At 47.9% G+C, this 138,877-nt stretch overlaps 7 protein-coding genes and 2 long non-coding RNA genes across 14 annotated transcripts; 6 read left to right on the forward strand and 3 right to left on the reverse strand.

The window, feature by feature from the left end:
* Positions 1-2,118: 2,118 nt before the first annotated feature.
* LOC310850162 lies at positions 2,119-2,669 on the reverse strand. Its single transcript, XR_014567246.1, has 3 exons — positions 2,613-2,669; positions 2,468-2,523; positions 2,119-2,208 (listed from the first exon to the last, which is right to left on the reverse strand). It is a non-coding gene; the product is annotated as an uncharacterized lncRNA (long non-coding RNA).
* Positions 2,670-9,552: 6,883 nt separating this feature from the next.
* RSPO1 (R-spondin 1) lies at positions 9,553-33,361 on the forward strand. Of its 2 annotated transcripts, XM_083751521.1 has the most exons (6): positions 9,553-10,280; positions 24,026-24,452; positions 28,595-28,786; positions 30,352-30,501; positions 30,798-30,989; positions 32,666-33,361. In XM_083751521.1, exons 2-6 carry the CDS (start codon positions 24,341-24,343, stop codon positions 32,806-32,808), a joined length of 789 nt encoding a protein of 262 aa, XP_083607647.1. In that variant the 5' UTR covers positions 9,553-10,280; positions 24,026-24,340; the 3' UTR covers positions 32,809-33,361. The 2 variants fall into 2 exon arrangements, with proteins under 2 accessions (XP_083607647.1, XP_083607648.1); XM_083751522.1 differs by lacking the exon at positions 9,553-10,280 and having other exon boundaries at positions 24,342-24,481; positions 28,599-28,786.
* Positions 33,362-40,542: 7,181 nt separating this feature from the next.
* GNL2 (G protein nucleolar 2) lies at positions 40,543-57,002 on the forward strand. Its single transcript, XM_083751426.1, has 16 exons — positions 40,543-40,975; positions 42,416-42,500; positions 45,730-45,824; positions 46,039-46,178; positions 48,337-48,521; positions 48,896-48,962; positions 49,863-50,021; positions 50,429-50,542; positions 51,879-52,007; positions 52,370-52,474; positions 52,948-53,106; positions 53,758-53,865; positions 54,605-55,041; positions 55,568-55,647; positions 56,324-56,424; positions 56,841-57,002. Exons 1-16 carry the CDS (start codon positions 40,912-40,914, stop codon positions 56,985-56,987), a joined length of 2,175 nt encoding a protein of 724 aa, XP_083607552.1. The 5' UTR covers positions 40,543-40,911; the 3' UTR covers positions 56,988-57,002.
* Positions 57,003-58,045: 1,043 nt separating this feature from the next.
* Positions 58,046-63,727, reverse strand: DNALI1 (dynein axonemal light intermediate chain 1). The gene is made up of 6 exons (XM_083751524.1): positions 63,535-63,727; positions 63,279-63,415; positions 61,488-61,657; positions 60,623-60,801; positions 59,728-59,892; positions 58,046-58,396 (listed from the first exon to the last, which is right to left on the reverse strand). The coding sequence occupies exons 1-6, from the start codon at positions 63,613-63,615 to the stop codon at positions 58,361-58,363; spliced, it is 768 nt and encodes a 255-aa protein (XP_083607650.1). The 5' UTR covers positions 63,616-63,727; the 3' UTR covers positions 58,046-58,360.
* Positions 63,728-64,448: 721 nt separating this feature from the next.
* Positions 64,449-72,309, forward strand: SNIP1 (Smad nuclear interacting protein 1). 2 transcript variants are annotated; one of them, XM_083751504.1, is made up of 4 exons: positions 64,449-64,855; positions 66,282-66,384; positions 66,704-67,281; positions 70,806-72,309. In XM_083751504.1, the coding sequence occupies exons 1-4, from the start codon at positions 64,776-64,778 to the stop codon at positions 71,068-71,070; spliced, it is 1,026 nt and encodes a 341-aa protein (XP_083607630.1). In that variant the 5' UTR covers positions 64,449-64,775; the 3' UTR covers positions 71,071-72,309. The 2 variants fall into 2 exon arrangements, with proteins under 2 accessions (XP_083607630.1, XP_083607629.1); XM_083751503.1 differs by lacking the exon at positions 64,449-64,855 and adding an exon at positions 65,235-65,311.
* Positions 72,310-73,502: 1,193 nt separating this feature from the next.
* MEAF6 (MYST/Esa1 associated factor 6) lies at positions 73,503-84,583 on the forward strand. 4 transcript variants are annotated; one of them, XR_014567276.1, is made up of 9 exons: positions 73,919-74,182; positions 74,403-74,518; positions 75,442-75,529; positions 76,205-76,250; positions 77,484-77,673; positions 82,461-82,490; positions 82,665-82,723; positions 83,255-83,288; positions 83,917-84,583. XR_014567276.1 is itself a non-coding variant. In XM_083751529.1 (8 exons), exons 1-8 carry the CDS (start codon positions 74,078-74,080, stop codon positions 83,923-83,925), a joined length of 618 nt encoding a protein of 205 aa, XP_083607655.1. In that variant the 5' UTR covers positions 73,920-74,077; the 3' UTR covers positions 83,926-84,583. The 4 variants fall into 4 exon arrangements, 2 of the variants coding, with proteins under 2 accessions (XP_083607655.1, XP_083607656.1); XR_014567275.1 differs by lacking the exon at positions 82,461-82,490 and having other exon boundaries at positions 73,503-74,182; XM_083751529.1 differs by lacking the exon at positions 82,665-82,723 and having other exon boundaries at positions 73,920-74,182.
* Positions 77,680-82,096, forward strand: LOC310850292. The gene is made up of 2 exons (XR_014567280.1): positions 77,680-78,399; positions 78,439-82,096. It is a non-coding gene; the product is annotated as an uncharacterized lncRNA (long non-coding RNA).
* A 46-nt stretch (positions 84,584-84,629) lies between the features above and the next one.
* Positions 84,630-92,176, forward strand: LOC310850279 (uncharacterized protein). The gene is made up of 7 exons (XM_083751531.1): positions 84,630-85,142; positions 87,206-87,320; positions 88,552-88,608; positions 89,442-89,541; positions 90,409-90,590; positions 91,676-91,790; positions 92,018-92,176. The coding sequence occupies exons 1-7, from the start codon at positions 85,120-85,122 to the stop codon at positions 92,032-92,034; spliced, it is 609 nt and encodes a 202-aa protein (XP_083607657.1). The 5' UTR covers positions 84,630-85,119; the 3' UTR covers positions 92,035-92,176.
* Positions 92,177-103,530: 11,354 nt separating this feature from the next.
* Positions 103,531-118,103, reverse strand: ZC3H12A (zinc finger CCCH-type containing 12A). Its single transcript, XM_083751443.1, has 6 exons — positions 117,898-118,103; positions 116,650-117,210; positions 107,765-107,904; positions 106,628-106,862; positions 105,998-106,104; positions 103,531-105,782 (listed from the first exon to the last, which is right to left on the reverse strand). Exons 2-6 carry the CDS (start codon positions 117,195-117,197, stop codon positions 104,815-104,817), a joined length of 1,998 nt encoding a protein of 665 aa, XP_083607569.1. The 5' UTR covers positions 117,198-117,210; positions 117,898-118,103; the 3' UTR covers positions 103,531-104,814.
* Between the last annotated feature and the right edge of the window lie 20,774 nt (positions 118,104-138,877).

Genomic DNA, 138,877 nt, shown 5'->3' on the forward strand with positions numbered 1-138,877 from the left:
CAGCTGCTATCAGCCAACATGGCCAAAGGCCAGGGATGATGTTGGGTTGTAGGTCAACCACATCAGGTATTGGGATGGGACGGGGTTCAGGTTCCTCATACCTGCATTCGTGGATCCACATTTGGCTCAGTCCAGCCTCAGCACCAAATACCTTCTGCTGTGCTCCTGAGCCACAGCCCTCCCCATAAGGAAGCAGCTGGAAACGAGAGAGCTTGACATTTTGACGCAAGTGTGATGACCAAACAGGCCGAGTTGTTTTCAGACAAAGGGTTTTTAAATATTTATAGTCTGGGAAAGTTATTTATTTTAGCATTCTAGCCAATGCGTCTCATCACAACCCCTTCATAAATGGTAACAAAATGGTGAGAATGTTTAGCAGGCGAGCAACCAACATTCCATCCCCTCTGAGCATTCCGCTCTCGGCAGGGGGGGGGTGTCTATATGGCCCACTGATTGGCTGGCACCAAGAAGCAAGCCCACAGAAGCTTCAGAACACAAGAGGGGGCTGCTGGATCAGGCCAACGGCCCATCTAGTCCAGCATCCTGTTCTCACAGTGGCCAACCAGATGCCTGGGGGAAAACCCGCAAGCAGGATTCAAGCGCAAGAGCACTTTCCCTGTGGGTTTCAGCAACTGGTTTTTGGAAGCATTGCTGCCTCCCACTGTGCAGGCAGAACATAGCCAAAAAATTGCTCCAAAGGTTCCAGTATGTTTTTATCCTGCTGCACATGGCCTCCTCCTGGCTTTTTATTTTTATTTTTTTAAATACTACTACTATGACGTTCATGTTTTTGCTTCTGCTTGTGACTTTTCCAGCTTTAGTTTAGTAGCTAAGGCCGTTCATTGACTGGGATAGCCTGACCAGGGTAGTTCATGCTTTGATGAGCTTAAGGCTGGATTATCGCAGGGTTCTCTACATGGGGCTGCCCTTTGGTCTGGTCCCAAGCTCCAGCTGCTGTAGAATGCAGCAGCCAGATTGCTGGTGGGGCGGGGAGGGCATGACTGACAAAATGTGATACCATTCTTAAAACACCTGCACTGGCTGCCCATCTACTGCTGAGCCAGACTCAAGGTATTTGAATTAATTCATAAAGCCCTGGACAACTTATTTCCAGGATATCTTAGGAACCACCCAAACCCTTATATCCTGGCTCTGTCACTGAGATCCTCTGCAGGCGTGGTGTTGGTTGTCCCTTGAATTGGCAAGGCTCATTTGCCATCAACATGAAATAGAGCCCTTAGTGTCTTTCATCCAATCTTGCAGAATGCTCTGCCAATAGAGATTAAGCAGGCACCTTCTGTTTTAGTCTTTAAAAGCCTGCTGAAAATGTTTCTATGCTGCCAAGCTTATGCAGGCAATTAAGAATGCATTTATGCCCATTAGTTAGTTGATGTTCTCTGGGTTTATAAAATTTTTATATATAGATATTATTGGAAACCACTTCAGTTTTTAAAAACGATACTTATACACATTTTAAGTTAATTAATTTATCAATATTAATAAAAAATAACACCACTGATTAATATACTGGGGGGATCCTGCAATTCTATTTCCCTCTAAGGAATTTAGTTCTGCTATTTTCCTAGTTAGTATTTGGTATATCCTGTTGCTCCCAGCCCTTTTATGTCTTAGTTGTAAATTCTTAATTTCTTGTAATAAAAGCTCTTTCTGTTCTTGTCCTGTCTTCTTAATTCAACTCCATTCTTGTATAAAGGTACCTTTCAAAACTGCCCTCGGTGTATGCCATAGCAGATCAGTGGAATAAGCCTCCAGCTGATGAATTACCCCAAAAAACCTAACCCCTGTTTTATGTCATCTATTGGGTTTTTGTTGTTGTTGCAAGCCTGCTTTGTAGAAGTGAAGGGTTTAATTGCCAGGATTGGTTTTGTTTTGTGTGAAAGGCATATTCTAATTCAGTTTTGACAAGAACATGGTCAGAAATGGTTGTTAAAGCCCATGTCTGTTTCTTGGATATTAAGAGTTTGAGGCAGGGCTTTTTTCAGCCAGAGCTCACACAGGAGCTCAGCTCTGGCATCTCTCAGGTGGGCGCCATTGCCATTCTAAGAAAACAAGGGTGAGCTCCAGCACCTATTTTTCTAAAAAAATAGCACTGGTTTGAAGTTATTATATAGTCGACTTGTGTATATGGTGTATTCACTCCTGAGTAATTCTGGTCAGTTTTGCCTAGCTGTGGAGGGAACTCTCTCTCTCTTTTTTAAAGTAATATTTATTAAGAGTTTAAGGATTACAGAAAGAAGAAGAAAAAACAAAGTTAAACAAAACAAAACAATACATTACAATACATAAAAAAGAACAAAAAACACTGCTTATCTTAACAAAACAAAAACAGAAACAATTAAAAACACATCCAATATTTCCATATCTTATCTTTCATTTACTTGTTTCATCGACCTCCTCATACCTCCCTTTTTTGTATTCTAATTCAGCTGCGGAGGGAACTCTCAACCATATCAAGAGCAATGACATAGGCATTGACCTTGCCCATATTACAGTATTATTTTGCTATATATTTTTCATAGAATCATAGAATCATAGAGTTGGAAGAGACCACAAGGGTCATTGAGTCCAACCCCCTGCCAAGCAGGAAACACCATTAGAGCACTAAGCAATTGCAACAAACAACCCCCCTCCACTCCACATTTAGAGGAAATGCCTGCTAAAAAATTTTCTATTCTGCCAGGCCTATGCTGGCAATTAAGAATGCATCCTTCCAAAATGGTTAATTGATGTCTGCTTTTAACTTTTTTATGGCCTTTATTGTACTGTTTTATCCTTTATTGCTGTAGATCGCTTTGATACATTTTCATGACAGAGCAGTATATTAAAAAAAAATTATAAGTAAATAAAAGGGCCTAGAGAGACACCAGCTATTCATCTTTAATTTTTGGGTTAGCAGGACTTTCATGAGATAAAGTTATGGTATTATTTTTTTTATATTTTGCATGACGTACCATGCATGTTGCATATCTGTAGACTTGTGATTTGGGGGAGGGGGGGGATCCACACACCTGGTGCAGAAGCACCCTTAGCTGCTGAAGCCAAGGAGCTATTGGCTAGCCAAAGCAAATAGTGGTCAAAGGTAATGAAATAAAAACACCAGAAAATCCCTGCTTCTAGTTCGGGATAAAGGGGAACCGATCTAGTCCAGCATTCTGTTCACAGTGGCTAACCAGATGTCCTGCCCACAAGCAGGATTCAAGTGCAAGAGCCTTTTCCCCTCTTGTGGTTTCCAGCGACTGGTATCTAGAAGCATTTATTGCCTTCAGCTGTGGCCTTGAGCTTTGACAGCTCTATCAAAGACTACTAGCCACAACGGCTACTGTATGCTCTGCCTCCACAGCTGAAGGCAATAAACTCCTTTTTAAAAACATCCATTGCCAGGGCTTTTTTTCAGCTGGAACTTACCAGAACTCAATTCTGGCACCTCTAAGGTGGGCGCCATTGCCATTATAAGAGAACAAGAGAGACATTCATGGTGAGTTCTGGTACCTCTTTTACTAGAAGAATAGTGCTGTCTATTATTATTATTATTATTATTATTATTATTATTATTATTATTATTATATTTATTTATTCTGCCTTGCTTCCTAAAGGAGCCCATCAATACATCTTGTGGGAGTGAATTCCATTGTTTAAATAAGTGTTGTGTGAAGAAGTAAATGTTGGCTGCAGTGAAGTGAAATTTGTCTTTGTGTAATGGATTCAGAGGAAGGATTCTGAGGCTGTGATGAACCCTTATATTCCAACATAACTCAGTACTGCCACCTAGAGCATGTGGGAATTTTGAACTCCTGCCGTGAAGCATGAATACACATACATCTGTGCTTTGTCTCTGAATAAATATCTAGGAGTTAAGCTCTTTTTCACAATGCTGCATCCAATTAGAACTGGCTAGCTCTTCCACTATGCAGGCACAGAGTTGTTAAGAAGGTGGAACTACCATCTTAGTACATTTCTGTTTTGCCACGAAGACAACGGACATCAGAAATGGAGTTAATCTCTCTTCTTGGCTTAATAACAAACCATCTTAGGAAGAAGGCCATCATTTACTGGTTACAGATTCCCATAAATATGTGAGGCTTTAACCCCAACTCATTGTCATTATGGAAACATCTACTCAAGAGAAAAATTATCTAAAATCCAAGACTCTGTCCTCCTTTTATATTTGAACATTTGGAATTTGGAAGGATATTTTCATCAGAATCTTCACTCCACCTGGTGGCAAACTATCACAATTGTTTTCGGGGGGGGGGGGGAGCAATACAAAAGGGTGGAGTCTGTCAGTAAAGAAAATTCCCCCTCCCCTGTTCTATCACACAAGCACATTGGCAACGAAGGAAAAAACAAGGAAAAAATGTCTGTAAACTCAACACAGTGATACAGACATAATGTGTGTGATAAATGTATATGTGCTGGTTTGTCACCTTCTAGGGCAATGTTTCAGGTGCTGTTGGGGGACACTGAATAAAAATAAGGGGGAAGTAGAAGCATAAAGAAAGAAGAAAAGAGAAGAAAAAAATTAAAAATGATTCGTACATGTTTCATCTGTTGTGAAATGGCACTTACCGCCAGGTCGGGCGCTATTGTGGGTAGGTGACCACGCATCCCCTGGAGGCGAGGGGTTTTCTCAGGCTTGGGTGAACCCTTTTCACCTTCACCTGGTCCAGGAAGTGGATCACAGCTTGCCTGCCTATTTGGCCAATGGCAGGTGGGCTGCAGCCCTGGCCTCAGGACATCCAAAAATAAAGTACCTCTTCATTGTGTAACACCTAATCAGTTCATTGAATTCACTGCCGCCAGCAAAGCCTGACTCCAGGTTCAAGGGGGGCCTGGCAAAGTGTCCTTTGGTGGTATCCCTGGTGGTCTCAGCCACCAGGGCAGCCAGTGGCAGCATCACTTTCAGTTTCAGTTTCTAGGTCTATTTTAATTACCCAGATTGCCCCAAATATATTGTCACTCTGGAACATTGTGGGAAATTTCAGTGGCAGGTGGACACAGCTGCCTGCCACTGCCTGCAGCGCCAGGATGGATTTTATTTCTAAAGGAGCCCAGCACCCTGACAGCTATGACTCCACAGCCTCAAGTCTGAGCCCTGGTCATTAGGTGGGTTGGAGAAAGCAACTGAATGGAAATTGCCAATGTCCTCCTCATTTCATGCCGCAGTGAGTGTAATTCTCCTTTGATATGGACTCGGCTTCTCTTGTTTTCCAACCTCATTCCATCTCCCTGAGAGAGCGGTTTTTGGGTGGGAGGGGGATGAGTCACCAGGCTTGGCCTAAGCAATATGTCACCAGCCCCCAATACGTCCTTCTGCGAGGCAGAAATGGACTGCGGCTCATTAAAGAAGAATTATAGCTTCTGCTTAAGTAGATCTTCCACCTAAAATAAATTCCAAAAAGCGTTCAGGCGACTTCAAATGTCAATGTGAGAAGAGTGAAGCCATCTGGAGCAGATCACGAGAACAACAGTAGTCAATGGAAGGGAAAAGAGGCTCCAGCTGGAAAATAGGCTTCCTTAGGGGCCATTCTTGTTCTCCAAATGTATCCATTTGGGACCCACAAAACATGGGAAGGGTTTAGAGCATGGCATGGAGAAAGTGGATGTAGAAAAGTTCTCCTCCCTCTCTCATAACACTAGAACTCATAGTCAGCCAATGAAGCTGAATGCTGGAAGATTCAAGACTGATAAAAGAAAGTCCTACTAGATGCAGTGCATAGTTAAACTGTGGAACTTGTTCCCAGAGGACGCAATGATGACCACTAACGTGGATAGTTTTAAAAGAAGATTGGACAAATTCATGGAGGAGAAGGCTATCAACATCTACTATCCATGATAACTGTGTTCTGCTGCCACAGTCGGAGGCAGGAATACGTAGAATACCAGTTGCTGGGAACTGCAGGAGGGGAGAGTGCTTTCCTCTAAGCCAGCTTTCCTCAACCAGGCACTCTCCAGGTGTTGATGGAGCCAGGTAGCCCCAGCAGCCAGAAATGGCCAACTGTCAAGGATTAGGGAAGGTTGTAGTCTTGTGCTCAAATCCTGCTTGTGAGTTTCCCTTTGGGGCATCTGGTTGGCCACTGTGAGAACAGGATGCTGACTAGATGGGCCATTGGCCATGATCCAGCAGACTGCTCTTATTTTATGATATTCTTGTGTTCAAAGCATATGGAAGGCACCACATTGGTGAAGGCTCTCCTAAGCCACCATAAGAAGTTCCTCCTTTTCTTCAGGGGTGGTGCTTACAGACACTGGATCCCATGCCAGCCTCCTACCAGCCCCACTGTGGTTCTGTATTCCTACGTCACTTCCCCACTCTGTGCAATTTGTGTAGCATACCAGGAGCCTGCTCGCTCCAGCTCTAGCTTTCATGCATTGATTCCCCCCCCCCCCCCACTCCCGGCAAGATGTTGTTGGAGCCACCTGATCAGTCTCGACTCCTAGCCCTTCTACCATTTTGTTCTCCTGCTCTCTCTTCACAGGCAGAAAGGATAAAGTGTAGTAGGCATATGCTGAACTGCATATTTGGCACTGTCTTCGGAGGGAGCCAGGCAGAGGAGGAAGAATCAAGACATCCTGGCAATCAGCCTCCACGTCATGCAACAAGGGTGGCATCAATTAAATACCACAGAGATAACACCGCATGACGCCTTCAGAAAGGCCTCCTGGGCTTTCCCTCATAAATAATATGATACCACAACATCCCTGCAGCAACATCCAGACAGGAACATGTCTGTTGGCCAAACACTGGCAAGGAGTCCCAACACAAAAACTGCCTTGTTATTCCCAGAACAAGCAACCTGAGATGCACATCCAAATCCCTATCAGTTTAGATGGCACAAACTCAGATGTTGTGGTACGTGGTCAAATCCTCATTCCTATTCAAACTAGATGTTTGGCTTGTTTTTGACAATCTGTTTTGGAGCTAGTTGGGTGCCAAGGAATGAAGGATAATATATGGAGGAGTCATAGATGATAGAGACAGAGTTGGCTTGGCGGGTGGGGTATTATTTATGTATTAGCTTCTCTTTAGTCTACCTTTTGGGGTACCTACCCTCCTTAGGCAGTTTATAACCTCAAACATCATCATTATACAATAAATATTAAAATGAGAAGAAAATAACAAGAGAGAGAGAGCAACTATAGAGATTTACTAGTTTAGTAGTTTCATAGTACTACTCTCTAGTAGATTGGGAGCCAGTGTGGTGTGGTGGTTAGAATGGCAGATTAGGACCTGAGAGACCAGGGTTCAAATCTCTTCTCAGCAATGAAGCCCACTGGGTGACCTTGGGCCAGTCACTGCCTCTCCACCTAACCTACCTCACAGGGTTGATGTGGGGATTAAATGGAGAGGGGGGAGAACCATGTATGACATTTGCTAAAACAGAACACCATAAAAATTGTGAACTAACTGCAGCCTGGAATGAAGAACATATTTACAGTTCTTCTAAAGACCAACCAGGAAGGAGGCCTGTTTCCCTGGGAAGAGTGTCCCAGAGGGGCCACCACAGAAAAGCCTTTGTCACTAACCAAGAAAGGATTCATTTCCCCTCCCCCATTTTCATTTGGTGTAAATTCTTGTTGCTTAGGGTGTGAACACAGATACACACTGGGATGAGGATCACAATGAGCTGTACTTACTAGCTACATGTCAGTGAACCAAGCACTGGTCTATGCTACGTTCTGAGGCTTCCTCTCATTGGAGAACAAGGCCCACTGCAATTGGTTGCCTGAGGTGGGCTGCTTCCACCTTGGGCACATCTTGGGTCCAGGGAGCACTTGCTTTTCTAGAAGCAGGAGGTGCTGGTGCTGGAAGTGAGGGAGCAGGTGAGAGGAAGAGGACCAGGCCTGCCAAGAAGCAAGGATGGGGGTTACTTATGTACCAGGCACCGCAGCCAGCAGGGACCCAAAACTCTGAGGTTTCATTTGACAATAAGTATCTAGCCTTCCTGGAAAGAATGTTACCAAGCAAAGCTTCTAATTGACTTCTGTGAGATAAGCCAGCCTGGCCCCTCTCAGCCTTGTTTGTGGTTTTAGCCAATGAGTGATGTCAAAGCCGTAACAGACAAGTGAGTTGATTGGACACCAGGCAATAGGAATCTCTGGGGTCCTACAGATCTGCTGTTTCCCTTCCCCTTTTCGTGCAATTTTCTTTCTTGCTTCTGCCTCATTTGCTAGTCCTTGAAAACTCCATCATTTGCCCTTCCTTTTTTCCTAGCAACAAAGTTGCATCTTTCCTGTGGTGGATTCAACTGAGATCTGGTATAAGCTATTTTCTGCAAACACTCCTACACAATCAGTGTGTGTGGATGTTAAAAAGCCCCTCTCTCACTTCCCCCAACCACAAAATGTAAAATGTGAGACCTTTGCAACGAGGCATAGGACCATGCCTGGAGCATTTTTGTATATCAGGGTTGGCAAACCCCATTTGTTTGCTGAAAAATTTCAGCGCTAACATTCACTTTGCTGACACACTACAAAAGGAGTGGCGATCCTCTGGCCTGTGGGGCTAATTCCACCCAGCACAGGTCATTCTTGGGCCTGGGAGGCCATTTCCCCCAAACCACTCCCATCTGCATGACATCACATGTGACAGCAGGTCTGCAGCAGTAGGTAGAAACACAACAGCAAGGGAGGCTTCAGCTAACTGGGGGTGAGGGTAGGGCTACGGATCATCTGCGCTACTGAGTAGCACAGATGACCCCCCCTCCCCCAAGTGGAGCATGTTGTGGAGACACAGAGGTGTCCTGCCTTGTCCTGCAGCATTCAGACTCTCAGCCCAAGGGTTGCCAAAGGCTTTATTCCAGAATTCACTGCAATGCCCCCAAATCAGACTCCAGGTGCCTCCAAGAAACCCCCAAGCAGCTGCATCTAGCAACCACAATGGCACCTGAGCTGTCCCAAACAATTGAAGAGCCTTGTGGCACTTCAAAGGCCACAGTGGTGGCATAGGTTTCCATGGGCTCAAGCCCATTTTGCCAGATGCATCCAATGCCCACATTCAAACACAGTTTTTCTTTCCTACTGGCCCTAAATATGACCTGAAAGGTTGTGATGGGTGGAGGTTTTCTTAAATTTCATTTCGGTTTCTTCACCATTCATCCATCAGGCTGAAGTTTTAGTGCAATGTACTTAGTGCAATGTAGTGAATCAATATCATTTGTGTACTCAGGGAAAAGGAGTCACAGAGGTGTTTTCCCCCAATATGGGGTTCTCTGGTGGTGCATGGAGTGAAACTGGTCTGATAGCTTTTTATTCCATGAAGATGAACCTCACAGCAATGAATGCACAATAATGCATTATACAGGCACAAATGGACACAAGAGAGGTTTAGCTGAATCAGACTTTGGACTGAGCCTCAGTTGGCTACACTAGGCTACACTCCCAGGCTTTGTGTCCAGCTCCCAGGCCAGCCTCCTGTTAGAAAAAAGTTGTCTTCCTTCCAAGTGGCTAACAAGCTGCTTCGAATATGTGACATGTTTATTAACAGATGCAAAAGTGACCATAGATGACTCCTTAGGCTGGTTACTACTGGAATGTCATCCTCACCCTCATCCTCCATGACTTTTAAATGAAGCCAGACACAGAAGGGCCTCTTTGTCCCATCTTCCACCCACCGTGGCAATTTGCTGAGCTCCTGCTGGCTCTAGACAGAACTTTGCATGCTCCAGTCCAGGTTTTGCAACAGTCGCAATATTTTGGCAGGATATTGTCTTAGGAGGTGGTACGAGTGGGGTGGGATTCCCTCCTGCCGCAGTTTGCACACTCCATGCCTTTGCAAAGCTGGATGCGTTACGTTTGTAGGCAGGAGGAGAAGAGCAGTGATACAGGGGAAGCCGTCCGGGCGAAGAGGGGCTGGAGTCTGCCGCATCAAAAACAGGAACTTATTAATGTGCAAATTGCTTAGATATGATCACATTCTTCTTTTGCTCAGCATATCCAGAGAGCCGTGTGGGATACAAACGAGCCCAGGCAATCTTCGCAAGCAGGAATTCGGCTCGGTGGAGGAGACGCAATCGCTTCCCTCTGTGAAATTTGGAAAACTATTTGGTGCCTGGCTTTAGAAGAAGAAAGGATTTGGGGTTGTTGTTGTTCTTTTAAAATATCCAAACTGAAGGTACAAAAACTGGCAGAGGGAAAAACTTGTGCGGAGAAACTTTTTTCCCTGGTGGAATGGATGATTGTGATGAGTGCTGAAATTGGAGTCTAACCAGAGTAGCGGAGAGAGTTTCTTCAGGCAGCAGCAAGCAACTGACAGCTCAGAGGTAAGGATTTCGCAACCCACGCTTGTTTGGAAGGGGCTGTTGCAAGGGCTGATTTGCTGGGCATGTCAGGTTGCTTGAGAACAGCACACCTAATGTAATGTGGTGGATCACACTTTTTGGCATTGCCAGAGAACAGAACCTGGAGGGCTTCCACTCTCAAACCAGGGACAGGGTTTTCCTGGCCTGATTCTGGATCAGTGTTAGGAAATGGTTTGGCAATATGGATCATGTTCCTAGGTGACGGATCAAGGGAACCATCTCAGGACAACTGTGTATACATCCCCACTCACCATGTCCCCCTCCCCCTCTTTCCCCTTTTTCTTCCTAATGTAACACTAATATCTCAACAAATGAAACTGATATGTAGAAAATTTGACTTGAAAAAAGAGACATCACACATAGTTTTGTAAACCAAGAAATCTTTAATAAAAATATGTAATAATAATAATAATAATAATAATAATAATAATAATAATATAATAAAGAATAGGGGCTAGGGTCCCTGCTGTATTTGGTCCTTCCTGATCAGACCTTTCCTAAGGAGGCATTCAGGCTGGCAATCTTCTACATAATGCCCCATGATGCCTGGTTCCAGGTAACAACCAGATGGGAAACTGTGGTGGTGATTACACGTTGGATTGCATCTGATTAAATCCTCTTTGTTGGTCCCCAAAGCCTGGGCTGACATTCTAGAAAGGTGTTTTAAATTTCTCCAAGTTGAAGAGCAGAAACTGGAATCCTGTACATGCTTACATGGGAGTAAACCTTATTGAGCGGGAATTATCTCTGAGCTAACATGCTATAGGGTTGTGCTGAAAGGGTTGTCATCAAAGTATGGAGATCAACAGTAGTTTTTTTAGAGTTTAAGATGGTCTGTTAGAGCCATTGTTTCCTGTGGTGTACATATAGGAGTGTACACCCACACGCACACACCATTCACTCCGCTGCAGTGTCTGATTAAGCTGGCCACACTGCATGATCAGCAATTCTAGCAAGGTAGGCATGTTCCAAATGAGCAACAATAGTCCTGCTGTCATTTACCACCTTCAACTATTTTAGTTTGGAGGACCATCATTTTTGAGAGATTTGCATGGCCATCTAAGATCAGTGATGTACAAGCGTTTCTTTTGTCCCTAGGATATACATCCATTTTTTAAAATTGCATTTATATGAGGCATAGGCAAACTCTGGCCCTCCAGATATTTGTGACCACAATTCACATCATCCCCGACCACTGGTCCTGTTAGCTAGGGATGATGGGAATTGTAGTCCCAAACATCTGGAGGGCCGGAGTTTGCCAATGCCTGATTTATATCCTACCTTTTCCTCCAAGGAGCTCAAGGTGGCCTGTATAATTCTACCCCTCCTCATTTAATCCCCACAACAACCCTGTGAGGTAGGCTAGGCTGGGAGAGGCAGTGACTGGCCCAAGGTCACCCTGTGAGCTTCACGGCCAAGAGGTGATTTCAACCCAGGTCCTAGTCAGACACACCATTACGCCACACTGCTTCTCTGGCTGAAGAGATTTTGAGATAAGCACATCACTGGCCACAAAGCCTCTCAGATTCTCAAAATAACAATCCTCTGACATGGATCCTTTGGGCAACAGTTTCCTGTGTGGCTCAATGATTTGCTGCTCTTCTGCATGATTTTCTGGGCTGTGCAGGAGGCACTCCTTTGGAACCAAAGCTGGAGAAAGAAGGCACCTGGCTTCAAGGACCAGCGCAGCCTATCCCCTGAGGGAGATTCAGGATGATGAGTGAGGACAGAATCCAACCCTGCAGCAAGTTCCTCCATGCCTGAAAGAACCGCACCTTGGAATCTGGGGACGTCTGGCAAAGTCCCAGCAGGAAGCATGATCCCCCAGGGATTCTCCATCTGCCTGGAATGAGGCAGGGCTGGTACTGCACTTGGGGTTGGGGTTCAGGGCGGGGTCCATAAGAAACAGGGAATGCCGAATGCCAAAAAAGAAGAAAAACAAACAGAGAAAAAGGACTGGAGGCTGGTGATGACCGTCTTCTTGCAGGAAAGAAATGCACCCAGGAGTTTTTGTTTTGTTCTGAAAGCAATGCCTCCCTGAGAAATAACGGGAAGCTGTAAAATCTGGGCACAATTACATTATGTTAAAGGAGGTGAGTTTGTCAACAGCCCGTTTCCTTCCTTTGCTGACCCTTTGGCAGCACCCTTCCTCAGGACTCTTCGCCCAAACAAGATCAAGCACAAGTGAGCCTCAGAAGTGGGATGAACTGAAAACCCTCAGCCAGTGAGAACATCCACACCTCTTCACCCCAACCGCAAAAGAGCTAACCTTTGGAAGTCCACACCAGCTAATCTCACCATGATGGTTACACTCTGCCTCAACAGTCAAGGCAGCAATGCTTCTGAATACCAATTTTTGGAAACTGCAGGAGAGGAGAGGGCTCTGGCTCTCGGGTCCTGCTTCCAGGCTTCTCATAGGCGTCTTGTTGCCCACTGTGAGAACCAAATGTTTCACTAGACAGGCCATTGGCCTGATCCAGCAGGCTCTTCTTACGTTCTTAATGCCAAAAGGCATTGTGTGAGTCGTTGGCGATGAGCTTTAGAAAAGCTTCAAGGTGTCATTGTTTACTGCCATTGGCATGAATATCATGGCTCCATTTCCTTTGGCTACTGTATAAAGCCTGAAGGCTTTGCTAGTGTACTTGTTCCCATGCTTCCATGCAATGCATACTGTAGGCCAATGGACTAGTGAGGAAGCAGGGAAAGCAAGAATAAGAACATCAGAAAGGCTTGCTGGATCAGGCTAATGGGCTATCCAGTCCAGCATCCTGTTTTCACAGTGGCCATCCAGGGAAGAAACCACTCTCCCCTCCTGTGGTTCCCAGCAACTAGTATTCAGAAATATTCTGAATTCAGAAGTATTCAGGTTAGTAGTCACTGTTAGCTTTAGCCTCCTCCACCAGTTTTTTTGAAATCTCTTTTAAAGCCATTTAGGTTGGTGGCCCCCCACTGCCTGCTGCAGGAGTGAGTCACAAAGTTTAAGTATGCCCTGAGTGAAGGAGGACTTCCTCCTGAATCTTCCAACATTGCTTTGTTGGATGTTCATGAGTTCTAGTGTTATGAGAGAGGGAGAAAGGCTTTCTCCATGCCATGCATAATTTTACAAACTAAAACAGAACCTCTAGTTTGATGGGACCTTTTGCAAGGGATGCACAGGCAAGAGAAGGTAATTGAGGCTTCTGAGACTGCCAAAAAACGAGGCTTTCTGAAGGCAGCAGGGGGAGGGAGAGGAGAGGGTTGCAGTTAACAGAGCCCACCTGAGTACTGAGCAGGAGCCAGGGTTGGGCAGGAGGACACGGATCTTGAGAAGGCTCCTGCATACTTCAGTGGTCTTCTTCCATGGCTTCCTTGCCCTTCAGTTTATATTTCAGGATTAGAGAAACTCCTATCAAAACCAAATGTTGACCTTCTGGTTAGGAAACACAACAGAGCCCAGCCTGTTTTTATGGCTTGGAGGATTAAGCAAAACAAAGTGCATTTTCAGCATCATGTGGGGATAGAGCAGCGACGCCCCCCCTCTCCCCCTGCCAGCCACACGGATCTTTCTCTGCTTTCGGTGACCTTGTGCACCACGGGAGGCGAGAGATGGCAGTTCTGTCCTGTGCGGCTCTCTCCCTGCTCAGCGTGCCAAGCAGGATGTTGACCCCCAGAGCAGGCAGGAAATGATGATGGGCCAGAGGGGTGGGAAGGGGTCAGGCAGAGGGTCACTGCCAGGGAATGCCTCCATGAAAGTGAGAGAAGGCAAACGGATCTGTGTTTCCTTCTTAGATCTTAGAATTGTAGAGTTGGAAGGGAGTACAAGGGACATCTAGTCCAACTCCCTGTAATGTAGGAATTTTTTTTGCCCAACGTGGGGCTCAAACCCCTAACCCTGAGATTAAGAGTGTTGTACTCTACTGAATGAGCTAACCATCCATATCTTGCAAACTTCTGGGGTGGCAGCAGGGGTGGGTGGGCCAGAGAACCAGCCATTGCTCGAGTCAGCCTTCCAGCCACACCTTTTGCCTTGGATTTTTTCTTCCCCCAATCCTGTTATGGTGGCGATGGTAAAGCACTCTGCACATGCTCAGGTTAATCTTCTGCTTTGTTATTGCTTCACATGTAGCAGGATGGAAAGGGGCTCCAGGGCCACAGTCGAGCATCCTGGGTAGTAGTTATCACAGGCTATGTGAGGTTGCTACAGGGCTTACAAGGGCCAGCTATATTGGCATGCCCTGCCCCCCTCCCACCGCAATTGTTGTGGAGTGAGAGATGCCTAAGTGTCAGGATTGCCATCAGCCACCCAACCTGCTTCCGTCTTCCCTCCACTCCTATGCACGCTGGCACCAGGAGTGGGAACTGCACTTCAGTAGAAGCTGGTACTGCTGGCAAAGGAGTCCTGCTGGTCTCAAGACCCCTTGCAAGCCAGCCGGCCAGCCAGCCAGCCAGCCAGCCTTTGACTGGTCTGTGTGAACCATACCGACGAAGAGACTCTCTGAGCCGTCCCTCTTAGGGGGAAGAGCACAGCAAAGTGGAGATCACAGGATGTAAACAGGGGATGAATCACCCTGCGAAGCTGGCGTAATCCTTGTTTGGCTTGCAGGAATTTATTAAAATCTCTATTTATGAAGGAGATTTATTTATTGATGCTGAGGACATGGTTGTTTTGGCTGGAGGAGGTTCACGCGTCTGCACCAAATCAACTTTCTAGGCAATGAGGCCTGCAGGAGTTAAGCACCTCAGTTGTGGAGCCAAATGGAAACTTAAGGGGTTGGGAGGATTCATCGGCCCACAATTGTAACTGCTAAGGAATCTGACCGGAAAGGCCCCCATCACTTTTGATGTACAATGTGACATTATGCATTGCAGCAGCCCCCGGGTTGCTTTGGAATGGGCTTTGGGGCCAGGGCTCTTAAAACCACTTGTCACTTAAGTAAACTATGTGGTGTCAACCCATTGCAAGAGTGACCCCAGGGAATATCTTTTATGGATGGGAACAGCAGAAACTCAAGAGGTTTGGAAGCCCAGCCTGACAGGTAGAAGTCAGTATCTGGGCTTGTATGGAGGCAATGGAGCCTCCCTCCCCAACTCTCTCTTAAACTATGGAATTCATTCCCACAGGAGGCAGTGATGGCCACTGACTTGGATGGCTTTGAAAGAGGATTAAACTAATTCATTGAAGTGAGGACTATTGATGGCTACTACCCATGATGACTGTGCTCTGTCTCCAAAGTTGGAGAAAGTAATGTTTCTGAATACCAGTTGTTAAAAAACACAGGAGGGAGAGAGTACTCTCGTGCTCAGATCTTGCTTGCTGGTTTCTGACAGGTATCTGGTTGGCCACTGTAGGAACAGGATGCTGGACTAGATGTCCACCCCCACCTTTGTCTGATCCAGCAGGATCTTATGTTCTTATGCGTTCTCTGGCCCACCCTTGCACTCTTAGTTACAGGCAATAGGAGCCTCTCCTTCCTTGTTCCTCTACTGCTGTTTTCTCTCATCTGTAGGCCAATTGAGTCAGGCCAGCTGTTATTGGGGGAACTTGTTGCTAGTTCCCAGGACTATAGTAGGTTCAGCTCTGTGTGCTGCTGTTGTGCCATGTGTGTCCACCTGGGCTTTGGATTCTCTATCACAAAGTGGAAAGTGGTGCAACTTTCTCCAGGTTCAAAGGCAGTATGAACATAAGAAGAGTCCTGATTAATCAGAACAAAGGTGCATCTAGACCATCTATTTTCTTATAACAGAACTGATCATTAAAGTCACTCTGTGAGCACTTAGAAAAAGATGCTGTGATTACTAAAAGTCAGCATAGGTTTATCAAAAACAAGTCATGCCAGATGAACCTCATTTCTTTTCTTGATAGAGTTACAAGTTTTGTGGATCAGGGGAATGCTGTAGACATAGTGTATCTTGATTTCAGTAAGACTTTTGACAAAATCCCCCATGATATTCTTGTGGAGAAGCTGGTAAAATATGGGCTGGACAAGGTAACCTTTAGGTGGATTTGTATCTGGTTGACTGACTGAACCCCAAAAGGGCTCATTAATGGTTCTTCATCATCTTGTAAAAAAGTGACAAATGGGGTCCTGCAGCATTGTGTCCTGGGACCGTTGTTGTTCAATGCCTTTATAAGCAATTTGGATGAAGGAATTGATGGGATGCTCATCAAATTGGCAGATGGCACCAAACTGGGAAGGGTAGCTGCTAATGATGCAGAAGACAGAATTGGGGTTCAAGATGACCTTAACAGATTGGAGAACTGGGCCAAAGCTTACAAAATGAACTTCAATAGAGGTAAATGTAAGGTTCTGCACTTAGAGAGGAATAAAAAGCTTCACAAACATAAGATGTAGGAAACCTGGCTTGTTAGTAGAACATATGAAAAGGATCTAGAGGTCTTGGTAGACCACAAGTTTAACATGAATCAACTGTGTGATACAGCAGTGAAAGAGGCTAATGCTATTCTAGGCTGAATCAACAGAAGTATAGTATTGAGATGAAGGCAGGAGTACCTGAAGGCTTTTCTCCTGCTGGGTGAGCTCTGCTCCTACCTCCACTCCCCATTTGGACAGGCAGTTTTTGCACCCAACATCTCATTGCAAAGCCCACTTTGGAGTTTTGCTTTTTTCCAAGCACCTTAAACATTTTTCTGTTCAAAGATCTGATCTGCATTTTTTTTCCATACCAAAACAGTTTTATACTTTTGGCTTCATGGAGATGGGGGAGTTGGCTGTGTGATGTGACACAAGAGCACAATCTGCTGGAAAAACAACAACAGAACAGTAGCCTCTACCTTGAACTCGAACAAAGCTGAAGATTCAGGACTGGAATGACTTCTTCATGCAGCGCGGTGTTAAAATATGGGATTTGCTCCTACATGATGCAGTGATGGTGACCACCACCATTTAACAGGAAGTTAGACAAATTCACAGAGGGTAAGGCTATCAGTAGCTACTAGTCATTGCAACAGGTGTATGGTTCTAAATCTAGAACTACAGTGGTACCTCGGGTTACATATGTTTCAGGTTACAGACGCTCCAGGTTACAGACTCCGCTAACCCAGAAATAGTACCTCGGGTTAAGAACCTTGCTTCAGGATGAGAACAGAAATTGTGCTCCGGCGGCACGGCAGCAGCAGGAGGCCCCATTAGCTAAAGTGGTGCTTCAGGTTAAGAACAGTTTCAGGTTAAGAACGGACCTCTGGAATGAATTAAGTACTTAACCTGGGGTACCACTGTAAAAGTAAAAATGACAATTGCTGCTGTGGGGCGGTGGTGGAATGGCCACCTAGCCTGCTTGGTGGCTTCCCAGAGGCACCCTCTTCCCTGTTGACAGGATCGTGAAGCAGGAAGGCCTTGCCATTGCTCCCTGATCTCGTTCTTCAGCTGCAGCCAAAGGAAACACCCACCTGCTGGCAGGGATGAGCCCGTTTCGTCTGCTCTTGGTTTTTGGCTGCTGCATTGGATCCTGATAGATGGCAGCACAACTCCCCCGAGGCAGAGGTAGGCGGTCCTGAACGTGTGCCAGGGAATCCCTCCAAACTTGCAGAATTAATGGGAAACAAGATCTCTGGCAGGTGAAGGAAAACCAGGGTGCTCAAGGCGCAAGATGGAGAAGAAAGGTGGCAGCCTGCTGGCATGCACTCCCATGTTAAAGGTAAAGGTAAAGGTACCCCTGCCCGTACGGGCCAGTCTTGACAGACTCTGGGGTTGTGCGCCCATCTCACTTAAGAGGCCAGGGGCCAGCGCTGTCCAGAGACACTTCCGGGTCACGTGGCCAGCGTGACAAAGCTGCATCTGGCGAGCCAGAGCTGCACACGGAAACGCTGTTTACCTTCCCGCTGGTAAGCGGTCCCTATTTATCTACTTGCACCCGGAGGTGCTTTTGAACTGCTAGGTTGGCAGGCGCTGGGACCGAGCAACGGGAGCGCACCCCGCCGCAGGGATTCGAACCGCCGACCTTTCGATCAGCAAGCCCTAGGCGCTGAGGCTTTTACCCACAGCGCCACCTGCGTCCCTATGTTACTCACCAGCAAAACCTGGCAGAGAATGGGGGGAGTAGAGGGGGGGTAGTTTTATAGACCGTGAAACAAATAAAGACCCGTGTGATGGTGTGATATATCTTCTGTAAACGGTGCTAAATTGAGGTCGGGGCTGACTCTAGAAGGGTGGCAACACTGGTGCCCCAAGACCAGGAAATGTCCCACAACTCAGCTCAACAGCTGCACCATCCTCACTCTTCAAGTGGCAGCCAAAAAGGTTGGCTGCAGCATGAGCACTTTGCAGACCACACCCCTCTTCCTGGTGAAGGCAATGGGAGATCCCTGGGACACACACAGAACACCGAAGAGACACTGGCTTACTAGATAGATAGATAGATAGATAGATAGATAGATAGATAGATAGATGGATGATAGGTGATAGATAGATAGATCATCTACCTATCTTCCTATACGCATAAAAAGGTATAATGTCATCATGCTGGTGTGGCCACCAATAGGAGCCAGAGGTGGTGTAGCGGTTAGTGTGTTGGTCTAGGACCTGGGAGACTAGGGTTCAAATCACCATTGTGCCATGGAGCTCACTGGGGGATCTTGGGCCAGTCACTGTCTCTTAGCCTAACCTACCTCACAGGTTTGTTGTGAGGATAAAATAGGGAGAACTAGGTTTGCCACCTTGGGCTCCTTTGAGGAAAGGTGGGATATAAACACAAGAAATAAATGCAATAAATAATAAACCGCAGCATGAGAATAATGAGCCCATTTAATGTGCCTGCAGTGAGGTTCGGTGGAGAGTGAAGAGGCCATTCACTCAATGATATAGTGAGCTTCTGGCTGACGCACCTGCCCTTGCTATGCTAAAGGAACCTGCAGTGAGGTTTAATGGAGTGGGGGCTTCACCCACATAGCTAGCTGCTCTGTGAAATGCCCCTCCCCTGGCTCACTTAAAAAGGAGTGACTGGGGTGAGCTGGGAGGGATAGGGTCTAAGGAGTAGGGAGGTGTAAAGGGAGAGGTGTTTGGTCCGATGTGGCGAAAAGGGGGTTTCCAAAGGAGTAGGTGAGGTTGGTGAACGGAGCAAGTAGGGTCAGAGCCCCTAGTATTTGCTATATGGAATTATAGAAATGTAGAGTTGGATGGGTCCCCCAAGGGTCATCAAGTCCATCCCCCTTCACCCCAGGAATCAAAGAAAGATGGCTACCAACCTGATTAAAAACTTCAAAGGAAGAAGAGTCTGCCACCTTCCAATGTGGTCTGTACCACGATTGCATAGCTTACTATCAGAAAGTTCTTCTGATTATATATTACACACACACGCACACATCTAAGACCTCTTTCGTAAAAGTTTGTTGTTTTAACTCTAAAAAGTTCAACTAACCCACCCCCTCCCCAATAATCCACTATGCAAATCCCAAAATTGCACTTTGCAGAAGACATAAAAAAAATGGCCATAATTTGAGGGCTTAGTAATTGAAATAGTTTTCCCCTGATGCCGAAAGGATATTATTAAAGTTGCTTGGAAACATCCCTGTGGAGCCTAGCCCAGGAAGCGAAAAAGTCACATCCCTTATATTGCGCACAGAAACAAACTGGAAGCCAGAAAAGATGTTTCAGCACTGGCAGAATCTGGCCAGCTGGCCAGCATCTGTTAATAACCTAGACCAGTTGCAGTTTCCAAACCTTTTATTCATAGGCTTCCCTACAAATACTGCATAATCTAATCTGGGTTTAGTAAAGCGTGGATAACTGTTGTGATCCTGCTTTCTTCCATGGGTCAAATGAAATCAGTAAGAAGCACTTTAAGCCACAATTGTCACTTGAGCCTCCACAGATGGAGGCAGCAATGCTTCTGAAGACCAGCTGCTGGAAACCACAGGAGGGGACAAGGCTCTTGTCCTCGAATCCTGTTTGCAGGTTTCCCGCAAGCGTATGGTTGGCCACTGTGAAAACAGAAGGCAGCACTAGATGGGCCATTGGCCTCATCCAGCAGCCTCTTCTCATGTTCTTATGGACAAAGACTGACCAGGCTTTTATAGGTGAGCCAGCAAGGTCAACAGGAAATTCTCCAAATTCAGAACACCTTCAACCTCTGAAGGTTACTCTGTGAGTCCAAACCCCTTGAGGTAGTGATGAAGGCCCTGTTGACACCTCAACCCAACATGGACCACCAGCTCCTCACCCAAGCCACACCGTCAGACTGTATGGGTCACCTGTTGCCACATGTGCCATTCTGTGAGAGCTCCCAGGTTGCCAAGGGCAGCCATGAGATCCTGAATTGCCCCAACAAGAGGACCTCAGGCAGTTCTAAAGAATGAAGGAAATGGAGACCCATGACACCAGGTCTAAAATCATCTCTAGGAAGGAGGGTGGGACATGGACAGAACTCCTAATTTGTGCTGTGATGTCAAATGCCCGGTGCAAACCTGAAGGAGCGTCTCCACCCCCATCGTTCTGCCCGGACACTGTGGTCCAGTGCCGAGGGCCTTCTGACGGTTCGCTCCCTGCGAGAAGCCAAGTTACAGGGAAACAGGCAGAGGGCCTTCTTGGTAGTGGCGTCCACCCTGTGGAATGCCCTCCCACCAGATGTCAAAGAGAACAACAACTACCAGACTTTTAGAAGACATCTGAAGGCAGCCCTGTTTAGGGAAGCTTTTAATGTTTAATAGACTATTGTATTTTAATATTGTGTTGGAAGCCGCCCAGAGTGGCTGGGGAAACCCAGCCAGATGGGTGGGTTATAAATAATATATTATTATTATTATTATTATTATTATTATTATTATATCTAGTAAGTGATGGAATACTACTCCTGCTACTACCAAATGAGTTTTACCTAGAATCATAGAACTCTAGAGTTGAAAGGGATCCCAGGGGTCATCTAGTCCAACCCCTTTCGATGGAGGAATCACAGCTTTCCCTTTCCCTTCTGTGGCCTAAATTTCTGTTCTTGATCACATGGTCTGTACATTCTGAATGCTCTGCTCACACATTAGACAACACCCACACCATACACACAGAACACACTTATGCCACACTTTGGCATTCCCAGTGTAGACAAAGCAGCATTTTCCATACATACACACAATTAACAATATTGCCTGTAGGGTGAAGGATGGGCAAAATTTTTGATTTCTGTTTCTCTCAGTTTCTATCCTGCCCCCCAATCTTAAGTTCTCAAAACTTTCACATCATTTTGAAATTTCTTAAACAAAGAAATCTTTGTGAAAATCCACATGCATTTTAGTGCAAATTTCTCCTAATACGACACAGTTTTGTTTGCAAATTTGCAAGTCATTTCCATAAGTATATGCATTTGTATGCACACTTTACACCAGCATATACGTTTTTGAACACCTTAGTGGGCTGGAGGCTGGCATTGCAAAATTTGGAGAAGGGCAAATTTGGCTGGGTTTCGGTCCAGGAATTATTTTGAAAAGTGCAAATCAGGAAGGTTAAATGCAAACTGAATCAGATTTCTCCTCCATCCCTAGCTGAGGTGTCCAGATTCAAGACAGCCAGTTAAGGTGAATACCAGAAGATTTCAGAACAGACAAAAGAAAGTGCTTCTTCATATGGTGCACAGTTAAACTATGGAATTTAATCCCGCTGAATACAGTGATGGCTACACAGATTCCTGGAGGATAAGGCTGTTGATGCCTATATTCTGTCTCCACTCTTAGAGGAAGTATGTCTCTGACTTCCAGTTGCTGAGCAGCAGAAATAGGGATTCCCATAGACTTCTGGTTGGCCACTGTCTAAACAGAATGCTGGACTAGATGGGCCCTCTTTGGCTGGATCCAGGAGGGCTCTTAGGATCACATTCAGCAGAGACTCCCTGCACATTCAACAGTGGTTTGGGGTTTAACGGAGGATCCTTTCAGCAGAATGGATTTCTCAAAGGCTGTTTCTCATTCTCAACTACTTGGGAAACAGTTTTGGGTGCTCCTAGTTCCCCTCTCCCCCACCCTCACTAGAGATGAAACCATGCTTGGCTTAAAAGATGATGCCAAGTGCATCAGACAGACTTCCAAGTCAAGAGGCAGGCAGGATTTACACAAGCAGCTAATTGTTTATTTGAAATCTACGTGCACGTGCGCAGGCATACACACACGAACGACGCAGACAAGTTTAATGATACAGTGTCCCTCGTAAGTGCAAACACATGCTTGACACCAAGATAATCTGGCAGCCTTGGCAACGACCTGAAGAGTGACGGCAGAAGCGTGGAGAGAAGGTTCGGCTCCATCTGTTTGGCTCAAGGGCTTGAACTGCAGTTGCTCCATCTCTCAGCCAAGGCCAACAATGACCTTGCTCCTTAGGCCCGCAATTAGCTATGCCACTACCAAACTCGACTCGGAGCATAAGAACGTAAGGACATCAGAAGAGACTGCTGGGTCAGGGCAGCAGCTCATCTAGACCAGCAACCTTTTCTCACAGGGGCCGACCAGATGCCTGTGGGAAACCCCAAAGCAAGATTCAAGCACAAGAGCCCTTTCCCCTCCTGTGAAATACTTGCAGCTGGTATTCAGAAGCATTCCTGCCTCCGACCAGGGAGGCAGAGCACAGCCATATTGGCTAGTAGCCACTGATAGCCCTGTACTCCAGGAATTTAAAGCCCTGTGGAAGCGAGTTCCATGGTTTAATTCTGTGCTGCGTAAAGAAGGTATTTCCTGGATGTGTCCTAAGTTTAAGGCATCCTTGAATCTGTCCTGAATCTTGCAACATTCAGCTTCATTGGATGTCTATTAGTTCTAGACAGGGAGAAAACCTTTTCTCTAATCACTTTCTCCGTTTATTAACTTCTATCATGTCACCTCTTCCTTGCCTTTTCTCTAAACTAAAGTCCTAAATGCTGCAACCATTCCTTATAGGGGAGTCGCTCCATCCCATTGGTTCCCCTTTTCCGAACCTTTCCCAGCTGTGCAATATCCTTTTTGAGACGAGGCATCCATAACTGTACACAGTATTCCAAATACGGCCACACCCTAGAATTGTGTAACGGCATTATGATACTGGCAGTTTTATTTTCAGTTTCATTCCTAATGATCCCTAGCGTGGAATTTGCCCTTTCCGTGGCATGTGTGGTGCTGTTCAAGCCTGTGGTCTGTATAATGCTGAGAAGAGTCTTTCAGCTCCTTTCTCCTCCTCTTCGCTGGAGTCCTGCCACAGTGGTCTTGCAAGCAGGAGAGGTGCCCACAGATGGGTTCTGAATTATGGGCCTTTCCAGCTTTATCAGAGGTGGGAGGTTCGACAGAATGATAAAGGAAGTGGTCCAACCTGTACATAAATACTACATCCCCTTTGTTACTTGACCTCTGCTCCTTGTTTTGTCTGTTGCATGCAGAACCTGACTGTCACAACCTTAAGTGGTAGCAGATTTGGAAACTGTCACAGTCTTGACTGTTTTCAGAAAGGCAAAATGTTAGAAGATGCCTGCTGGGAGCCTTCTAGGGATCTAGAGCAGTTGAGAAGGAAGGCTGTGAAATGAAGGCTTGGAGAGCCAGTGGGGAGTAGTGGTTAGAGTGCCGGACTAGCACCTGGGAGACCAGGGTTCCAGTTCCCACTCAGCCATGAAGCTCACTGGGTGTGACCTAACCTACTTCACAGGGTTGTTGTGGGGATTAAATGAGGAGGGGGGAGGACCATGTTTGCCGCCTTGAGCTCCTTGGATGAAAGGGAGGGATGTAAATGCAATAAACTAGCTAACTAACCTTTCTCCCTTCCTTCCAGTGTCGTGGTGCAAGCAGACAACTCAAATCGCCCCAAGCTCATCCTCGCTGTCTGTGCCCAATGGGACTGTCGCCTCTCGCCTCTCAAGCTCCTTATGGGGTTGGAAACAGAATCATGTTATCTGCAACCTAATGCTTTCGGGGTCAAGACCTTGGTTCGTGAAGATGGTCTTTTACTGGGCGTTGTGTACAGACTCGTGGTTCTGATCAAGTCCCGAACACGTTAGGAAAAAGCATCACACACCGCGACCCAGTTGTGGGCCGGAGTCCTTCCAGTCACTCTGCCTTCGAGGGTCTGAGCTGCTGGGAAGTTACTATGCAGCTTGGACTGTGCACAGTGGTGGTTTTTCTGAGCTTGGCGGATCTTGCAGACAGCAGCAGCAGCAGCAGCAGCAGCAAAGCACTGAAGGGCAAGAGGCAAAGACGAAGTATGTATGAAAGCCCTTTGAAATGGCAAGTTGCAGACCTGCGTCATTGACCTATTCTTCTTGCATTGCATTTTCAGGCAACGTAGGGCTTGGGCATTACAGGAATTCTCTAGGAGGGTCATCTGGCCTTGATCTGATTGCTGCCTCCACAGTTGGAGGCAGCAATGCTTTTAAATGCCAGTTGCTGGGAAACACAGGAGAGGAGAGGGCTCTTGTGCTTAAATCCTGCTTGCAGGTTTCCCATTGGTTGGCCACTGTGAGAAGAGGATGCTAAACTAAATGGGCCATTGGCCTGAACCAGCAGGCTCTTAAAAAATAGCAGCCGCTCCTCCACCTGCCAGACTCAAGCCAAGCTCCCCTCTCCTAGATCCTAGTATTGCCATATTTTTGCCATTCACCCCTTTTGGGGTGGGAGGATGGCCTTAATATTGATGTGGGAAATGCCTCGATTCAGGAAACAGCATGCTGTGTGGTTGAAAGGTGTCTTAGCTGGAGAGTGGTTCTTATGGAACAAAGGAAACGGAGCTTCCAGCCACCTTCCTGTTCATTTGTGTAGAGTGTGGGGTGTCATAGAATCCTAGGATTGTAAAGTTGGAATGGACCCCAAGGCTCATCTAGTCCAGCATCTGTAGCATCCCCATAAGCTTTCATGGCCTTTCATTCTGGGCTCCATATTTCCACATTCTGGCTATCTGACATATCTGCTACCGAGAGTTGTTGGAAAACCCTTAATCTTCTCCCTGAGTGACAGCTCTCAGAGTTCCCAAGGAAGAGGGATTGACTGTTAAATCATTCTGCGAGAGGGACAGGGGTATCTCAACAACTCTCAGCACCCTTAACTACAGTTCCCAGGATTCCTTAGGGAAGCTCCGATTGTTTAAAGTAGCACCATAGTGTTTTAAATGTATGGTGTGAATGTGGTTTTAAAGAATGTCTCACTTTTATGCTGCCAGAAGTGTCATTTCAATAACCATACTGCAATATACCTTCTGCCAGAATAGATATGGGAGATGTGTGTGTATATATATTTGCAGATCAAACTACATGCGACATTAACTGCATGGTTTGCCCTGAAGGGGGTGGGGGTTTTTTTTGTCAAGGGGCTAGCATGGAGAAGGGATGTACATCAGTCAGGACTGGCAGGCAGCAGTGGGTGGGGGTGGAGTGGGGGGGCTTAACTTCTTGGGGTCTGCTGCATTCCAGATCCACACTGGGTCCCTATGTATGCCATTTACAAAGAGTAGGGGAGCAAATGGGAGCCCGCCTGCCCTGTCCCTGTAAACAGTAGAGAAGTCACTGTGCCAAAACAACAGCAGTCATCTCTGTGGACCCTGGAGGATGTGAGAGGGAAACAGAGGTGCAATTCCTGCATTGCAGGAGCTTGGACTAGATAACCCCCAGGGCCCTTTCCAACTCTACAATTGGAAGAGGGCCTTAAGGTCCATGAATAACTATAGTTTAGAGGTCCCAGACCCTATGGAAGTCAGACTATCCTCCACTAGGGCCAGGGCCTTTTCATTGACGGCTCCGACCTGGTGGAATGCTCTGTCCCATGAGACTAGGGCCCTTCAGGATTTAACCTCCTGCCGTTGGGCCTGTAAGACAGAGCTATTCCGCCTGGCCTTTAATTTGAATTCAGCCTGATCTTTTATTTCCCTTCTCTTCCCTCCCCCTCCCCTTTTAGAAAGATTACCCGCTCTGAGACCCCACAGCTAATTCTCCGCTGGCCTCCTCGCTGGCTCAAGTAGGACTAATTCAGCCAGCTAACCCTGGTGACTATCTAATGCTTATTAGATGGATTTCCCCCAAATTAATTTCTGAACTTTGAATTTTATTGTTATTCATGTTTTTATACTGTATTTTATGCTGCTTCCACAATTAAGTGTTTCGAATTTGTTGTTAGCCGCTCTGAGCCCGGTTTTCTGAATCGGGAAGGGTGGGGTATAAATAAAAAATTATTGTTATTACTATTACAATTTGAAGCTGGATGTCATGAAACTGTGCCTGAGACACAAGTGTGATAAGTGGGACTTAAATTCAATCTTCTAATATATTAAGATGGGGGAAAACCTGATGGTGCATGGTGGTTGGAGTGGACTCACTTTGGAGAAGGAATCGGCTCCCAATTTCTCAAGACAGGCTTCACTTCTAACAGCTTCCCCTTGCAAATCCAGTTGGGGCTGAGTTGACAAATTGGTCCTGCTGCTTCTCCCCCAATCTCCCAGCCTGACGGGAGGCCTTTGCAGCCTCTGCCTATCTCCCCACCACCGAGAAGCCGGGCCTTTGACTCTCAGGAATGTCAGAGCACTTGCTTTGCAGGAAGAATAAATAATGTGTTTAAAATAAAGTCAAAAAAGATGTAGACTTGCTATAAACAAAAGCCAATGCTTGCATAATTAACCAGTATAAATATAAATAACCTGTGACGATTTGTTTAAAAACCTGGCTGAGTTGTCCATGATAATTGATACCAGAAAGCAGCACAGACATAAAAGGGGATGTTTTTGTTGGCCTGAGCCAAGGAGGGCCCAGGAGGAGTGCGTCTCTGTCCTCTCCGGATCTGGACTTCTGCTTCCATCCAAGCGAGTTCAGAGAGGGAAGCCTCCCTGGAGGAAAGCAGAGCAGAGACAAAGCTGTGGGAGCCTCGACTTTTCCTTGTAGGTTCTGCTGGGGCAAACCTTTACTCTTCTCAAAACCTTGTGTGAATTTAAGTGAGGGAAGGAAGCGATTCCAAAGCATTCTTGGGAGCTGAGTCTGTTTACCCTGGAGAAGGGAAGGATGAGAGCTAATAGGATAGCCGTCTTCAAAGACCTGGTGGGCTGTCACATGGAAGATGGAGCAAGCTTGCTTTCTGCTGCTCCAGAGGGAAAGACCTGAACCAATGGATTCAAAGGAGATTCTGCCTAAACATTAGGAAGAACTTTCTTATGGTAAGAGCGGTGGAACGGACCACCTCGGAGGTGGTGGACTCTCCTTCCTTGGAGGTTTTTAAGCAGAGGTTGGATGGTCATCTGTCAGGGATTTATTTATTTATTTTGTGATTCCTGCATTGCAGAGGGTTGGGCTAGCTGATACGGGATACTTTCCAGCTCTCCAATTCTATTATTCTATGATTCGGCAAAGCTTCTTCTGGGTCAGGCCATAGTCTGCCTGGCATGTGCAGTTTAAATCTTGAATGGTCGAGGCCCATAGCCATACATAGACAGATGTGTCATTTCTCTTGCCCCTCTAAGGCTGGCTTCTGCTCTGCCTGGGAGACTGGCCTCTGCACCCAACCACAAACTGCTTTAATGGGAAGGTAAAAGAAGCTGGTCCTCCATCTCTAGCTGTTGTTGACAATGATGGAAATAGTGACTTCAGAAGCCATTCCCAAGAAACTTAAGCAAACCAGACCCAGGGCCCTGTGGTGACGCCCCATATCCCTGAGATGCCAGGGGATTCTGACAGCAAAAAATCATAGAATTGTAGACTTGGCAGAGATCCCAAGGGTCATCTAATGCAGTGTTTTTCAACCTTTTTTGGGCAAAGGCACACTTGTTTCATGAAAAAAAATCACGAGGCACACCACCATTAGAAAATGTTAAAAAATTTAACTCTGTGCCTATATTGACTATATATAAAGTAATTCTCTTGAATAGGAATCAATTTTTTCCCACGGCACACCAGGCAACATCTTGCGGCACACTAGTGTGCCACGGAACAGTGGTTGAAAAACACTGATCTAATGCAACCCCATGCAATGCAGAAATCACAGCTCAAGAATCCCTGACAGATGGCCACCCAACCTCTCTTTAAAGGCCTCCAAGGAAGGAGCGCTCACCTCCTTCTGAGGATGTCCGTTCCACTGTCAAAGAGCTCTTACCCTCAGAAAGTTCTTCCTAAGGTTTAGGCAGAATCTATTATTGTTGTTTTAGTTGCTTTATTGCTTCAACTTGCCCATTGTGCATTCTGTGAACATCTCCAGCTTCTCAAGGTCCTAGCTAGCAGTGATGGGCATCCACATGCCAAAGGGTGTTTGGGAGATGCTTTGGGTCTCTGCTCCCAACTCCTGGGACCTCCTGCTTGCACTGAGCTATGACCCTTCATAGAAGCAGGCAGGTGATCTTGCTCTATGGTGCTCACTTCTCTCTCCCTCCTTCCAGTCAGCACTGAGATGACTCAAGGCTGTGCGAAGGGATGTGACCTGTGCTCTGAGTTCAACGGGTGCCTCAAATGCTCCCCCAAACTCTTCATCCTTCTGGAGAGGAACGACATTCGCCAAATTGGCATCTGCCTGCCCTCTTGCCCACCAGGCTACTTCGATGTGCGGAACCCAGACATGAACAAGTGCATGAGTGAGTCTTTGGGATGGGGGTTGGGGGGGGAATAGGGTGGGGGGGGAGGGAGCAGCCCAGCATTATTTTCTTGTGAAATTCAGCCATGTTTGAATGTCATTTCTCACCATATAATGGTCTCTTTGTACTATTCTGTGTGATTTCTGATTTTTGAACAACTGATACGTAATCTGAGGTGTGAGCCAGCCATCTAAACTCCTATAAGGTTCTTAACTTAGGAAATGCATTTTCACCTAAGGCAAATGTTTTTGGCACTCCATTGGAACGAAAAATATCATGGGTTTCCAAGAGCTCATTTCAGTGCGTACATCAGTGGAATGGATGAAGAAAGTCCTCTGTCCCCATAGCCAGTGTGGTGCAGTGGTTGGCGTGTTGGACTAGGACCTGGGAGACCAGGGTTTGAATCCCCATTCAGCCATGAAGCTCACTGGGTGACCTTAAACCAGTCGCTGCCTCTCAGCCTAACCTATCTCACTGGGTTGAGAGGGAGAACTATGTAGGCCACCTTGAGCTCCATGGAGCAAAGGATGGGCTATAAATGCAATCAATCAATCAATCAATCAATCAATCAATAAAGTGTAGATGGGATCCCAGAGCACTCCTTGGTTCCTCAAGAACAGCTCTGTAAGCTACAAGCTTGGTTGCATTCCTGTGGAAGGGGACAGTGCGGCAGAAGAAAGCATGCCTCCTTTGATGCCAGGGCTGAATGAGTGTGCACAGAAATATCCCTTAGAAAGCATGGACAAAGAGGAGAAAGCATGCAGAACATCACACCTGCAGGGAGGTGAAGTCAGGGCTGACCCAATACCTTTGGCTGCCTGACGTGGGAGAGCAAATGGGACACCACTCACCAAGTCAAAAGGCACAGCGTCCAAGGCTGGTCAGGTTACCTTGGCACCTGAGGCAGGTAACCCCACAAGCAGGACCACTCCCTGGGAGTAAAAATATAGAAACACCACTTTGATGCCCTTTCATGCCACTGTATGCCTTTAGGAAACCTGCAACTAGGATTCGAGCAGAGCAACTCTCCCCTCCTGTGGTTTCAAAAGCATTGCTGCCTCCAACAGTGCCATTGATAACCCTTTCCTCGATCATTTGCCTAATCCTCTTTTAAAGCCATCCAGCTGGAAGGTCATAACAGCATCCTCTAGGAGCAAGTTTCGTAGTTGAACTACTTGCTCTGTGGAGGACTTCCTTTTAGCTGTCCCGAATTTTAGACAGACAGATGGGGACTTTCCAGGGCCATGTTCAGTTCTCAAGGCAGAGAATGGACACTTCTCTTTCTCCTTAGCAAGCCCCTGATCGATGAGGGCCCAGCACATTAGCAGGGCACAAACTGTTTCCTGTGTGTTGTTTTCTTTTAGTGGCAGGTGCCAATTCCATCTTACTTCAGTGCCAGCTCTGTTGCCATCCCCGCCCCCCGCCAACCATGTGGGACCCTCTTGGCCACCTAATTTGGGATCCACTCACAGGAGGACTCTTGGGTAAGGGGTGAGAAAGAGATTTCCATTTGAGGCGGTAATTCTTGCTGGTCATTTTTCTTTCTCTCCCACCATGGGACACAGAATGCAAAATCGACAACTGTGAGGACTGTTTCAGCCGAAACTTTTGCACAAAGTGCAAGGAAGGCCTGTACTTGCACAAAGGAAGATGTTACACCACCTGCCCTGAGGGTTATTCTGCTGCCAACGGCACCATGGAATGCAGCAGTCCTGGTGAGCATGACAGTCAAGAGGGGTGGTGGTGATGGAGGAGGTCTGCTTGCCTGCCCTGCCCAGGGCAGCCAGTAGCTCAAGCCCAGGGGGCCCTGGAGGTTCCAGAGCAAGAGGGGACTTTGGTTAGAGGCCACCATGTTCCCCAGGATTATTCAGCCTTTGCTGTATTCACTGAAGCACCTTGATGTATATTTTGGTTTCCATGGAAACAGGGGCAAAAAAAATCCCCCAAGATCTATGACTCTGTGACAAACAGACCCCTCTCTCTCTCCCCCCACCCCCCTGCTTTTTTATAGCACAATGTGAAATGAGCGAGTGGGGTCCATGGGGCCCTTGCTCCAAGAAAAAGAAGCTCTGCGGCTTCCGGAGAGGCAACGAGGAGCGCTCTCGAAAGGTCCTTCAGGCGCCCTCCTTGGGGGACGTGTCTGTGTGCCCAGCCACCACCGAGCTCCGGAGATGCACAGTGGTGAAGAACCCGTGCCCAGAAGGTGAATGGATTATGAGTTCCACTTAGCCCCTTTGCTTGGTTGGCATAAGCACAGGGCAAAGAATGAGAGAGACGGTTGCTTTATGTCCCGGAATGTAAGCGTTCTCTTCAACTGGCTAGCTGGTAAATCCAATGGAGGCTTTGCTGGACTTTCATTGCTGCATTTTGGACCGGCTGAATTTTCTATGCCCCTTTCAGAGTCAGCAGTTCTCCAATTCCAATGCAGTTCAGATCTGCATAAGCAACACACGGCTAGGGATGTATCTTGCAGGGGCAGGTGGTGCTCAAGCTGAAAACCGGCCAGCTAAGTCAAAAGGAACAACTGTGCTCTTGTTGCCTCATTTTTCAACATTGTTGTCTTGGGTGTGCAGGGAGGAAGAATGTGGGCTGTGACCCTTTAGCCCCGATTTCAAAATGTATCAGGCTATCTGTTGATTTGTGGTGCTGTTTGCCTTGGATAAGACTACATTTCCTGTGTAAAGACAGGTTTGCATTGTGTGCAACTCCATCCCATGAGGCACCTAGAATAAAAATACTGTGACGTGGACCAAGGCATATTATTATTGTTATTATTATTAAAATTTATATACTGTACTGCCCTATACCTGTACGTCTCAGGGTGGTTCACAATATAAAATTACAATATAGAAACACAAAATGCATAATCAAAACAGAAAGAGCCAATCAACACCCTCAAAACACATAAAAAGTCAAGAACCATTTTAATTAAAATAAAATAAAAAGCAGTTTAAAAGAATGTAAACAGTACTCTCTGCTGGGCAGCAGCAGCAGTCCTTTTGTAGTCTATCAGGCCAAGCCCTGGGCCTGGTGGAGAGAGACAGAAGCAGGACTCTCAGCATGTTCAGCAGAACCTTCTCAGGGCCATCCCCCATTCCCTTCCTGCCTGTCCTCCAGGCTGACTTTCCCTCACCGACAACTTCTGAGTGTCAGCAACATCACTTCTTCAACTCATCCAAGGCCATTGCAGGAGCCTGTACTCCACTCCCTATGTCTATCTCAAAAGCTAGGTGAAAAGCCATCCCCTGCCTTTGCATCCAGGGGAAGGGCCATAGCTCAGTAGCAGAGCATCTGGTTTGGATGCAGAAGGTCCCAGGTTCATTCCCTGACAGCACCTCCAGGTACAGAGGACAGAGAACACAGCCTGAAATTCTGGAGAAGCCGATGCCAGTCAGTGTAGACAATAGTGAGATGGACAAGTGATCTGACTTGGTATAAGTCAGTTTCCTGTGTTAATTGATCTGGGGGGGAATGAGCTTTTTTTGCCCCTCAGAGACAACATTATAGCTTGAAGAAGGAGGGCGATCTCTCTCTGTTGAGAAGGCCCAGAGGTAGGAAACCTGCTCTGTGCGCAGATGGCCCCAGGTCTAACCTGCAGCATTTCTACATAGGGCTGTGAAAAGCTTCTGCCTGAGATCCTGGAGAGTCGTTGCTGTGACTCAAGAGTAGATAAGGTTGAGCTAGGTGGACCCATGGCCAGTCTCCATATAGGACAGCTTCCCATGTACAGGTAGCACGTGGTGTTGACTGTTTATGTGCCATTTCAGAGTGTCTAATGTCCTCTTGCTGAACAGCAGAAGCAGGTTAGGGGACAGCCTCCTTTCAACTAGCAGGCAATCTGTTCCTCTGTCTCACTCTTGGCCTTTTGCTTGTTTGCAGGATGGAAAAAGAAAAAGGAAGAGCAAGGAAAGCGAGACAACGCGAATGAGGACAGAAGCCGGAAAGATGCCAAGGACGGCCGTGTCAGGAGAAGGAAAGGCCAGCCCAGGGGAACAGTTGTGCCTGTGACCTCTGCTCCGTAGCTGTCCCTCCACAGCTGTGCGATGACAAACCTCCATTGCTGCTATGTATATGAAAGCTTTATTGAACCAAAACACTGCACCACGATGACGTAAGACATGGCTGGACAGACGGAAGGATCCTTCTATGGGCAAAACGTACAAAAATGCAGACCCACCTATATCCGGCGTAGTGTATCAGAAACATGGGAATTCCTCATGGTTCCTTAGCAAGGGGACTGTCTCAACAAGGTGCTCTTGACCAGAGTGCCCAGGACTTGATGTTGGGAAGATGAGAGGGAAGAAGGCATGTGCTTTAAGGAGGGCCACTGAGCAAACATCTCCAGCTGGAGTCACAATGGACAGACGGCATGAGAGGAGACAGTTCCCAATGCCAAGGACAAGACTGGAATGAGTTTGCTCAAAATCTGGAAATGCACAAAGGCTGCTTTCAAGTCCTCTCCATTGTGTTTCAACCTGTATCACTGAGAATATGTGTTGCATATCTGTGATGAACGTCCAGGGGTGTTTGCCCTGATACTGCTTCAAAATTTCAGATTAAAAAACCCAAAAAATAGTCCCATTCTTATGTCTGCAGATCATCTTCAAAGTAGTATCTCCGAAATGAGTATTCTCATCCTTCAGGGTACATAAAAGGTCTGCTTAAACATTATTTCTATTGTGCATTCATGATGTTTGGTGCTTATGATGCCACCATGGCATTTTTATGTGATTTTGCTTTCAATGCTGTTTGCACCCACGAAACATCGCCCACACTGGAAGCCCCCAATCCGGAGGCCTCCTCTGTCACACTACTGTCAGAAAGTTCTTCCTAGGTGGAATCTCCTTTCCTGTCATTTGAGAGCTTATCCAGGCTTACCTTTTGCTTTGCTCTTTTCAGGCCCAAGGCTGTGTCCAAGTGTTGTTTTGTTTTGTTTGTTTTGCCCCACAGCTGCCCCCATGAAAACTCACTCTTTAGCACTCAATCAGAGAAAACATTAATTTGGGTTTTTAGCGGATTGCTGCTTGTGCTAATTTAGTTGCAAAGAGCAGGTTTTCACAGAAAAAGCTCTGGAACTGAAGCTTTAATGTGCAGACTGCGCCTGGAAATAGTGGAGAAAAGTTAAGTGTGGATAAGCCCTGAATCCAATGGTTTGGGTCCTACCCTCTGGAGCAGCAAAAAACAATGAAGAACTTCCTGAGAGTAAGAGCTGTTTGACAAGGGAACGGACTTCCTTGGAAGGTGGCTGAAAAACCAGAGATTTTTCAACAGAGGTTGGATGGCCATCTGTCAGGGAATCTTTGGCTGTGATTCCTGCATTCCAGGGGTTGGTTGAGATGACCCTTGGGGTCCCTTCAAACTCTACAATTCCATGATTTTATGATTCTGCACTGGACATGGCTGTTCAGCAATGAGCCCTGGAGGGACGAGCATCAGGACTGCAGCATGGGAACACAAGGCTTCTCCTGTGGGTGTACACCAGCCAAGTCCGGTTCCCTCTTGCAGTTCCATTGTCCTGCTAGGAATTTCCACCCTGGTTTCTGTTTGCAGCCAAGGGGATTGGGCAGTTACGTTTCTAGGGAAGGCTCACCGGATTGTCTTCCTGGCTCCAGCAGGGGTGTGGGAGCGGAATAGTTGTGTCAATTCCAGAGCTGTACCGAGCTCTCCCGGACTGCTTGTTCACAGCAGGGCTGCCAGGCCCATCATCCACTTTGCACTTAAGTAAACACTGCGCCGTTATATCTTTCGGAGGGGATTCCATTTCAGCGCGATGATAAATGAGCAGCATACCAGGCCACAAGTGGGCAAGAGCTCCTCCAGGCTCAGCCTTTGAACCGCGCAGAGATTATGTTGAGGCAAAAGCCGAAGGAGGTCTTCTCGGCTCCTTCTAAAATTTCTCCCCCCGGCGAGTGAGAGATAAGCAGCTTGTTTCTGCTGCAGCATCTCAGCAGTGGGCCGCGTGACCCTCCAGAACTCCGAAAGCTTCCTGGCAAAAGAAGGGCCTTTGTCTGAGTGGGGCCTCAAGTTGCTAAGATGCTCTGTTATGAGACTGACTCTGTCGGAACAGTTACCTTAGGAGAGCACTCCCTTGCCCTGTGCCTTTGCAACTGATAAGAGTGGACAGAGAAAAGCTTTTCTCCCTCTCCCATGGACTAGAACTCATGGGTGTCCAATGAAGCTAAATGTTGGATGATTCAGGATAGAAAAAAGCAAGTCCTCCTCCTCCTTCTTTTAAAAAACAACAACCCTCAAAGCTGTTTACAAAAAAAAAAGATAAAATAAAATTATCACTGAGAAAAAATTAACAACATTTAAGACTTTCAAAAAGTTTAATAATGACAGCCAAAAAACAGATGACAACTCGTATCACCTTTCTAAACATCTGGGTGGGTTTGTTTAAATAAATGTTTTTAGCAGGTGCCGAAAAGAGTATAGTGAAAGCTCCTGCCCGATATCAACAGGCAGGGAGTTCCAAGGTGTAGCAGTCGCCACGCTAAATATGGAACAGATATTATGTGGCATCGCTAACACTGCCAGTTCCACTGACTGAAGTGGTCAAGTGGGCACATACGGGGTAAGGTGATCTCATAGGTGAAATATTGTTCTATATGCTGTGAGGGGCAATTGTTAGTGGTGCTGCTTGCAGCCCTTCCTCGCTGGTACCTTGGCATCATCATCAAACGGAAAGCCCCCGTAACTTGCAGCTCAGATGAGCCCCAGCAGAACCAGAGAGCTTTGCTTCAACCAAGATCAGGAATCAACCTCATCCCATGTTCTCTCTTTTTGGGGACCCAGACGCCAGCCCATTGTTGTGGGAAGTTTGTGCCACCCAGAGCCATGATCTCAAGGCACAAAGGGCCCTGAAGAGTAGTTAAGTAATAAAAACATGGCAAATAAGTAGGAAAGGACGAGGAGCAGTCATACCCAGGTATATTTAGCAAGGCTAGTGATAAAAAATTGAGTGGTGGAGAATCAGCACTTGCCAGAAAAATATTGTATCACCTGCAATGCCAGGCTCTCTGTCTCTCTGCCCACTCTTGTCTTCCCAAAGAAACTCACCCAGAGTTCAGCTGAAAGTCTAGCATACCCCCCCACCACAGTGACAAATTGTACGGATTATCTTCTCCCTCCCATGTTTAATATAAATCCCAACTTTTGCCAGCTTCCCTGGCAAGCCAAGTTTAACATGCTCATGTGCAGCCCCCCAATAATAATTTACTAGCCTTCTGCCTCCATAGCAACCTAGAGAATGTATATACCTTGCTTGTTAATGTTTACATTAAAATGACTCTTTGCTCTGAAGAAATCCCAGTTTATACATTCAGAAGTGTGAGGCATCCTTCGCCCTTCATTCTTTTGTGGTCTTTCTCTAGAACGCTGCAGAAGTGACTGTTTTTGTGAAATCGAAAGAACAAGAAAACATAATATTGCTATTGTGGGTTTGGGTGTGTTTTTTTTAATTAAGGCTCTCCTTTGAGGTATCAGAAACTCCAGATTTATATAAGCAGCTACCCCAGATTAATCACTCTGATGGTATTTATACACAGTATAATATATTGCAGCCTGGGATCTCTACACTCAGCTGGAGAAGCAGGGTAGGTGGGTGGGGGGCATTCAAGGGAAGGAAAAGGGGGGGGGGAGAGAGAACAGGGTTCAAAAGAACCCAAAGGGTTGTTGTGATAGTTTTACTTCCCATGGTGTGTGTAGGTGCATATTGCCTCTTGTATTGCATGGAAATGATGCAAATGCATGTCCATCTGGTTGCCAGAGGCGATTCTGGGAGGAGTGTACATACATGACATCAAGAGCAACAAAGAACCCAAATGCAAAAACGTGGTGGCTGCCAGAGAACACTGGAAATCATAAAAACATAAGAAGACGCTACTGGATTAAGCCAATGGCCCATCTGGATCCTGTTCTCACAGTGGCCAACCAAATGCCTGTGGGAAACCTGCAAGCAGGACCCAAGCACAATAGCAATACTCTCACCTCCTGTGGTTTCTGGCAACTGGTATTCAGAAGCTTCCTGCTTCCAGCTGTAGAGGCAGAGCACAGCCATTGTGGCTGGTGGCCACCGATAGCCCTCTCCTCCATGAATTTGTCTAGTCCTCTTTTAAAGTCGTCCAGGTTAGCGGCTGTCACTGCAGGTATGCCTTCCCAGTATCTGCCAGGCAGGCACAGCCAAGGTGAGTGGGGAGAGGAAGAGGAGGGGAGAAGGGGAAAAGGTCAAAGCTTTCCATTTCACCTTGGCAGCCTCTGCTTTGTCCAAAAAGCAGCAGGGGCAAAACTCCGAATGGAAATCCATTCACGAGCTTCCATTTGGCTGGGAAATGCTCATTTCTTCTATGGAAATGATTTCACAAGTCTTGTGAGGGCTGTAAAAGGAAAGCACAGATTAAGACATGTGGCATGATGAGGCCATGGCACTCTGCCCCGGTGGTGTGCGACACACAGGGGAGAAAGAGGACGACTCTGCCCAGAGAGAACTTGTAAACTAACTGGGAGGGTGCAGCACCCACTGACAGGGCAAGAAAGAAATTAGAAACAGATAGAGAGCACAGATGGAAAAGGACACAAAACATCAAAGGAGAACACCGCTCAGAAAGCAAGAGGGACTTCTTGGTTCTTCAGATCTCTTTCAATACCTGCTCCTCATCATTAGTTTTGCTTCCATCCCACTGTGTGTGCTTCTGCCCTGGAACAAGTTATCCTGCTATTTCTTATGCGTTAAAGAGCACAGGAGCAGACTGCTGCAGTCATCTTACATGTCCTGCTCTGTGTAGTCTCTTTGCCAGTTTGGCCACAGCTTGAGCTGCATTCCTGAAGCTAACTTTTTCTGCTCTTGCAGAGCCTGGACATCAGATTCCTGGGAAGATCCCAAGTTTCTCTCTCCCCCCCTTCCCTTAAACAACACACAAAGTGTGTTTTTCTACGGAAAAGGAGAGAGAGCGCAGGGTGAAGAGAGCAAGTATTACTCAACTATTTAGTCTGAGAGTTCAGAAATCAAAAGAGCCCTTTGACAGATGGATATCGCCTTTAATAGAAACCACACCGAGGCTGGGAGAGGCCTTCTGTCTAAGCCTCTAGTCTAAGAGCTTAAATAATTAGCTGCAATTTGAATCTTTAAAAAATCCCACTGGGGGAGTGAGCGCTTTGCGCACAGATAAATCTATCACGATAAAAGGAAGGGGTGGGGAGACAGACTCCAAAAAAGAATGAAAATTGCAGCTCTTACATTTTGCTACTGAGCTCCCACTAATTGAAACCAACTTCAGACCAGAGAGGGTGTACACTGGTGAGATCAGAGACTGTTGCTTGTAGTTGTAGAACACAGAATAGGCATGCATAAGATCCTGGGTTCAGTTCCTAACATTGCCAGGAAGGGTTTGGAGAGGCAACAGTCCTGAGACCCTGGAGAGTGGCTGCTAGTCACTGTGTGGACCAAGAGGCAAAGGGTGGTCACACCAGACCCCCAGGACTCTCCCCATTTTTGCTTGGCTGGAATGTGTCCCTGAACTGGAAAGTTTATTTATTGTTTATTTACTGTATTTGTTAAATTTTCTTTCTTTCTTTTAAAAATTACTTTATTGAAACAATACTTTACAAACAATCAAACCAAAAAAAAAAAAAAACCACAACAAAACAAAACAAAACAAAACAATGCAGTAACAGCATCAAAGAACAAACAAACAAGAAAAAAACACCACATATTCTTTTGACTTCCATTCATCCCACTATGTTTTCTAGGCTTCATTTTCAATTTCACACTTTGTATTATCACTTCTTAATTTTAATTATCACTTAATTTACTCGTGTTCCCTATTGTCCTGCAAGGTTCAGTCTAGACTTGTCAAAGCATTTAAGTTTTTACAATGTGTCTGTAAATATTCTTTAAAGACATTCCATTCTTTATTTAATCTCTGTTTTGAATAATCTCTTAAACTTCCAGTCACTTTGGCTAGTTCTATATATTCTATCATCTTCACCTGCCAGTCTAATTTGGTGGATATCACCTCTCCTTTCCAATTATTTGCTATCAAAATTCTAGCCACCCTTGTTGCATACATGAAAATTCTTCTAGAGTTTTTTGGGATTTCATTGTACATGATTCCCAACAGGAAGGTTTCTGGTTTTTCGGAATGAAAATTTAAATATTTTTTTAAAGTTCATTATATATAATGTCCCAGAATTCTCTAACTTTCACACAGTACCACCACATATGTAGCATTGTACCTTCTGACTTCTTACACCACCAGCAAACGCTCGATTATTTTTTTTTAATAATACATTTTGGCTAATTTGGCTGGGGTCAGCTACCATCTGTAAAACATTTTCATCAGATTTTCTTTCAGATTATAACATGCGGTGAATTTTATGTCTACCTTCCAGAGTCTTTCCTACACATCCATTTGGATATTATAGCCAAAGTCCTGGGCGCATTGAACCATAACTGATTTGTTAAATTTTCATCCCACATGTTTCTCTAAGGAGCTCATGGTGGCGTACATGGTTCTCCCCCTTCTCATTTAATCCCAACAACCCTGGGAGGTAGGTTAGGCTGGGAGGCAATGACTGACCCAAAGTCACCCAGTGAATTTCATGGTCACATAGGGATTTGAACCCTAGTTGACCAGGTCCTAGTCTGATACTCTAACCACTACATCACACTGATTTATAAGCGCAAGCCAGACCCCACATCTGTTTCTCTTTCTTGCATCCAGTCCAGCATATGCCACTGCCCTTCGTCTCAGTGTTGCTATTGTAGAACTGAGTAAGGAAGAGGAGGAGGAAGGGGATAAAAGTAGAATTAAAAAGTCTCTGCCTCCCACAACTTTGGCTCCACCTCCTGTTGGTCTCTCTGCCTTCCACTCTACCAGCCATTCAACGGAGTCCTGAACTAGGATAATGCTTGCTTGGATGGAAAAGTGTGTGTGTGTAGAAACTTGCATGGCTGGAATCTAACCTACTGCACTTGACCACTGGTCAATGATGGTGGGAGTTGCAGTTCCATCATCACCTGGAGATCAAAGTCTGAGGAGTGCTATGTTTTTAGCAAATACCATGAGCACCACTTCTCTCCTCTAATGTGAAAATGTTTGGCATTAGCCATGACCCTGTACCTGGCATCAAAGAGGGTGGGGAGAGTGCAATTCCAGGAAGCAGGCAATTATGAGCAGATTGGATGCTTTCAGCAGTGGCTCAAAGGAACGCTGTGATGCTCGTAAGGCCACTGTGGACCTACAGAAATGAATTATAACCCTCCCCCTTCTAAAGGCTCCGCAGTTAGTGAGGTCTACCTCCACATTCTAAATTCGCATTTAACAGCAAAAACGGAAGGGGAGTGGTGGTGGTGGGGGAGATGTAGCCTCTTATCTCATCCGGTCTGTGCTGGTGAGCATGACTATTCTAAAATACGTTGAGCTGACTGTCCACGGGGGTCTTAAGGGGGCACAGAGGAACTATGGCTTGCATCACGTTTATTTCCCTGCCTTCGGCTTAGAATGATGGAAAGCGGAGCGAAGCTGCCTTGGGAGCTTCAGGGCAGAGACAGGATTTGAACCCAGATCTCCTCCTTCTCCTTCTAGTCCTGTATCCCCTGGCTCTTCTCCCCATAAACGTTCTCATCACCCCCACCCATCCCGCCGCGACAATGGCCTATGGTGCTTGCAGGGGCTTATGGGAATTGGAGTCCAAACGCATATCCCCTCCCGCCCCTTCCTCAAGCGCTACCCACGTGCTAGGCAAGGAGGAAGCCCATTGGACGGGCGGACCAAGGGGGACTTACTCCTGAGTGGACAGAGGACAGAGGCGTGGCCGGAGCTGGCCCGCCCTGGCGAGCCACGCCGCCTTCATGCTTTACCGACGTCATCCAACAAGCGCTTCCCGCTTGTCACTTCCAGGAGCGGGAGTTTGTGTGTGGTGAGGGGAATCGTACCAAACCTTTCGCCGTGACGTCACGGCCAGCTTCGGAGCGGTGCCGGCGAAGGGCAGCGAACTGACAAATTGAGCTTGTGCCCGAGTCACCGGCGGCGGAAGTGCGTCACCGCCTTTCCCGGAAGTTGCTGCGGAGTCTCTTCCGGCTGTCTGAACGTGGCTGAGCAACAGCAGGAACTGCAACCGCCGCTATGGTGAAGCCGGGATTCAAAGGCCGCGCCAGCATCAACCCCTCGCGGGCCAGCACCAACCCCGGTGAGTGAGTGGGGTGGGCGGACAAGGGAAAGGAGGGAAGGTCGCCAGGCGGGGGTAGCCCCTCCGGGCTGGATCCTGCGCTCTCCCCACGGGGGGCTGGGCCTCGGCGCTGGTCCGCAGCAGAGCTGCAGGTGAGGCCGCACTTGGAAGAATGCGTCATGATGGGGACAAAAAAAAAGAGAGGCATTAATTTCTCCTGAACTGTCGGAAAGTGACCAGGAGCCTCAGGGTCCTAGTGGCTAGCACGATGAGGATGTCGAAAATGGTAAATTCCATGCTAGGGGTCGTTAGAAAAGGAATTGGAAATGAAGCCGCCAATCTCATAATGCCATTATGCAAAACTATGGTGCTACTTCACATTGAATACTGTGAGCAGTTCTGGTTGCTTCACCTCCGAAAGGATATTGTAGAACTGGAAAAGGTTCAAAGAAAGGGCAACCAAAATGATCAAGAGGATGAAGCAGTTCCCCAAGAGGAAAGGCTGCAGCATTTGGGACTTTAGGAAAGGTGAGTAAGAGGTGACATGATAGAAGTTAATAAAAGTATACATGGCCTGGAGAAGGTGGGTAGAGAAAAGGTTTTCTTCCTGTCTGATAACACCTAGTGCTCATGGACATCCAAAGAAGCTGAATGTTGGATAACTCAGGACACATAGAATGAAGTATTTATTAAAGCACGGAGTTAAACCCTGGAACTCACAATCACAGGAGGCAGTGATGGTCTCCAACTTGGATGGCTTTCAAAAAGGATTAGACAAATTCACGAAGAAGAGGGCTACCAATGACTACTAGCCAATATGGCTATGCTGTGCCTCCACAGTTGGCGGCAGCAATGCTTCTGAATGCCAGTTGCTAGTATTCCACAGTAAGGGAGGTGCTCTTGTGCTTGAATCTTACTTTTGGGTTTTGCATAGGCAACTGTATGGTTGGCTGCTGTGAGAAGAACAGGATTCCGGTCTCGCTGGAACCCTTTTGGCCTGATTCAGCAAGCTATTCTTATGGATCTTGACACAGCTGTTCAGGCTGTGTCTGAGCGTTGCACTACCAGGTTTTATAGTATGGCCTTAACCAACCTGGTACCCTCAAGAGGTTGGGGCTACAACTCCCATCCGCCTCAGCTAGCTGAGGCGGGTGGGAGTTATAGCCTTAAACCTCTGGAAGGCACCAGGTGGATGAAGTAGTACACTGAAAAACTGTGGAGCCGCTTAGGTCCATGGTGACAGAAGATGGTAGCATAGATGTCACAGGGGAAAAATGTTTTTCTTTTAACAGTTCCTTTTCTTCATCTTTGGTTACTTGCGTCCACACAAGCTGACACTGGTTCCTTCATTTGTACAATTCCTCACTTACACAAGAACTGACTGATGGTTCTTTTAATTTTTGGTCATGGTTTAGTCACCATGTCTTTCATTTTCTCTTTCCCTCATCCCCATCATGTTAGATCGGCCAAATGGCGCTGGAGGCCACAACATGCGGGACCGGGCAACCATCCGGCGCCTCAACATGTACAGGCAGAAGGAACGCAGGTGAGGCTGGGTGTGTGTATGCCATGAACTGCAATAAACACAGTACTGTCTGGAGGGTTTCCTAGTCAGGGCGTTGCGGTTCCTGAAATGACAAATTCATGGAGAGGACCAGAATGGCTATGCTCTGCTTCTACAGCTGGAGGCAGCAATACTTCTGAATACTAGTTGCTGGAGACCACAGGAGGGGAGAATGCTCTTGTGCTCTGGTCCTGCTCATGGGTTTCCCATTTGTGGCATCTGTTTGGCCACTGTGAAACTAGTGTGCTGGACAGGATGCCATTTGCCTGATATGTTCTTGTGTAAAATGGCATTTAAAGAGGACTTTTCCTGAGACCAGCAAATATTTCACAATCATATTTCATGAGGAAGCTTGATGCAGAAATTCATTTTAGTCAGTAAAAGGAAAGGGAGTCATTTATTAGTTGGTTCAGTTTACATCCTACACTTCATCAGTTCCATTGATCTCAGAGCAGGTTTTTTAAAACAACAACAACAACAACAATTTATTATTTATACCTCAGCCACATATCAACACGCTATAAAGCTGTGCTATTTTAACAACATAAAGTAGAACAAATATCAATGCAGTGATAAGATTGCAGCAGAGCAGCACTAGTAGCTAGTGAAGTATTTGCTCAGCTCTCCCCTCTTACCAAAAGCCTGATTGAAAAAAAAATGAGTTTTTAGAGTTTTCTGTCACATCTTCAAAGCAAATTCCATGGAGGTTTCTGGGAAAGAAAGGAAAAAAACTTGTTGGCAGCCACAGGAGGGAACAGTTTGGATTGGGTCTGTGCAGGAAGAAGGAAGTTCTAACCCTTTGCCCCTGTACAGCGGCCTAGATCCAAATCCTCTTCTCTTGCCAGCTGCTATAACATGCATAAGGGAAAAAGTACAGTCTTAAGAGCTGAAGGCCTTAAGTCTTTTTCTCCATAGTTAATAGAAGCTCTGGTTTGGGATAGAATTTTGATCAGGGCTGTGACATGAGGCAGAGAGTTAGGTTGCTTCCTGCCTTCGCAGCATGAGCAGGATCCAAATTGTCTCTTCCATGGGGTTGCTTTTTGTAATATAAGAATATTGCAATATCTTGTCATACCATGTATGGTTTGCTCATACCGTGTGAGGCTATTCATTAGGTATTGCAGGTTACAAAGTATAAAAGCACAAAGCAAATGATGAAACAAAAAAAGTTAAATATTTACAACCAAGTCCTTCCCTGATTTTGAGAGAACAATAGTGGCCACTCCAAAACAAGCTTCCCTTACTGCCATCTGTGGAAGCAAAAAGCCTGCCATTCCTCCACTTCTCTTCTGGGTTGCAGCCCTGTGATTTTTTCAGTTTTGCCCCCTATGAAAGCCTCCTGGAAGAAGTAGTGCTGGTTATGCAAATAAATAAAAGCAAGCAACTGCATGTGCACATCTTGCAGTCTGAATTCCTGCAGACTTCTGGCAGCTGACTTTTTGATAAGAAATCCAATAAGCTAAAGCACAATTTGTGGGTGGACTGCCTTATTCCTGCTGGGATTCCTGTTTTTTGTGTGTTTGTGTTTTAAAAGGCTGCTCTAGGTAGATCCTTGTGCCCTCTTAAGCAAGAGCACATACATACGCAGGATAAAAGATTATAGATTTGTTCAAACTTTTAACAAAGAAAATATTCAGCATATGGACTCTGCCTGTAAGTTTACAACACCCATCAGTGCATCACAGGGAGCTGTTGTTACAGGAGGTTGGACTAGATGACTTTTTTTTTTTACTTTCCAACTCTATGGTTATATGATTTCATGAAAATAAGTTTTCTGCCCAACTGTTGGTCTGTTAGTTTTTCTTATTTAAATTCTGTAAGTAATAAATCTACTTTTTGTTTAACTTGCTGAATAGCTGGAGACCCCCAATCTGTTTCTTCTCTTCTTAAAGTAAAAATGAAAAGTGGTCCATTAGCATTAATAGTTATTCCCAGACTTTGCTTTAATTGGCATCCTTTTCATGTCGCAGCAAGATATTAGTAAGCAGAAGTGGTTGTGGTGCTCTCTCCTTCAAGCTAGTTACTTTGGCGTGTGTTTTTCTTTGGTCAGGTATTCACTGCTAAAAGGGCACTTCCCCCACCCCACTTAGTTGAGACACAACTTTTGCTACCCCACCTTTACTCAATGCCAGTCTTGCCTGCTCTTCCCTCAAGATCATGTTCCTTTCTCTGTAAGCTGATTCAGATACAGGTTCTTAAAAAACAGGGCTCAAGACCCTCTTGCCATCCCCTCTGCTCCCTCACCTGTTGCCATGAAATATGGGATTGGCAGACAAGCATCACGCCAGTGTTGTCAAGGAGAGTCACATCCGCTTTGCCAGAAACCTAGATCTGGGTGAAGCTGCCATTCCTCAGCTGCGAGGCTGAAGTCACTGCTGCCTCCTGTTTTCCTCAAACTTGGCGCCTGCTTCTGTACTGTCTGTAAACAAGTCGATTTCATGCCCCGTTGTGCGGCCGGCATGTGCTCCGTACCCCTGAGCAGGTGCTAAATGGAAGCAGCCTTGCTGTGTCTCCCCAAACATCTCCGCCTGTGAAAGGGGGCCAAGGGCAAAATGTGGAACCTCTTAGTGATGTGTTTTTCAGAGGCTCTGCTCCATTGCTTGGCGTGGCCTGTGGAAAAGTGTCAGCCTTGGGTAACAGGCATTCTTGCCCCCTCCTCAGTAACCCTCCTGCCCTCCCGCCTGACATGCAGCCAAGGAGCCCTTATTGCTTCCAGTTGTTCACCTGGAGCCGTACAATCAGCTCCCTTCTACTCCGTCTTGTGTTTCGCTTGAGCGTTTGCCCTTTCCTTCAAGCCAAGGAGCAGGGGTGGGATGGAGGGACCAGCTTATTACTCCCCTGGGAGCCCTTATAGGTACGGTTTTGTTTCTGTCAAGTACATTTTCTGCAGTCCTCCAATTCCAAACACGTTTTACAATCTTAGCTGTGTTCGCCCTCTTAATACATTGGAATCTGCGAGTCGGCTGAGTGGTCCATCTAGCTCTTTATTGTCCACACTAATTGGCACCAGCTGATCGGAGTTCTTCCAGGGAAGGAATCTGGGACCTTTTTCATGCAAAGTGTGTCCTCCGCTCCTGAGCCTTTGGCTCCCTGAGGACTGCCACTGCTGTTTCCAATTCAGAGTTGGGGAAACGGAAGCTGAAAGGGACTAGCTTCCCTCAGACAGGATCAAGCACAAACCAGCTCTCCAGTGGCTGTTCTTTGTCTGCAGGAACAATCGTGGGAAAGTCATCCGGCCACTGCAGTTCCAGTCCACGGTGGCACCCGGCACGGTGGCAAGAGTGGAGCCCAACATCAAATGGTTTGGTGAGACTGTTTTTTGGCTGTGCTGTGGCAGTTTTTCTTAGGCTTTCTTCCTTGGGTGAAAGGCAGACATGCAGGGACCCTTGTCAAAGAGCTGGGTTTGAATAAAGGCCACCTTGCACCTGCTCCTAAAGAACTGCTTATTTCATCAAGCCCAAGGTGTGGGAGGCACCACATTGGGCCTGGGGTGCCCCCATTTATGGTTCTCTCAATGCAGGAAACACAAGGGTGATCAAGCAGTCGTCCCTCCAGAAGTTCCAAGAGGAGATGGAGACAGTGATGAAGGACCCCTACAGAGTTGTCATGAAGCAAACCAAACTGCCACTCTCTCTCCTCCATGACCGAATTAAGCCTCATGTAAGTCCTCCTTTTACCACCTTGTGGTGGGGACTTTTCTCTCCCCACATCATCCAGGGACCCAATTTTGTTCTTTTCTTGGGTGTGGTTGTATGCATGCTGGACTCTGGGGAAGACTTCTGGGTTGCATTTCCCACGCATTCTCAGAGAAAAGCATATTCCAGTCGGTGTAATTGCAGTAGGTGCAATTAAAGGCCTAGTGAAAGTGTGCAAATTGACTTTGGAAAATAACTCCACGTAAAGGTTATTCTCTAGCCCACCAGTGCACAGATGCCAACATGCTGAGAGAGAAGGGGGGCAGCCTTTGTTAGGCATTGTTGCCTGAGTGTCCGTTTCCCTCCTCACCTTAGTCCATTCATGTAAACGGTGTGTCATTTTGTGATTCGCACCTGCTGAATTGCTTGTCTCTGTAAACCCCCCTCTAGACTTTTCTCCCTTCCCGCAAAACTCCCCATTGCCTGTGGGCTGCTTCCGAGGGAGTAGGAGCCTTCCTTTGGTTCCAAGCCTGATAGGCTGGAGGAGGGCCCTGTAGAATATGATTACGTTGCAACTTATAGATGTAAACTGAGCTGTAGCGTGGCTGCTCGCTCTTTGCCAGGATGTGCCCAACATGCAAGGGCTCAGTAAACTTGAGGGGCGGGTGCTATTCCAGCACCATGTTCTTATACTGGCCTTCCAGTTGCCCAAAGAGGAAAGCTGCAGGAACTCTCTCCCCTCCTGTGCAATAATAATAATAATAATAATAATAATAATAATAATAATAATAATTTATTTATACCCTGCTCTCCCCAGCCAGAGCTGGGCTCAGGGCGACTAACACCAATAAAATTACAGTAAAATCATAATAGGGGGGAAAAGGCCAATTTAAAATACAGGTTAAAATGCAGCCTCATTTTAAAAGTAGCCCATAGATCAAAACCATAAGGGGAGGGAAAGATAAGGGTCAGACTGAGTCCAAACCAAAGGCCAGGCAGAACAGCTCTGTCTTGCAGGCCCTGTGGAAAGATGTCAAGTCCCACAGGGCCCTAGTCTCTTGTGACAGAGCGTTCCACCAAGTTGGGTCCAGTACTGAAAAGACCCTGGCCCTAGTTGCGACCAATCTAACCACCTTGCGACCTGGGACCTCCAAAATGTTGTCATTTGTGGACCTTAAGGTCCTCCGCGAGGCATACCAAGAGAGGCGGTCCCGTAGGTACGTGGGTCCTCCTAGGCTGCATAGGGCTTTAAATGCAACTGGCATTTAGAAGCATTGCTGCCTTGAACCGTGGAGGCAGAGCAAAGCCATCATAGCTAGTAGCCACCAGTTGCCGTCTCCTCCTCCATGCATTTGTCTAATCATCTTTTAAAGCCCTCCAAGTTGGAGGCCATTGCTGCCCTCTATTGCATGCCAGGTGTGTTCATGTGGAACATGTATGCGGTCTGTGGTGTTTCTCTGGTAGCCAGATGTGCCAATTCCCAACTCCGGGCCATTGCCCAGGCCTGGCACTGAAGAGGAGGCCGCTTGGCTCTGTCCTCTGGCTTCTTAGGTCCGCCCCACAGTCTGTGCCTTTCATCTCAAGCCCAACATTCCCTCTGCTCTGGCCCATGAGCCGGGCTCTTTCTTCTACGCATACTGAGCTCTCGCAGGACAATTTTGTTTTCTCACGAGTTTCCATGTGTCTCCAATAAAAGGAAAACATCCTAAATTAAGAAAAGAGTTCTCTGTAACTTGAGTGCACATCACTTAAATGAGCAAGCCTTGCTCTCTGTAGGAGACTTGCTTCCAAGAAAACGGCTGGCCCTTGCAGCTGGACTTTGAAAGAACAAAGCAAAATGGGAGGCAGATTCTCCCTGACAAATCTGGGCCCTGGCTGGATCTGGAGCCCTCTTTGACGGAACCGAGCAGAGAGAGCAGTGGGATTTGCACCCTTGTAGCTTTAATTGCGTTGGACTGAGCGAATGGTAATCTTAATAATAAGAGAAATGGAGCAGGTCTTTCTGGCAAGCCCCAGGGCTGTGGCTCAGGTCTGCTGGGCTGCTGCTCTCAGAAACCCCATCCCCCAAACAACAACATAACAGGGGCAGTATGTTGTCCAAATCAGCTTAACTTGGGTGTCTTGTTCTGAGCCAGGGCAAATGAGGTGTGACTTCTCCCTCCCCCCCCCCCCCCGCCTTTCAGAATTCCAAAGTCCACATTCTCGACACAGAAACGTTTGAAACTACATTTGGCCCCAAAGCACAAAGGAAGCGGCCCAACCTCTCGGCAAGTAATGTGCAGTCCCTGGTGGAAAACGCCACAGCTGGAGCCAGCAGCTATGACCAAGAAAAGGACAGGGATCGGGTGACAGAAGATACTGGAGTGAGGTGAGCCCTGGAGCATCTTCCTAGGGAACGGGGTCCCTCTCCCTTCTCTTTTTCATTCTTTCCCCCCCTCCCCTCAAGGGCCCTGTTGGCTGAGTTATCAAGACAGGAAATGGAGCTTTTTACCCTGCCAAATGCAGGGCTAGCTGTTTTTTCTTCCTGTCTCATGGACTGGGCTGGATCACTCCCTCAGAATGGGCTAGCTAATTCACTAGCTGAGAGCCTGTGTGGTTAGTGGTTACAGCATCAGACTAAGACCTGAGAGACCAGGGTTCAGATCCCCATTCATCTCATTGGGTGTCCTTAGGCAAGTCACACCCTCTCAGTCTAACCTACCTCACAGGCTTGTTATGACACCTTCAACTGCTTCTTTGCAGGGAGGAGGCACGAGAGGAAATCTACAAGAAGGGGCAGTCCAAGCGCATCTGGGGAGAACTGTACAAGGTAGGCTCTGTGGAACTGTGGGAAGGAGGGCAGTTCCCATCTCTCGGCCGGAACGTGACCCAATAGGTCCCTTCAGTTGCTCTCCATCCATTTGCTTCTGGGAAGGGCCTTCCATATTAAAGATGATGGTTATATATATATATATATATATATATATATATATATATAAATAAAGTAGACTATCTCTTTTTGCTTGCTTGCCCTCTCTCCCTCCCTCTGATAACAAAACTGGAGAGATTGGTGGGATGGGGGCATTTGGGGGAGCCCTGTGGGAGGGGGAATGAAAGGCAGAATATTTAGCTGGCTGCCTTATGCTGAAATGGGAGGTTGGGTACTATGTGAGAATGATGGAGGATGGTGTTTTTCAGTAAGCGGTGCAAGCAAATGCATGTCTACTCACAATCAAGCCCTACTGAATTCAACAGGCCTTACTCCCAGGAAAGTGGAAATAAGCTTAGTTGAACTCTAGGGTTTATGCATGCATAGATTCCACTTAGACCCTTGACTGGGGAAGCAGATGTAACTTAGCTAGTAAATCACTTAGACTACTCTTAAATAAGTTGAAAATAGATTGAATATATTATATGGAAGTTCATTTAATATTTTTATTAAATCTACTACTTCCTTACATTTTAAGGCCCTCTGCTGTCACAGGGAACCACAGCCCACCCTCCGCCACTGCATGGAGGTATGGCGGGACCTCTGCTGCTGAAGGGAGGCCCAGCAAGGCCCTCCACCGCTGCAGGTGTATATTGTGATATGTCGAGGTATCATGATGTTTAGCTGGTGATATATCATGATGTTGAAAAACAGATATTGCCTAGCCCTAGTCACTGAGATTCTGTGGAAAGTTTCCTTCTAGTCTAATGTGTGTCCCTTGCCCTCTCTGTGCCCTTCCAGGTCATTGATTCATCAGATGTCGTTGTGCAAGTGCTGGATGCCAGAGACCCCTTGGGAACCCGCTCCCCACATGTAGAGACTTACCTCAAGAAGGAGAAGCCCTGGAAGCACCTAATTTTTGTCTTGAACAAGTGTGACCTTGTGCCCACATGGGCCACGGTGAGTCTCGTGAAGGAGGGGTGCTTGCTGGCAGAGCCAGGAAAGAAGGCTGCCCTTTGATGGCTTCCTGCCAAATTCCCCTGAAAATGGCCTTGTCAACCCCTGGAAGCTGCTAGGTCTGAAATAGTTCCTTGGAGCGGAGCGAAGGGTTAGGCCCCAGCTCCCCTGGGTGGGGGCTCCTTGGCAAGGAAACCAATTTTGGAAGTGGGATTTGGACTTTTCCAAAGCGCTAGACCTGCAGAGCAGGCTTTTCATGTCTGGGAGTCTTTCGCTATGATCCCTGCGTAGCAGGGCTGTTGGACTAGTTGACCCTTTGGGTCCCTTCCAACTCTACACTTCTGTGATTCTATGAGCAGCTGTGCCTCGTGAGGTGGGATGCTAAATGGCAAACTCTTCCCTTCTCCTAGAAACGCTGGGTGGCTATTCTCTCCCAGGAGTACCCAACTTTGGCCTTTCACGCCAGCCTCACAAACCCCTTCGGAAAAGGGGCCTTCATTCAACTCTTGAGACAGTTTGGAAAGGTAAGGCACATCTTTGTTTCAAAGGTGCATTGCAGTGGTGTGCGGTCACTAAGACTAGGCTAGTCCCCTAAACGTTCCCCTGGCGCCTCTTTCCCAAAGCCCGGAAAGCTTCTGCCTGGCTTAGGGAAGGAGGTGCGAGGCTCCGATGAGTCCAAGATCCGTTCTGCCATCTTCCCAAAGCCCATCTGGTTTTTGAAAGGAGGCTGGAGGGCTCCAGGATCCTGTCAGAGCCCTGGTACCTCTTTTGCAAAGCCTGGGAATTTTCTGACTAGCTTAGGGAGGGAGGCACGATGCTCACATGCACGACATCAGGACGTCACGTCACATGCATGACATTGCCGCTGCCCCCATCTCCCTCACAAGCTGGCACCTCTGTTCCTAACTGTTCCCCTATGAAAAATTTCACTGCACGCCACTGGTGCATTGTGGGTGAAGAGCCTTGCATTTTTTTTGGGGGGGGGAGGGGTTGCTGAGATGCAGTCCTCGGCAGGAGATACAGTTTCAGAAATCCCCGTGGGGTTTTGTGGTGGTGGTGGGGGACTTGGTTCCTGCTGTACTAGGAAGTCTGATTTCCTGGGAGCGTCCTCCATCTTCCCAGGAGGAAGCCATCAAGTTTCATATGAGAGATGCCAGGAGGTACCATCTTCAGTTGTTGGGGACTGCATTGCATAGGTATGGTGGCTGCTGCTGGTAGGGCAAGTAGATTACTTGAACTGCTTGGCTAGCAGGTGACTGTAGGTTTTTGTGTGTGCCCATTGTCATTGAGAACCTCTTTCCCTCGGCCCGAAAGCCCAGAAGCCTCTGTTCTTGCACACTTGCACTGGAGCAAGCTTATTTTCTGCTGCTCCAGAAGGTAGACCTGAATCAGTGAATTCAAACGAACAAGGAAGGAGGGTCCAGTGAAACATGAGGAAGAACTTTCAGGTGGTAAGAGCTGCTTGACAATGGAACTGGAAGTGGTGGCCATTGTGGCCACTTAGTGTAGAGGATGCTGATTCTGTTCAGGGCAACTTCCGTTGTAGGATTGCTGTGTCCTCTAAGAGAAAAAGGGCTATTGATGGCTACTAGCCACAGTGGATAGGCTCTGCCCCTACAATTAGAGGCAGCAATACTGAATACTGGTTGCTAGAAACCACAGGAGGGAACAGCAGATTTCCCTTGGGGGCATCTGGTTTAGAACAGGATGCTGGACTAGATGGGCCACTGGCTTGATTATGCAGCAGCTGTCCCCAGCAGCTGGTTCAGAAAAGCAGTGGCCCTCTCCAGGTTGGACGTTTCCTGTTTGAGGACACTCAATGGATGCTATGCCCACATACATGTCCTTCTCTCCCAACAGTTGCATGTGGACAAGAAGCAGATCAGTGTGGGCTTCATTGGCTACCCCAATGTGGGAAAGAGCTCTGTGATCAACACACTCCGTTCCAAGAAGGTCTGCAATGTGGCACCCATTGCTGGCGAGACAAAGGTAAGTGGCTTTCATCATCATCCCCAAAAAGTGGGGGTGGGGGCTCATGTTTAATCTCCAGTAGGCAAAGGCAAGGGCGAGTTGCTAAAGGTAGCTCTCCTCCTCCTCCTTCAATCAATCAATCAATCAATCAATCAATCAATCCCTACTGTCATTGAGGAGGAAATGCTGCCTCTTAATTTCCAGGAAGCAACCCCTGAAGGTGTTTGATTCTCCTTCCCCCAGCAGTACTGAGGTGGGAGGGAGAGGGAGAGCGCATTAATTAATCTCCGCTGAGCAGCCCCAGTTTAAAGTAGCTGCTACCACATTCATTTTCAGGTGAGTAAGGAGGGCCAAGTTGATGCCATTCTTTCTTCCCACAGGTGTGGCAGTACATCACCTTGATGCGCCGCATCTTCCTCATTGACTGCCCTGGTGTGGTGTACCCCTCCGGTGACACAGAGACGGACATTGTGCTGAAGGGAGTGGTGAGTAGTGGAAGGGACAAGCGCTGAAAGGAGCAGGTACTTCTCTCCTAGCCCAGCCCTGGTCTATTATTTATTTCTCTGAATTTATATCCCACCTTTTCTCTAAAGAGCTAAAGGTGGCATATATATGGCTTTCACCCGCCTCATTTTATTCCTACAACAACCCTGTGAGAGGCAGTGACTGGCCATCAAGGTCACCCAAGGTCCTAGTGCAACACTAACCACTACAGTACTCTTGACTCTCGATATTTGTTGTCTACCATATTTCACTATCAAAAAGGTGCTGAGGATTAGGATGCTTGAATTGTCTTTGCAGAGGCTTCCTGGCTCTTCAACATCTGGCGGAGGGGACACACAGGCCCATCAGAACCCCTGCCTTTGCTCGTTGGAGCCACCCTCCATCGTTCTCACTGCTGCAGCTGTGCCCCAAATGCCCCAATGCCGTGGTAATGAGCTGCTTTTCTTATCTCCAGGTTCAAGTGGAAAAAATCAAGTGCCCGGAAGACCACATCGCTGCCGTGCTAGAAAGGGCCAAGCCGGAATACATCAGCAAGACGTACAAAGTGGACTTCTGGGAGAATGCAGAGGACTTCCTTGAGAAGCTGGCTTTTCAGATGGGGAAGCTGCTCAAGGTGAAGGATGAGAGCCTGCCTTTTCTTCCTTGGGATTGTGGGTGGAGGGTTATATGGCCAGGCTGTCATGGAGGAAGTCACTTGCTTGGGCTAGCTAGCTGCTGAACTGCAATTTGATTGGGGAAACCCTGCAGCTCAGTGGCAAAGCATCTTTCTTGCAAGAAGATGATCCCAGGTTCAATCCCCAATGGAATCTCCCAAGTAGGCATGGGAATGATGTCCTCTCTCAAACTCCGGAGAGCCGTTTGAGAGTGTACTGAGCTAGATAGAATGAATAGGTTCTTGTGATTAATAAGCCAGGCGTATACTTGGGAAGCGATGTCAATAATAGGAAAGTGTTTCATCAGAGGAAAAATGAGAAGAGCAAGCAGGCACTCTTTGGTGATTTGTCTCGTTCCAGGAATCCATTCATCCAAGTGACAGGTGATGGCTACATGGGGAAAGGTATGCTTGTGGGGTTCTAGAGATAATGGGGTTGCAGTCTATCCCCCATAAGTATCCCCACCTTCTTGATGTAGCCAGAACCTGCCTCTTGCGATCTCAATAATGAGACTCCACCTTTCCTTTTAGAGAGTTAGAGCAGAGAGGCCCCTTTTTTCACAAATGTCTGTGCTTTGTGGGTCTGAAAGAACTGTCCCACTGCCATTTCAGGGAGGAGAGCCTGATGTGAGCACAGTGAGCAAAATGGTGCTGAATGACTGGCAGAGAGGCCGCATTCCTTTCTTCGTGAAGCCCCCAAATATGGAGCAGGGTCCCCAGGTAAGATCTAAGCAAGTGGAGCAGAATTGATTTTGCCTGGTCCTCATTTGGATGGCAAGCAACTCTTGGACTAATAAATCACCCTTGTCCATCAGCCATGACAGAAAACAGGATGATCTTACTGGCCAAGTGATTTTACTCAAAAGGGGGGCGGGGGCAAAACGTTCCTATCTGCCCTCACGGTAAAAAGGACAGGACAAATGAAAATGAGACGGCACTTAAGACCAGGCTAGTCCCACTGTTTCAGTGTTTTGGGGTCCCACATCAAACAACTTCCACTTCTAAAATCACAGAAGAAGGTGATGCTTTCTTTAATTCTAACAGAAGTCATTGCTGTTTTGTTTACTAGTAGTTCTTTGCTGCAAACCAAAACCATGGAGAAAATCAGGAGACCCCCCCCCCCAATAAAATAAGTTCAGGTGATTTTTGCAAATATAAAGGGATGGGTTCTAAAAGGAGATTTGGGTCAAGATAAACTCTCTAATCTGGAATCCCTGGCCCTTAATCCTACAGACGTAGGGGGAGGAGCACTTGGTATGTGTTTAATGTGGAAGGAAAATCAAAGAACATATCTAATCTGCATTCTGACCAGTTTTTGAAACTGGACCCTGCTGAGGTGCAATTATAGACCCAGCAGTGGGAAGTAAGATGTTCTGGAGTGGAACTGACACATTAGCATGTGGATGTGGGTGTTTGTAATTGTGGCTCCCAGAGATGCTTCTTTCCCTTCATCTTCCAGCCCACAGATGCTGCTTTGGAAATGCCCGCAGCTGCCAGTCTGAGTGAGAGCCCTGGGGAGAGCCTTGTTGCGACGGAGACAGCTACAGCAGAGCCCAGGGGTGAGGAGGGCCCCCCGCAGGAAACCAAATGGCCCTTGTCCCATGTGCGGCAGAACTTTGGGAAGCTCCACGTGGCCCCTCAGTTCTTGAAGGAGGACCTGATCCCCGTGGATGTGCTTGATGTTGATGGGACGGACAGTGATCCAGAGGAGGAGGAGGAGGAGAAAGATGGGGAGGAGGAAGGGCACTCCCAGCTTGGCAAGACGGATAACAGGCCCTCCGGCAAGCAAAGCACCAGGCAGGACCCAAAGGCAGTGCTGAAGTCCCTGGATGAGAAGATTGCCAAGTACAAGAAATTCTTGGACAAGGCCAAGGCCAAGAGGTTCTCGGCAATAAGGTAGTGCCTTTTGCGCTGTCCCTGGGAGTGGGATGGAGCTTGGTTGAGCTTGATAGTTACGTGGGTGTAAAAGTCCAAAAAGTGGAGGCTAAGCTTCTGTCCAGCCATTACGTTGCCTTTCCTACCCAGCGGCAGCTGAGGCAGTCCAGCTGGCCACAACATGCCATGAGCAGAGATGACTTGGCCCAACCACATACTGCAGAGGAAGGCTTGTGCTGTCCCAGGCATTGTTTGCCCCCCCCCTTGATTTGGGGAGGTGGTCTTGCTCCATCAGCGAGTACTCTTCTGGGGACAAAATTGCATTTGCGACAAGGCTAGTGTGCTCTTGTGCCACAACCTTCAGTGTATCTCTCTCCCCAAGTATGTGATGTGTGCGACTCCTGCAGAGGTGGATGGTATTGCTAAATTGTGACTGTCGCAGATGATATGCCTGCTTAGATGGCAAGGTCTGTGTGTGTCTGTGTCAGAATGCCAGCTGTGCGCAGGTTTTTGCAAGAGCCTAAATGCCCACCTCCTTGCCTTGCAGAATCCCCAAAGGACTGAGTGAAAAAGTCTTTGCAAAATCACAGTTGGACTCTGGTGCAGTTGCAAGTGATGAAGCTGCAGGTAGGTTGGCTCTATGACAGCACTGGGAGGTCTTCATCTGAGAGCTCACCCACAAGAGGCCCGTCCTGCCTGTAATCCCATGGTGGGAGGGGATGGCCTGCTTCCGGCTGTCCTGGGCTGTGCTCCTTCTTCCACCATGCAGTCCTGGGTGACTGGGAAACACACTTGAAAGCTCTACATCAAGGGAAGGGTCAATTATTAATAATAATATTATTTATTAAATTTATATACTGCCCTTCTTCCAAGGATCACAGGGCGCTTTACAGTATAAAGGCAAACAACAAACAAAACAATACCCACCCACTCCCATTTAATAAGGCCATAAATTGTTTCTTTAGTCAAAGGCTTGGGAGAAGAGGAATGTTTTCACCAGGCGACTAAAGATCTATAATGAAGGCTCTAGGCGAGTCTCCCTGGGAAGAGCATTCCTCAGATGGGAAGCCACAGCAGAAAAGGCCCATTCTTGTGTTGCCACCCTCTGGACCTCTTATATTCTATGGATTGGGCTGTCATCAGCCTAAGTAGTTGCAGGAAGGCCTTACGTCTTTGGGAACCCCTAGCCACTTATCACCCTGCAGTGCTTGGCAGTTTGGAAAAGCTCCAGCCATCAGCCTGAGCAGAACCACAAGTTTCTGCAGCGTTTTGCCTCACACAGTTCTTGAAATGCTGCTTTTAGGGAGCCCGAGGAAATCTGAGAAAAGAGGACGGCAAGAGGATGGTGAAGAGGACCAGGGTGCCTGTCCGGTGAAGGTTTGCAAGAAACAGAGTTCCAAAGAGGTAGGTGCCAACAGAATCTTTCTGCAGCTCCCCCAGTTTCAGGGCAAGGGGGCGCTTTTGCAGCTTATGCACAAAAATATGTACAGCATGTTACGTGGAAGGGGAAATATTCACTGTGTAAGCCCACCTTTTGTTCCTTTTAAATAACAAGTTTCTAGTTCTCTTTAGCAAGAATTTGCCCATTCATTTGCACATGGCAAAATGACATGGGCTTTGGCAGCAGTGGTGATGCTTTCCTTTGACTGACTAAAGTGGGGAAGGGTCAAGGCATCTTCCCTCTTCCAGTCACAGGAGGACCTCTTTGCATTGTGCCAAGAGGTTCTCCTGTGTCCCCACTGCATCTGATGGGTGAGATTGTCCAATTTTTAAAAAATTGCCAAAGAGGGTAGCACAAGCTTTCTTTGCTTCTTTCACAGAGGAGAAGAGCAGAGCGGCAGCAGCACTCAAAGAAAGTTGGCGTCCGATACTATGACACACATAATGTCAAAAACAAAAACAGGAACAAGAAGAAACCCAATTCAGCAGGGCAGAAATCAAAAACTAAGAGAAATAAACACAAGTAATAGTTTTCTGATCTAGACGTCTTTCTGTCCAGTTTTCTGACTGAAAATAGGGATTCAGCTTTAGCCCGCATAAGTTGCGTCTATGCAGTATCCCTGTGCTCTCAAATTATAGGTTGTCTAATGTTAAGGGATATGTTTCCTGTATGTTTTTGGCAGATAGAGAATTTTTTATATGGAACCTTGAACTTGCAGATGCTCCTGTAATTGGAGCTACAAATCATTGATAGAGCACATACCTGCATGTAAATAAATAAACCTGCCATAAAAGGAGATGGGATCAGTTAGCTCTGCTTCAGTGGAAAGAGTTTGACCCTTGTTAAACCTCTGGCTAGGAAATTAAGAAATGAAGCAGCAGCAAGTAAAACTGCTCATTTCCCGAGTTAAACTAACGCCCAAACACAAAGCAGTGATAGCCACCAGCTTGGATGGGTTTAAAAGAGGATTGGACAAATGCATGGAGGAGGAGAGGGCTATTGGTGGCTACTAGCCATGGTGGCTATGCTCTGCTTCCACTGTTCAAGGCAGCAATGCTTCTGAATGCCAGTTGCAGGAAGCCACAGGAGGGAAGAGGGCTCTTGTGCTGGAATCCTGCTTGCTGGGTTTTCACTGGGGCATCTGGGTGGCAACTATGAGAACAGGATGCTGGCCTGATTTAGCAGGCTGGTGGCGCTGTGGTTTAAACCACTGTGCCACTCGGAAGGTCAGCGGTTCGAGTCCCCGCAACAGTGTGAGTTCCCGTTGCTCGGTCCCTGCTCCTGCCAACCTAGCAGTTCCAAAGCACGCAGTGCAAGTAGATAAATAGGTACCTCTCCGGTGGGAAGGTAAACAGCATTTCAGTGCACTTCGCCAGAAGCGGATTAGTCATGCTGGCTACATGACCTGGAAAAACTCTCTGTGGAAGTGGACAAACGCCAGCTTCCTCGGCCTGTAGAGCGAGACAAGCACTGCAACCCCCGAGTCGTTTGTGAATGGGACTTAACTGTCTTTATGTTCTTAAAGAGGCTGACTGGATATTTAAATATCAAGGAAACTCATGCCAATGAAGCAAACAGACCAAGTTTCAGAATTCTTTAGTTTAATGTGACTTTGTAGAGCCTTTGTCCTGCTGCGGGGCAGAGGCTTGCCTGGTAATAACAAACTGAAGTACTACTACATAAAAAAATACTTTAAAAAAATTCTAGTTAGGGTAAACTGGTGAGGCAAATCCCAAGCCAGCTGAGAAATCACTAGAAGCAGAGAAGGGGAGCTGCTCCAGATGAGAGGGGGTGCAAATTAATTCTGGAACCTTTTTTAAAGAACTCTTGGAAGATATTCTTTTGTTTGCCACTCAGGAGGCACTCCCCCCTCCAGCCCTGGGCTGTTGGAAAGGTCCGCTACTTCTTTGGTGCAATGATGCCTTCAAGCTGCGCCTGAAAAGCAGAAAAATACAGACTAATTAATTAGTCTCTCACTTTTGCCAGAAGGTGCACATCTAACAATCCACTGCTTCACTTGGAGGCTGCTGCAGTGCTGGGGGCTGAAACAAGTTGGAGTGGAGAGGGGGGTGTTGTTTGTTCTTGCATTCCTCATCCCATGTTTTATAAATTAAGTTTCTTTCATTCTTGGCAAGGAAATCTGTTGCTTTATGAGAAGAAAGTGGAGAGTTGGCACTGTTTCCTGGCTACAAAAGTCTCATTTCATAATGTAAAAGTACTAAAGAGGAAATTGAATCAAAGTTGCTGTAACAGTGGTTTGCATTCTCTGCTTTCATGACTGGCCGTGAAGCCCTTGGCTGTCTGAGGACTGTGCTATGAACATCATTTCTGGGACTCAGGCTCACAACAGTGACTAGAAGCAACTTGATGCCCAATTAGAAAAAAAACACCACTGGCTGCCACTGAACAAGGAAGGGTTACTGGGGGCCACATCCAATTTTCTTGCTGGTTTTTCTTCCCTGCATGCCAGAAGCAGGCTCCACCAAGGAGGCAAATCTTTGGTAAGAGGAAAGTGTTTTCTGTCCCTCCACCCCAATCATAACACCCCTAAATTACCTAAGGGACAGGTGGAAGGAAACAAGACTTCTAAGCACACAATACCCATTGTGAAGCATTCAAACAGGCCTCGATTTCCCATAAGTAGCCCTTTGAAACTTGGTAAAATATCCCACCCTGTCAACTGACGTGCTCAGCTCTGTATGATCTGGTTTTGATCAGACGGACTAAGAGTACAGTTGCACTTCTGGGACCCTTAATAATGCCCCTCACTACTAGTGAAACATGTTGAACTTTCTACATAGCTGATCCTCTCAGCAAGTCTTAAGTCCTCTGATTAAGAATACCACTGCTGGTTAGCATATGGCTAACAGATTAGAATTAAGGACTCTGGCCTTCCAGACCAGGTTAAGGACTAGGGACATGCCTACATAAAGCCAGGCTCTGGTATTTTCTAACAAAACATACATTACTGGGAGGCCATGTAAATTGGGAGCTAGAAACTGGCCTGACCAAATCAACCTGAGTGTGTCCTGTGTATAACAGATGAGCAGGAAAGATGTAGCAACCCTCCCAAAGTCAGAAACCAATAGGTGATGGGGCGGGAAGGCTCCTAAAGTCTAAACGCAGAATCCTGTTAGGAGCATAGAATTTGCTGGACGATAACTTCCATCATCGCCGACTGGAGCTGGGAGTCCAACAGAATTTGGATGTCTAAGAAAGAGTGGTTTCTTTATGCACCAATCCAGCCCCTGTCCCCTCTAACCAACCTTGAGCTGCTGATTTGTTCGTTTCAGGAACTGCACTTCTTCTGTGTGCTTCTTCTCTTCTACCTGCCGCCTTTCAAGTTCCCGTTTCTCAATGGCATCACACTTGGCCTTCTGCTCATTCACTTGCCTCTCCAAGTCCCGCTTCTCATCCTCTAAGTCTGCAATCTTGGAGCAAAAAACAGACCCACCAGGTTAATGAGTGGCCACAAGAAGTGCAGTGTTTGTTACTTCTCCAGGCCTCCTGGAAGTGTCTTTACTGTCACCTAATAGAAGCAGGCAGGGACAGGGGTGGCCCTGTGGGTAAAACCTCAGTGCCTAGGACTTGCTGATCGTAGGGTCGGCGGTTTGAATCCCCACGCCGGGGTGAGCTCCCGTCTTTCGGTCCCATCTGCCCACCTAGCAGTTCGAAAGCACCCCTAAGTGCAAGTAGATAAATAGGTACCGCTTTATAGCGGGAAGGTAAACGGCGTTTCCGTGTGCTGCGCTGGCTCGCCAGAGCAGCTTCGTCACGCTGGCCACGTGACCCGGAAGTGTCTTCGGACAGTGCTGGCCCCCGGCCTCTTAAGTGAGATGGGCGCACAACGCTACAGTCGGACACGACTGGCCCGTACGGGCAGGGGTACCTTTACCTTTAATAGAAGCAGGCAGGATGTGTGACAGTAATTACTATTCAGGTGGTTCCCATGGCTTGCTCACCCTAGGCAGCTCAGCCTTGGAGCTGATGATTCTCCTTCGCAAAGTTGCAATAAGATGCACTGCACACACACATCTGCACAACTATAAGCAAGTGGTAGACTTCATGCTTGCCAAGAAGCTTTGAGGCCCAAACCAACTCTGCCTTTCTTTCCCCAACTAAGATCGTGCAGCGGTGGGATATGTTGGCCTCCACACTTACTCTCCTTTCCATATCAGACTTGCCCTGCTCAGCCTGCAGTGCCTTCCTCATGCCAAAGGCAACACTGCTCTCATACAGGGTCTGGTAAGCAGCAATTGTCATCCGGATCTCGTCTCGCACTCGCAACAGCAGCAGCCCCCGCTCTGCACAGTTGATGGTCACCTCTCGGATCAGCTCATCTGCAAGGGAAGAGTTGCAAATGAGGCTTTGCATGGGAAAAGTTTGGACTGATGCTCTTTCTCCCACCCACCTCCAGAGGTTGGAAGCTAGGGACTCATGACTGCCTTAAAGGACAAGAATTCTTCAGTGTTTGGTGTTCCAGCTTGCAAGCAAGTTAATGGCTCTAACTTAGGTTTCAAAGCTGTACTTGTAGCAGCAACAAAGTTGATCAAGGAGGCTTTTCCTAGGAAGATGAACTACAGTTATTTAGGAGGCAGGTTAAAAAGAAATGGATAAGCAGAAAGGGGTGTATTTTGGGGGTGAGGGTGGGATGGGAAATAACACTATAGTGTGTTACAGTGGTACCTCCGGTTGCGAACGGGATCTGTTCCAGAGGTCCGGCCAGATCCCGAGGTTTTCGCAACTCGAGGATCACTGTTATATGCATGCGCGTGGCGGTAGGCCGCTTCTGCGCATGAGTGTGCGGCAAAACACTTCCAGGTTTGCCACTTTTGCAACCTGAAGTTTACGTTACCCGAGGGTAATGTAACCCGAGGTGCTACTGTATTTTAATTGGAAGAGGTGTAGGACTAGAACTGGGGGTGAGGATGTGACAAATCATTGAAACAAGGACCTGGGACTCATGCCCTCATTTTCTGGATGAGATTGTGCATGCGGAGAGGGCTGGCTCTGTTCACTCACTCACCAAAGCACTGGGAGTACAGCTCTCGCCTCACAGGGCAGATGCCTGTCTCACGGGCCTGGCGCTGCTGGAGTTTGAGGTCCAGCTGTTCCTGCAGATGTACCACATCCATGCGTGTGCTGGGGGTGCTCGACACCTGCTGGATCCATAGCTGGTTCTCTTCCACCCATTCTCTACACCAAAGCAAGCAGAGAGAGGCTAGGATTCAAGGAGACCAAGCAGGCTCACTTTATGTTTTGGTAATGAAAGAGACATTTCCAGTGGCTTCTAAATCTTAGAAAGGAGACAGCAACCCAAAGCCTGTTCAGACCTCAGTTTATCATGGATTGTGAATTCCTCGTGCCTCCATCATTCCCAACCTAAAGTGTCCTCTTCAAACTACTGCTGTCCCATACCTAAAGGTAAAGGTACCCCTGCCCGTACGGGCCATTCGTGTCCGACTCTGGGGTTGCGCGCCCATCTCGCTTAAGTGGCTGGGGGCCAGCTGTCCGAAGACACTTCCAGGTCACGTGGCCAGCGTGACGAAGCTGCATCTGGCGAGCCAGCGCAGCACACAGAAACGCCGTTTACCTTCCCGCTAGTAAGCGGTCCCTATTTATCTACTTGCACCCGGGGGTGCTTTCGAACTGCTAGGTTGGCAGGCGCTGGGACCGAGCAACGGGAGCGCACCTCGCTGCGGGGATTCGAACCGCCAACCTGACAATCGGCAAGTCCTAGGCGCTGAGGTTTTACCCACAGCGCCACTCGCGTCCCGGGGGTCCCATACCTAGTCTTCCCTAAACAGAGATTCCCATGCTTTGAAAATTTGAATACAAGAGCTACATCAGTTGTATAGGGAAACTCCAGATTTAGGGAAGAGAAAGTGAGTGACAGCAGTAGTTGGAAGAAAACATGTAGAGAAGGACATGGGCATAGCCAAGTGGTGGGCAGCTGACCCCATAAATCAATAAAAATACTTAACTGAGGTCCCCCCAACACAAAGCCTTCCCCCCTAATAGAAATCCTGGCTATGCCCGTGGAGGAGGGGGAATTAAAGGGGCACGGGGGAGGGGTGCATAATCCACATTAAGCTGAGGAATGGATGGCTCCATGTCCAAGGGCATTAAGAACACTGTAGCCTCCACTCCTTGAGCTGCTTGGATCTGAGTGCACTGTGAGTAGACCTGTAACTGCAGTATGGAGCTGCAGCTCAGTACAGTGGTACCTCTGGTTGCGAACGGGATCCATTCTGGAGGCCCATTAGCAACATGAAAAGATTGCAACCCGCAGTGGCGCATTTGCGCATGGGTGGGTTGTGATTTGCTGCTTCTGAGCATGATGTCATTTTGTGCTTCTGCGCATGCGGCGAAACCTGGAAGTAACCCTTTCCGGTACTTCCAGGTCGCTGCGGGACATAACCTGAAAGAACATAACATAAAATGGATGTAACATGAGGTATAGCTGTATTTGGGTGGGTGTGGATGTTTATAACCCTCTAAAGCTGCCAGTTCAGCATGCATCTGCAGAGGAAGGTGTGTGTTTTTTTGCTGTTGCAACTATAGAGAAGATGCAGACTGCTTCTCATGCAGAGCGAGGTAGCTGGGCAGTGGGTGCTAGCCATACCTGGAATGAACGGGACCGCCCCCCCAATAAAGAATAGAGCTTCCTTGCTGGCCTCTACTGTGGTGGGGAGCCCTCCAGGACTGGTAGCTCAGCTGCCCCTCCGGCCCCAGCAGGAGGAGGGGGACTCGAGAGGCCCCTGCCCAGCAGCCACTTGGTTTCGGACCCAACCCACTCACAGAGCCTGCATCTCACCTGGGGGGCAGGATGGCGTTGAGGATCTCCTCGGGCTGCTTGGTGGCGTCTACAGTGGGCGGCGGGGTCTTGCCCTTCGGCGTCGGGACGGGCCCCGGCGGAGGCCCCACCTGCGGGCTCGCCTTCAGCGGACGCGCCTGCGGAGGAGGAGGAGGAGAAGACGGAGACAGAAGCAAGTGGAGCGGGGCTGGCTGGGGTGAGCGGAGGGGCTCCGTGCACGGAGCTCAGACCCAGCCGCTACCCCCCCGGGACGTACCTTGGGCGAGCGCTTATCAGTGTTGCGGCTGACCAGCACCGGCGTCTCATAGCGGAGCAGGGAGTCCGCGGGAGGGATCATGATGGCGGCGGCGGCTCCTCTCCTCCTCCGGGCCGGCCCAGCTTTCGCCCCGGGACCTGTTGTGCTAAGGTTGGCATAGCGACGGCGACCGGGCTCGGACAGGAAGCCCAGTCACATGACACGCTCCAGCCCGCGCCTGCGCAGAAAAGCACCGCGGCCGTCCCATCTACAACACGGCAGCCTAGAGACACGCAGGAGCCGAAAGGGTTCGTGAGAGTAGCGCCGCCTGCGCCGACTTCCGGGTACCGTGGACCGCTGCCCCGTTCCTCCCGAGAGGCAAGCAGAGAAGAGCCGCTCCCGGCTAAGCACGGGGTTGTTCTTGCTTGAATCCTTCTTAACATAGTCCAGTGCGGGTATTCTTGCTATTTTGCTTTGCACACGAAAACTGTCCTGCAAAGCAGCTTAGCAGCAACAATCCCTGAGGCTGGGACTGGAAGAGAGGAGAAGGGGAGAGAGAGGAGCGGAGCGGTCACCTGCTCAGGATGAGCCTGTCCTTGTTTTCAACCCCCGCCCCCGACTGTCCCTGCCCGTCGTGGAGGTCTGTAAGCTTAGTTAGGCGCGGCTGGCGAGCACAAGCGACGTGGCATTCTACGTGGTGGCCCCGCAGTCGCGAGCCTCACTTCTGGGTCACGTCTAGAGCTGTTTCGGAAAGGATTGAGAAGCATCTCCTTTCCCCCAGTGATAGATTCCGTATTTATCGCGCCTCCCTCCGTCTGCAGCGCTTCAGCGCTTCACACACAGCTTTGGGGGGGGGGGGGAGAGCTTCCTGCTCTCTCTCGTTTGTTATGAAAAAGCAATAAATGAACCCATTAAGTGAAGACGAAACTTGGCCCTCCAGCTGTTTTGGGACTACAATTCCCATAATCTCTGACCACTGGTCCTGTTAGCTAGGGATGATGGGAGCTGTAGTCCCAAAACAGCTGGGTGGCCAAGTTTGGCCATCACTACATGATTAAGTAAATGTCTTATCAGCGGCCGCCAGGGGGCGTCTGACCACGACTAGTCCTCCAGACAACTCCGCTCACAGGGCAAACCATAGAGCGCACAGTAGGTAGAGCAGCATCGAGCCTGGCTGGGAAGTGTTTCTCGATAGTGACACCGGCGACGACCTGGAAGCGGAAGCGGGAGGAAAAGGAGAAGGCGAAGAGGCCGGCGGTGTTATGGAGGAGCCGCAGCGTCGGCGGAAGCGGAGCCCGCGCGGAAGCCACTCGCCGCCGCCGGGGAACTCGGGGGCCGGCAGGTGATGATGCCCGGGGGTGACGGGGATGGGCTCAGAAGCTCCTGTGTCTTGTGAGGGGAAGGGGCCCGGCCCAGCGCCGCCGCCTCCTCCACTGGCGCTCCGTGGGGAAGGGGGGGCGCGAGGCCGTGGGCCGACTCGCTTTATTTGCCCTTTGCCTTATAAAAAGGAGCCTTGAAGGACCAAGAGTCGGTGTGCTGTACTGGTTAAGAGTGTCGGACATGGGAGAGACCGGGGTTCAACCCCCCCGCTTGGCCATGAAGCTCCCTGGGTGACCTTGGGGACCAGCCACTGCCTTCTCTCAACCTAAGTTGCCTCACAGGGTAGCTGGCACCATGTTTGCCGCCTTGAGCTCCATGCCTAAAAAAGGTGGGATATGAAGACAACGAATAATACAATGGTTTCCGGGCAACTTTTTCCGATTCAAGTCTGGCTTGACTGGCTTTGCAAGAAGGTGAGGTAGGGCAGAATGACAAATATGGGAAATGTGGATTAAGTGCTTCTGTAGTGGCATTGGGCTTTGATTAGATAACACACATTAGGGAAACTGAGTTTTACCTGTTGACTGTGAGAGTGGTGCTACACATACTAGCCTTTGCCGGCGTGGTGCCCTCCAGATGTTTTGCACTGCAACTCCCAGCAAGTACAGTATGCCCCCTCAACTGTGAAGGTCTCCTTATCCCACTGGCCTTCACCTCAGATCTTGCTTAAGCATAGGAGGAATTGCAGACAGTGGAAAGATACAGGAAGCCCTCACAGCCCCCTGTCTTTGTGTCACCTGCTGTCTCTTTAAATAGTTGTTGGCTTTATTTGCTGTTTTGTTATGCTTCCTGGTTGCGTTTTTATCTTCTGTACTTTGTTGATTTAACTTTATTTAAGCTGCCTTGTGGGACGCGGTTGGCGCTGTGGGTAAAACCTCAGTGCCTAGGACTTGCCGATCATATGGTCGGCGATTCGAATCCCTGCGGCGGGGTGAGCTCCCGTCTTTCGGTCCCATCTCCTGCCCACCTAGCGGTTTGAAAGCACCCCTAAGTGCAAGTAGATAAATAGGTACTGCTTTATAGCAGGAAGGTAAACGGCGTTTCCGTGTGCTGCGCTGGTGCTGGCTCACCAGAGCAGCTTTGTCACGCTGGCCACGTGACCTGGAAGTGTCTCCGGACAGCGCTGGCCCCCGGCCTCTTAAGTGAGATGGGCGCACAACCCTAGAGTCGGACACGACTGGCCTGTAAGGGCAGGGGTACCTTTACCTTTTAAGCTGCCTTGTATGATTCTGCAAATGTCGGGTATATATTCCTTATTGATGTCCCACTCTCACCTCTGAATTGCTGTATACCAGACCACAGTGGATCAAGTGTGTTGACTTGCATGTGCCTTTTTTTTTTGCTGATGGGAATTCATGTGCTTAACCTTGGTTTCATATCTTTAAAAGGTCACAGTCAAAAAGAAAAAACAAGTCCTCAAACAAAAAAAGCAAATCCCCCCGAGAGAAAAGAAGCCGAAGTCCGCATCATGTGATACCTAAAGTAAAGCAGGTAACTGGGCATACCAGATAAAATTGACAGAAGCTTTGTATTGTATTGCACACTTGGGATTAAAGCAAGTATGGACAACTTGAGGAAACAAGAGTTACTGGTGTAAAAAAAAAAGCTAAACAAACACTAGCACTGCCATTAGATTGTGCAATAGCTTAATTTTTCCAAACAGACCTTGTAGTGTGGCTATTAAATTCAGCATGCTGTGATAACAGTTTTACAGTTTTAGAAAATATATGAAAAGCTGAAACCATTTTACTTATTTATACTCATGAACAGAACTTTTAAAAACTTGCCTTTTGCTATTGCCCTAATGTAGGAGCGAGAAGAACGCTCCCAGAGGGGGCATGAGGAGCGCCCACATCGAGACCACTCTGAGCTGGGCCACAGGCGAGAAAGAAGCAATGACCGAGACAGACATCGGGACCATTCTGGCCGAAGGAAGCCCCACCGGGATCAGCCTGGGGGCCACGAAAGGGAGAGGGACGGTCATCGCTTCCAGGTTCAGCAGGCACAGAGGGAATTATATAATGAGCAACGTCGGGAGCGCCGGGAGCAGGCAGAAGCCAGCGGTGACGAAGAGAATCCAGAGGCAGAGGGGTCACACAGCACAGACAAAGAGCCAGGGAATAAAGAGAAACCAAGCTTTGAACTGTCTGGTGCACTTCTGGAGGATTCCAATACGTTCCGTGGTGTCGTGATCAAATACAGCGAGCCCCCAGAAGCACGGATCCCCAAGAAGCGGTGGCGTTTGTATCCTTTCAAGAACGACGAGGTTCTCCCAGTTATGTACATTCACAGGCAGAGTGCCTACCTGCTGGGCAGGCACCGACGCATTGCTGATATCCCTATTGACCACCCCTCCTGCTCAAAACAACACGCTGTCTTTCAGTACCGGTAAGTCTTGGCCCAGGTGTGGGTGTGGATATGTAGCTGCTTAGGAGCCTCTATGAGCTATGAGTAGCTGTTAGTTTCAAGTTAGCTATTAATACTCCCCACTTACTGGCTGGGATCTATACAGCAAGAGACAGTATTAAGGACTTTGGATACATCATTTTATTGATAAATACGCCCTGTAATTGCTACCTCCATGTTGTCCTACCCCTCTCCAGCAAATTTATGCCAAATACATTCATCTGCTGTCGTTTTGACCATAGCTCCTCTTTCCATGTTGCTTTTGAGAAAGTATCCTTGCTTTAAAGCTCCTTGCCTGCAATTTGATGTCAGCCTTGTCTCCTAGTAAAGCCCTTCTAATTCCTTCAACTTGGGACAAACAAGCAACAAGTCCCAAGCAAGTGTCGGGGAGCTTCTAGCCCAAGTACCTAATTAAGCCTGGCACAGGTCCCAGTTTGGTCCATGAAGCTGTTCCCCACAGACTAGTCACCTGCTCCCCATTTGGCCTTACATAGAGGATGTGACGTGTGGGCAGGTATAGACACGGTTATAAAGGATTTAACTTAAGCCCCCAATTGTTCCTTTGCAAGCAGGTTCTTTGTTGGTGCTGATAGGAACTCCCTAGCATAGCTGAGGGACTTGCATTGTTTGCAGGAAGGGGTGTGGATTCAAACCTTCTTGGAACAGAGAATTTTTTTTCTCTGCAGAGGGGGAAATGCTTTGTTTTTTTTTAAAATAAATATTTATTAAGGTTTTTAAATACAAGTGCAGAAATAATAAACAATATAACATGTATCATAGCATAGTTTCATAACTTCTTTAGACTCCCTTACGTCTCCCGCTCCCACTTACATCATTATAAATTTTTTCCAGCAATTTATCATCTTGTTTACATTCTTGTGTCCCGTTCATTTAAATATCCAAATAATTTATATTTCCCTTGATCTCATTTATCATCCTAATTCCATCTAATTTAGTGGTGCACTATTATTTATGATCTAGCATCCTTCTTAACAATCAACCAAATTACAGTATTTTTGTAAATAAATCTTAAATTTCTTCCAGTCTTCTTCAAATCTCTCCTCTCCCAGGTCTTGGATTCTGCCGGTCATCTCAGCCAATTCCATATAGTCTATCAGTTGCATCTGCCATTCTTCCAGTGTGGGTAGATCTTGAGTTTTCCAATGTTTAGCGATAAGTATCCTTGCTGCCGTTGTTGCATAGAGGAAAAAAGTTCTATCCTTCTTTATCACCCTCTGGCCGACAATACCCAGAAGAAAGGCCTCTGGTTTCTTAGGGAAGGTATACTTAAATACCTTTTTCAGCTCATTATATATCATTTCCCAAAAGGCCTTCACTTTAGGACAGGTCCACCAGAGGTGAAAGAATGTTCCTTCATTTCCTTTACATTTCCAGCATTTGTTATCAGACAAATGGTATATTTTGGCAAGTTTAACTGGGGTCATGTACCATCTATATATCATTTTCATTACATTTTCCTTCAAAGCATTACATGCAGTGAGGTTCAAGCCAGTGGTCCACAACCTTTCCCAGTCCTCAAACATGATACTATACCCAATGTCCTGTGCCCATTTTATCATAGCCGATTTAACCATTTCATCTTGTGTGTTCCATTTTAACAGCAAGTTATACATTCTTGAAAGTACCTTGGTCTTAGGTTCTAACAGTTCAGTTTCCAATTTCGATTTCTCCACCTGGAATCCTAACTTTTTGTCATTTTTAAAAACTTCTTTAATCTGAGCGTAGTGTAACCAGTCTCGCACTTTATCTTTCATTTTCTCCAAACTCTGCAATTTCCAATTGTCTCCATCTTTTTCTAGTATTTCCCAATATTTTGGCCATTTGGCCTCCATATTGGGTCTTTTTCGGGCCTTAGCTTCCAGGGGTGATAGCCACCTTGGAGTTTTGTTTTCCAATAAGTCTTTATATTTTGTCCAGACATTAAACACTGCTTTTCTGACAATATGGTTCTTAAAGGCCTTATTGATCTTAACCTTGTCATACCATAAGTATGCATGCCAACCAAAAGCATTGTTAAAACCTTCCAGATCCAACACGTCAGTGTCTTCAAGAAGTAGCCAGTCTTTTAGCCAGCAAAAAGCTGCGGCCTCATAGTACAACTTTAGGTCTGGCAGGGCAAAGCCCCCTCTTTCTTTCGCATCAGTTAATATCTTAAACTTAATTCTGGGCTTTTTGCCCTGCCAGACGAACTTAGAGATGTCTCTCTGCCACTTCCGGAAGCACTCCGTCCTGTCCACAATCTAATGTTTGAAACAAAAACAACATTTTTGGCAATACATTCATCTTAATAGCAGCAATTCGGCCTAACAAAGAAAGTTTCAATTTTGTCCAACTGTCTAAGTCTCTCTTAATTTCTGACCAACATTTTTCATAGTTATCCTTAAAAAGACTCAGATTTTTTGCTGTTATGTTTACCCCTAGGTACTTTACTTTTTTAACCACATTTAATTATGTCTCTCTCTGAAACCGAAACCGTTCTGACTCTTGTATCTGTCAAATTTTTTTCCCAATACCTTGGTTTTCTGTTTATTTAATTTAAATCCCGCCACCCGACCAAAGTCTTGAATCAGTTGTAGTACTCTTTTCGCACTAGATTCTGGCTCCTGCAGGGTCAAAACTAGGTCATCTGCAAAAGCTTTAAGTTTATATTGTTTCGCTCCGAGCGGGAAATGCTTTGTTTATGGAGAAAGCAGCTTGAACCCAAACCATTTTCTTGAGAATGACTTCAAAGGAGCTCCCTCTGACTGCCAATCAGTGGTTACAGCAAGTCCCTTTGAAGGCATGCTCCTTTGAACTTCAACATGTGCATGTGCCAGTCATCTGGCAGTATTATGATGTTGGCAGAGGGTGGGGGAATTAAGGGCCAGCCTTGACAAACCTGGTAAACTAATGGAAGCCAGTGCAACAGAGCTTACCCTCCCTATGCCTCCTCCAGATCTTTTAAGGGTCAGGAGAACCCCCAGAGCAGCACCCAGGAGACATGGGGCTTGCCAAGCTGTACTTGGCAAGCAGAAATATTTGTGCTGACAGAACAGTTGTAAGAGCATGACTTTGAATTCCTGTCTAAGGATCTGGCCCACTGAGTGGTTCCTATTCCCCATTCCTGATATGCTGAATAGTGTGAGGACTGGGAGTGATCAGAAATTGCAATTATGGGGCATATTGAAGGTTTAAAACCAGAGCAGACCTTATGGGGCTTTAAGTTCACTATCAATAGTTCCACTTAAGATTAGGGCAGCTACAAATTTCTCAAGGTGGAAAGGGCCACAGCTGATCTCCTTGAGCAAAGCAGTCACAACTAAATAGCTCTTCTTCCTGAATAAGCACACAGGTCTCTGCTGTCAGTTATGTTCAAAGGAGTTTTATGTTTTAAGATGTGCTCCACAGGGTTGTTGTGGGATGCTGGAAGCTGGGAGAAATCTTAATGAAGTTGGGCTCCCATATATTATGCTGTTAATCAGTACAAATCTCTTGTTTCTTACAAGGCTTGTGGAATACACCCGCCCTGATGGCACAGTGGGCCGGAAGGTAAAACCCTACATTATTGACCTTGGCTCAGGCAATGGCACATTTCTGAACAACCAGCGCATTGAGCCTCAGCGCTACTACGAACTGAAAGAGAAGGATGTCCTGAAATTTGGGTTCAGTAGCAGGGAGTATGTTCTGCTCCATGAGTCATCAGATACCTCAGAGGTGGACCAGAAGGCAGAGGAGGAGGATGAGGAGGAAGAGGAGGAAGAATCCACCTGACAGCCCATCAGGGGGTGGACTTAACCTTTCTCTGCAGCTGAGCCTCAGATCCTTTGTGTGGACTGAAGCATTGCTGCCCCGATGCCTCTCACTGCCTTAAAATCTGCTGCCTTTGGCTAGTCATGTTAATTTGTGAACTTCTCACACACTCAGTTGATGGTTATGGGCACTGAAGTAGAGCCAACTGTTGCTTTTCAAATGGTTTGGGTTAATCAGAAGGTGCTAGGAAAGCGAGGTCACTTTTGATGTCCAGCTGATATCGCAGCTGTGTTTCTATAGTTTCTCAATGTATCTTTTAATTTAAGACTCTGAAACAAGAAACCACCCTGTACAAAAATTGCCTTTTCCAAACAAACAGGTTATTTTGCTTCTCCCCACCCCTTTTATTTTTTTGCTTGCACACAGTTTTTTAAAAAAATGATAGATGCAACTTTTTTTTAAGAAAAGAAAAAAGAATTTTGGTTTAAAGCCTGTTGGATGTTCTGTAATGTCTCTAGCAGTTCGATTTATTAATGTGTTGAGGTAAAAGAACTTGCAAAAAATTGTGTAGATTTCTGAGATTCATGTAGGAAATTGTGCATCAAAATACATTTTCAGGGATATACTTTCCAGATCCATGGCAGTTGAATCTGGAGTGAAAAGGAAGTTTTCTGTCTCCTCTGTCTGGCTTTCTTACCACTGAGGGGAAGGGAGCATTAAGTTCGTTTCTCAGGCACCTGTATTACCCCATGAATAATTTTGCACTTAGCATGGTGGATAGTTTCCAAAAAACATTTAAGTAAGTTTAATCCTTTTTTTCAATGTGGATGCTACTATATTTTTGTCTTACTGATAGCAAGAGGCAGGAGGTGTATTAGTGTTTAACGAAGGGAGGTGGAAGAGACCTTCGCCCACAACCCTTTTGCACTCTGAAAACTTGTGCACAGGTTCTGTAGCTGCAGTTTTGTGTGTAGCTGCCTTACAATAAAGGAAACACAACTTGCTGTGTGTAGGGGTAGTAACTTTTCCTACTGCCCCACACTTTCTGAGAGCACCTCCTGTTTGCATAAATGTACCATGTGCATAGGGTTGTGTGCATGTCTAGAAGAATATTAGGATAAAGTTTAGCATGTAAATATGGGGCCAAAATGCAGATTTTCAAGCTTTTAGGTGATGGAGATGGTTTTGGACAGCAGTATCGCCTTTCCCAGAAGTCCCTATTTTCTTTTTTAAATAAAGGATTTGTAAATTTAGCTTGAACATGTTTATATTGCTGCGGTTTTTTTCTTCCTTTCTCCAAATTGATAATGTTATTTCCTATTTAACTTTTAAATGAAAACAGGTGGGTTGGTGTGATATTACGGATAAGCAGCAAAAGTAGAGTTTACAAAGCTCTGTGTATTTTTTTAAAATGGCATTCGGCAAGCATGGCAAACCATTTTATCACTGCAACCTTGTACTATTGAGGAGTCGTGCTGTAAGCTGTTTAGAGCCTGTGCCCCATAATCCAATACCAAAATATTTATTTTCAATACAGTGCCATTGTGACCCTCTTAAGAATGTTGGGGGGGGTGAACAGGGGAAGGACTACACCATGTGAAAAGTGAACAGAATATTTGAGCTGCAGTTCATTCATTTTCGGCTTTGTATTAAAGTTATAACAAATTGCACCTAGACATTCTGTTGTTGCTCCCATAACCTAGGTTTAAGGTGCCATTTAGCTCCTAGCTTTCATATCTCAGTTTCTAACACTGCAGGCAGCAAAATCACAAAATTGGGATGACACATACAGCCCCAATTTTTAAAAAGGAAGAGCAGCAAAGAATGGACTCAACCAATCCATGAAAGAACATATTAGACAACCTGGTCTGAGATGGGCAGGTGAATGTATTCTGTGGCTCTGCCCATGTACATTCAACTGAATGACCCACTTTATAATGCCAAACCCAACTGTGTGGACTCCCTAAGGAGATCACAATTGCTGTCAGCTTAGCAATTATTTCACTTAATGTGTTGTCCTAATGCGTTCTCAGTTTCCGGCTTACAGTTTGTCTGGGGTGTACAAACCATGAGCTTAGGTTTGGATGATCTGCTACTGGCACAGAGGAGATAAAAGACAGCCAGTGTGATACAGTGATTAGAGTGCCGGTTTACAGCCTGGGAGACCAGGGTTTGAATCCCCACTCAGCCATGAAGCTCACTGGGTGAACTGGGGCCAGTCACTGCCTCTCAGCCTAACCTACTTCACCGGTTTGCTGTGAGAACAAAAATAGTAGGGCAACCATGTGCTCCTTGGAGGAAAAGAGATATAAGGTCACACATCACTCACTCCCTAAGACAGAGGGGCCTCTGCCACCTGGTTCAGATCTGGTTCGAAATATAATTGCTTTCTGCTTCCTAACAAATATTTGCTTCATCTTGCACCCATTGCCCCGTTGAAGGAATCCCAGGAACTTCTGGCTTGTTGACATTCCCTAAATATATTTGAACGGAGGCGATAGTGCAACTCTTCTCCATCCCCTCTTCGGCTGAGTAACGTCAGAAAGGCAGAGGCTTGGGAGCCCAACTGTGAGTTGGCTTCCTGGCGGGGTGAGAGACCTTCCCAGGTGGAAGGGCGGCGGGAATCCCGTGGGCCTGTGTCCGTCGGCTCCTCGACCCTTCCCAGCCCACCCATCGGCTGGGATTGGGACCGGCGGGCGCTTCTAGATCCAAGCGGGAAGCGCGGGCGGAGCCTTCCGGCCCCTCCATCCTTCCTGCTGCTGCTTATCGAGAGCGGCTCGGCGGAGTGGAAGCCCCGCCGAAAGGGAGGGAGCTGGCAGGGCGGGGACTGCCGCCTGCGGGCCGCCCAACCGCCGCTTGGCTGCCTCCGCCTCCGCGCAAGGGCTGGCCCGACGGCGGGGAAGGAGGAGGCTCCAGCCTCTGCTGCTCCCAGCGGCTCCGCCCGGCATCGCGCTCCCGCTCGCCTGCCTGCGTCGGGCCTTCCTCTCGCCTCTCCTCCTGCCGCTCGCTCTTCTCCTTCTCGCGGGCGATGGCGGCGCTCCACGGGGCGGCCACCAAGGCCGGCGCCCCGCCGCAGATCCCGGACACCCGTCGCGAGCTGGCCGAGCTGGTCAAGCGCAAGCAGGAGCTGGCCGTGAGTAGGAGCCCCCCGACGCCGAGGGAGGGGACGGAAGGGGCGGGCTAGGCCTGGGCGAAGAGGATGATGATGCCCCTGGCCCGGGCAGTGCGGGCGCGGGGAGGGATGTCTTCTCTGTCCCTGCTCCTCCAAAAGCCCCCACCCACCGCGAGGCTCCCCTGCTGCCCCTCCCCACCGCGCGCTCGATGTTTCCTCTCTCCCTTCTGCCCTTTTGCAGGAGACGCTGGCCAACCTGGAGCGGCAGATCTACGCCTTCGAGGGCAGCTACCTGGAAGATACCCAGATGTACGGCAACATCATCCGAGGCTGGGACCGCTACCTGACCAACCAGAAGTGAGTGGAGGGCGGGGTGCAAAACGGAAAGCTGCCCTCAAAGAGGACTGGCGTCATGGGTAGCAACAGGAGACCTCTAGCAAAGCGCTTTGCAACTGCGCCAGGTCCACCCTGCTCTAAGTGATAAACCCTATAGTTCTCCTCTGGGGGGTGTCCCTGGACTGCTGCGGGTGACTCCCTGCTGCCCCCCTTCCACTTTGAGCTACTCCTTCCTTCTCCTCCCCCCACCCTCCACCTCCTGCCTCACCAGTGCTCCTTCCCTGATTTGGGGCAGGGGCTACAGCCACCTCTCGGATCCAGGGTGTGTGTGTGTGTCACCCACTGGGCCTGGGCCTTAATCTGTTGTCATACAGCAGCCAGTTTATTCTAGAGTCCAGAAGGCAGCCTGCAAAAGGGCACTCCCTCCCACTTCTTCTTGAGAAGAGAGGGGTGGTTTCCCCGTTTGAGGTGGTGGTTGTAGGGAGATGCTATTTCACAGGTCTGCCCTTGACTTACACCAGCCAATAGGAAGGCTGCTGGATCAGGCCAGTGACCCTTTTAGTCCAGCATCCTGTTCTCACAGTGGCCAACCAGATGCCCCAACGGGAAACTCACAAGCAGGACCTAAGGTCAAGAGCCCCCTCGTCTCCTGTAGTTTCTAGCAACTAGCATTCAGTAGTATTTACCTCCTCCGACCATGGAGGCAGAGCATAACCATTCTGGCTAGTAGCCGTGGATAGCCTTCTCCTCCATGAATTGGCCTAATCCTCTTCCAAAGCCGTCTTGGTTGGTGCCCAGCACTGCTTCCTGCAGGAGCAAGTTCCATAGTTCAACAATGTGCTGTGTAGCTGTCCTAAATATTCAGTTGAAGGTCCACAAATTCTAGTGTTTTGAGTCAGGGAGAAAAACTTGTTTCTATCTACTTTCTCCTCTCTTGCTTCCAGGAACTCCAACAGCAAGAATGACCGACGGAACCGCAAGTTCAAAGAAGCCGAGCGCCTTTTCAGCAAGTCTTCAGTCACATCAGCTGCTGTGAGTGCAACCTGGGGGCGAGGCCTGTGTTGTTTCTCTGAGGCCTCCCCCTCCTATGTCCTTTCTTCCACCCAAACACGTGGAAAGCGTATTGCATGATTTCCAGTAACAGGTACTCAAAAGCATTGCTGCCTCCAACTTTTGGTCCTCCTCTAGGTAGTCTCCCTGTATCCTCCCCTATTGATAGGAAGAAGTCACTGAACTGATCCCTCAACTTCTCTAGACATCTTTCAGGTTGAGCAAACTGTGTTTATTTGTTATTTTGAAAGCATTGGAGTTATTCCTGTCCAGTTTTGGCCAGCCCTCTCCCACAACACACACCATTTGGGTCCTCCCAGTCTCCTTCCCTCCCACCTTGTCTTATTCAGGTGTAGTTTGTTCTTTGTCCTCTGAGCACCGAGGGAGGACCAATGCCAGCCCTCCTGGGGCAGAGGAAGCTTTCCCCCATCACTAGATGCCTGAGATCCTGTCAAGGGAGATACTGCCAAAGCATAGAAAGTAGGGCAAGTACTTGGAGTGGGGTGGGATTTGCAACCTGTGCCTGTCCTATGGCACAATCTCGGAAGTCCAGCCAAATGTGGCACCTCTTTGAGTGGCCTGAGAAGGAGGCGATGGGGTGGAGACTCCCAGAAGTTCCCACAATCCTCCTCAATCTGCTCTCTTTCGGTTTCCTAGGCGGTCAGCGCACTGGCAGGAGTTCAGGACCAGCTCATTGAAAAACGTAAGTTGGCCTTCCTTCCTGCTGAGCCCCCTTCCTCTCTTGTGATCTTGTCTCCACGCTGCTCACTTCACAGATGCTGTGAAATCCAACTCAGAAGGTGCAGAGTTGGACTGTCCCGCTTCTGGAAGAGAGCAGGATTGAATGCCAAAAGCTCCCTGCACGTGGAAAACTTAAAAAAAAAAATTAAATATTTTATTGAAGTACTGTAAATAAAAAACCCAATACAATAAAAACAATAGAAATATAAAAAAGTGCAGTATATCTAGGTGAGACCCAATATTAGACTGGTAGAATACTTAAGACCATTAGGAAAGCTGAATTTCATATTGTGCTGTGGAGAGAGAGTCCCGTGTGCTTGTTATGTATAATATAATATCCCACCAAACAGTGTAAATTTTTTCAGGGTCCTCTAAGCTTTTGCCATCAAGTAATTTAGGAGTTATTTTTTCAGCTAATGCTAAACTTCATATATTTTTATACCAAAGCAGAAGTCACAAGTCCTGCAAGGTTTTCCCCTGAGAGCTGAAAACTAAGTTGCTCTTCCCTCAGATTTAGTAATTAAAGCTGCAGTGAAGTTGTGCTGGGATTTTTGAGGATTTTGGTCATTTCATGACCAATTGTCCAGCATTTGAATGCCTGTGGGCAGTCCCACCACGGGTGGAGGAAGATGCTTCTTTCCCCACATCCCCACTAACAATTCTGGCATCACATCAGCAATTTGCACTGATACGTTGTGCCATCTGCATAGGATTTCCATGGAACACTCCCTCATGTAAGCCGAGGCTGATTTATATCATTTAGATGACCATAGCACATAGAATCTATTGTCTGCATGTGCAGGTCTTTCTTCTGTGTAAGTATAAGGCCTAATAAAACAGACCAGTGAGAATATCTACAAATTCGGCACATTTGGCTGACACTAGGCCTTTCATGTGGAAAGCTAGTGCATCAAGGAGAAGGGCAACCCTTGCATCACCCAAATCAGCCCATGTTTCTCACTTATTTACTCTTCCATCCTGCTCTGAGTTTTCTGAGATAAGAACAGGTTAGAAATATAATGATTTTTTTTAATAAAAAAGAGTAAATTGATAATTCAGGTGTGGCTGCAAAAAGCGCATTTCCCCCCTGCTGTGGGGGCTTCCTTCCTGACCCCTGGGGGCTGGCCTTCTGACCAGAGCCAATGAGAACAGCTGTTTCTCCGAGCTCTGAGGCATGTCTGGATTTCTCCTTCAGGGGAGCCTGGCAGCGGGACGGAGAGTGACACCTCCCCAGACTTCCACAACCAGGAGAACGAACCGAGCCAAGAAGAAGCCGAAGAGCTGGACGGCTCCGTCCAAGGCGTGAAGCCCCAGAAGGCAGCATCCTCCACTTCGGGCAGCCACCACAGTAGCCACAAAAAACGGAAGAACAAAAATCGACACAGGTGAGGTGGGCGAGGGCCAGGTGTGTGGGCTGAGCTGGAGTTGGGGGGTTTAGAGGGCACCTTCTCTTGAAGGGCAAATACCCTGCCAGAGGATTTCCCCCTCTGGCTTGGCACATGTTTTGGTCTTGGAATCATAGAATTGTAGAGTTGGAAGGGACCGCCAAAGGGCATCTAGTCCAGCCCCCTGTGACGCAGGAATCGCAGCTAAAGAACCCCTGCGGAATGGCTGTCCAACCTCTGGTTGAAAACCTCCCGTGAAGGAGAGTCTAACCCTACCAAATCTTTCTTTTGAGGTGGGTGTTGAAGAGGACTCTTGATGGCACAGAGCAGGGCTGGGGGACTGGACTTTCGGGCCACTTTGACAGGTGGACAGGGGGAGTGCAGTGCAGCAGGTAGAGCAGTGCTTCCCAAATTTTTTCAGGCCACTGCTGCCTTGGTTCCATAACCTCATCCCCAGTGCCCCCTACTCTGTAAAAAGCATTATTCAAAATAGTGGTTTGCATGACCTGTTAAGGTAGATAATAACACACTAGAATTCAAAACAGTAACAGTTAATTGCACATTTATTCAAAATCCAGTTGACGCTATTTAGCTTAATTATTTCAAGAAAACTTATGAACTTGACACATTGGTACCAGCTTTTTGAAGTCTGAGTGTTATTTACACCTCTAGCGGCCTCCCCCCTCCCCCCTTTTGCCTCTTAGTGCCCCCCTAAGGAATCACACTGTCCCCCAAGGGGCACTACTTCGGGAACCGCAGAGTTAGAGTGTTTGACTAAGACCTGGGGGACCAGAGTTCAAATCCCCACTCAGCCATGAAGCTCCCACTGGGTGACCTTGGGGGCTCTTGTCCCTGTTCCCAGGCTAATCTACCTCACAGGGTTCTTGTGAGGATAAGATGTGCAGAGGGAGAACCAACCAATGCCACCTTGAATTCCTTGGATGGAAGGAGATGGGGTAGGACTGTTGTACATAAATAAAAATACATGACAGGTCATAGGATGTTCAAGGTGTGATTGCAAAGGAAGAGGAAGCAGGAGAAGGTGCCTTCTTGACTCTTCCTTTACAGGCAAAATCCTGCCCTTTTCCTGTTACTGTGCAGGGCAATAGACGAAGACGTTCCGTTAAAAAGCAGCCCATTTTGCCTGTAAAGGAAGAGTCGGGGGTGAGAGCACTTAGAGGGGGCTCCAGCTTGAGGTCTCAAGCCTTACATTGAATTTTCTTACATCTGATTCACCTGCCATCAGGGCTGGGAAAGGTAGGCATGGTTTATTTTGTTTGGAGCATTTGCGTCCCGCACTTCAGCCCAAAAGACTCCCAGAGCAGCTTAGACTAGTGGACAAAATTGTGGAAACCTTTTGGAAAAGGTGTATTTCTGAGGTTTGATGGTTCATAACACCACTTTTTTTTTTTTTTTGAGTAATATCATAAAAGTATATATCAATGGAGAGATAATTTAATGAAGAATGCAACATTAAGTTCACTTACCTGTATTCTGTAAAAAGTTATACCTAAATAACCAGAAAAGGGAAGCACAACTTCCTTAGGCTGATATGCAGTAGCGTTCCTTCATTTGAATGCAGCCAATGAGGATGAGTGTTTGGAGAGCCAATCAGGTGTCGTCTTGTTTTGGCAATGATCCAATCAGGTCACAGTAGGATTCAGCTGTTGATGTTATGTACTGGAGCTGAGAGGAGGACGTTGGTCAGTGTGTTAGGTGATTGCTATCAAGTTGGTTGGTTTTTTTGTGTTCTTTCATTTAGTGAGCTTGTAAAACGTAATAAAATTAAAGAAATGGTGCAAAGAGTTGACTGGTAACCCAGAAAGTGATGTAAAATAGTACTGTTAAGTGAACAAGGCTACAGTTATGAAGAAATTAGAAGAAAAATTGGTGGAAACTTAACTAAAGGTGGCATTTCTAAATTTTTGAAGAGGTATAAGGAGACTCAGTCACTGCAAAATCAGACTGGTAAAGGCAGGAAAAGGTGTACAACAGCAAGTAACAACAGAAGAATTGAGAGACTGTGGCTACGTGGCAGAAAAATAATCTGGGTGTATACAAGATGACATGGCGCAATGTAATGTTAAGTTGAGTGCAAGGGCTGTTTGGCGCAGACTGCAGGAATAAGTTCTAAATGCTAGAATTCCAAGAAAGAAGCCACAGTTATTTCTCAAAGGCTGAAAAGATTAAACTGGGCTAAAACCCAACTGGACAGCAGAACAGTTTGACAATGTTATTTGGAATGATGAGACCAAAATCTCCTTGCTTGGTAGTGATGGCATGAAATACGTGAGGAGAAGAATCAGAGAAGATTTGCATCCTACTTGCATTACACCTACCGTGAAACACCCAGTTAGTGTTATGATCTGGGGTTGTATGACAGCAAAAGCTGTGGGCAGAATTTGCATCATTAATGGGAATGTAAATGCCCCAAAATACATAAATGAAATACTTGAGCCCAAACTGAAGCGTTCCACACATGATCTTTTCCCAGACAATGAAGCATTTATATAAATGTTTATTTAATATTTAAGCAGGATTTAGCTCCATGTCATGTTGCTGCTGTGTGCAAAAGGTGGTTTCAATATAATCATATTCCACTGCTGGAATGGCCTGGGAATAGCCCAGACCTTAACCCAATCAAAAATCTATGGAGCCAACTAAAGAAACTTGTTAGTCAGAAGCACCCCACAATAAAACCCAATTAATAGAGGCAATAATTCAATCTTGGTTTCACATTATTACAGCTGCAGAACTAAAAAACTTGGTTCACTCCATAGGAAGGCATCGTAATGCCGTAATTAAAGCTAAAGTTCACCCAACTAAGTATTAACTGACATGGTGAGAATTCTTGGCATATCTCATTTTTTCTATGTGTTTCACATTTCTTCTTTATGACTGCTGTTGTAATAAATAATCCTTCATAAAAGTTATTGCATTATATTCATTAAATTATCTTTCCATTGATATATAATTTTATGGTATTACTCCAAAAAAGAAGTGTTATGAGCCATCAAACCTCAGAAATGCACTTTTCCCAAAAGGTTTCCACAATTTTGGCCACTAGAGTACATATGATCAAGAAATGACAATCCCTACCTGCAGGCTTACAGTCTGTTAAAAACAAGCAAGCCATGAAATGCAAGGGAAACGGAACAGGGAGGGAAGAGGAAAATGAAAACAAAAACTTGGGTACCGATTTCTGCACAGCTGTTCCTATATTGACCAGCTGGCACAGTTCAGGAGCAGGAGGTGCCTGATGGAGCTAGGCCTCTAGCAAAGCTGATGAAATGAGCCTTGCTGGTACCCATCTCTCCCACAGAGGCAGCCTGGGGGGAATGGCTGCCTGCAGGTGACAGTTGAGGGCAGAGGAGGCCCGATGGGGCTGGCCTGTCCCAGCAGAGCCAATCATTCTCTACTTCTCAGCTCTCCCACTGCTGGAATGGCACCCAAAACACTGTGGTGGGTCACCTGGTGGACCAAAAGTTCCCCACCAATAATGTAGAGGGAGGTAGCTTTATTTTAGTAAATTTTGATTCTTCATTCCAAGGAGCTCAGGGTGACAATTATGGTTTTTCTTATCCTCTCAGCAGCTCTTGGGAGTAGGTTAGGCATGGTTCACCCGGCGACTCACTGTTTGGAGCCGGGCATTTGATTCACCACTGCTCCATGCTGACCCTCTTGAGCAAACCCATTTATGGGTTGCAGGGGGGGGAAAGAAGCCGCCCCAGGGGTGCAGTTCAGGTCCACAGCAAGGGATGCTCCTAAATTAGTGGGGGTTTGCCAAGGGCCCAACTCCAAATAGGAAAGAGGCCTCAGTTGAGCAGATGTCAGATGGAAAACGCAGGTGAAATGTCTGCAGCATGTTATGGCTATTGGCATAGCCCCATCTGGGTCCAGGCTGCTCTGTAAGAGTGAGAGGGCAGGGAGCTGCCCCATAGAGAAAGTGCAATCTAGGAAAGTGCAAAAGGGGGACGAGGGGTGGAAAATGGGAGTCTGCCACAGTTTCACACCCTAGGTGGGCATTCAGAATATCTGGCAGCTGGGTAGAATCAAAGATTTACAGAGTTGATAGAGCTGGACAGGATTCCAGGATTCCAACCCTCTGCAGTGTAGGAGTTGCAGCTCAGGAATCCCCGACAGATGATGGCCCTCCAACCTCTGTTTAAAAACCACTGATGTTGTGGGGCGCTTCAGGCTTTCCCTTCCTCCTGGGTGCTCCGGACCGGGAGTCTCATAGCCATGCTGTGTTTGACCGGTCTGATGAAAATCCCAATCCCCCAAGAATCCAGACCGGGGTTTGTGAGTGAGGCTGGCATGTGCGTGAATGTCTGGGAACGAATCTGTTCTGGTGCTGCTTATTCCTGCCTTTGCTCTCCCACCTTCCCGTGTCAGCTCCCTCCCACCCACTGCTACTCTGCCCTTAAAAGCTGCCTTTGCCCCCCTCCCCATCATCCTTCTTCCTCCTCACCTGCCTGTTCCCTCCCCCTGCAGCTCTTCTCCCCTTGAGCCCCATAGGAATGCTCCACAGAGTTTGTGGGGTGGGAGGTGGAATCTGTGGGGTGCCAGGCTGAGAGGCTGGGAGTGGGGCGGGGGGGGGGAGAGGGAGGGATTTTAAAGGCCGGTGCTTGGTCATCAGATGCCCTATTCTGAAGTTTGGATCATCGCCACTGGCTCTGTTTTTATTTTTGAATAAACTTGCTAGGGTGGCTAATCGACTAATTAATTTTAATTCCTTAGTATATTAATGTCTGTTGCTTTCTTCCTTTCAAATGCTGCCCCCTCAGCCCGTCTGGCATGTTTGATTATGACTTTGAGTAAGTTTGACTTGACTTAGTTCTTGTGCTGTGTTTATAGTCCGTAGACCTTTCTCCACACCAACCCCCCCTCCCCTGCTTTCATCTCTTCCCTCCCCCCCCACCCCCCACTCCTCCCTCCCGCCATGCCTGGTCAAAGCTATTCTAACCCATAGTTTATCTGTTTAATTGTAGGTATGTATATTAGGTTAGGCTGGCAAGTTTTTTAAAATACAGACAAAAGCGCATTGGAGGTAACTTTTTATTTAATAACCTTGGCAATATTCAATCGGCTTCCTTCTTCCGCTTCCTTTACATCATTTTAAAAAGCAGATAAACTTCTGTTGGGGTTTTGAAAACTTGATTTTTCTTGCTTTGCTTTCTGAAGCCAATGGCCCATGTTGGACTTGGCCTTTTCCCCGCCCCGCTGCAGAGAAAGACAAGGCCTTGATTTGGCTGGGGTAGCCAAATCCTCTTTCAATCTGACATCCGCTCTCTCCTCAAAAGAGCTGCACTCTTTAACCTGCTAACATAGCGCATGACATGTTAACTCAGTCTATGGATGCTGGCTAACTCTCTAATTCATTTTCCTTCTGATTGTGTGGGTAGAAAACTGCATTTCTGTGCAGGGTTGGGGTATGTTGTTGGGGTGGGGGCAGATTCTGCTTTGGCCTGGCTGAATTGGCAACTGGGGGACAAATTAACCACGTTCTGTGGCTTGGTTTTTGGATCTGACTTTTCCCTGAATCTCATCTGAAAGCTCCTTTCTTTTTCTTTCCTTGCAGGATTGATCTCAAATTGAACAAAAAGCCCCGAGCTGTAAGTATCATCCTCTGTCCTTGGAATGCTGTTCTCCGCCCCCTTCCTTCAATCCCCTGCCCTTCCTCTCCACCCAGTTCTTCTTTCAGTGGCAGAATTCTGGGATGGGGAGGGTGGATGAGGAGTTAAGACAAATCCCATCTTTTCACTAAGGGGTGAATCCTTCCTCTACTCATCCTCCACTTAATGAATGGAGGGCAATGTGTCTAAGTGGTTAAGCTTCTTCACACAGCTAACTTGGGTGGCTTTAAAAGATTAGACAAATTCATGGAAAGGGTTGTGCTAGCCATGATGGCTGGGCTCTGCCTCCACTATCCACTTCTGAATCTCAGTTGCTGGAAACCCTTGTAGGGGAGACTGCTTTCATGCCTGGGTCCTGTTTGCTGGTTTCCCACTGCAACATCTGGTTGGCCATTGTGAGAAGAGGATGCTGGACTAGTTGGGCCGTTGGCCTGAACCAGCAGGCGGCAGTGTTTAAATCCGCCTTGCTCTCTGGCATTGCCCCTGCTGAGCTAAATCTTCCTCCCTCTCCCCACACTGAATGCAAAGAGTGGGGTGGGATTCTGAAGCAGCAGTTTGTGGGAGCAGCTGTACTGATGCCCTGCCACCTTATTCTTTCCTGCCACAGGATTACTAGATGCCTCCATGCTGAATCTTCCAAGAGCCTGTCTGCCTCCTGCCCCAAATCCCAGTCCGCCCCAGGAGACTGAATAAGCACAAGGCCAGCTCTTTCCCACCCCAGACTGCCCAGGTCTCCTGGCTCAGCTCAGCTCAGATGATGTTGATGGGGACAATCTGTGACAGCAGCAGCAGCAGCTGCTCCTTCTTTGCTTCCTTCCTTCTCAGCTGTTCGGCAACAGACGCCCACCTTGGATTGGCCAGCCTCACTGCTGCTGTTCCATCATGTGTAAAATAACCATCAGGAAATGCTCTTGTTGATGTTTCCTTCTGTTTCTTCTGGTTGATTATAACCCCCTTTTTTTGTCTCATGATGTTGCTTTTTTAAAAAACAACAACAAACCTTGATATTTAAATGACAACTTTTTTATAAAAAAGAAAGAAAAGAAATGGTCCAGCTGTGCTGCCCCCTTGTCTATGTAGGTCCTCTTCCCTCTTGTTGGAGCCTGACTGTGGTGATGCTGGGGGAACTACTTCAAAGAGGCAGTGGGTTGGAGCAGGAAGGTGACTATTTAATTCTCCTGATGCTTGAGAGGGATACAGGCGGTGGGGGCAGAGTCTCTCTCTTTTTAAAAAACACTTCTGTCTTTTGTTTGTAAATAAAGCCATCAAACGTCCATCTCACTGAGCTTGTTTCTGAGCAGGAGGCATGTCTTATTCTGGGGGTGGGAGACCTAGCTGGCCAGCCAGCCTGGGTCAGGGCCAGATCCTGCTGGTGGTGGTCTGCAAGGCACCATTGCATCAAGACAGGGAAGCCCTTTTGCAGCCAAGAGCTCTGGGGAGAGGCAAGCAGGCCCTAGCAGGAGCACCTGGGCAAGTGCTGGGGAGGGGGGCTTGGGAGGGAGTTCTCTGATGTCTGTGCTGGCGAGTTTTGTCGGCTCACCTGATTGTGGCCGTTCGTGTATCCAGCCTGAAGCTCTTGGGAGAGGCCTTCTGAGACGTGGGGATGTCAGGTGGTCGTGGGATTGGGCACCTTCTTGTTAGCAGGGAGCAAAGGAACCAGAGACATGGATTTCCAAAACAAGCACCTGAAAATCACCCAGTTCTGCTTTCATCATTTGGGCTGTTCCAGTTTTGCACTCTGTTGTCACACCTCCCTGAATTTCAAGGATTCAAAATTATGGGAATGGTGGAGAAATCTCTGTGAGCGAAGATGCAGGAGCATCACCTGGGCAGGTGTGTGAAATGTGTGCAACCACCTTCATGGATAAGTCTGCTGTTTGCCTCCCCTCTGGCTCATCCCTTTTTCTCGCCACTCCTCCCCCTGCCAATCAGCATTTAAACAAAGGCACCTCAGACAGAGGAATCCAGCTAGGAAGTAACCAGCCCAGAGTGCCTTCGGCCTAGATGTTAAAAGTCAGACCCTACAACCAAACCTCCCACCAACACCAAGATAAATCACAAGTCACCTCCCTTTGCCACATTGGAACCCCTTTAGCATTTAAAGATGGCAAGAAAGCCATTGAAAGGAGGATAGCAAGTTAGGCAAAATGTACTGGGACACCAGGCTTCTAAGGGGGTTCCTGGTGTTCCCAGGGGAAGTATTGGGAATTTCTAGGTCTGGGCCCTGACATTAGGTGCAGAGGAAGGCAGCCTACATAGGCAAAAGATCTTGGGTGTTAAGTAAAGGCAGCATATTTTCAGTTGATTTATTATTACTGCCATTTTTTATTGCAGCCAGGAAGAGGAAGATCAATCCTTATTTATTTGTAAAAATATTTGTATACCGCTATATCATCCAAAGTATATCAAAGCTGTTTACAACAATAAAAACTACCACCTACTTTGGGAACTACTGTATTAAACTTTTTAAACAATGACTTCTGGTGAGCTGTTGCTTGCCTCTACAAGGAAGTGGAGGCAGCTTCATCCTGGGACAAGGGTGGGGAGACTTCACCCCCCCCCCCGCAAAAAAAACTGGCAGGCCTCCTTGTGTGGCTCCTTGTAGTGTGACCGTGTTTGGGGTTTGCAATGGGGAGGTGTGGACCTGGCTCTTGGCAAGTAATGAGGCTAGCTCTCCTTGAGATCAGGCATCTGCACAAAAAAGAACTAATATCTGTGAGCCTCCCTCATGAAGGTTTCCTTTGCAGAGATGCCCAAAGGGAGATTTGCTGCCTTGCTGAGAGGATTTCTGTGCCCCTTAAAGGTAAAGGGACCCCTGACCATTAGGTCCAGTCGTGATGGACTCAGGTTGTGGCGCTCATCTTGCTTTATTGGCTGAGGGAGCCGGCGTACAGCTTCCGGGTCATGTGGCCAGCATGACTAAACCGCTTCTGGAGAACCAGAGCAGCGCATGGAAACGCCATTTACCTTCCCGCCGGAGCGGTACCTATTTATCTACTTGCACTTTGACATGCTTTTGAACTGCTAGATTGGCAGGAGCAGGGACCAAGCAACGGGAGCTCACCCCGTCGCGGGGATTCGAACCACCGACCTTCTGATTGGCAAGTCCTAGGCTCTGTGGTTTAACCCACAGCGCTACCCGCGTTCCTCTGTGCCCCTTAGGAGCTTACAAATTGTGCAGAGTTTCAGTCTGCATTAGCAGCAAGAACTGCTTCCATCTTGGAGCCCCAGGCAGTGTCTGTGTGGCTCGTGGGAGGTCTCTTAGCCAGCCACTGGCCAGCCCTGCTTAGCTTTCAGCAAGCGAGTGGCTCTGTGGGCCTTCAGGTGTGGCTGGGACCTGAGGTTTGGGAGCCCGGTAACCTGTTCCCAGAGCACTAGCAATGCCTGGAAATGAGAGGCAAGGAGAGGTGAGATTAAGACCTAATGAAAGGGCTAATCCCCCTTCCTCTCTTGCACTGATCCTCTTGGGTCAGGCAGGCGCTTATCCCTCCCAAGGCAGCATCCCAGAGGGGAAGCCATAATCCCAGTCTCTGTCTTGGGCACCTGGTTTTGCTTGCAGCAGTGGAGCGAGAGCAGGTGAAGATGGTACTCTGCTGGGTGGGTGGGTGGGTGGGTGGGTCAAGGCAGGCATCCTGGGGGCAGGAGGCAAATTCTGCACAACATGCCTCTGTCTGTCTGTCTGTCTGTCTGTCTGTCTGTCTGTCTGTCTCTCTCTCTCTCTCTCTCTCTCTCTCTCTCTCTCTGTGTGTGTGTGTGTGTGTGTGAGATGCAATGTCAACCATGACAAATATCAGGAAAGAAGATGTGCTGTAGTCATTAGCTGATCCTGGGCACTTCCTGCCTTTTTGCCAAGGTGGTGTTTATGAGACCCACAGTTTCTCCTCTTTCTTCTGCAGAGGTGCCATGGTGCCCCACAAGAGGCTGCTCCACCCCAGAGCTGGCTTCAAGTTGCTTTTGGCGCTGGTGCCAAAAGCCCTGGATGGGCTTCTTCTCCTCTGGCGAGCCGTGTGGGTTAGTATATGTGGAGTAGTGTAGGAACTCCATTAGCAGGCTGGGAGTAGCCCTGTGACTGGGTGAAACAACACAAGCTCATGTTTTTCCCTCTGGGATCAGTCAGTCAAAGGGGAGGAGCCTTTCAGGAGATCACTGAGTTTTGCCTTTGCACAAACGGACCTGGCTGAACTTTTGCGGTGGAGTAGGCAGGGGGGAAACGGCACCATTTAGGCACCGGCTACACCCCGTCTCTGCCAGTGTTGTGGGCTCGCAACTGACCACTTGATGCAATATGGACGGGGTTTGTTGTTGTTTTTCAAGAAGAAACAACGTTCCATTTAGTGATGGCTTTTCCAGAGTAACAACAGACTTCTAAAATCGCTTAGTGGGGAAAGAGTTAGGGTACACACATTTCACTTTTAATTTTGAAAAGTTTGCATGTTGGTTAGCAGACCCTATTTTCCAAGGACAGTCCTGGATTTACAGAAGCCATCCCCATTTCTGATTTGATCCCAGAATGTCCCGCTTTTCCTTAGGATGTCTCTATTTTCATCAGAGAAATGTTGGAGGGTATGGGTTATAGTGAATTGGGGGAGGTTCTGTGGGGTTTGTGTGTGGGTTTTAAACTCTCTTTTTAATTGTGTCTTGTTTTTTAAACTCTCTACTTCCTACTCCTTATTTATTAGTTTCATAATACCTATCTACTGCTTGATTGTAAAAGAACAACAACCCTCAAAGTGGTTTACAAAGAATAAAGCAATAAATTTATCAGAAAAACAACTTTAAAAACGCACACAAAAAAAACATTCTAAAGGTAAAACCAATAAAACAGATTAAAACCCACATCAGCTTTCTAAGCATCTGCATAGGCTTGTCTAAACAAAAATGTTTTTAGCAGGTGCTGGAAAAGAGCGCAATGAAGGCCTCTGCCTGATATCAAGAGGCAGGGAGTTCCAGAGTGTAGACGCCGCAGGCTGTGAGCTTCCTTTCTGACATTCCTCAAATGTGGAAGCACCAGCATCCCAGAGTGGCAAGCAGAGAGTGGAGAAAGGCAGCCATGCTGCGCATTGTGGTTCAGAGGTTTGCACTTCACCAAACTGCAATGCCCTGGATTCTTTTGGGAGGCCCTGGCAGATATAATGCTGTAAATGTGAGGCAGTTTGGTAGGGCAGGTAATGCACCCTCAGGTGAGAAAGGGGGTGGGTGGGATTTCCTTGCCCTTCTAACTGCTCTCTTGCCACCTCCGCAGGTTATCTTGTTCTGTTACAAGCTCTGCTGGGAAGCCGCCTTTGACCTTGTGCAGGAGGTAACAGCCCTGAATCTTGCAAGTAACCCCCTACCCCAATGCCACCTCTATCAAAGCTAAAAAGACACCTCAGCCTTTGGGGTGTCAGAGTGTTATAAAGGCTGGGGGTCTAAAATACTGCTATACGCAACCCCAGTCTCCAAATCGTGAGAGCATCCTGGGGTTCCAGGAGCTTACCCAGGGTTTGGTTTTCTTGGAATGAAGGTTAGAGAAGACTGTGGTGTCTTTAGAGTACATAGTTTTATTTACACATATATACAACCTGAGGATGAAGATGGAGGGGCTCACAATGTCAACGCCCCAACAGATCTCCATTTGTCACAGCTTTGGATCCAGCATAGAGGAAGCATGTCTCTGTGTCTCCAGCTTCCAGCTCACTCTGGCTGCTGTTCTCCTACCCAGCAGCTAGGAATGGTGGTGGATGTGAGCCCCGCCCATTAACCCAGTGGGAACCATCACTCAGCTGTAGCTTTTGCTACCTGGCTCATTCTTTTGGGATGCTGATGAAGACGCTTAAGTGGCCAGCTAAGGTCATTGCTTTACAAAGAAACTTGTCTGACTAGTTTAGCAAACTAACTAACCCTCACTGGTTACAGATAGGTAGCTGTGTTGGTCTGCCATAGTCAAAACAAAAACATTCCTTCCAGTAGCACTTTAAAGACCAACTAAGTTAGTTCTTGGTATGAGCTTTCGTGTGCATGCACACTTCTTCAGATACACACTGATAACCCTCACTGGGTACAGGACCCCAAGAATTGGAAGGGACTAGACTGACCCCCCAATCCACAATAAAACCTTGAGTTTGATGTTCTCACCCTCTGCTGCTGTCTTAGGCTTGTTCGTCAATGACTTCATGGCTGGAGGACATCAGTGAAGCCCACCAAGGAGATGGGCTCCTCTCCTCACCAACAACCCCTGAGCCCCAAGAGGCAGGTTTGTAGACTTATGATGGGCATGTTTTTTTTGGGGGGGGGGAGTGAGATGAAGGGGTTGAACTAGATGGGCCTCCTGATCCAGCTGCTGCAGGCCTCTTCTTAGTTGTTTTTTTAATGATTCCTAGATGGAACTTCCACGGACAGAATCATGGAATGGTGGTGAGCAAGAGTGAGAGATGGCCATTGCTCTTACATCTTGCTTGTGGGCTTCCCTTTGGGGACATCTGGTTAGCTACTGTGAGGACAGGGTGATGGGCTAGATGGGGCCCTGTGTGGCCAGATCCAATGGCATCTCCTTCCATTCCACCCCATTAGCCCATGGAAACCAGCTTTGTCCACCTTAGGAGCAAATGGCCAAAACAAAAAAAATTCCTTCCAGTAGCACCTTAAAGACCAACTAAGTCAGTTCTTGGTATGAGCTTTCGTGTGCATGCACACTTCTTCAGATTCTTCGTATCTGAAGAAGTGTGCATGCACACGAAAGCTCATACCAAGAACTGACTTAGTTGGTCTTTAAGGTGCTACTGGAAGGAATTTTTTTTTTTGTTTTGACTATGGCAGACCAACACGGCTACCTATCTGTATTAGGAGCAAATGGTTCTCCAGGGTCTCAGACCGAGAGAAGGGTCTTTCCCCCTACAATTTGGGATTGTGTTAGCAGAAGATGCCAGGGATTGAGGTTGGGACCTTCTGCAAAGGCTCTGTTGCCACCAACCTTTGGGTTTATTGTCTGAGGATTGCCTGAAGTTCACAGACAGAGGCTGTTGGGGCAAGGTATCTAACATCCTGCGTTACAGGGGCTTGAACTAGAGATGACCCTTTGAACCCTTCCTTCTCTACGATTCTATGATCTTGGTGTTTCCAGGTGCTGAGAAACTGGGGAAGATGGTGCAGATGCTCCAGGAGTCCAGCAGCAGCATGCTGGGGCAGCTGGTGGGTCTGGAGGCTGAGGTGCAGCACATCAGCCAGGAGCTGCGAGCTGAGAAGCTCCTGTGGAGCAGCCGCTACCTGGAGCTGCTCAGGGAGCAGCAAGAACTGCTTGTGCAGGTGGGCCTGGAGCGGAAACCCCCTTTCCCAGGAGTCACTTCCTCAAGGCTCCTCTTCAGCTGGAAAGATGGTAGGGCAGGGGTGGGGGGCAAATCTGTACCCCGCCCCCAAAGCTGTCAGGACCTGCAGCTCTTGTTATTCTCCCTGGCTGTTCTTGGTCTGATGGGAATTGGAGTCTCAGTGGAATGGGCTACCTGGGAAGGTGATGGACTCTCCTTCATTGTGGGTGGATGGACAGGGATTCCTGGAGTGCAGTGGGTTGGACTAGATGGCCCCTGGGGTTCCTTCCAACTCTAGAGTTCTATGCTTCTATATCTGGAGGGCCACTCCTAATGGAAGGGCCTCCACGTACCTGTGCCCCAAGACAAGGGTTTATTTTTGCAATTATTATTTTGCAAATCCCAAGGGCTAAGGCCATCCCGAACTGAGGACAGACTGGAGAACGCCAGCGGGAAGGTCCTCTGGGGAAGCCCCACCAAAGGGAGAGAATGGAGCTGCGTTCAAGCTGTGCTAATGGTCTTGGGCAGAAGAACTTCATACTGGTCCCCCCACCCTACAGATCATCTCTTGTTGAAATTTATATCCCACCCTTCTCCCTCTGCAACAACCCTGAGTGCAGTCTCCCACCTCTCAGTCTACCCTGCCCCTGCTGGGTGTCCATCCATGGCAACAGAAGTGACACTCGCTCAACTGGCAGCAGCCAGCCCAGCCCCTCCCCAGCTGGCTGATCTCTCCTCCACCTCTCTTCATGGCTTTGCTGTGGGAGATGCAGGCCACTAATGAGCAGAACGGGCTCCACAGCAGAGCATCAATGTCAGCCAAGCCGATGTGGTGTAGCGTTGAGAGTGTAGGGCCAACACCTGGGTTCAAATCACCACTTAGCTGTGAAGCTCACTGGGTGACCTTGTGGGTCAGTCACTGCCTCTCAGCCTCCACCTACCCCACAGGGTGGTTGTGAGGATAAAATGGAGGGGGTGGGAGAAGAACAGCATAGGCCACCTTGAGCTCATTGAAGGAAAAAAGTGATATATAAATGCAACAAGTTAAATAATAAATGAATGAATCAAGCCTTCTGTTTGGTGCAGTTCCAAAGGCAGGACCAGACTCTGTGGCTGCAGGACATGGAAGGAAAGAGCGATGCCCAAGAGGCCCTGGGATGCTACACAGAGGCTGGTGGCCAGAGGACACAGGCTGCAGCAGGCAAGTGAGCCCAAAGGACAGGGGATCTCAAGCTGGTAATGGAAGGGGAAGCTACATGGTGGTTTGGTAGGTCAGGGTGGCAGAGAAGGAGATCTTGCAGGGTAGAGAGATGCCGGAGGGGTGGTGGAAGTAGGCAAGAAGCTGGTTTCTCCCAAATGGGCTTTGCTGCTGTGAGTTTCAGCCTGCAATATGTTTCACCACCTGTATATTTTTCTGCTTCCTTTCAGAGCTTCCCTCTCCCTAGTCTTACAGACTACGAACAGAAGCCGGCTGAAAACAAGAGGGACATGCTCAAAGTTGCACAAAGAGCCCCTTGTGGAAGGAGAACTGGAATCCACATCTCTGTCCCTAGCCTCCTGGATTGCACAGGCTCACTGATAAAATAAACAGGATTAAATAATCTAGGGGTTGCTAAATTTCAAAAAGTGAAAATCTGGACACAAAAGTTGTTGAGCTTTTAAGCAGGTGCCGGAAAAGAGTGCAATGAAGGCCTCTGCCTGATGTCAATAGGCAGGGAGTTCCAGAGTGTAGACGCCGCAGGCTGTGAGCTTCCTTTCTGGCATTCCTCAAATGTGGAAGCAACAGTGTCCCAGAAGGTGGCAAGCAGAGGGGTGGAGAAAGGCAGCCATCCTGTGCATTGTGGTTCAGGCAGTCCAGAGACACTGGACACTGTTTCCGATGGCCAGATGCCAGCGATGTCTGGGAAATTCCGGATGCATGGCAACCCTAATTAATTCCAAAGCCAGAACCTTTGTGACAAGGGGGCCTCTGGGCTATACTGGGTTGCCTTTAGGTGGCTTGGGGGGGGGGGCGGTCAGATAACTCCATACCTGTCCAACATTTCTCCAATGAAATTAGGGACATCCTAAGGAAAAGTGGGACATTCCGGGATCAAATCAGAAACTGGGACGGTTTCTCTAAATCAGGGACGTTCCTGGAAAAGAGGAACACTTGGAAGGTCTGTAACTAGGCCCATTTGGAGTCATGTCCTCCATGAGAATTTTCTTGCCTGAGATTCAAAAGAAACTCCAGGCTATGAGGGCTTTGATCAGATAAAGCTCCAAGGGTCTCCAAGAGGCAAACAGATGGATGCAAACAGGAATGGGGCAGGGGGATAGACAACATTTGTGTGTGTCCTTGACTGGTGGGTTTGCACCTCTCTCTGCCTGCATTCTGACCATGGTCTGTGGTGGTTTTGGTGCTATGGAGGGTGCTCCCACTAGGTGGCACCCATAGCCTTCTCTGTTTGCTGGCTAGCTGGCTAATTCTAAAAGGTCTCCCTGCTTTCAGATTTAAAGGGCACGGAGACCAGCTTCTGGAGGAAGGATGGGGTGACAGGGATTGAGTCAGAGCTGGTGGTGTGTGGTGTGGAGGTTATAGGCCGTGATCTAGCCTAATCTCCATACTTGATGTGGGAGATCAAGAGAGATGTTGTGAGAGAGGGAGAAAATACTTGCGTCCCTGATTCCTGGTAGCTAAATGCAGGACTTTAGGCTTATCTCTTCTGAATCTCATCTTGTAGGTTTCAGTCCAGCATTCCAGCCTGTCAATATCATTCTGAAACTTGATTCTTCTTTCTGTGGTTTAAGCTATTCCTCCCAGCTTCATTCAACCTGCAGATTAGATAGGCACCCTCTCTACACGCTCAGACAAGTCATTTAGAAAATTGATGAGCAGCAGAATGCTTTGTACTTTCCAACCATATTGACAAAATACATACGTAGATACATTATTTTATTTGTATGCCACCTTTCCATAGTTCAAAACATGCTCAAGGTGGAAATTACAAACATATCAAATAATTACAAACATAACCCCCCCAAATCAAAAAGTTCCAAATTTGAATTTTTTCCACATAGAAATAATTGAACAATTTCCACACAAAAATAATACCAGTAACAGGTACAGTCTCCTGCAACACCCCCCTAAATAATACCGCATTGCAATAGTCTGTTCAGCAGCCTCAGCTTTTGTAGCTGGAGTCCGTCAGTCTCACTGTCAAGATAGTCTCTGACGTCTTCAGCAAACTGGAATGTGTGCAGGAGAGGGAGACCAAAGTCATAGAATCATAGAATCATAGAGTTGGAAGAGACCACAAGGGCCATCGAGTCCAACCCCCTGCCAAGCAGGAAACACCATCAGAGCACTCCTGACATATGGTTGTCAAGCCTCTGCTTAAAGATCTCCAAAGAAGGAGACTCCACCACACTACTTGGCAGCAAATTCCACTGTTGAACAGCTCTTACTGTCAGGAAGTTCTTCCTAATGTTTAGGTGGAATCTTCTTTCTTGTAGTTTGGATCCATTGCTCCAAGTCTGCTTCTCTGGAGCAGCAGAAAACAACCTTTCTCCCTCCTCTATGTGACATCCTTTTATATATTTGAACATGGCTATCATATCACCCCTTAACCTCCTCTTCTCCAGGCTAAACATGCCCAGCTCCCTTAGCCGTTCCTCATAAGGCATCGTTTCCAGGCCTTTGACCATTTTGGTTGCCCTCCTCTGGACACGTTCCAGTTTGTCAGTGTCCTTCTTGAACTGTGGTGCCCAGAACTGGACACAGTACTCCAGGTGAGGTCTGACCAGAGCAGAATACAGTGGCACTATTACTTCCCTTGATCTAGATGCTATACTCCTATTGAAGCAGCCAAGAATTGCATTGCCGCGTCACACTGTTGGCTCATGTCAAGTTTGTGGTCAACCAAGACTTCTAGATCCTTTTCACATGTACTGCTCTCAAGCCAGGTGTCACCCATCTTGTATTTGTACCTCTCATTTTTTTTTGCCCAAGTGCAATACTTTACATTTTTCCCTGTTAAAATTCATCTTGTTTGTTTTGGCCCAGTTCTCTAATCTGTCTAATCGTTTTGAAGTGTGATCCTGTCCTCTGGGCTGTGAGCCACCCCTCCCAATTTGGTGTCATCTGCAAATTTGATCAGGATGCCCTTGAGTCCATCATCCAAGTTGTTGATAAAGATGTTGAATAAGACCGGGCCCAAGACAGAACCCTGTGGCACCCCACTAGTCACTCTTCTCCAGGATGAAGAGGAACCATTGATGAGCACCCTTTGGGTTCTGTCAGTCAGCCAGTTACAAATCCACTGAGTGGTAGCATAGTCAAGACCGCATTTTACCAGCTTCTTTACAAGAATATCATGGGGCACCTTGTCAAATGCCTTGCTGAAATCAAGGTAGGCTACATCCACTGCGTTCCCTTCATCTACCAGGGTTGTAATTCTGTCAAAAAACAAGATCAGGTTAGTCTGACACGGCTTATTTTTCAGAAATCCATGCTGACTATTGGTGATCACAGCATTCTTTTCTAGGTGCTCACAGACTGTTTGCTTAATGATCTGCTCCAGAATCTTCCCTGGTATTGATGTCAGACTGACCGGGCGGTAATTATTTGGGTCCTCTCTTTTCCCCTTTTTGAAAATAGGGACAACATTTTCCCTCCTCCAGTCTGCCGGGGCTTCGCCTGTTCTCCAGGAATTCTCAAAGATGACTGCCAATGGTTCTGAGATCACATCTGCCAGTTCTTTTAATACTCTTGGATGCAGTTCATCTGGCCCTGGAGACTTGAATACATCTAAACTAAACTAGCCAAGTATTCTTGTACTATCTCCTTAGTTATTCTGGGCTGTGTTTCCTCTGCTGAATCATTTGCTCCAAATTCTTCAGGTCGGGCATTGTTTTCTTTATCGGAGAAGACTGAGGCAAAGAAGGCATTGAGGAGTTCAGCCCTTTCTGTGTCCCCTGTTTGCATTTCACCATCTTCTCCTCTGAGTGACCCACTGTTTCTTTGTTCTTCCTTTTGCTATGAACATACCCATAAAAGCCTTTTTTGTTGCTTTTAACCTCTCTAGCAAGCCTGAGTTCATTCTGTGCTTTAGCTTTTCTGACTTTGTGTCTACACGTGCTGGCTATTTGTTTGAAGTGATAAAGTGTTAAAGGGTCTGGAAACAAAGCCTTATAAGGAATGGTTGAGGGAGTTGGGGATGTTTAGCTTGGAGAAAACTGAAAGGTGATATGATAAAGGTAAAGGTAAAGGTACCCCTGCCCGTACGGGCCAGTCTTGCCAGACTCTGGGGTTGGTGCGCCCATCTCACTCAAGAGGCCGGGGGCCAGCGCTGTCCGGAGACACTTCCGAGTCACGTGGCCAGCGTGACATCGCTGCTCTGGCCAGAGCCAGAGCCAGAGCCGCACACGGAAACGCCGTTTACCTTCCCGCTGGTAAGCGGTCCCTATTTATCTACTTGCACCCAGGGGTGCTTTCGAACTGCTAGGTTGGCAGGCGCTGGGACCGAACGACGGGAGCGCACCCCGCCGCAGGGATTCGAACCGCCGACCTTTCGATCGGCAAGCCCTAGGCGCTGAGGCTTTTACCCACAGCGCCACCTGCGTCCCGAAGGTGATATGATACCCAACTTCAAATACTTCAAATATGATACCCAACTTCAAAACTTCAACTTCAAATACCTGAAAGGCTGTCACAGGGAAGATGGAGCAAGATTGTTTTCTGCTGCTCCAGAGGGAAGGATGTGAACCAATGGATTTAAATGACAGCAAAGGAGATTCTGACTGAACCTTATGAAGAACTTTCTGGTGCTAAGAGCTGTTTGACAGTGCAACGGACTCCTTTGGAAGATGGTGGCCTCTCCTTCATTGGAGGTTTTTAAAGAGAGGTTGGGTGGCCATCCGTCAGGGATTCTAGAGCTGTGATTCCTGCATTGCAGGGGGTTGGAGTAGCTGAACTTTGGGGGGCCCTTCCAACTCTACAGTTCTATGATTCTATGAATCCTGTTGCAGTCCTCTTGAAACTTCCCTCCAGGCTGACGCAGAGCCATTTACAGTGAGCTCTCGGTGGCTATGGTTGCTCAACCACCCGTGGATCCACCTAACAGTGTTATTATCCAGCCCATGTTTTTACCATGTTGTCAACAAGGAGATTGTGGGAGCCCTTGTGGATGGCTTTCTTGAAACCAAGATGTAGTGTGTGCATGCCTTGCCCACCAATGACCTAGTAACTCAATCAGCAAAGGAGATAAAGTTTCCCTGGCACAACTTATTCTTGGTAAACTCATCCTGGCTCCTAGTAATCAATGCATTCTTTTCTTGATACTCACAGACCAACCCCTTAGTAGTGCTGCTGCAGAGTTCAGCCCTGGCTAGTCTGTCATTTCCTGGATCCACCTTTCCTCCTCTTTTGAAGGTAGGGACAACACTCCCCTTCCGAGAATTCTCAAAGATCACAGGCAGCAGCTGTGAAATAACTTCCACCATCTGCTTAGAATTGTAGTATTATTTCCCTTCAGAGCTGTTGTTTGTACACAGGGGTAGGGACACCTCTCTCTTGCAAATTTGGGATGCCACCTAGCCAAGCTAAGGGCAACTTAGCCCTGCCCATTTCAGTGAGAAGGAGAGAAGCATGTGTGCTTAACTCTTGCATTAAAGCAAGCCAGTAATGTAGTGGATCATGCACCTAAATTCAAAGGACTTGTAAAAAAGCAGGAAAGGAAATCAGGTTAAGGCCATGATAAAAACTCTCTCAAGTAAATGTAAAACCCCACTTTAAAGGTACTGCTTGCTGTCATAGCTGTCACAGATTGGAAGCTCAAGCTGACATGCATGGTCTCTCACTCTTCATCCTCACTACAACCTTGAGGTTGGTAAGGCTAAGAGATTGGTCACTGCTCAGGGTTACCCTAGGGACACGGGTGGCGCTGTGGGTTAAACCACAGAGCCTAGGACTTGCCGATCATAAGGTCGGCGGTTCGAATCCCCACGACGGGGTGAGCTCCCGTTGCTCTGTCCCAGCTCCTGCCAACCCAGCAGTTCGAAAGCACGTCAAAGTGCAAGTAGATAAATAGGTACCACTCCGGCGGGAAGGTAAATGGCGTTTCCGTGTGCTGCCCTGGTTCACCAGAAGCGGCTTAGTCATGCTGGCCACATGACCCGGAAGCTGTCTGTGGACAAACGCCGGCCCCCTTGGCCTATAGAGCGAGATGAGTGCCGCAACCCCAGAGTCAGTCACGACTGGACCTAATGGTCAGGGGTCCCTTTACCTTTACAAGGTTACCCAGTGAGCTTCATGACTGAGTAGGGATTTGGTCTGTCAGGTCCCTAGGCCAGCAATCTAACCATGACACTGCGATAGGTGGGATGAGAAAGAAATGCACTCTGAACATGCTCAGACACATGGTCCCCTGGATGACGATTTATTATTCCAGCTTGCCCAGGGCTCAGCCACTGGCTCCCACATCCTATCAGAGGAGAGGTTTCCTCTTTGCTTCTGATCTTCTGACGGGCATTTCCCTGCCCAGGTCTCTTCCAGAGGAAAGGATAGGCAAGGTGCAGCCCGATGGCAGCTGCCTCCCCCAGGCACAGGATGAGTCACGCAGGAGAGGGCAGGAAGCATCTCGTTCTGTGGAAAGGCTGCTGGGAATGGGGATGAGCTGGATGCCATGTCAGAAGGGAGGTGAGCATGCCAGCCTGGGGCAACGGGCAGCACAAGGGAGGGAGGAACATAGGAATGTAAGAAGTGCCTTCTGGATCAGGCCAGTGGCCAGTCTAGTCCAGCATCCTGTACGGGCGTTCAGAAGCATGGTTGCTTGCAAACTGTGGAGGCAAAGCCTAGCCATCCTGGCTCGTAGCCATCAAGAACCTTATGATTTTGTCCAACCCTCTTTTAGAGCCATCCAAGTTGGTGGCCATCACTGTCCCCTGTAGAAGTGAGTTCCAATAGTTTAACTATGCGCTACGTGAAGAAAGACTTTGGGCTTGTCCACACTTCTGCTTGCCCTGTGCCTAGAAAGAACGGGACTCCGAGCAGTTTTCAGCTTGCCCTGTGCTTTCTTTGTCCTGCTGCTCTCCTCTGGAAAAACCCGCCTGCTTCCTTGGGGTCCTTCTATGCAGCAGAAGGAGAGGGGAACCCCCCCCCCGCCGCCCACCGCATATCACTGTAGTCTAGAGAATCAAATGATGGGAAACATCCATTCAAAGCTCAACTTATTGCATAAGAGCCTGGGTGCTGCATCAGGCCAGAGGCGCATGTAGCCCAGCATTCTGTTCTCACTACAATCTGTCTCCACCAGTAACTATTTCCTCATCTGCAAAATGGGAACAACGGAACTCTGAGTTGTTTAGAGGTCAACCAAGGTAAAGACTACAAAGAACACTAGCCCTGTATCATAGGAACCCAACTAAGCCGGACAACCTTTGCCTATTTATGATTATGCTTCCTGTTGGGCTTGGAGCTCAGCAGTGCCCAGTCTCTGTCCCCACGGCCAGAGGAAACTCTTTCTTTGTTTATCTATAATCACAGTGGGGTGGGGGGAGTGGGGAGGTAGGGAAGGAGGGGATTCCCCTTCCACCTTGGCTCAGACTGGGTGAGGCTGCTCTGTCTTCCTGGTCTCTACAGGGAGCTGTATCTGGAAAGGCAGAGAGAGGTGAGCAGAAGATAAGGCTGCAGATGGAAGGAGCTATCGCCCCATAGACAGGTGTGACAGCAGAATTTTTAAATGCTGCAATGCCTCCTCTGTTGCTTTCAATGTGACAACCCTCACACAGTGAAGGGTAGAGCATCTGTCTTGCGTGCAGAAGGTCCCAGGTTCAATCCCTAGGGAGGGCTGGGAATGTCTCCCCCCTGAAGCCCTGTAAAGCAGCTGCCAGTTAGTGTAGACAATACTGAGCTAGATGGACCAATGGTCTGACTGAGTATAAGGCAGCTTCTTAGGCAGCCTGGAAGCTATCAGAGTCACTCATGTCTACTTGGCTGCTGCCCTCCTTGAAGCTCCAGGGAGCAGATCAATGGCTGTCCATACAGCTGGACCTGTGGAGCTGATTGACCGAGGCATGTACGTATAGAAAGAAAGAAAGAAAGAAAGAAAGAAAGAATTATTTATATACCACCTTCATCTCCAAAGGATTTCAAGGTGGTGTACCTGGTTCTCCTCACCATTTCATCTTCACAACAACCTTGTGAGTAGATTAGGCTAAGAGATGAGGACTGGCCCCACCCAGTGAGCTTCATAGCCGAGTGGAGATTCGAACTCTGGTCTCCCAGGTCATAGACTGACACCCTATCACACCACACTGGCTCCTAGAGTGGTTAGTGTGTTGGACTAGAACCGGGGAAACCAGGGTTCACATCCCTCCCCCACCCTCAGCCATGAAGCTCTCTGGGTGACCTGGCACCTGCCGCTGCCTCTGAGTCTAACCTACCTTGCAGGGCTGTTGAGCGCATTATATGAGAGGGGGGGGGGGGAACCATGTACACCACCTTGAGCTCCTTGGAGGAAAGGGGTGGTACAAAAGTGAAACCAATAAATTAAACAAATGTATTTCAGAGCGGTTACATAAACTCCGGCTGAAATGGGTGTGGGGTTTTCCCCACAATGGGTAGACCGAGAGAGGCCCAAATCGCAGGTATTTGCAAGTCCTTTTCTTCTGCCTTCCCACTGAGCTTCTGCAAGCCAAGAGGCTGAGTGATGGGCTGAGCTCCCTGCCTCACGTCTTCACAGACACAATCTGAAACCAGTCCCAACAAGCCCTGCCCTGCTGCTCACCCACGCAGCAAGAGCAACAGCACAGAGGCTCCAGGAAGTTGCTTCGAAGTCAGGTGATTTCTGGGGCTGGGAAAACCCCTCACAGTGCAACTGGCTGGGTTCAAGGGAAAGCTCAGCACCGCCAAAGGAGAAGGCCCGAGAGGCCTCTGGGAGGGTGGGAGCCACCAGACAGGCCTGAGGGTGGGGTGGGGGGAAGCCAGGAGGAGAGGGAGGCAGCCTTCCCCACGCCTTATTGTCTCAGGCAGGATCTGATGGAAAGAGCCTTGCTCATTGCCTCTGCACCCACCCAGCCAGCCTAGGCTCAGGAGAGGGAGCAGGGAGATTCTACATCAGGCGTCAGTAAACTTTTTCAGCAGGGGGCTGGTCCACTGTCCCTCAGACCTTGTGGGGGGCCGGACTATGTTTTTTTGGGGAAAATGAACGAATTCCTGTGCCCCGCAAATAACCCAGAGATGCATTTTAAATAAAAGGATGCATTCTACTCATGTAAAAACACGCTGATTTCCAGACTGTCCGTGGGCTGGATTTAGAAGGTGATTGGGCCAGATCCAGCCCCTGGGACTTAGTTTGCCTATCCATGTTCTACATCTGTAAAGAGTAGCAGGAATCTTTCCCCTACCCCACCCTGTCCCTACATGGCATGTTAGCTAGTCTTGCATTGCAGAACACCTGCTTGGCCTGCAAAAGTTTCCAACCTCTGGGATCGCAGGTTTCAGGGCTAGGAAAGTACTTCCTGCAGAGCAGGCTCCCCTAGCCTGGCAGCCTCCAGGTGTTTTGCACCACAATTCCCATCAGTTGTGGTCCTAAGAGCATAAGAGGAGCCTGCTAGATCAGGCCAGTGGCCCATGCGGCCCAGAATCCTGTTCTCACAGTGGCCAATCGGATGCCTGTGGGAAAGCTGCAAGCAGGATTTGAACACAAGAGCCTCTGCTTTCCTCTGGTTTCCAGCAACTGGCAATCCTCTTTTAAAGTGGCCATCACTGCTCCCTGTGGGAGTGAGTTCCATAGTTTAACTGTGAGCTGCAAGAAGATTTTCTTTTACCTGTCCTTAATCTGCCAGCATTCAGCTTCGGTTATAAGAAGGGGGGGGGGGAATGTCTTTGTATACTTTCTTCATATCATGCATAATTTTATAAACTTATGTCACCTCCTACTGTGAGCGTAGATGGGCCAATGGTTGGGCTTGAGATGGTGGTGAAGGAATTAAATGCAGAGTCTTTCGCTCAAATGCATCAGACAAGCAGGCGGGAGTCCTGAAAGCCTCTGGCTGAACCTCTGACAGGCCTTGGGTGGAGGTGGGCTAGTTTTAGTTTAGCTGAAGTTCCTCTGAAGTCACAGGAAAGCCCAGTGCCCCCCCACCCCCGAGACTGAACAAAACTGGGCACATCCCATGATGAGGAAAGTCCAACGTTCAAAGCTCAGCTCGGCGTACAGAGCACGAAGCGGAGACACAAACAAGGAAACTCCCACCTCAAGACGGAGAGCAGCTTATTTCCTGCCCGCAAAACCACAGTGTGATTTTTTAAATTATGTTTTTACCACTAGTAGCAGCAGCAGCAGCAGCAGCAGCAGCAAAAGTACGCCGGGAGAGCTGTTTCATACCAGGGCCAGACTGTTGCTCCATTTAGCTCCAGCAGTACCCACTTTTGACTGGGAGGAGTTTCCTGCCATCTCAGGCAAAGTTGGCTCTTCTCTGCCACCTGCTCCTGTAATGGGAAGCGCCAGAGATTGGAACCTGGGACAAGCTGCAGACGAAGCATATGCCTGACCACCAGTGCTGTGGCTGTCCCTTGCAGGTTTTTGCCAACCTCTCCTCACGAGACGTTGACAGGCGAAGAGTTTCGTCGTCTAGGCCGTGGGTCACCAACATGGCACCCATGGGTTCACACAGCCCCTCAAGAGGCCTTGCCTGGGAAAAGAGTCCCATCCCCAGCACTGAAATTAGGCTTGGAAGCAGTTTCCTATTTCTATTCTTTTTTCAGACTTGTGAGGGGGCACTTGGGGGTCCAGCTGGGGAGGGGAATTAACTCTCCTCTCCTCAGCTGAAAACAACCCTCTGCTCTTAGGGCACACCTCACACAGATTTAAATTATGTTTATTTATGAAGTAAGGAGGGACAGAAAATATTTGTCCAGATGAAACTTGATTAACCAATTCTGCTGTTTGTAGCCAAGCAGGAGGCACACAAGGAGTCCTGGGCACCTCAGAAGTTTGGTGAGGAGCCCATCAGAGGCAGGACCCTTCTCAGCATGCGCAGCAGAAACTCAGAAAAGTGCTTTTGGAGAACTTTGAAGCCATTCAGTTGTTATGTCAGAACCTGAGAAGAGCTTGCTAGATCAGGCCCATGGCCCATCTGGTCCAGCATCCTGTCCTCCCAGTGGCCAACCAGATGCACCCATGGGAAGCTCACAAGCAGAACCCAAGCACAAGAGCCCTCTTCCCTCTTGTGGTTTCCAGCAACTGGGATTCAGAAGCATTGCTGCTTCCAATTGTGGAGGGCAGAGTGTAGCCATCATGGCTAGTAGCCACTGACACTCTTACATGAATTTACCCATTCCTCTTTTAAAGCCATCCAAGTTGAGTTCCATGGTTTAAGTTGAAGCAGGAGAGGCAGGGCTCCATTTCATGACTCGAGAGCTGCTGCTAGAGTTTGGGGTGGAAATGGAGAGAATGTCTTTCTTAGCATCTTGCAGCACACACACACACACACACACACACACACACACACACACACACACTGGTCTCACAGGGGCTTCATGGACCACGCTTGGGATGCAGGAGTCCAGGATTTCTCAGCCACACCCTTCCCTCTTCCATGACAGAGGAAACAAGCCCTAGGGGCAGCATTGGTGTGTCAGGAGGGGTGCCACAGAAATTGCCTCTCACCCTCCTGCTTCTACCTGAAGGCACCTTGCTTCAGTAGCAGTGGGTTCCAACCATTGACAGACAGTGTGGTGTAGTGGTTAGAGTGTTGGACCAGGACCTGGGAGACAGGGGTTCAAATCCCCTCTTGGCATTGAAGCTCACTGGGTAAATGTCCACCAGCCACCACCTTTCTAGTTCACAGGGTTGCTGTGAGGGTAAAATGGGAGGAGAATCACGTATGTTGCCTTCAGCCCCTTGGGAGGAAAAGTGGGATATACAATTGCAACAAATAAATTAAGGGGACGAGAGTGATGTGAACAACCAGGGCCTTTTATTTGTGCATCACAATCGGTTGTTATTGCTTCAGAGAGAGAGAGAGAGAAAAGAAGGAGGAGGAGGAAGAAGAGGAGGAAGAGGAAAAGGAAGACGAAGAAAGATCACAAGACATTCCAAAGTGTTTTTACTGTTCCATGCACTTTAAAACAGCCCACTCCTAATTATGGGACAGCGACCTCAGAAGGAAGGAAAACCAGCATCATCCAGGAATCCCATCCCATTAAAAACCAAACTCTCACGTAATTTACAAAATGTGCAAAGTTATAAGATTACAAACAATAGTTAAAAAGCATTTTGCTTACTAACATGAAACACCACTGTTCCGTGATGTATCATAATATAACCAGGCATACGGGGTTTTCTGGGTCCAGGTGGCTCTTGCAGCACACGGTGCTAGCCTGGCTGACCTATCCCTTTGGCATGTGGGAGAAGGAAGGAGCAGGTCACAGCACCCCCATCCCCCCAAAAAAACCACTCATGGGGCAGGGGGTCTTGTGCTCTGCTCTCTCCCTTCTGCCAGCCGCCACCTGGGATGGCTTCAGCGTCAACCACTAGAAGGACCACACGGAAGAATACATAACGTATACAGAGGGATACAATATGCATCAACAGATCAACTGCTCCTGGCCTGCAAGTGAATCACACACTTTATTTTTTAAAAAATATATAAGCAGGAACCAGGAGCAATTGCTATATATTCATTACCGAAAGTATCTATAACCGTTAATATCGGACTTGCCAGTCACCAAGACTGAGCCGCTAGAGTAGTGAGCACTGAACTCTCCACCCCATATCTAGAGATGCCTCCTTCTACAGTTCTGGAGGTCAGGGGAGTGTGGGTGCCCTTTGAAAGCTGGGAGAAGGCAGGAGGGCAGTCAGAGCACAGGCAGTGCTCTCACGGCTTCCAGTTGTCAGAAGTTTTTTTTTTTTTTTAAATCACAGCAATGTTACGGGAGAGCCTGTTATCTCCTTTTGCCAACTTCACCCTTGCCCGGACGTGCCATTGCTCTTATGTGAAGAACAAGCCTTGCCTCTGAACAAATGCTTGAAGGGGAGGGAAAGGTTGTCCCTCATCCTAATTGCTCACTGGCCCATTCAGGCCTCAAAGCTTCAGCTAGTGTTTGGGAAGGACCATCCCAGGGGAATCACAGAATTATAAAAGTCGGAAGGGACTCTATGGGTCATCTAGCCCAACCCCCTGCAATACAAGAAGAGGACTTCCTCCCTCCAGGGCCGAACCACTGCTTTCCCTCCACCTCACACCCCGGGGTTTTGGGACTTGTAAGTGAGGATTTCGGCAGCAAGCTGCTGGGGGTCGAGAAGCTGCGGGAAGCGGCTCATGACCGCGTCCACCAGGTGAGGGTGGAAGATCCCGCACAGGCGGGTGTGAACGTTGGCCCGCTCCTTGGCAAAGTGGTCTGTTGCAGCCCACTGGCAGGAGGCCTTGTCGTAGGGCAGCTGGTGGCCCCTCAGCCCCTCCCTGGGGGCTGTTGGCTGGTAGGGCTCGGACCAGTACTTGGGCCCCAGAGAAGCCCTTGAGTCAGCAGGCAGGCTGTACCCGGGAAGGGAGGGAGGGAGGGCCCTGGCAGAGGAGGAAGGCACCTCTGGGTTGTAGGGCATGAAGCCGGTGCCTGAGCCCGCAACGGACTTGTGGTAGCCCTGGGGCTGGTAGCAGTTGTAGCTATTTGACTCGGGGCCCAGACGGTGCGGGTAGGTGGGCCTCTGCCCCCTGCAGTGGTGGGGGTGAGAGCTATGGCTGCCCGGGGGGCTGGGCCACATCTCGGACAGCTGGCTCTCCAGGGAGCCAATGCCAGAGTCAAACTGCTCCTGAGACACGTAGGAGAGGGAGTCCATGTGGGGAGAGGCAGGAGGCGGCGGCTGGTACCACTCTGCAGGCCGGTAGGTGCCACCGCTGCTGCTCTTATGAGGGGTCCCTTTGAGCAGGAGGTGTGTGGGGCCTTCCCCGTGCTTGGCTTTGTGGGTGGAGCTTTTCTTGTCCACGGAAGCCTTCTGAAAGGGGGTCTTCTCACTCTCGGGGGGCAGGGAGCCCAAGGCTTCCACCTGGGAGGGCCGCCGGCTCCCCCTCTCCTCCTTGGAAGTTGGCACGCCCCTGGTCGGGGAGAGCCTGGCGTTGGCGCGGAGCTCGTCGGCCACGGAGCGCTGCAGCTGGTTGAGGCGCTCCGGGTGGTAGAACTTGCACTTGACGCCGTAGGTGCATTTCTTCCCTGAAAAGGGAAGGGAAAAGGGGTTGAATGTGGGGCAGAAGTACCACAGGAAAAATGGAAAACCCTCCTGGCCCAGAGAGAGAGAGAGAGAGAGAGAGAGAAAGAAAGAGAGAGAGAGAGAAAGAAAGAAAGAGAGAAAGAAAGAAAGAGAGAAAGAGGGAGAGAGTTTGGTGCCAGGGGTGGGTGAATGGAGAGTGGAACTAAACCAGCCTTACCGTAAGGGCACTGCTGCTTCTTGTGCTCAGGAACCACCGGCTTCTTCCTCAGAAAGTTGTCCAGGCTGGGTCCATGACGCCCAAGCGGATCATCGGGAAGCATGAACCTGGAGGCAGGCAGCACACACCTTGGTCAAGAGCAGCCGTTCCCAGAGGCCATGATTCTCCCCCTCCCACCACAGCCAGCGACAGACAGAAAACCCAAATGGCCCCTGAAAAGAAAAAAAGGGGTTGTAGTTCCAACTTCTTCGGGGAGGTGTTTCCCCTGTCCCCCCCCCCCCCGGGCTTGTGCCCAGGAGTAATCACTGAGAAAGCCCAGCTCCTTGCCATGCCCACCCAAACCTTTTGCACGGATGGGGCAGTGTATTTTGGTTCTGCTGTCCCTGGAGATGAATAGGGCACTGGAGTCCTACTCCTGGCCACCACTACACCTTCTGATCCAATTCTCCACTGACGAAGTCTAGCTTCCAAGGCCCCACCAGGCATGCTGCTGTCCTCGCCCCAAATAAAGCTTATCTTGGCAGCCATGTAGGCTGGACCCCCCAAGAGTTCCTCAGCAAATCTCTCCCATTCTGTGTCCAGCCACATTCTCCCCCCAGTCCAATTTCCTCGAGCGCCCAAGGGACCTACTTGTCATTGACGAACGAGTACATCAGCAGACGCTTCTCGATGAACTTCTTCCACTCAGGCCGCTCCGCCTGCAGGTCTCGGTAGACGTCGTTGGAGACCACGATGCCGTCCGACTCGTAGGCCAGCTTCACAATGAAGCGGTCGTCGTAGCAGACCACCCGCTTGCCCCCCACGCGCCGGGAAGGCGTGAAGACAAGGATCCTCTTCTCCTCAAGCTCGCGGAGGATGTGCTGGTCTGCAACAGGACACACCAAGGTCACCCTCTGCCCAAGACAGCTCTTGGAAGGGCCAGGCATTTGCAGAACAATTCGTGAGCAAGCCAAGCTGGCAGGAGTATGGGGGAGGCCAACTCTCTAGAGCCGGAAACTGAGAGACGCAGCCTGACCTAGGTAACACTGCCTGCTGCTCACACCCCCAAGCAATTTTGTTCCATCCCTACCCAAATGAGAGCTTTCCCTCTTTCTCTCTCTCACTCAGATGCCATATCACACCCTACAGATTTGTTTGACTTGAACATGCAAGTGGGAACCCAAATGAAAGCAAGTCTTAGAGATGAAATGTCCACAGTCACGAACCTTTAACGTAAGAACATATGGTGAGCCTGCTGGATCAGGCCAATGGCCTATCTAGCCTGGCATCCTGTTCTCACAGTGGCCAACCAGAAGCCCCAACGGGGAGCTCACAAGAAGGACTGGAGCACAAGAGCCCTCATAGGAGGTTGGGAGAACAAGTTCCATAGTTTAATGATGTTCTGTGTGAAAGACTTTCTTTTCCTTTACCTTTCCTGAATCTTTGCCATTAGAACTTGCCATAGCAAGGAAAGCTGATAGCACTTCAGGAAAATGTTCAGAGTGGGATTTTGGAGTGTTTCTGGAGGGGGAGTTCTGACCTTGGTGCATCTCGGCATCCTTCTGGTCAGGTAGAGGCAATTCAGGGCAACCCAAGAGGCAACTGGGGTGACTATTTGGGTGGGACAGCCAAGCCTCGCCTGACATTTCAAAGTATGTGGGGTGGAGGGTGGGCAAGGCAGAGGAGTCAACCATGATCTATCCCATCCAGTGAATTCAGTCATCAGCTCAATGTCAAATGAAAACAGACACTCCCCTGGCTATCTCAAGCCATGTGCTCAACACATACCTGTGATTGGGACGTCAGGCCTCGGCTGCTCCTTCCTCCAGGATGGCACAAAGACAGTGATGTCTGTGTGTCCTCGGTCAAGGAACCACTTCACTGCCAGAAAGATGCCCTGGCAGGAGAAGACATCTTTGTCCCCGTGGCTGCAAAGATACAAAGATTCACAGGGTCAGTGTTCAGGTTCCCACGTGACCTGTGTGTCACGAAGGCAGAGGAAACCTCAGAGGAGATCCACTGGGCAAGCTCTGTGCCCTGCTGTTATTTGAAGCCAAAACTCACAAGGAGATGCTGAACACCATACCACCACCGCCATTGCCGCCTTCCTTCCCCACACCACTGGGATGCCCCTTGACCTCATTATTGGAGCGAATATTCCTTATGCTAAATGTTGAATTCAGCCCTGCCAGCCAGTCCAACAACCCCTAAGAAGAGCTAGCTGGATCAGGCCAAATGCTCATCTAGGCCAGTATCCTGTTCTCACAATGGCTGGCCAGATGCCTGCGGAAAACCCGCTAAAGGACCCAGGTGCAAGAGCCCTTCCTGTAGTTTCCAACAACTGGGATTCATTGCTGCTTCTGAAGGCAGAACATAGCCATCATGGTTAGTGGCCCTTGATAGCCCTCTCTGCCATCATGGTTTATAAATGATACAGATACACAAAACAATGCGAAACAAAAATAAATAAATCTTATTCTTTTGAAAAACAGCTCCTCTGAAAATATGTTTTTTATGTGTGCTGGGAGGGTTGGGGGAATCACAGGAAAAGTCTGCCTGATCAAGCTAATGGCCCAAGTAGTGCAGCATCCTCTTTTCGCACTGGCCAACCAGATACCCATCATGGGAAACTTGGAAGCAGGATTCAAGCATGAGAGCACCGTCCCCTCCTGTGACTATGCCTGCTCTTTTGAGTGGAAGAGGTCTGTTAAAGCACTTTTGCCTCCAGGTTGGACATTGCGAGCCCTGGATCTCACCCTCAGCATGCCCTTCACTGCCTGCTCTGCCCTTTTGCCACTTGCATCAGCCTTCCCCTCTCCCAATCCCTTTGGTTTTCTTCCTGCTCAAATTAGCTCTCTGGAAACAGTCTTCGGGTTAATGTACAACATCATCGCTGATAAGTTGAGGTATGCAGTGGATGCGACTGAGCTCCTGCAACAACTAGTCTTGGTAACACAGGGCAGACTTTTCTCACCAACAAAGAACCTTTTCCAAGAGGAAGTGGAAAGGGGGAGTTGGGAGAGGAATCTGTCCTTCCCAACGCCAATCTTTCCAGCTGGGGGTTCAAGGACATGCACATCAACACAGTGCAAAGTTTTCTAACCCCACCTAAGCCAAGGAAAGCAGCTTTGAATGCCAGGAAGGCTCAATCCCTGCCAAACGAGTAAACGGCGGTCTCCCCTTCGGCACGCACAGAGCACAACTGCTTCCCTTTGGAGTCGCTGCATCCGGCAAACCTCTTCCCCGCCCACAACTCTGACATGGAGGGGGCAGAACTTCCAGATCCCAGCCTCTCCCACAAGAAGCAGCCAGGTCAGATGCTCCTCTCTGGGCAACAGTCCAGCGCCACCAGCTTATGTTCCCTGGGCAGTTTCATCAGAGGGTGAAATCCACTTCCTGTCCAAGGCCTTTGTGCAATTAGCACGTGCGCCAAGCAGGAAGGAAAAAAGGACCCAGCAGCAGTGAAGCTGAGAAATGCTCCCCCACAAAGACCCACATAATGCAAGTAATATTTGCATAGGCTGAATATGTTAATTCCTTCTGGCAGAAAGAAATGTTCCCATAGTTTTTTGATCACCCACACCCCAAAAGATTTAAATTAGGGGCCAGGTGGGGATGATCATAGAATCACAGGTTTGGAAGGGACCCCAAGGGTCATCTTGTCCAACCCCTTGCAACGTAGAAATAATCACAGCTAAACAAATCCTTGACAGAATTCCTGATGGGAAGAAAATATGACTTTCTATTAAGAGAGTGCCTTAAACTTTCATGGGGCGCTGATGTCTTTCCCAGAGCTTCCTGTTATGATCATGGTTTCTAGAAGCTGGCCTTTCCAAAGCAAGAGAGAAACACGAGGAACCTCAGGAAGCCACACCTGCCCTGGTACCCCTGGTGGTTCCAAGGTCTCCGTAGCCACAGGGCAGGCAGGATGCTCTTTTGGCTTCAGGGTCCCTTTTCCAAAAGGGCTCAAGCAAGGACCGGCAGCGCTTGTTTATCGGCTGGCTTCCTTCCTGCAGGTTCTCTGGGGAGTTCGCGAAATAGAGCTTCAGACACAATGATGTAATGATAGAATGCAATGTAATATCTATAACAATTTCTAAGCCTGAAGGGCCCCAAAGCCTGGGAGAATGACATCTGGCAACAAAAAGACCCCCTCCAAACGCCAGGCAGTCTCTTTGGGGAAAGTGTTCTACAGCCAAGGGGCCACAACTGAAAAGCTCCCTCAGAGCATCGGAAGAGGTCCTTAGCACTGAAATCAAGGCCTGCCCAATGAACAGGTGGATCCTATTTCTACAGGCAGGTAAAGCCCATCAGCCCTTGGAAGGAGCCCAACTAATCCAAACACCAACCCCCACATCATGCAAGCAGTCAATGGAGATAATTGCTTTCAAAAAACCAGTTCATTTCCCTCCCTTTCTTGCCATGCAAAGACGATTCTGCTTGCAGAGAGACCAGCGCCTGCCTGTGGCCAAGTCACCTGTCCCCTTACCTCAGAAAATTTATTTATTTATTGTGTTTATATCCTCATTTGTAGGATGCTCTCCCCAGGGAGGTTCGGCTGGTGCCTTCATCACACACCTTTAGGCACCGGGCAAAAACATTCCTCTTTAACCAGGCCTTTTAAAATGTGTGGAGTGTGTGTTATTGGGTTGTTTTGGTTTTTATTTCTATAATGTATTTCGTGTTTTTATATTGTGATTTTATGTTGTAACTGCCCTGAAACCTGCGGGTATAGGGTCTTAAATAATAATAATAATAATAATAATAATAATAATAATAATAATAATAATAATAATTTCTCCAAGGAGCTCAAGGTGACATGTACATTGTCCTCCCCCTCCTCACTTAATCCCCACAACTCTGTGAGGTAGGTGAGGATGAGAGGCAGTGACTGGCCCAAGGCCACCTGGTGAGCTTCATGGCTGAGTGGGGATTCGAACTCTGGTCTCCCAAGCCCTAGTCCAACACACTAACCACTACACCACACTGTAACACACTAACACACTACACACCACAGTGGTGCGATTACTCAGCCATGCTTCCGAATCGGGTGCCTAGCCCATCTTCACTACATGATGCTCACATCTCTGTTATTTCCAAGCCCATTAAAGACAACATTAGCTGTGCATATAATAGGCCAATCTCCTTAATGAATGTAGATGCCAAGGTATTAACAGAAATCCTTGCTAACAGATTTTAGGCTGTTTGTATAGCTAGATCAGGCGGACTTTATTTGCCAAAGGCAGGGAACAGATGATTTAAGCTGGTAGCAAATCTTTGTTTCTTAAAAAAAAAAAAAAAGAACTGATGGGCTGCAACTATTTTTCCTGATGCTGGAAAAGTGTTTGATAAAATACATTGGTAGTTTATTTCTGTAACTTTGAAAAAATGTGCGTTTCCACAAGAATCTATGAATTGGGAGTAGAATCTTACACCTCTCTCTCCTCAGGTGGACTCGACAAACAGAATTCATCTGAGTGAGTTTGGTATAGAGAGGGCTACAAGGCAGGGCTAATCTATTTCACCCGTTATATTCATGGTTAGTGCCATGACGGTGTGCAATTTGCCAGAACAGGGAAGACACTCCTGGTTTGGTGCATGAAAAAACTGGAATTTAAAGCAGCTATGTATGCAGATGACTGATTATTACAGTATTTATTATTAGCAGACTCCAATAGTCTATATAAACTAATAAAATCTATAATTTTTTGCCTAATTTCTGCCTATACAATGAATTATTTAAAATCCAAATTCACGCCACTATTAAGTTATCTGGTTTATGTGACTAACTGGCAATTTTGTTGGTACCCAGAGGTAACATATTTCAATATTTTGGATCCTAGAGATATTTCTCAATTAATTAAACTGAATTTAAACAGACTGATGACAGAGATATCTCTTGATTTGGAAAGATGGGCTTAGACTTAGTATTTGGGATAAAGTTAATATGCTTGAATTGAATATTTTGCCACAGATAATTCATGTGCTTTGTAGTATTCCTTTAGATATTCCCCAAGTGTATTCACACGGCTTTAATGTGGCATTTTGGGAAGTTTATTTGAGGGGGACCTCTCAACTTCATTCTCACTTAAAAAGACGAAGCTGTCAATATTGGAAGGAGTTAATTTTCCACATCCTACTTTACATCATAAGACAAACCTTTTAGCTTATGCAAATGGTTGGCAAATCTCTTTCTGCAAATACCAGCCCCCCCCACAAGGGTAGTTTTGGAGATGACCTACTTGGAACCCCTGTATGGACAGATGATGCTTGGACATGGAGCTATAAAGCTTGGACTGTGCCTGTAAAACACGGAGGAAAGGTAAGTGTGGATAATCCCTCAGTGCAAGGTGCTCTAATGCCTGCTCTAATGGTAGAGGAGGAAAAGCAACATTAAGAACATAAGAAGAGCCTGGTGGACCAGGCCAATGTTCTATCTAGTCCAGCATCCGGATCTCACAGCGGCCAAACAGGTGCCCCAAAGGGAAACCTGCAAGCAGGATTCAAGCACAAGAGCACTTTCCCTACCTGCAGTGTCCAGCAACTGGGATTCAGGAGCAGTGCGGAGTCCAGCTGTGGACTCAGCCATCACGGCGAGGAGCCATCAAGAGCCCTCTCTCTCCATGAATTTGTCTAATCCTCTTTCAAAACCATCCAGTTGGATATCATCCTAGAGCGAATGTTTTGAATAATTTCTTTTATATAACTGACAGACGGAAAATAGAAAGTCCTTGTAATTCTTTCTCCTTCTCTTTCTTTTTCTCTGGTGCCCTCTGCTCTGGGCCATTATTGGGGTCCAAGGTGGTGGCTGGCTGGTAGAAGAACCATGAGTGAGAGGCAGGGAAAGGAAGATCTCCCAGGGTGAGAGGCAGGGGGTATAAAGGAAAGCTCCCAGGTGGGAGCTGGGAGGGTCTACCACTTTCTGTGAGCAACAAGAGCTGCCTTTGAGAGAGGACTCTGCATTATCTTTTCTCTTCCTCTGTTTTTGTTTTTAGTTAGATTAGGTTTCTAAAATATCATTGTATTATGAAATAGCTTTAACAAAATCTTATAAAAATATCCATGCATCTATCTAATCAGGAGAAATGTCAACTTTCCAGGGGCTCCCTCTCATGTCCTCCAAACCCTTTGATACTAAACCTTCCTGAAAGTTGACAGTAGAGAGAAAGAGAGAGTCAATATTAAAATACGAAACAGTATTATGGGAAGCAAATCCCACAAGTCAAAACTGAAACTTTCTTGAGGATCTAAGAGCAACTAACTACCAAACCCTCTTCTCCTTATTGCAGCTGCTGGAGAAAATTTGCATGCTGTTTCCTAGAAGCCTCATGTGGAACGGCTTGTGAAGGAGCTCAGCAGACTCATCTGATGTGGCAACAACTGTGAAAAATTCCCTTAGAAGGAAGTGGAGGCCAATTCTCCTCCACTCACCCCTCTGAGATTTGCATATAGTTGCCTTGAGTATTATCCAGGGGAGGGTGAATCAAGAACGAACACAGCAGTTCGTCATTCCACTCTGAACAGGAAGCTAGCTCTGAAACTGCCCTGCTCTTCCTGGGTCCTGGTGGCTGCTTGTTTATATAAAAATAGCAAGGCAGAAAACCAACAAACCTTAGAAACAAAACAAATTAACAGCACACTTGTGTAGGACTTGTATCCCCCTCCACCCTGCTCCTTTAGGAGGGTCTGATGGACAGGAGGCAGGCAGTAAAAACCCTGAAACCTTAACTGTGATCAAGGAGCAAATAAGGATAGCAACTGCTGTTTGCCCATTTCCACCATAAAAGAAAGAAAACAGGCCCTTGCTGGATCAGGCCAGTGGCCAATCTAGTCCGACAGCAGCTGACCAGATGCCCTAATGGGGAACCAGCAAGCAGGACCTGAGTGCAATAACCCTCTCCCCTCCTGTGGTTTCCAGCAACTGGGAATCAGAACCATGGCTGTCTCCAACTGTGGAGGCAGAGCACAGCCATCATGGCTAGCAGCCCTCTTCTCCAGGAATTTGTCTAATTCCCTTTTAAAGCCATCTGGGTTGGTGGACATCACTTTCTCCTGAAGGAGCGAGTTCCACAGTTTAACTATGCCAAGTTCCTAACACCACCACTGCCTTGGGGCAAAGGGGGCAGGGGGTATCTGAACACTACAGTAAGGATGCTGGGCAGCTGCCTACTGGGGTGGGGTGGGGGGTTGGCGGACACACTATGATCCCAGAATGAATTAAGATGCCATTCTCACCTCCACTATCCTGACCAATGTTAGAACTTCTAACAGGCTCTCAACCTCACCAGGCCAGGTGAGGAAAAGCTCTCTCCCTTTGAAGGGCTGCAGGGATGTCCCCATTCTAGCAGCTAACTCTCAAATCAGCACTGTTTTCCTGGGGTTACCTCTCTAAATTCAGAGAACATTCAGCATGGACTGTGTACAGTTATACCTCGGGTTGAAGTAGCTTCAGGGTGAGTGTTTTCAGGTTGTGCTCCGCGGCGACCTGGAAGTAACGGAATGCGTTACTTCCGGGTTTTGCCGTTTGCGAATGCTCAAAATGACGTCATGTGCATGTGCGGAAGCGGTGAATCGCGTCCCGTGCAGATGCGGGTTGTGTTCGCTTCAGGATGCGAACGGGGCTCCAGAACGGATCCCGTTCACATCCAGAGGTACCACTGTATATTCTCTGCTACAAGGGTACTCTAGAATCAATCACACAGAATTTGGCATTCCAGAATCGTGGCTTTCAAAACCAAAGAGCACCAGCTCATACGTAATCGAGAAAAAGGTTTTCTCCCATTGGCAGGAACATGAGAGTTTGCCACCCTTAACTTCTTAAATGACTGGCAAGTGCTTAAATCTGTCAACAAGCTACAGCCAGTAACTTGGGAGTTGCTTCCCCAAATTCCACAGTTGAGCGGGGGCACTTTGGGTATTAAGTAAAGGGAATACACTCAGCTTATAGTTTACTCAAAAAGCCACGTTATTCTCATTCTGTTTTTCCTGGCCACAGGCAGACTCCAGGAAGGAGTACTGGTGCAAATAAAGGTTTTAGGATTCTTTTGCTCAGGGTACCTTCAAGAGGGGGGCTACATCCAGGCCCTCTCTGCAGTGGCCCTGAGGTGCTTCTGGGAAAGGGGCAGGTACATTTTGGGTCCTGGAAACTTATGAATCAGCACAATGGGTAGTTTTGAGGCAAGTGTTTTATGCTCTCAATAACTGGAAGGCTGTAGGCGGGGTGGGTGGGTTAAAACTAGCAAACTAGCAAGGACAAATCTGCCCCAAGACATGCCCAGAACTCCTGCAGGGGGAAACTGGCCTTCCTACCCACAGTTGCTGCCTCTTCCACCTGAGAAGCACCCCCTCCGCCTGCTGCACCCCTCTGAAATCAAATCAAATCAAATCACAGCTCTTAGATGAGCAACAACCACAAGAGAGAAATGATCACTATAGAGCAGGGAACCTGCTTGGTCAGATGCTTCCTTACAAGCATAATTCCGTCATAGAAATCCAGAAATCAGTGTTCCAACTTGTCTATGAAAGCATGAACAAGCAACCTGTATGCTGCCACCACCTCTTTTAACCCTGGAGTAAAATTAACTTGCCAGGCAGATTCCTGGGCTTGAAACTTAATGTTAAAAAAAGTTAGGTAACTCTCCTCTCAGTGGAAGGGTTGCTGTTTCAGGAGGCTGACATCTTTGCCATCAGTTCCTCTCCACTCCCTATCTGCAGCTGCTTCCGCCCCATCCCTCAGCAGCAGAGACCCCTGGATTGTATCACCCACTGTCAGGGGACAAGATGTGATACAATAACCACGCACCACACCACAACACATCAGATCCCCATTGTAATTTTTGCCTGGATTTTATTGTCAATCTGGGGAGACCACCTCAGCTGACAAGAAAGACATAAATATAAGACCACCATATCTACACAGGGCAGGATCTTGCCCTCTGGACAAAACAGGACACACAAACACAGACCTTTCCCTCCCAGCAAGGCAGAGGATCCTGCCCACAGTGAGAGGAACAAAAACATACAAACTTGTAGCACGAGGCCCTCCCCTTGCTTAAGGAGGTGGACGTGTTGGTTCTCAAGCGGCTTATTTCTTGCAAAACAGCAGAGCATGGCTTGCCAGCTGTGCAACACGGGTCCTGAGCAATCTCCCTTGCACCTGAGGCCTTTCATATGGCGGGAGGCTGGAAGAGGAGCAGGTCAGAACCTCTGCCCCCTGCCACCAGTTCCAAGCGCCACAATAACAACTCTTGCCCCATCACTGCACAGAAGATCCTCTCCATGGTCAGAAGGAGAGAAGGCCTGCCCACTTTCCTCAGGCACAGGAAGGAACTTGACAGCGTGAAAAAACCCAACAAGCACCCTGCTTTTCAGAGCCATGTGACATCAAGCTCTGTCAACGCCCCACGAGTCAGTCATGAAACCACTACAGAGGGAAAGTACACAGAGATGGAGAGGATAGGCAAAGAACTAGGCCGCTCCCAAGAATATTTACATCAGGGCTTAAAAAGAACAGCCAGGTTGGGCATTTAAGGTGTCACTCTCTGCTTATAGGATCATAGAACTGGAAGGGACCCAAAGGGCCATCTAGTCCAACCCCCTGCAAGGCAGGCGCCACAGTCCCAGCAAGCACCTCCCACGTGGGAGGGAACGAGCCACCACAGACAAGGCCCTACCTCATGGCCACGTTGCTCCCGTCAATGACGATGGGACGCAAGTTCTCTCCGTCCTTTCCCTCCAGAGGTGTGGCACGGGTGGGGCTCTGGTTTGCTGCACCCCCTCGTGGGACCAGTGGTGCCTCGGGGGCATCCTGGGGCGCCTCAGCAGGGTCCCTCTCCCCCGTGGCCATCCCATGCTTGACCAGCTCCCCGAGGACAGTGTTGGTGTCAGCGTTCAGGCCGTGCTTGTGGAGGACAGCCAGGATCTGCTCCGAGGAGTAGCCCAGCTTGCGGAAGAAGTCCACCTTCATCTGCATTTCGGTGGTGTCCTGCTCCAAGGAGCTCCACGACTCCAGGTCTGCGTCAGACTCCTCTGGGCTTGGGCCCTTCAGGCTCAGGTAGCCACTCTCCTGCATGGAGCTCCCCTCAGGCTCCTCCTGCCCACTGCCACCAAGGCACTTCGCTAAGGGCAGAGGCTCAGGCCAGTGGGCAAAGCCACCCTGAGGGGCGGTGGAAAGGCCGCCTAAGTTCATCCTTTTCTCCTCTGGGCAGAATCTGTTCCTCATTCACATGCTAGAGCTGCAAAGGAAAAGAGAGCAGCTGTTACAGCCAGACTTCAGGAGGGAGTCCGAGATCCAGGCTGGAGCACTCTTGACTGCTTAGCCACAACTCAAGCATGGGGTACTGGAGGCTCCATGGGACAGAAACAGGCAGCAGAGACCCACTAAAGAATTTCGCCCACTTCCCAGTCATATGCTTTCCCTAACCTCGATCCAGGAGGCACCTCCAGCCAGGGCTGCCCCACCTGGACCCAGGAACTCGCCACTTCCGCCCCGCCTCGGTGACTCTACAAGGAGGATTGAGCGGAGTGGGGGGGGGAGTCGCCCCCGATCGTTCCTCGCCCCCAACGGAGACGCGCGGGGGGCAGAGTTCAACTCCTGCTCCGCCTAAGGAAGCCGAGGGCGCGGCCTCGCTCCCCACCCCCTCCGCTGTCACCTGCTGGCGCTCGTGACCTTGACGCAGCCCCGGCCAGACCAGCCGCCGCGGTGATGGGCGAGGGGCAGGAAGCGCCCCGTTTCCACCACCGTGGGGGCGAGGCAGCGCACCGGGGCGCCGCTCCAGGACACCCCTTTAAAGCTGGATCGCCCCTCCAGGAAACCCTGGATTTAAGTTGGATTGTCCTCCCCCCCCCCCCGCAAAACAAAACAAAAGCCAGGCCGGGGGTAGAGGGCGCCGCCTCCGCGCCCGGCCAAGCGAGCTCCCTACCCGGCACTTCGCCCCCGCCGCCGCTTCTTCCCCTCCTTCTCGCTCTCCAGCTCGGCGGGGCCCGCGCGCTCCTCCATGGGGCCGATGCGGGGCCGGCCGTGGCTGGTGCTTTATAGGGCGCCGGGCTGCTGGCAGCCGAGAGGCGAGGCGAGGCGGGGAGGAGCCGGCTGCCGCTTCCTGAACCGCCCTCCTCCCCGGTCCGCCCCGGCCCCCCGGCTCCGCCTCCAGCTCCCCCGAGGACGCGCAGCGAGGACGCACGGGGGACCCATGGCCGCCTGGCAGCGCCGCGCGGAGTTGCCACTTTCGCGGGCGCGACTCGAGCTGGTTCCCGCGGCGGCCGCAGCTGCTGGCTCTGTCGAGAGCGTAACCCACCTCGCCGGGTTGTTGTGCGGAGGGAGAGGGCCTAGTACGCCTGCCTGAGTCGCAACGGTATTGCTTAGGTTGTAAAATTATACACCACTCGATTGTGAAAGCAAAACAAAATCTCCAAGCTGTTTACCAGAACAAAATAAGATTATCAGTAAATGCAACTCTTTAAAATGTTCCTATTCCTATATAAATCCCATAACAACTTGGGACCAGTTTGCCTGCGAGATCAACTTGCCCACTCGACTGCTTCGATCTGACGCTGTTAAAGATGCCACATAATTCCTGTTCCACATTTGTAAGAAATCAATCTCTTAGTGTGATGGCAGGCACCTACACTTAGGAACTCCCTGCCTGTTGAAAGCAGCATAATTACAATACACTTTATACACTTACTCGCCTTTTCTCTAAACTAAAAAGGCCCAAATGCTGTAGTCTCTCCACAGGGAAATTGTTCCAACCCCTCCAGACTATACAATTGTGCCTGTTTTGCTGGTGCTGCATGTGCAATAAATAGCATTTCAGAGCAAGCAGTCTTGGGCATCCTAACTACATCATCATAACCACCTGATTGTGTGTATCTTTGCCCAGCTGATCCAAGAGAAAGCAGCATGGCATAGTGATTAGAGTACTGGACTGGGACTTGGGAAAGACCAGAGTTTGAATACCTATTCCGCCATGAATACCACTGGGCTGGTCACTCACTCTCAGCCTAATCTACCTCACAAGGTTGTTATGGGGATTAAACAAGGAGGGGGAGAAGCACTTTGAACTCCTTGGAGAATAAGTGGGATAGAAAGGCAACAAGTTAGTAATACCCACCCGCCCTCCTGCCAGAAAGGAGAGTGAAATGGGGGCAGGGTGGGGAGGGGGGAGATGTAGACCCATATGTGCTGCTGCAGCCTCTCCCCAACCTTGCCCAGGGCTCCTACTTCTGCCCTTGGGGGAGGCAGAAGTGAGGAAGACTAGGGCAGGGAGCTTCTAAGACTGGCCTGAGAATATTTCACAGCATCTGTTTATTTCAGATTGTAAATTGCCTTGGGTGCCGTGGTAGAGAGGCAGAATATAAATGCAACAAACAAACTTCACAGAAAATCTTCTGCCACTCCAGTGTGTGAGAAGGGAAGCTAATAGAGCCCACACTACACCCAGTCTGGTATAGTGGTTAGAGTGTTGGACTAGGACCCTAGGAGACTAGAGTTCGAATCCCCACTAAACCATGAAGCTTACTAGGTGACCTCAGGGCCAGTCGCTGCCTCTCAGCCTAACCTACCTCACAGGGTTGCTGTTGGGATTAAATGAGGAGGGGAATTTCCTTAAGTTCCTTGGAGGAAAGGTGAGATATAAATGTAATAAATAAGTAAGTACAGTAGACATAAAAATGCAGTAGATATATCCCACTTATGTTACAATCCTGAACGTGTTCTGTTGGACTGGTACTCCCTCCTTGGTACATGTGGGTTTGTGATTGCAGCATCCATGCAAAAGAGTTAGGCCCTTTCATATGCAGCCACTCCTTCCACTGGTCTTCTGCCCCCAAACACAGATGCCCTGCTTCTCTCTCTCTGAAGCGCTTTCTGCATGTGCTTAATTTCAGGAGACAGAGATTCTCCACGGTATTAATACTGGTGCAGAGAAGCACAAGCTTGAACTCCTTCGAGTGGAATTGATTTTGCTAGGCAGATGTGATTAAATTTGTACGAATCACAGCATGAGTTCAGCAAGAGTGCAGGCAGGAGAGGCAGGCATAAGTTCGATGCTTTGCCCCAGGAGTTTAGCTGGAAGCATTTGCTTAGGAATGAAGGGCTGCAGACAGAGATTTGGGGAGGTGGGGCGGGGGAAATGAGGAAGAAAGAGAACCATTCCGTACTTTAACTTATGCATTTTGGGCTGATATTTAAATATCACATGAAGGCAACTAACCAGGTGGTGCAATGGAAACCATGGAAGCTGCTCTAGGGAACAAGACACTCAGTCTAGCTCATGGGTAAGCAAACTAAGGCCTGGGGGCCAGATCCGGCCCAACTGCCTTCTAAATCTGGCCCCTGGATGGTCCATGAATCAGCGTGTTTTTACATGAGGGACAGTGAACTGGCCCCCTGCTGAAAAAGTTTGCTGACCCCTGGTCCACCTTGCTCACTTTTGGCTACCCCAAGTAGTAGCAGCTCTCCTGGGTTTCAGGCAGGGATCTCTCCTTGCCCTACCAAGAGATTAGAATGTAAGAACATAAGAGCAGCCTGCTGGATCAGGCCCATGGCCCATCTAGTCCAACACCCTGCTCTCACCGTGGCTAACTGGATGCCCCAATGGGAAGCCCACAAGCAGGATTCGAGCACAAGAGCCCTCTCCCCTCCAGCTGACCTTCAGAAGCATTGCTGCCTCCCAGTTATGGAGGCAGAGCACAGCAATAATGGCTAGGAGCCAATGATAGCCCTCGCCTCTTCCATGAATCTGACCAGTTTTAAAGCCATGCCTTTTGTCTCCTTCCAGTTTTAAAGCCATGCCTTTTGTCTCCTTCCAGCACCTGGCAGGATTGTGACACAGCCTCCTGGTGGGTGCTGGGGCAGGATTTCTGTGAGAACACCTGGCCTCGCTATGCAAATCGGCTTTTGCAATGAGCAGTATTTGCCTAAAATGTAAATAGCGGCAATTTGCTTGTTCATGAAAAGCCTCCTCTGCTTCCTGGTTTCTTTGAAGGCCAAGCCAAGCACCCTTTGCTCCTGGTTCCATTTCCTCCTTGCCATGGCGTGTTTGGCCTCCAGTGAGCCCTGGGAACTTACATGCTGAGCCATGTGTGGGAATGCCTGAATCGGGGCCTTTCCTCTCCACTTACAGCACTAACCTGTCTCTCTCTCAGCTGAGTCCTTCTGCCAGGAGACAGGAGCTGTAGTCAGGGTTGCCCTGGGGAAACTGGCCTTTATGGGCACCAGCTTGTCTGCTCAGTTGCTTGCTGAGCTGGGAGGACCCATCTAGATCCTGCACTTTCCTGGAGAGAGCAAAGCTGCCCGAGCTGCAGACATCAGAAGGTGATAATGTTTCCATACTGCGAAAAGCCTTCCCCTGATGCTGATCTTTGCACATCAAGCTGCCATTGAAGGTTCAAAAGCCAAGCCAGGTGGGAATTCTCCCCTCCTAGGCTGCTGGCAGCTCTAAAATGTGCCTCCTCCACCTCTTCCTCCTGGTGTTCAAGGGCAAGAAAGGTCCGCAAGAATGTAACTGCCTGCTGGATCAGGTCCATGGCCCAACTAGTCCAGGATCCTGTTCTCCCAGTGGCCAACCAGATGCCCAGAAGCAGGATTCAAATGCAGCAGCACTCTTCCCTCCTGTGGTTTCCAGAAACTGGCATTCAGAAGCATTGCTGCCTCCAGCTGCAGAGGCATAGCATAGCCATCATGCCTAGTGGTCAAGACTGCTTTCTCCTCCATGAATTTGGCTAAACCTCTTTAAAAGCCATTCAAGTTGGTGACCATCACTACCTTCTGTAATTCTTTTTTTCTTTTAAAAAGTTTTTATTTATACTTTTCAAGTTTATACATTTCATTAGTTTGACAATCAATTTAACATTTCAGAGTTTGACTTCCTTCCCTCTTTCCCTGCGGTTCCTTAAATTTATTTTTTTAATATTTTCTCCATATCCAACTTCATTTAATTTGCTTGTTTAATTATCTACTTTAAATATATACTCTTATGAAACTGCAGGTTATTACAATAATCCTGCCAATGTTTTTATCTGTAAATATTCAATACGCTATTTCCATCCTTTTATCAAAAGTTTGTTATCTGGATATCTTATTCTTCCGGTAAGTTTTGCCATTTCTGCATATTCCATAAGTTTTTGTATCCATTCTTCCTTTGCTGGGACTTCTGCTTCTTTGCACTTTTGGGCAAGTAGCATTCTTGCTGCTGTAGTAGCATACATAATAAACTTCTATACAATTTAGGAAGTTCTGTCCCTATAATTCTCAGAAGAATTCAACTATGTGTTGCACCCTCCAGCGTTCTCACTTTCTCTGAGTTGCGACACCAGGCTCATAGAATGATTTGTTGAGGTGCAGCTTCTGTGGTGTCTAATCCTGTCCACATTTGGCTGTGAATAGGGCGCCCATTACAGAACCTTCAGGCTGGGTTTGAGGAGGAAGTCATATCTGCACCTCTGTACAGAAGCATCTTTATGTGATACATGCCAAAAGCAGGACCCTCCTCGCACCCTTTCTTTGGATAATGTGCTTAGAACAGGTGGGAGGAAGCAGCAGTCTATTCCCAGCAGCAAAGCCTCCCCGATATCACATGGAGGATAATGTGCCTGTCTCAGGATCCCACCCTCGTGGCAAGGAGTGCAAGAAAACGCACTCAGGAGGCCTCTTCTCTCACTTCATTGCATTTGTGTCCCATTTCTTGTATTCCTATCCCACCTTTATCTCCAAGGTACTCAAGGAGGCATACACGATTTTCTCCCTCCTCACGTAATCCTCACAACAACCCTGTGAGGTAGGCTAGGCTGAGAGGCAGTGACTGGCCTGTGAGCTTCATGGTGACGAATGGGGATTTTGAACCCTGGCCTCCCAGGTCCTAGTCCTACACCCAGACGACAGCACTGCATTTTACCCTCTCCAGTAAACCTGTGGCAGAGAGAAAAACAAATCACCATGAATCTATTTATGCAAAATAGTCCCCTCTATGCCCTGTAAAGACAGTGAACTTGGCAACCTAGTTACACTCTGTGATACAAACACATCCACACCACCACACACAGGAAAAATATTCCCCTTTTGTGGGCACAGGGCAGAAGCAGTAGCTGAGGTTTGCGTTGCTTTCCAGGCTGTGGCTGTTCCGCTTCCCCTGTGTGTGTGTTTACAGTCCACTTGCTGCATTGGAAATCCCCTTTGCAGAGCTCAAACATACAGCCATTGTCGAGGGACACAGAGAAGGAGAACAAAGCATCCAACCTCACTGGGGAACTGGCAACAATCTGCTGACCACAGACTTCAGCACATGATGGGAAAGATCAAGAGGTACCATGGATAGTACCATGCTTGGTGGTGGGGTTGGAAGACAGGCTTCAAGGCCTTCCTCCTCTGCCTTCTCATGACTCACCTCTTCAGCAAAGGCCTTGCCTCTCCTTGGTCATAAGAACATAAGACCAGCCCTGCTGGATCAGGCAAATACATAGCCTCCAACATTTCTCTGATGAAAATAGGGACTTCCTATATCATCATCATAATCATTTTATTTATACCTTGCCCACCTGACTGGGTTTTCCCCAGCCACTCTGGGTGGCTTTCAACATATATAAAAACATAATCAAGCGTCTTTTTTCGTCTGTTGCCATTGTAGTGAGTGGTTAGTGAAGCTTGAGTATGTCTTCCCACAAGACGTTCAAGATCAAGCAGTTTCTCGCTAAGAAGCAGAAGCAGAACTGGCCCATTGCTCAATAGATCCACATGGAAACTGACAATAAAATCAGGTACAACTCCCAAAGGAGCCGCTGGAGGAGCTCTGTAAAGAGAAGCAGCTCCAATCTTACCAGCATGCCTCTGTATCTTGCATCAAGCTCTCGAGCGTCAGAAGAGCCTCTTCCTACCAACCTGCCACTTTTTCAGGGCTGGAATTCTGTCTGGTGCTGTGCAGTTTTCCCCCTTTGTAAAAATATTTGTTGTTGCAAATAGGTAAAGGTAAAGGTAAAGGTACCCCTGCCCGTACGGGCCAGTCTTGACAGACTCTGGGGTTGTGCGCCCATCTCACTTAAGAGGCCAGGGGCCAGCGCTGTCCGGAGACACTTCCGGGTCACGTGGCCAGCGTGACATCGCTGCTCTGGCCAGAGCCAGAGCCAGAGCTGCACACGGAAACGCCGTTTACCTTCCCACTGGTAAGCGGTCCCTATTTATCTACTTGCACCCGGAGGTGCTTTCGAACTGCTAGGTTGGCAGGCGCTGGGACCGAGCAGCGGGAGCGCACCCCGCCACAGGGATTCGAACCGCCGACCTTTCGATCGGCAAGTCCTAGGCGCTGAGGCTTTAACCCACAGCGCCACCTGGGTTCCCCAGTGTGCAAATATGACTTAATTAAAAAATATGTTGCAAATATGACTTAATTAAAAACTGAACAACAGGGGGGAAAATCCTATAATCAAACGTTAAACATTAAAAACCTTCCTTCCCTGTACAGGGCTGGCTTCAGATGTCTTCTAAAGGTTGTATATTTACTTATCTCCTTGGCTCGGGGGTGCATAGCTCCACCCCCTCCAACATTTCTCCTATGAAAACAGGGACATCCTAAGGAAAAGCAGGACATTCTGGGATCAAATTAGAAACTGGGATGGCTTCTGTAAATCCGGGACTGTCTCTGGAAAAAAGGGACACATGGAGGGTCTGCAAATGGCCCATCTGGTCAGGCATCCTCCTCTCAATGTGAGCAACCCAGATGTCCGTGGGAAGCCCAACAGCAGAATCTGAACACAACAGCCCTCTCCTCTCCCATGGCTTCCAGCAACTGGGATTTACACCTCCAGCTATGGAGGCACAGCATAGTTACTGTGGCTAGTTGGTTGCACTTCAAAAGTTGAAAGCCAGTGTGACTTAGTACATAGTTAGAGCATTGGACTAGGAGTCGCAAGTGTTTTTAGATGTTTTGATTGTTTTATTGCCTGTGTTTGCCACCCTGAGCTCCTTTGAGAGGAAGGGTGGAATAGAAATATAAAAACAAAGAAACCCAAATCTTATCTTAATCATACTGTTCTATTCTGCCTTGGTCAGGTTCCAGATTCCCTCTGGAATCCTTGGTCCAGTTTTGGGCGCCCAAGTTTAAGAAGGGTACAGACAAGCAGGAAGGTGTGTAAAAGGAAAAGGTAAAGGACCCCTGGACGGTTCAGTCCAGTCAAATGCGACTATGGGGTTGCGGTGCTCATCTCACTTTCAGGCCGAGGAAGCCGGCGTTTGTCCACAGACAGCTTTCCGCATCATGTGGCCAGCATGACTAAACTGCTTCTGGTGCAACAGAACACCGTGATGAAAACCAGAGTGCATGGAAACGCCATTTACCTTCCTGCCACAGTGGTACCTATTTATCTACTTGCACTGGCGTGCTTTCGAACTGCTAGGTTGGCAGGAGCTGAAACAGAGCAACAGGAGCTCACTTGGTCGTGGGGATTCGAACCACCAACCTTCCGATCGGCAAGCCCAAGAGGCTCAGTGGTGTGTGGAGGAGGGTGAACAAGGTGACCAAGAGTCTGGAAACCAAATCTTACGAAGAACAGTTGAGGGATTGGGGTATGTTTAGCTTGGATAAGAGGAGACTGAGAGGAGGCATGAGAGCCACCTTCCACTATAGAAAGGGCTGTCTCATGGAAGCTGGAGCAAGCTTATTTTCTGCTGCTCCGGAGGATAGGATCTGAACCAAGGGATTCAAATGATAAGAAAGGAGATTTTGACTAAACTGAAGGTAGAGCTTTCTGACAGCAAGAGCTGTTTGATAGTGGAACAGACTCCCTCAGAAGATGGAAGACTCTCCTTCATTGGAGGTCTTTAAACAGATGTTTCTTTAGTTCAGGGATTCTTTAGTTGTGGTTCCTGCAATGCAGGGTGTTGGGCTAGATGACCCTTGAGGTTCCTTTCAACTCTACATTCTCTGCTTCCAATCCCCCATGCTTATACTACTCAGGCTTCATTCAAATACCTGGCAACTCTCAGCTCCCGGCTTTCTCCATAACTGGCAAGTGGCTCTTCTTACCTCACAATGCCCCAGCTGGAGCTGAGCTGCTGGTTTCTGTTTGAAAGTTGTTTGCGAATCAATGTGCATATTAATTGCTGTGTCTTTGATTCTTAAGCTCTTTCCCGTTGTCTGGGTTCCAATTTGCTTATAGGCTAGGTGTGACGAACCATGACTCTTGCCACACGTGGCGCACGTCAATGGAGAACATGAGGGTATGTCCTTATTTGCACGTATCATATGACTGAAGAGTGGCAGTAGCAAGTTCATCTGCGCTGGTGTGCTCGCCTGGTCTTGTTAAAACGCATTGCAAAGTAGAAGCTGGGTCATACAGATCCCTTAGCGCAGAAAGGCTGCCCCACAAAAAAATTCTTGTTTCAGTGGGATATTTGCTCTCGATGCCCTAATATGACTAATGAGTTTGTCTCCCCACTTCTTTTAAACAATTTAGTCTCTGGGTTGGCTTGAGGTCTTTTTCATCAGGCCCCAAACAAGGGCGCTTCTATACTTTTCTCTTTATGGCATTACAAATGATTACTGGGCAAAATACCCACATGGCTTGTGCAAGATTTATCCCCCTGACATCAGAGGCAGGTGGTGAGTTTGTCACAGGGAAGAATCCTCACCTCACCTCTCCTCTCCTCTCCCCACCCTATCTCTGCCATTGCAATTGCATTGCTGACTGATCAGATGGTGGAATAGACATGAATCATAGACTCATAGAATTGTAGAACTGGAAAGGATCCTGAGGGTCATCTAGTCCAACCCCATACACAACGTAGGGATCCTGCCCACAGCCAGCCCTGGGTGGGCTCAAACACTGACCCATTGCACCACAGGAGGGAAGCATCATCATCTGCTCAAGCCTGCAGGTCAAGCTGCTGTCTAATGGCAGAGGAACAGAGGCCACCAGGCAGTGTGGTACAGCGGCTAGAGTGCTGGACCAGGACCCGAGTGACCAGAGTTTGAATCCTTCCTCAGCCATGAAACTCACTAGGTGACCTTGGAGGCCAGTCACTGCCTCTCAGCCTGACCTGCCTCACAGGGTTGTTGTGGGGATGAGAAGAAACATGTATGCCACCTTGAGCTCCTTGGACAAAACGGTGGGATATATATGAAATAATAAACTAATCAACCAACCAACAACCAAGCTGACAACCTACACTTCAGTAAAGTCATTTCCCCACTTTGGGTAAGTGAGCCGTAAAAGGGCAGCTCAGTATCGAGAATGACGTCAGGAACACTGAACACTTTTTTGGGCTGTATTTTAAATCTGGGGTTTTCTGGATGGCACTGATAACACCTCAGGAACTTTTATGAGCTCAGAAATTGCTTAGTCATGTTGCACAGCAAAGTGCTGAGTCACGCGTTGAGGCCTCTTTCCTCTGGCTTGTTGCTTTCATTTTGCACTGAGTTCCAATAAAAAAGGGAAGATGCACAAGGACCCTCAGCTAAGATAAAGCCCACTTGTCCTCATATGGGATGTTGCAAAAAATGACACTGGCAAGTTCTAAGGGCAGGTCCACACCACACATTTCAAACACATGACTTCCCCCAAACAATCCTAGTTTGTTAAGGACATTGGGAATTGTAATTCTAAACTTCCATATATATATATGGAGGAGGTCGTGTGTTTTAAACGTGCTTTGAATGTGTAGTGGGGATCTGCTTCTAGTTTAGCAAATAAAATGAAGGGAAATCAATGGCACGCACAGATGCTCATAGCCTGCCACCTAGTGGAACAGATGGTCTGCTACAACTCCCATCAGCACCAGCCAGCACATCTCTGACTTGCATGTCTAAGCAAGTGGGGAGAACAGAGCATTGCCCTCTCACGCCTCCACCCGTGACAAGTTGTCCTCTTTCTTCTTCCACAGAAAGCCCACTCATCCTCCTGTCTCTCTGGCACCGTAGCTGAATGTTGGTGGCCTTTGGTAACCCACTCTTTTTTCAGCCACTTAGCCCCCACCTCAGCTGGGCCACCCAACATACCTTGCAATGTTGTTGTAAGAATTAGATGAAGCACATGGGAGACTTGGGACTGGCAAAACCAATCTACACATTTATTGATTTGTGGAACAACTTATAACAGGTAAGCATTAGGAAGAACTTCCCGGTGGCAAGAGCTGTTTGACAGTGGAACAGGCTCCCTCAGGAGTTGGTGGACTCTCATTCCTCGAAAGGTTTTTAAACAGAGGGTGGATGGCCATCTGCCAGGGATGCTTTAGCTGTGATTCCTGCATTGCAGGAGGTTGAACTAGGCGAACTTCTCACTTCGGCGAACTTCTCACTTTATGATCACAGCAACCCTGTGAGGTATTAGAGGCTGAGAGACAACTAATGGCCCAAGGTCACCCAGTGGGCTTCCTGGCCAAGTGGGGATTTGAACCCTGGCCTCTCCCAGGCCCTAGTCCAACACTCTTAACTACTACACTGGTGCAAAACAAAAAACATGAAATGAAAGTCATTTGTTGGCTGAATGCTCAGAAAGATTCTAAAAAATATAGGGAGAGAAAACAGATCCAACCAGGACATATCTAAAGGTTATCCCAGAGAGAGTTTTGGAGGGATGTAAAGCTTTGAACACAAGAAGAGCCTGATTGGGGGATCCAAAGGATCCTCAGCCTCTAGGCTCCTATGCTTTACAGCTTGTGTTTGTGTTGCGCTTTTCCCTCCAGTGAAGTCAATGGATGTCAAAGCCCAGGGAAACTGCAATGGTGAAAGCAACCACAGGGTGGCTCTGTTGTGCCATAGAATCCTCCTCTTCCCACTGACGCTCTGCAAAAGATGTTTCTTTTCAATCGCTGGAGGCTTTGCTACTGCTATACAGTAAAGGAAACCAACTTCTTGCTGCTGTGGCTGCATTCATTGGCTTCTGTGCTCCAAGCTGGATTCTCCATCTAGGGGTCTTGCCCAGCAGCCCACAGGCTATCAAACCAATGGCCAATGGCCCCACCTAGTCCAGCATCCTGTTCTCAACGTGGCTGAACAGATGCATCTTATGGGAAGTTTTGGATTTTCCTCTTCTCTCCTTGTCCCCTTTTCCTTGTGTGTCATGTTTCTTTTTTAGACTGTAAGCCAGCAGGTAGGAACTGTCTTGTTTTGATTGTATGTAGGAGGCTTTGCGGCTGAAGAATGATAGAATCAAAGAATTGTAGAGTTGGAAGGGACCCGAGAGTCATCTAGTCCAACCCCCTGTAATGCAGGAATCTCACCACATGGTCTCCCATCCAGTTTGAAACCATACCAGACCCTGCTTAGCTTTGCAAATGTGCTAACTGTTTTATTGCTGCACCACTAGGAAACTGCAAGATACAAATGCTCTAAATAAATAAGTAAAAAAACCCCACCAAGCCCTGTACTCTGCAGGCAAGGGCCTCCTGCAGATAGCGTCCCTATAAGGAAGTCTGTCCCCCACAATGTTGGAAAGGGGGCTTTAGTGTAGGACCCCCCCATTGGAACTCCTTCCTCTCCTTCCCCTGACATACCAGGCAGGGGGACTTGCTGCGTTTGAATTCAGAGTATGTGGCTGCAGCAGCAAAGGAGCTGCACTCGCCAGCCGACCGTTCCAGTCTGTGGGCAGCTCGATTACCAATTTGTAGCAATTTAAAAGACAGATACTTTAAAAAACCCAAACCAGGAATGGAGGCAACACTGAAACTCTTGGACCGACTTGTAAAGTAATCCATCAGACTGCAGGTTATATAGTTGTGATCCACCTGGATCAAACCAGGTGAGTCTGCTTTGGAATTTGAGTTTTGTGGGTTCATTACAGTGGTACCTCGGGTTACATATGCTTCAGGTTACATACGCTTCAGGTTACAGACTCCACTAACCCAGAAATATTACCTCAGGTTAAGAACTTTGCTCCAGGATGGGAACAGAAATCATGCTCCAGCGGCGCGGCGGCAGCAGGAGGCCCCATTAGCTAAAGTGGTCCTTCAGGTTAAGAACAGTTTCAGGTTAAGAATGGACCTCCGGAACGAATTAAGTACTTAACCCGAGGTACCACTGTATTTGTGAATAGACTCATACTTCTGGGAAAGACAACAACGACATCATCAACAACAGCAACTAAACTTCACACGAAACCCTCTGGGAATAAAATATCCATGTATTAATGCATTCATCAGACTTTAAAACAAAACACAAAAGAATTCAGACTGGACCCACAATGCTGTTTAATCTTGGAAAACTCTGATCTTAAAACCCCATTGCCTTGCAAGATATCTTTGGGAGAAGAAAGGCTAAGATGAAAACCCTACACAAATCTGGAGTAGAGTCCCTAAGATGGTTGTGCTGTAAACTCATTCACATGTTTGAGAAAGTCTGCCTTTGAATCTACCGGTAATTTTAAGTTGTGGATGCTTTGCATCAACTTTCTGTGAGACCTTTTGCTGGTAGTTCCATACACAATTTTCAGATCTTTAAGGATCTTGGCGGCATCATCTAATGCAGGCACCCCCAAACTCAGCCCTCCAGATGTTTTGGGACCACAACTCCCATCATCCCTAGCTAACAGGACCAGTGGTCAGGGATGATGGGACTTGTAGTCCCAAAACATGTGGAGGGCCGGATTTGGGGATGCCTGATCTAATGTATTAACCTGTGCCATTTGCACACCTTTAATTGGTAAAAGGTAGCTCTAGCTTGGTTGTTCTGATCTTCCAATATAGATTAATTGCTGCAATGGAACCTTCATCTTTGCCAGTAGGCTTTTGATTAGCAATTGCATTTAAAACTTCCTTTGCTTGAAAAATTGCTATCAGACACTTTCCCCACGGAAATAGGAAGCGCTGCAGCCAAGCTGGTGCCAAACATATTGCTCTGCTTTCCTTTGGACCACATCAGCAAGGCCAAGTGGGTGGAGTCTTGTCATCTGGACAGCACAGGACCTCCATACACCCTGCCCAGGCTTGTGCCCAGGAAGGTCAGTTTAGTGCTGCTAACACAGCAGTTTGACTTCACCCCTGGAGACACACTCCATTGTCTCTCGAGTCAGATGGATGACAACAACCTGTTTTCCATGACATTTCCCAGTTTTTCAGCAAATTCTTTGTAATAGTAATTAAATGACCTTTGAAAATGGCAGAGGGTGGGAGACATCCTCCAAAACTAAGTACTGTAATTATGCTTCAGCATCTTGAAAATCACCTGGAGGAAGGAAGTATGTTTATGTCAAGAAGTGGAAGGCAGGCATTGGAGACTGACCAGTTCTTACTCTGGCTTGTTTGCTAAGAATGGTAGTATAGCAGCCACCAGCACAAACAATTGGCTTAGCAGACCCTCTTCCACATGCCCTGTAGGAAGAGAAGAACCCCTGACTGCATGCCCCTTAGTGCAGTTGCATCAGCAGAGCTGAAGTGCTTTGAACTCCCTGTGCCCCTCGCCCCTATGTTAAGCCTGAAGGGATTGCTAAAGGAACTTCTGCAGCCATCATTCTACTTCCTGTTCTGTTCTGAACTGCTCTCCTCTCATTCTTTCTGTGCCTTGTGAAGTGTAGGTGAGTTCCCACGAGACAAGACACAGTGATAACAGCAAGAACCTTTCAGTGGTACCTTGGGTTAAGTACTTAATTCGTTCCGGAGGTCCATACTTAACCTGAAACTGTTCTTAACCTGAAACACCACTTTAGCTAATGGGGCCTTCCCCTGCCGCCATGCTGCCAGAGCACGATTTCTGTTCTCATCCTGAAGCAAAGTTCTTAACCTGAAGTACTATTTCTGGGCTAGCGGAGTCTGTAACCTGAAGCGTATGTAACCTGAAGCGTTTGTAACCTGAGGTACCACTGTATTGAACTATGTACAGAACTGGACAACAGGGGCAAAGCAACTGCTTATGTACATTTCTGAAGGTCTGGGCCACTCCCACTCCCAACGTGATTGGCTGTCTAAACTTCCAAGCTGCGAATCATGACTCAGAGTTTAAGGGCCAATGGCAGAGGCCCAAATCCTGAAATGTTCTGTGATAGGATATAATGTATCGAATCAGAACACAGGGGCTCAGAATCCTTAGTCTAGACTCAAACTCAGGCAAACATAGACCACTGAATACGTAACACTTTGAGAGACCTGCCATCACCCTCGAGGTCTGTGTCGCCTTCCCTTAAATTTCAGTGTTGTGATTTAAAAGCCCAGAACAATGTTTGCAAGCGGGGTGTGGGTGGGTGGGTTTGCTGGATCTGAAGGTGGAGTCTTCTGGATTTCGGCACATCCAGGGAGGGGCATAGCCCAAGTGGATGAGGCTGTGGGATGGGGGTTGGTGCTGACGAAATCCTCAGCTCAAAATACCTCCATGTATTATTCCACAAAATACACGGATCTTTACCCAAGATAAAAAATACTGCTATATATGCCACCCCAATCCCTGAGTAGGGAGAGACTTCAGGGGTTCCAGAAGCGTACGCAGGTTTGGTTTCTTGGAATGAAGGTCAGTGGAGACTGTGGTTTTATTTACACACATGCAGAACCTGAGCATAAGATGGACAAGGCTCACAGTGTTAACACCTCCAAAGATGTTGCTTCTCTGTTAGTCACAGCCTTGGATTCAGCACAGAGCAAGCATGTCTCTGTGTCTCCAGCTTCCAGCCTGCTTCCATCTTAGCTCACATTTTTTCCTACCTAGCAGTTCGGTGAGGCATGGGGAAGAGAGGCCCACCCATTAGCCTGGAGGGCACCATCACTTAGTTGCAGCTCTTGCAACTGAGCTCATTTTTGGGGGATCCTGATGGAGCAGGGCTGCCCCACCCATGGGGCAAGCTGAGGCAACTGCCTCAGGTGGTAGGATCCACAGGGTTAGCAGATCCAGCTTCCAAGGAATGCATTGCCTGCTGATGAAGTGGTAGCAGTGACAGCAACAACATGCCCTTTGGAGGCCAGATCTGCTGCCTCCTTGGTAGCGCCAGCCAATACCACCTCTTGGCAAATAGGAAGCGCTACTGGTCTCCCAGCCTTGTTCTGAATCATCTCTATCTCCTCCCCCCCCCCCCCCCCGTTGTTGATGTAGATCTCAACAACTCCCTCTTCTTCTGGGGGGAGGGGGCCTTTTATGGTTCACCTCAGGTGCCAAAATGTCTTGGGCTGGCCCTGTGATGGGGACACTTATGTGGCCAGCTAAGGCCATTGCCTTACAAAGAAACCTTTCTTTTTTTAAAAAATATTTTTATTAAGATTTTTAAACATAAATGCAAATATAATGAACAATATAACACATATCATAACATATTTTCTTCACTTCTTTTGACTTCCTCGCGTCTCCCACTTGACTCCCACTTGCATCATTGCCAGTTCTTGCCCGCAATTTACCATCTTGTTTACATACTTATGTCCCATTCATTTAAAATATAATCTAATATTTCTCCCAAAGGTTTATGATTTTTCCTCAATCTCACTTAGCATCCTAGTTGCATCTAATTTAGTGGTGGTCAATTATTTATGATCTAGCCTCCATCTTAACATTCAACCAAATTACAATACTTTTTAAAATAAATCTTAAATTTCTTCCAATCTTCTTCAACCTTCTCTTCTCCCAGGTCTCGGATTCTGCCGGTCATCTCAGCTAATTCCATATAGTCTATCAGTTGCATCTGCCACTCTTCCAGTGTGGGTAGATCTTGAGTTTTCCAATGCTTAGCGATGAGTATCCTTGCTGCCGTTGTTGCATACATAAAAAATGTTCGGTCCTTCTTTAACACCTTCTGGCCGACAATACCCAAAAGGAAGGCCTCTGGTTTCTTAGTAAAGGTATACCTAAATACCTTTTTCAGCTCATTATATATCATTTCCCAGAAGGCCTTCACTCTAGGGCAGGTCCACCAGAGGTGAAAGAATGTTCCATCATTTTCTTTACATTTCCAACATTTGTTATCAGACAAATGGTATATTTTGGCAAGTTTAACTGGGGTCATGTACCATCTATATATCATTTTCATCACATTTTCCTTCAAAGCATTACATGCAGTGAAGTTCAGCCCGTTGGTCCACAACCTTTCCCAGTCCTCAAACATAATATTATGTCCAATGTCCTGTGCCCACTTTATCATAGCCGATTTAACCATTTCATCTTGTGTATTCCATTTTAACAGCAAGTTATACATTCTTGAAAGTACCTTAGTCTTAGGTTCTAACAGTTCTGTTTCCAATTTCGATTTCTCCACCTGGAACCCTAACTTTCTGTCATTTTTAAAAACTTCTTTAATCTGAGCGTAATGTAACCAGTCTCGCACTTTGTCCTTCATTTTCTCCAAACTCTGCAATTTCCAATTGTCTCCATCTTTTTCTAATATTTCCCAATATTTTGGCCATTTGGCCTCTATATTGGGTCTTTTTCGGGCCAGCTTCCAGCGGTGAAAGCCACCTTGGAGTTTTATTTTCCAATAAGTCTTTATATTTTGTCCAGACATTAAACACTGCTTTTCTAACAATATGGTTCTTAAAGGCCTTATTGATCTTAACCTTGTCATACCACAAGTATGCATGCCAACCAAAAGCATTGTTAAAACCTTCCAGATCCAGAACGTCAGCGTCCTCAAGAAGTAGCCAGTCTTTTAGCCAGCAGAAAGCTGCGGCCTCATAGTATAGCTTTAGGTCTGGCAGGGCAAAGCCCCCTCTTTCTTTCGCATCGGTTAATATCTTAAACTTAATTCTGGGCTTTTTGCCCTGCCAGACAAACTTAGAGATGTCTCTCTGCCACTTCCGGAAGCACTCCGTCTTGTCCACAATCTGTAGTGTTTGAAACAAAAACAACATTTTTGGCAATACATTCATCTTGATAGCAGCAATTCGGCCTAGCAAAGAAAGTTTCAATTTTGTCCAACTATCTAAGTCTCTCTTAATTTCTGACCAACATTTTTCATAATTATCCTTAAATAGACTCAGGTTTTTTGCTGTTATATTTACCCCTAGGTACTTACAAAGAAACCTTTCTGGCTAGTTCAGCAAACTCCTTTCCTCAGATTTTAACCTCACTGGGTAAGGTAAAGGGACTCCTGACCGTTAGGTCCACTCGCGGACGACTCTGGGGTTGCGGCATTCATCTCGCTTTATTGGCCGAGGGAGCCGGCGTACAGCTTCTGGGTCATGTGGCCAGCATGACTAAGCCGCTTCTGGTGAACCAGAGCAGCGCACGGAAACACCGTTTACCTTCCCGCTGGAGAGGTACCTATTTATCTACTTGCACTGCATGCTTTCAAACTGCTAGGTTGGCAGGAGCAGGGACTGAGCAATGGGAGCTCACCCCGTCGTGGGGATTCGAACCGCCAACCTTCTGATCGGCAAGTCCTAGGCTCTGTGGTTTAACACACAGCGCCACCCACGTCCCATAACCTCACTGGGTACAGGACCCCAAATATTCAGAGAGACTTAAGGCACCATCCAGACTGACCCTCCAAAACCTACAAGAAGGCTAAATTGGCAAAAAGCGCCTTTCTCTCTGTTTCAACTCCCCACCCCCCATTTCCTCTTCTGCTCACAGGACACACTCTCTCTCTCTCTCTCTCTCTCTCTCTCTCTCTCTCTCTCTCTCTCTTTATGGCCTGGGATTTTTCTGCCCCTTTTTATTCTTTCTCTCTCACTGCTGCTGCTTTTTATCATCACAAAGATTTTTTTTTAAGATGTGTAAATGGGAGTGCAGCTGTTTCTGTGGGCCAAAGCGGGCTGGGTAATTTCAATATAAAACAAACAAGTTGCCTTTTAAAATTAAAATTGTATGTGTGGCATTTTTTTTTTAATGGCATGCACAAAGACTGGGAGAGAAGCAATTAACGGGAGGTTGACATTCAGTGTTCAGCGAAATTGAACACAAAAGCGGCTGGTGAGGAAGAGTTATTTGTACAAAGCGGGAGAGAGGAGAGAGCTGGGGGAACAGAGGCGCATCTCTTTAAAGTGCCGGCCTTACAAAATGCCTCCGCCCCAGCCCCACGCACCTGCTGGGCTTTTATCAAGGAGCTTTGTGCCCTAGTAAGATGAAAGGCAGAAGACAACTTAGCCTTTGTTTCTCCAAGGGTGCAGAGGGTCACCTTGAATCCTGGCCTTGGAAAACAACAGTCCTCAGGAGGAGGCCATGCCCTGGGTCTTCAGGGCCCACTGGGGGGCATCCCTTCATGTTTCCTGGCAGCAGGTTGGAATCAGGTTGTTGTTGGCAGATGCATTTATTGTTTGCTGCTGTTCCCCTTATCCTAACATGGCAGAAGCAGCGCAGATGGTTCTAGGGAAGAATGCCATTCATTCGGTCCTCCTGAGCACAGAGAGAGATGGCTAGAGTGACCTTTTTCTGTTATCACCAGGTTGGGCTTTTCTTTTGGGTGAAGACAGAGGCAAAGGAGATGTTGAGCAGTTCCACCTTCTCTCTGTCACCCAGTAACGTTTCTCTGTCTTCTTCATGCTGAGTACTTACCACTTGCTTACTGCCTTGACTGCCTTGACCCAGAGCAAGACATGGGGTGTTGTGAGGGGGCTCTGTGGTCCCAAGCACATCCCTCAGGAGTTATGCTGGACCTCTGTTGGGGGGCAGCCCTCCAAGGTGCTAGCTTGGGGCACCACCTTCTCCCCTGAAGGAAGAAGAGCTGCAGACATGAGGAAGGATCTTGAGAAACCCCCTACCCAAGCTAGTATGTTACCACCTATTAATTATGCCATTTAATTGGATAAAAAATATTCACATTTTGTTAGCGGCACCAGCAGATTTTAATCACGTCACTTTCTAGGATACCTCTCCAGTGCCTAATAAACAGCCACTTAGGGTTTTAAGGAGGGAGGGGGAGATATTTTGAAGTTAATTACCTTGAAATTAGCTTAATCACAGCTAATTTGAACTTATCCAAAGAACTGCACAAGGAATCTATGAAGAGCAAGAGAGCAACTTGCAGTGGATTCTGCTTCAGGACGTCTTTCGCCAAGAACAGGAGCATGTGGGGCCCCTTCATTTGTAAGGGATGCTTCTCACAAATGTCATAGAAACCACAGAATTGTAGAGTTGGAAGGATCAGCTAGTCCAAACTCCTGCAGTGCAGAAGGTCATAGGGAGTTTCGGAAGGCATTGGCATTAGTATGCTGGTGCCTTGCTGTGAGGCACGTGACTGTTGCCCACTCATGATAATGGACTGGATGAGGCCTAGTAAGATGAAGCTTAACTCAGAGAAGACTGAGATGCTGCTAGTGGATGGTTCTCCTTACTGGTGTACCACCTGTTCTAGAGGGGTTCACTCTCTTTGTTCATGATGGAAATTTGGGTGCAGCTCAGCTTGCACAATATTGCATTTCTATCCCACCTTTTTTCTCCAAGGACCTTTGGGTAGTGTACATGGCTCTCTCCTTTCTTGCTTAATCCCCACAACAACCTTGTGAGGTAGGTTCGGCCGAGAGGCAGTGACTGGCCCAGGGACACCCTGTGAGCTTCATGGCTGAATGGGGATTTGAAGCCTGGTCTTCTAGGTTTTAGCCCGACACCCAACCACCATACCATACTGGCTCTCATGGGTTAAGACAGCCAGAGTTAAGGACCTCGAGACTCCCAGACTATCCTTATGTATTTAACCACTAGTAATGCCCTCCCTAGCTCTTTGATGTTTCAACTGATGTTTCATCCTGCTTACTATGCCATCGTCCTTCCACTTCTCTCTCAGACCTCCAGATGAGAGGTCACCTTGGATATGTCCTCTGAGACAACAAAGCAGCCAGCATGGCTGACATGCTCTACTGTAGACTAGCTAGTTATACTAGGAACTTCGAACTTTTCTATTCAGGCATATATTTCCAAAAATCAACTACTTTGCTATTTTCCTTACCTACAAACATCTCTCTTCATGTGATTGCAACAGGTAAAAATCTGTTGTCTAACCAAGATTCACTCCCTAACTCAAAAGGCTTTCAGTGGCTGATGGACTCTATTATCAAATAGGTATATAGGATAATCTGAGTATTATTGTGCTTTTTTTTTTTTTTTGCTTGGCCAAGCATTCCCTTTGTCTGAAAAAAGTTCCCTTCCATAAAATCAGCATGTCAACCCCTGTGTCTTTAGACACATAGACAGAGAGTGATGTAGCTCCACAACACATGTCTTGAGATATGAGACCTGCACCTTATCTATTTCTAGGGCCATGACTGACTGCAGTAGTTAGACTCCTATCCTTCATGCTGACTGGGGTGTGTAGGGTTTGTGTGTGTGTGCATGAACACGGAGCACTCATGCACAGTGTTTTCTGGGACTGTTCACCAACTTTGCTGGGAGTGTCAACACAGGCCACCTCTCCTGCAGGTGTATTTTTGCACCTACCTTGAAGCTGAAGCCACAGCTTAGGACTGCGATGAGGCCCCACTCCTTTGCCTCTGCCACTCTGCCAACACCCCCCAGCCCCCTCCCCACCTTGTGCTAGTGGAATCCTACTGGTATAAGCATTATCACCAGGTGATGTGGTTGCTCTTTCTGCCTGCATAGCACTTTGCTCTCAAAAGGGAATTAGTAGCAGTGTATTCCCACTCAGCAGGCATAACTCTTGAGGACAGTGACACTGTGTGAATTGTACTGAGAGCCTATTGTGTTAGTAAAACAAGGATTCTCACATTTACTTTGCAATTATCTGTAAATCACAATGTTCTATTCTTTTCTCTGGGCAAAGCCAACCTGAACCATGCAGATCCATTTTCAGCTTGCAGAACGGCTTCTCTGAGGCGGAATCCATTCTGTGGCAAAACATCCACTTCACTGAGGATTGTGCGGGATAATGGGTGATGGACTGTGTTAATGAGGGCTTCCTTGTGGGTGTCCCATCCCAGCACCACCGGTCACACTGTGGCTTAGATTTCCACCCCTCCTGGTGAGGCTGGGGAGCTGTCCAGCACACCGAGGAGCAGACTTTCCAGCTGCACAGTCATAGAAGGGACACCAAGGATCATCTAGCCCAACTCTCTGCAAT

Source organism: Podarcis gaigeae, assembly GCF_964106915.1.
Source record: "Podarcis gaigeae genome assembly, chromosome: 8".
Taxonomy (NCBI): domain Eukaryota; kingdom Metazoa; phylum Chordata; class Lepidosauria; order Squamata; family Lacertidae; genus Podarcis; species Podarcis gaigeae.

Excerpts from the sequence above, each read along its gene's own strand:
- RSPO1 (XM_083751521.1), top strand. The coding sequence starts at position 24,341 with ATGCAGCTTGGACTGTGCACAGTGGTGGTTTTTCTGAGCTTGGCGGAT. Across the intron at positions 30,502-30,797 it reads CATGGAATGCAGCAGTCCTG|CACAATGTGAAATGAGCGAG; the intron begins GTGAGCATGACA and ends GCTTTTTTATAG. Across the intron at positions 30,990-32,665 it reads GAAGAACCCGTGCCCAGAAG|GATGGAAAAAGAAAAAGGAA; the intron begins GTGAATGGATTA and ends GCTTGTTTGCAG.
- GNL2 (XM_083751426.1), top strand. The coding sequence starts at position 40,912 with ATGGTGAAGCCGGGATTCAAAGGCCGCGCCAGCATCAACCCCTCGCGG. Across the intron at positions 48,963-49,862 it reads TCTGGGGAGAACTGTACAAG|GTCATTGATTCATCAGATGT; the intron begins GTAGGCTCTGTG and ends GTGCCCTTCCAG. Across the intron at positions 55,042-55,567 it reads AAGAGGTTCTCGGCAATAAG|AATCCCCAAAGGACTGAGTG; the intron begins GTAGTGCCTTTT and ends CTTGCCTTGCAG.
- DNALI1 (XM_083751524.1), bottom strand. The coding sequence starts at position 63,615 with ATGATCCCTCCCGCGGACTCCCTGCTCCGCTATGAGACGCCGGTGCTG. Across the intron at positions 59,893-60,622 it reads AGTCTGATATGGAAAGGAGA|ATTGCAGACTTAGAGGATGA; the intron begins GTAAGTGTGGAG and ends TTTTGCTCCAAG. Across the intron at positions 58,397-59,727 it reads GAACAAATCAGCAGCTCAAG|GCGCAGCTTGAAGGCATCAT; the intron begins GTTGGTTAGAGG and ends TCTGCTTTTCAG.
- SNIP1 (XM_083751504.1), top strand. The coding sequence starts at position 64,776 with ATGGAGGAGCCGCAGCGTCGGCGGAAGCGGAGCCCGCGCGGAAGCCAC. Across the intron at positions 66,385-66,703 it reads TGATACCTAAAGTAAAGCAG|GAGCGAGAAGAACGCTCCCA; the intron begins GTAACTGGGCAT and ends GCCCTAATGTAG. Across the intron at positions 67,282-70,805 it reads CACGCTGTCTTTCAGTACCG|GCTTGTGGAATACACCCGCC; the intron begins GTAAGTCTTGGC and ends GTTTCTTACAAG.
- MEAF6 (XM_083751529.1), top strand. The coding sequence starts at position 74,078 with ATGGCGGCGCTCCACGGGGCGGCCACCAAGGCCGGCGCCCCGCCGCAG. Across the intron at positions 74,519-75,441 it reads CGCTACCTGACCAACCAGAA|GAACTCCAACAGCAAGAATG; the intron begins GTGAGTGGAGGG and ends TCTTGCTTCCAG. Across the intron at positions 82,491-83,254 it reads ATGTTTGATTATGACTTTGA|GATTGATCTCAAATTGAACA; the intron begins GTAAGTTTGACT and ends CTTTCCTTGCAG.
- LOC310850279 (XM_083751531.1), top strand. The coding sequence starts at position 85,120 with ATGCAGGAGCATCACCTGGGCAG. Across the intron at positions 89,542-90,408 it reads CCCTGAGCCCCAAGAGGCAG|GTGCTGAGAAACTGGGGAAG; the intron begins GTTTGTAGACTT and ends TGGTGTTTCCAG. Across the intron at positions 90,591-91,675 it reads AGCAAGAACTGCTTGTGCAG|TTCCAAAGGCAGGACCAGAC; the intron begins GTGGGCCTGGAG and ends TGTTTGGTGCAG.
- ZC3H12A (XM_083751443.1), bottom strand. The coding sequence starts at position 117,197 with ATGAGGAACAGATTCTGCCCAGAGGAGAAAAGGATGAACTTAGGCGGC. Across the intron at positions 107,905-116,649 it reads GGGAGCAACGTGGCCATGAG|CCACGGGGACAAAGATGTCT; the intron begins GTAGGGCCTTGT and ends GTATCTTTGCAG. Across the intron at positions 106,105-106,627 it reads TACTCGTTCGTCAATGACAA|GTTCATGCTTCCCGATGATC; the intron begins GTAGGTCCCTTG and ends GCCTGCCTCCAG.